Source organism: Motacilla alba, chromosome 15 (assembly GCF_015832195.1).
Source record: "Motacilla alba alba isolate MOTALB_02 chromosome 15, Motacilla_alba_V1.0_pri, whole genome shotgun sequence".
NCBI classification, from domain to species: Eukaryota; Metazoa; Chordata; class Aves; order Passeriformes; family Motacillidae; genus Motacilla; species Motacilla alba.
Window position 1 is genome coordinate 3846470 of NC_052030.1, and position 102346 is coordinate 3948815.

Below are 102346 nucleotides of genomic sequence, written 5' to 3' on the forward strand. Positions count from 1 at the left end.
TTGTTGAATTGTTGCCAGCAGCCAGGTACCATTAGCTCTCCCCAGCGACACAAATAAAACAAATTAAGAGTCCGTCAGGCTCGCTCCGCACCGAGGAGCAGGAGGGTGGGCGGGAACGGAGCCCTCAGGTTTCAATGGCGGGAAAGCAGCGGCGCGGTGACCACGGGCACGGGCTGGAGAGTTTAAAGTGTTATTTAAAGTGTTTAACGCCACAGAGACCGAAAATTTGTTCTCTCAGGCGCAATATTTCCTTTCCTCCTGCCTCTGGCCAGCGAGCTCTGCCAGGCCCCGGGGAAGGGGAAAGAACTGTGACCGCCCCGGCCTCCCTCAGGGACGGGACCCTCGCTCCATGCCCTCCCCTCAGGCGCCGAGGGTGTGATCCCAAAGCCTTCCTCTCGGGAAACAGAAAGGAAAAACTTCTTTTCCTCAATATTATCTGTCATTACAGCGGCATGAATTGGAAAGGTGCAATCCGAGCTTAAAATGAGACGTAATTATAGAACAGTAGAACTCTCTCTTTTTAATTTGCCGTGCAGTTATAAAACCAGAAAACACTGCTGGAGTGTCTCGTTTGTTAAACTCAACAATACGTTATTGTGACAGCCTGTACAGTCTTTGCAGCTTGGGTGGTGGAGGGTTTTTGGGTTTCTTTTTTTAGTATTTTCAGCTTAAGAAGGCTTTCATTATAGCTCATCTAATTTCCTTCAAGCCTGTTGCAGTGATCATTTGCTGATGTTAAAAAAAAAAAAAAATTAAAAAGCTCATACAACTCCATATGTGAGAAACAATAAATTAAAAAAAAATCATAAAGTAATACAGGAGACATCACCATAAAGTGAGATTACATAAGGAAATGACCCGAAAGTTTTCTGTGGCAATGATGATGGTGATTTTTGAGAACTGGAATGGGGCAGCTGCAGGTGAGAGGAAGGCAGCCAGGCTGCAGTGCTGCTGCAGCAGGTGGAGCTCGATGCCCTCCGATCGGCCAGGACTCCACTCCCACGGACCTGGAGGCGACCAGAGCTCTCGGGAACCCCTGGCATTCCTACTCCTTTCCTTAGACAACTCCTCCCGTGATCTCCTCACCTCTAGAAAGAAAATTGCAGGCTCCTGAAGTATTTTTGGATCAAAAGAATTGATTTCTTTCAGTCAAACTCTTCTTCTGCAGACTCTAGATTTCACCCAAACAATTCCCAAATACTTCCACTCTCTCTTCTAGATAATTCTGGAGGTTAAAAGTTGCTCAATTCTGACGAATCCATCCTTTTGTTAACATTATCCCCATGTCACACACCTGTCATCTTTGCAGATGTCATTCTGTAAGTTTTGAGATTTTTCCAATTTTTTGTTTGTTTGTTCAAGCTGGTGAAAGAACCTCTTTCCTCTGAATTAATGATGTTTTTTCATTCTGGGTAACTCATTAAGTTTATAGTAGCATCAAAACTAGCAGACTGACACACCTATTGCACTCTTCTTCCTGACAATATGTCACTCAACCAGGAGTATTATGATAGCATTTGCAAACTGAATGTATTTTCTTGAAAATAAATCAGCACAGCCTCATCATGAGACAACATTTAGTCACCCAAATGCAAGATTGACCTCAAAAAAATGTGGGTTTTGATTTTATGAAAATGTTTAGGCAGCTTTTGTAAAGCACCACATACAGAGATGGCTGCTGCAGTTCTGCAGGCAGGATTCTAAATGTTGAATTTTAAAGGCAGTGTTCTAGCCAAGCACTCAGGAATTTTTTTCCCCTATTTCCTCTTTTATTGCTGCTGCTCGATACTGACCCATCCTGCCCTCTCACTAGAAAGTGGGAACACAGCACAGACATCAGGACCAAAAGAGAATTTTCAATTAAACACAAGAGGCTCCAAGACAAAGGACGTGACAAGGAATAGACTGCAGAAAATTTAGATTTCTTTCAGAGCAACACTATTTTAGTGCTTAGGAAAAAAGAAAAAAAGCCACAACTAAATCTGCACAAAGACAAGACACCTGATTTGTTAAGGCTGTGCTGTGCCATATCAATAACGCAAAGCACTTTGCAGTTGAGGATCTCAGTTGCCAAGGGAAGCACTTGGTAAGAGCTGCTGCAGCAGTTTCCACACTGCTGCTCTGGTCAGAACGGTGCTGGCACCCACGGAAAGGGGCCTCTGTTTTTCCATGTTTTTCCATGTTTTTCCATGTTTTTCCACGGCAGTTTTAATGAGCAAGGCAGTTCCAGTCCTGTCGGGCGTCCCTCTGCACTCCAATGAACATGTTACTGTCAGTTACACATCAGCCAAATGGAAGGAGACAGCTCAGAAGTCAGACAAAGGTTGCCTGCTAGCGAGAGCATGAGGAGGAAACTCGGAATAGATTCAATTTCATCTCTGTCAGGAATTTCCTCTGACACCCTAAATAAAACATTTAGCACCTTATCCCAGCTAGCAGAGTCCTTTTCTTGACTGTGATGAATTCCACAGCTCATGGTGTCTCTACTTCCTGTGCCTGGAATGGGAATTAAAACATATCTCTTCCATAAACATCCACAAAGGATTCTGATATTATAAACATCAAAAAAAAGCATTCTGATATTATGGATATCATGGAAAGCACCTGTACAGAAAAATCCCCTATTTTCATGACAAAGCCATCTTTAATAGCTTGGTATTGTTTATTCCATTCATTTACTTCTATTTCTCATACTCCTGTGAGAAATCATCTTTTTATTTTCTTGTCTCCAAGGATTATTTACTAGCTCTGGCAAGGCTGGTAAGTTTTGTAAAATAACTGGATCAAATTAATCACAGTTGCAATATTATTGCTATCAGTGCATTTACCCTACAGTAACTTTGAACCCTTTAAGCACCTACATAATTTGATCTGCCATCTTTATAGTCTTTGTAAACTCTTTTCATTCAGATTATTTAAAAATTTTAAAATGTGTCCTTGGAAGTCAATACAAATAAGGAGGAAAAAAAAGTTTCCTTCTGGTTTTAGGTATGACATCTCTCCGTACCACCTGTCTTTGTCTTCTGTTTCTGTCCTTTTTGTGGTCTTTGGACATTGTGCCTGTAATTAGATATTTGCAACCCTCCCAAAGCCCTTTATGCACATTTTTGGTTGCTTACTGGCAATGACAATGTTGCTCAGTGTTAGCTGATGTTTTCTAGATATTTTCCCCCTACTTAAGTCAAAATTATAAATGTTCTTGCCAAATCTCCCAGAATGCCAAATGTCCAAAAGCCATTTTCAATTGCCAAACATCCATTCTACTGAAAATTAATGCAATCACTGTTAAACAGAAAAGAAGAAAACCTCATCTGCACCATAATACTGCTCACTTCCTCCTTGCTATTAGAGTTCAAAATAGATTACAAAAGTGCTGAAAAGAACCCTTCAGGCACAAAGGACACTCGGAAAGCAGAAACATCCATAAACATCTTTAAAAAATTGGTTTGTTACTTCTGCTAGTCTAACACAGGATTTCTTATTGCAACGTTATGCTAAAAACATGAGAGTTCACGAACCAAGGCAGGAGTACCTAATAAAATTATCAGACCAATATCTGCTACAGCACAAACCCTCTATTCAATCCAAAAGCAGCAAACAAAAAAGAACATGTTATTCTGTTTTATTGCAGAGTAAGAGCAAAGTTAATTTGAAAGAGAATTGGGGGAAGACACAGCTGGAGAGCAGAGTTTCCAGCCTCAGGAAATTCAAGGAAATGTAATTCAGAACAAATTATCTCTTTAATTACTTTTGACCAAATCAATAAGAAGCATGGAATAAAGAGCATGATGGCTGCCACCTGGTAGAGGACTAAGAAGACCAAAGTTGAAAAGTAACACAAAACTAAAACTCAGCTGTGGTAAGGACAATCAGAGCACTTCTTTTACTGAATTAAAAAAAAATAAAAATAAAAAAAGGGAGAGAAGAGTGTCAAGGATATTAGCTCAATAGACAAACAGTGTGTGCAGAAGTCAATGGTTGGTTTTGGCCATTTCTCACTGTTCTCAGCTGTGAAGACTGTTGATGCTTCACTATTTTGTCCACTCCCAAAATATCCCATCATTACTCAGGAATCAGAAAGAAGAATCCCCAAGACCTCTCGTTTCCTCCAGAATCTCCATTACTTCTCCCATGCTGGCTTTTATTTACCAAACACCAGTGTAGGAATTCTTTACTGTTTGAGTTCAAGGCAAATACTTATTCTTGTCAGTGTGTTAATAAACCAGAGCAAGATCTTACCTCTCCCTTGGCTTGGTTCCCAGGTCTGAGCAGGAATACTCACACCCAGAGCTCGTGTGTGTGTAGCTAAGCGGGGCTGGATGGGACAGAGCCCTCTGGCAAGGCAGAGATGGAGGGGCTGCAGGGCCTGCACTGGCATCCAGCAGCAGTGAAAGCTCCCAGCCTATCTTTATTAATAATTAATAATACACGGCTCCCATTCCCACAGTAGCTCAGCACCTTTAAGGCATTAATCCTCACAGCAGCAGTGTGCCATTTTCCTCTTTGACTTACTGAATAATGAGGGTGGAACAGGACAAGTGCCTTGTCCTGGCTATTCCAAGCAGGACAGTGAACCCAAAACCTCCATCTCAGCATGGAAGCCCCAGATCCCTTCACACAGCCTGGCTGAATGTTCCAGCATTTGTCACTGTCACCAAGGAACATGTGAGGAGGCAAATTGCTGAACCTCCTCCTCTCTCCTCAACCATGCTTTAGTTTAACATTCCACAACTGTTCTTCATGTGGCTGCTGGGCACTGGGATTAAAGCAGATTTCAGATGTGCTGTCGACACCTCGCCCTCTGCCTTTTTCTCTTTCTTATCACAACTCCTTGGGGACCTTAAGATCTTCAGTGTTTCAAACAGTTTCTTTAAAAGTCTTGGCACCTATATGTGAGCAGGAAAATGTGTTCATTTTATGGGCTGAGTAAATGAAAATTCACTCTGATGTGACCTTTTCTTGGATTTTTTTCTTGAAGGGAAGCAGAGTGGTCATTTTCCATCTCCAGTATCCTGCATCTACATTCACAGCACTCACGCTGGGATGGCTGGCTCAGCTGATCTGTTCACCAGCTCCTCACGAGGTGTCTGACAGTGATCATCTGCTTTATCCTCTTCACAGTATAGCTGCCAGATGAAATTCTAGCAGAAACTGAATTTTACAGCACCAATAAACTGGCCTGTAACTGAGCACCAGCTATTATAGGTCCTTCACACAAGGATCAAACCTGCAAATGGAGAATCTTTGTTGTCCAAAAGCACAGTCACACTAGCCAGAATTTTAAAATAATTGAAAATTTGATTTTACAAGACAATTTTCCCCCCTAGGAGTAGACATCTTACAGTTTTTGCATAGGTCTTACTGAAGTGCAGACATGCCTGAAACATTATTAATTTTTCAGTGAAACAGAGCTGACCTCTACTACAAGTACCATCCTTGGCCCAGAAAAAAAAACCTCAGAAAGATGAACTACTTCCTATTTCACTGTCAGACATATAATGGGAAAAAAAAATTATCCAAGTGCCAACACAATGCAGACAATGCAGTGAGACTTGCTGTGAAGCCTGAGGTGAAAGAAAGGAGCTTTGGAGTCCTTTTTCCTGTAAGCTGCTGTATCCCACTTAGTGAGTAAATGGATTTCTGGCCAAAGCCATTGTCATCACTGAGCCCGTTCCCACAGAAAAGCATTCCCTGAGAGGTCCTGGGAGCAGCCATGAACAATCCCACTGGTTTTGTCCATAAATAGAAAAACTCATTCTGCAAACAGAAATGAACATTTTTCAGAAGAACTAAAAATCATTTAACCCCCCAACAACAAAGAAAAACATATTAAAAAGATACAATGACAGGCTTCCTGGAATAACTGTCTCAAACAACAGCTGGCCAAGTATGACAGATTCACACAGAAGAAAGAGCTGGCTGTGCTTTGTAACAGACATCATTTCAAACCCAGATCTCAGAACTCCCTTGATCCAAAGAAAAGTTCTTTTAGTTGGCTCAGGGGCAGAAAAGCTATTGGTAGAACGAACAACGACTTATGGTTAAATTCACCTCTGGAAAGAACTGGGGGTGCAAAACCAGCTCTGTAAGCAGAACACACATCCTTTTAAAAGGATACAGCTTTCTCATCATATCCAGATAGACAATATCCTAATGCACAAATTACAGATTCTCTCCTTGAAGAGCAAAGGCAGATGAATCACAATCTCTCAGCAGATTGGCAAATACAAAATTTCTTTGGTGTTACTCTGCATGCAGTGATATACCTAAGGTCTAAGCCTATAGATAAGACCTATACCTAAGACTGCAACCCTCCATATGGAGGAGTTAGACAACAGGAATAAACTTCCATAGGGTCATTATGGAATTTATCAAACTATGCTTTGTCTATCAAAACTTCAACTTCTACATTTATTTTTCACACTGTCTAATCTTTTTGAGATTCTAAACCTATTTCAAAAATGCAGATGATTGGGTTTGTATAATAAGAAATTTAATGACCTGTAAAGTGAGTGCATCTGCCAGCCCTAAAAAAGTCATCTTTTCACCACGTAAACATCCCAATACGGGTCTGATGGTTCCACTGTTACTTTTCCAGGCTTCCACTCCTGTTGCCTCCTTAAAACAAATGTACATTTTGGGATGTAAGTTGAAGACTAAGAATATTAAAATGCTTAAATATTTCTTACAATATTTTTCCAATAACACTTTGTAGAGAAATATTCTCCTTCTCTAAGTAAACTGAAAATAGAGAGTTTGCAAACAAAAAGATAAGCAAATTCTGAGCCACTGTTTAGTTTCACTCAAGCGTATTTTTGTCAAAGGGTCAAGTTCTGTGCTGGAATAAAAATCCTGATTGAATATGTATTTTGACAGGGATGAATATGATCCATATTGCAACAGCAGAATGAGTGTGTATCCAAAGACTGGCTGGCACCAACTCCATCCACAGTAAACATGAGACAGATGAACATGTCAAGAAAAAGATCTTAGTGGCTACATTTTATGCAAGATTACACAGCATCCTTTAATCCTGATACAAACTCCAAATCACCCTTTACAGCTATGCATACAGAATGTGCTTTAAATATAACACACAGAACACAATTTAAATGTAGCATACAGAACTCAAAATGACCTCTCTTTATTATGTGTTTGCAATTTACATTAAAACTAGCATTCAGGCACACACATCCAGGCTGGACATCGGTTTATATTTGCTAACATTCTGGCCTAGATTTGTTTGGTTTACTACAAACAAAGCCCTACCTGTAACTTTAAAAAATATTAGCATTTAGGTTGTACCCTACACTCCTCACAAGTGACACACGGTCCAAACTGCTAAAGGTCTGACACGTAAATAAGGGAATAAGCCCCAGTCAAGCTTGCCTTTCTGAAGGACAGCTATTTTGAGCAGCCGTTTGTGATGGCCCTGCCAGCTGCACACACAGCCTGCCTTGCATCTGTGGCCCATTCTCTGTGAGCATTGCCTTTGTTTTCATTTCCTAGTTTGTGTGCCATTAGTTTTAAGGCTGGATGTCACAGTGCTGTTAAATCACTGTTTTCGAGCAGCGGTGTCTCCCAGCTGACCTCAGAGCAAAGGCACAAAGACTTGATTTCTCTGCACTTTCTCTGACGAGCCAGGGGTGCTGAGAGCCTCCAGCTCACATAGCAAACATGCTCTGACTCACCACACACCAACCCAGATCTCACACAGATAATCAAAACGAACATTAATTTATGAGAACAGCTCAAAGTGAAAATACCTGAAGGGAAAAAATTACATACACAGTATTTCACTGAGAGAGCTTCTCAAAATGGAAGGATTCGAACATTACTGATGAGCTAATGGAAACGGCAAAGCGATTGTTTGGAAAACGTTTTTAGGGGGCTGGTTTGGGATGTTTTTTAAAATGTTTTTTATCTGCTTTCCCTAAGAGATGCAGCAAGCTCACTATCAGCAAGAGTGATCTCTGACTGTCAGACAACACAGCTAAACAAATTTTGTGCTTCTGGGCTTTTAGAAAAAGTCAGGGAAAAAAAACCCAAACAAGTAGAGCTTTCATCTGATGAACCTGGACAGGGATCACTAGGATCCTGCCAAGGTTTAATTTCTCATTTTTCATGTATTACCGTAATTGTTTATGTAGTTCAGACTGTTGCATAGTGACACAGGCTCTAAACAGGGCGACAAGAAACAAACCCAAACAAATAAATAACAATTCCAAGATGCAGCAATGCCTCTGATGGGTGTTTAGAGTGAGCTTATTTTATAGAAATCCACCTATGATCTTCGCCAGCACTGGCAGCAGTTGTGGAGCAGAGCTTGGGGGGGGATAAGGAGCCTCCAGTGATGTACAGCTGCCTGCACAGAGGAGTCAGCTCCCTGAACTGTGATGAGCAATTTGTCTCACAGCTTTGATCCACTGTCATTTTAGCTGACACTGACTCCAGGAATTAATTTCTAACATTTCAGGGTAACCTAGTAAAAAAAAAAAAATTGAAGTGGTTCATGGTAGCTATCTGTAGATAACCTATCACCTGCTGCAGGTGTTGACAGCAAAGTTAAATATCTCCTGTTACAGCACAAAAGCACTCAATTTCCCAAGCACATAAATACATAACCCTACCCAAGGCAAAGTATCAACAAAGTAAAGCAGCATAAAGGACAAAATTTTTTAGCCATATACTCTAAGCTAATACTCTTTTGGTCCTATGTATGTAAGAGGCTTCCTGAGTGGAAGAACAGATCCTTTATTTCAACTCTCTGCCCACTGGAAAAGGACATCAGTTCCATCACAATGGAATCGGACTAGAATATGTTTGGGGTTTAATTATATGACAGTTGCTATAGAGCTTTAATTATCTTGCTAATGTGATAAGTGCACTGCATGAAAGCCATAAATATTTCTCACTCTGGCTGAACTGATCAACACTAAATAGAGCAGCAAATAGTGGCTTTGGAAGTCATTTAGGAAGGGAATATAAACCCTCGTTAACTTCAGCCCTACTGTTATGCTGTCATCATGCTGCAGATGGATCACAAACCCTCGATTTCAGCATGTTTTGGGCAAAAATCTTTGTCATTGGCAAACTGGCACTGAGCTGTGGCTTCAGGTTGTCATGCTTGGCCATCGTGAACCAAAGGCACTCACACCGTTCTTCACCAGCCCGTGAACCTGCCGAGGTCATGACACCTGCAAGAAGGCACTGATCCTAAGAGCTCTCAGTGAGCAACCTCTGGTCCTTTCCTGGTTCCCGTTCCCCTGTATCCAGGCAGGAGGTGACAGGAGAGGAAGGCTGCTGCCCCACAAATACACAAGTTGAATTTGTCCACAAATCAACCAGCAATAACATGTAAAAGTCTTATTCTGACAGTGTCAGACAGGACAGGTTTGACTTCCTGCCATTAACTCTCCCAGCATACAGGTAAAAGTTTGTTCTTTAGTTTTAGGCCCTAGTTGTGAGTCAACTTGATTTATTCTTAAATGAAATAGCTCCTCAAAAGGCAAGGTAAACAATAAGCAATGAGGATCAATTGTTACTTAATAAAGCTGTAAGTCTTCCTCTATCTGAACTGGGAACAATCAGGTTCAAGGGGTACAAGCACTATCAACTGAGAGCAGAAGTCAAAACCAGTGGATTCCTGAAGCACTGGGATGGATATTGTTATGAATGAAATTGCCAATCTAATTTTATAAATAATTTGCCATAGACAAATTATGATATAATAAAAAACAACAAAATTTATTTCACGTTCAAATGACAGAATTTCGATCAGCCACGAAACGGACAGAGTCTAGCCCGGGAATAGACCCTGGGTGACACGCTACACAGCTCTGAGCCCTGGCAGCTCCAGAGTGCAGCGGCACACCATCGCAGTCTCGAGTCTAGGTTTTATACTCTTTTTCTTGCCACAGGCTAGGAAGTCCTTTGTCCTTTTCGTAATCAAGCAAGTCCCAAAAGCTTCTCCGGTTCAGTAGAATGCTATCTGATGAAAGATGATCCAGTTCTCAATGTCTTCGGGAATAATTCATCGACTCCTAGTCTTGTGCTAGAGAGGACTCAAACAATCATGCTGACAATCCACACCGTTCCATACCGAGAGAGATATCCTTGTTAACATTCCAAATACAAGATAACCATCCCTTACTGAAGTCCCTTTACATACTAAGAGATTTCCCAGAAACAGATTACAAGTCTGAATAGTGTTAGCTCCTTCCCTCCGGTGGTGAGTAGTCAGGTGTGCTGTCGATGGCGTAATTCTTTGCTTAACCAAAACCTCGAAACCCTGAGTTACTGTTGTGCTTCACATGTAAATGTGGTCTTTTGGTGAGATATGTGTGTGTGTGCCGGTTTCAGTTTCTCAATCTTGCCGGCCGTTTTTCCCTGGTCTCCCTAAAAGCATGTCCAGACACGGTCCCCACATAAATCTAATCCTTTAATTCCTATAACTATTTCTAATATGTTTTATACTTATAACTATATTACATTTGCTATTTACCTAAATCAAATATGAATTTTGACCCTTATCCATAGCAGATATGTTGACAAACACTGGGACTAAATGATGCCACCTGGACAGATGAGGATCCTCAGCATGGCAGACAAATGAGGCTCTCTGATCGTTGTTGTACCTGCAGGGGAGAAATGAACCACCAAGGCCAAACTGTTGAAGTAAATACACTTCAGACTGAAGTACTGCAGTCCAAGGGCTGCTCTAACAGATGAAGAATGATATGATTTCAGCCTCCCAGCAGTACCACAAGCCTTAGCTCAGGGCCAAAGACACAGCAGAGAGCACACAGTGACCAGCATTGGCTTCAGTGGGTTCTGGAACCTTCTGCAACCTGACTTTAATTGCAGAAGAGAAAATATTAAAAATAACCCTAGCAGCCTTGCAATCTTATTTCAAACGCATGGGTTGTTATCTGCAGCCTGACGTAACACAGCTAGAATGTGTCTTTTTTGAGTGAGGAAACTTAGGGAAAAGTCAGAGTCATTCCTCAACAGATGCAGTGTATGAATGAGCCATTATGAATTTACATATGTCATATCAGCTTTATGAAGCATCTTTTAACCCTTAAATGAAATTGAGTAGGTGTGAATGAAGTTAAATGCTCGCAGACCAAAATCTAGCAGTGTTTCTTGTGGAAAACTGTGCCTTACTCCACAATCACTGCTCTGAGGTTGATAGACAGGCACATAAAATATCTCGGTCCTCCACGCCAAGAAGGATTGTGGAATCTGTCCTTTCTGCCCATTAGATTAGCAGAGAGGATGCCTAAACCTTTTAGCAGCAAGTCATTGAGGAATTAAAGTTAAAACCTTCTTCTTAATACACCGGAAAAAAACAGGTCCAGGCTACAGTACTTGGAACAACGTCACAGCCCAGATTTCACAGTCAACACAAAGCAACTCCTTCAAAAAGGATGGAATGCAAAGCAGCATTAAACCCCCACCCCCCCATATCCTGCTTTTGAGCTCCTAACATACAGAGTAAGTTACAGCTGCCTAATGAACTTGACTATTGCCCCCTAAAAATACTTTCTATCTTAGCTCTCCTTCTGTGCAAACAGCATAATGTTAATTTAATGGAAAGGTCACATTTATACTACAAGTAAGGGAGTGACAATCCATTGTGTCCTTCTCTCCCTGCTCACAATCCTCCCCCTGCTGCTGCCGTGCATGCAAGGCATTTCCTATAGACATTTCATGAATAATGAGAAACCATCTATCCAGGGAAAGTGCTGCCTTCCACCACTTGCTGTTGTGCATCACTCTGCAGTCTCAAGGAAACCAAAACACCACCCACTTGATTGTACACAAATGGTTTTTCCTCTGCAAGTCAAACTCAAGATTTAATTATTATGCTTTCCCTGTCACACATAACACTCCTGAATGCCTTCATTCACTTTGCCCACACAAGGCAATATTCCAATCCAGGAACAGGTTTCAAAGTTCTTGCATGTGGAGCAAGTTACCCTGAAAGTAATTTTCTTTATGAGGGGAATGATTCCTCGTCTGCCATGCAGTGTTTGGGGGAAATTAGCTGGTGTCCTGGCTGAACTTCAGCTTGCTTCAGCTGCTGTCTGCTCACTGAATCTCACCTCTCCTTTTCAGCTGGATCCATCATTCTTCATCATTTTCTACCCTGCTCTCTCAAGTAGCTTTGCTGTGCTCTGTTAGCAATAGTTAACCAGGGATGGCTGATGTGACCTCTACATTCAGCCTGCAAGGTCCTTTTTGGCATCATTTGGGGCAAAACAGATCTATGACTACATGATTCTTCCTAGAAACTCTCACAATCCAGCCTCTATCTACAAATCTAGTCCTGCATTTCTCTATCAGTTCTGATTATTTTTCTTGGAATATAAAAATCTCCACATTGATCATGTTCCCCTGGCCCTAATTAAACAGTTCACATTTCCTGCTAGTGATCACAAAGCAGTTCCTAAGTTCTGTGTATGAAAAAGAGCTCAGCTTTCCCTCCTGAAACCTTTTCTTAACATTTCAGCTATGCACACATTCATTCCAGACATAATTCCACTGAACACGACACTAGAGAAATCCACCAGTGTCTAGTAAGATCAGCATTAACATTCCTTTGTGCTGAGTGACACAAAGGAATCAGAAGCTCATCCATAAATTACCAAGTGTTAACCTTACTGTCCAGTACAAGCTCTAAAGTGAGCCTACCCAGAAACAGAAACTACCATTTATTTCTTACATTGAACTTCTGGTCAATATGAAAGGGGTTTTTTTTTTCCCATTCTCACCCAAAAATAGCCATTCCGTGCAGTGTTTACAGTTATCAAAAGTAATTTTTAGCTGCCCTACTGCAGCTGGGGGAGCAGCCGATTCTCCAAACACAGCAAATAGTTTATTGCCTTCATTATCTGAACTACAGAGCATTTATATGCTCCATTTCAGAGAAAGAGGCACTAAACCTGTTAGAAATCTAGTATTTTGAATATTCACTGCTCAGTGTAACCTTTGTAGTGCACTTCCCTGCTGCCCCAGGCAGGATATTGCAGCTAAATTCCCAAAGCCAGGTGAGCTCTGAGGACAGCTCAGCTTTAATCACAGCAGTTAATGCACCATGACTGGACCAGCAGCCTGACATTTGGCAAGTTTACTGAAACCTTCATAACAATGCATTATTACATTTGATATGCCTCCCTTAATTCATTATGGAAGCAGCCTTTAGGAACAGAAATTGAACTTTTGGAATTGATTAGACTGTTTTGAGCTTTAATAGCACGGATATTGTGTGGTCCTTCCTGGGTAGCTGCTGTTTCACAGATATGTCAAACTAATTTAGTGATCATAAACCCTTTATTTTTATAGACCATAACATTTTCACCTCGTTGGGCTCAGGTCAGGAGTACCACCTTGCATTTTATATTCATGTTAGACAGTAAAACTAACACTTAATCAAATAAAAAAGGACCATTCTTAAAACCATAACTCCATAAGCATGAGCCCCATCTTGAGTCTGAGTTCTATCATCATTTTTGTTTTACACTCTAAAAGACAAAGCAAAACACTTGCAGGAAAAGCCAAGAGCTCAGGATCACAAAGCTTTTTGCTGTGATACCAGTTTTGCCCTTTCCACGTGCAATTACCAAAAGATAATTCACTTTTCTAAGTCATTTTGTGTGTAAGTAAAAGAAGGTCAATGACTTTCAGTCTCACAAGGCCATGAAGAAAAACATTTCAACAAAACTCTCAGTGCATGAGGCATAAATGTTATGGTTAACAGTAATAGAAATAACTACTTCAGCACTGAAGGAATGCTGCTCTTCTAAAACAGTCAAGAATTTCTAATCCAGGCTGACTACAGTGGCGGAGTAGATCACAGTTCAGAATAAAATATAAAATTCAGAAATTCTGCACCACCAGCTTCACTATGCCTGCTAAGTAATCTCAGATACTTGGCTGTCAGTGTTGTTATTCTCTTGTTAGAATTACTGCAGTATGATGTCATATTTCCCCATTTTGTCCATGCACATGTGCAAATAAGAATTTTAGTTCCTCAGATATGGTGTCACTGACACTTTCCAACTTTTTAATAAGGCTTTTTGAAAATTAAGCCCAAGTTAGAAGAAATACTTTTATGGTTCAGGTTATCAAATGAGCTTAATTACTAAAACAAACATTAGCCAGTGTACATCTAACAGCCTAATGTATTATTTGCTGAAAGAGACAGAAAGCTCACTGCCATTGAAACTTAAACATGTAATCAAGTTTGATGACATTTATCTAAAATTGAACTCTTCTTCTTGCATGATTTGTTCTCTTCCAGTTCTATGACCACCTCACTTCACAGCTTCTGTTTCTCTTTCATTCCACTCCTCCTTTTGCCAACTCTCACAAACCAAACTGCTGCAGACCACCAGTTCCCTCACCTAAAGACACAACCATTTCTTTTATTGCACAGCCCCATTATCCACATCTGCTTGGTGACCACTTCCTCACACACCCTCACAGCTCATGCAGTCACGGTTACTGATATGCAATAACAGCACACAAAAGCAGAAATACAACAGCACTTCATGGTTACGATGGCAAATGTACAATTACATTGCAAATGTCTGATGGGTCAATGCCTCCTTCAATGGGGGAGAAGGAAGTAATGTAGGAGAGGGAGCCCAGGACATACGGCTGTTTATTTTTTAAGAAAACAAACCCTCCTAGTTCATCTTCTGCAACAAGAAATACATCTTTTGCTATTTTAAAAAAGGAAAAGTAGTGCAGTGTTACCCTTGCTAATACAGTTAAAGGCGACAGGAGACAGTTAAAAATAACACTTGAGCAATTCATTCTGTTTGCTGGAAACCACATTCCCCATCAAACATGTCCATCCAGGGTTGCACTGGCTTGCTGAGAGCTGGAAATGCAGATCAGTTCTCATCGTGAGAAGTGGAGCAGAGACATCACCTCAAATGGAGATGGGGCGTGAATCCTGTCCTGCCTGCGGTTACCAGCTGGCACACAAGTCATGGATGGAGCTTATAGGAAAAGCCATTGGTGCAGCACCCACTGCTCATTCTGCCCACAAACACTGAGCAGAACAGTTGCTTCCCTCTCCCTTCACTCCAGAAAGGAAAAAAACCCAAACGGCTCACAACTTGTTAACACCGAAAGGAAAAAAAAACAACCCCAAACCCAAAGAAACAAACCCCAAACAATAAGAAAAACCACAACATCCTTTTGCCCCCGCCCCAAACAAAACAGAAAAGGAAACTAGAGAAGGTTAGGCAAAGAAAAACTATCTGCAAAATCCACCTATGGTAATGAGGGACAAGAAATCTCCATGGAAACCTAAGTCAGGCATACCTGCGTCCCCTCTGCAGGGCAGAGCTTTCAGAGGGAGGCATCACACACCGTGACAAAGTCTTTCTGACATTCCAGGTCCCTCAGAGGCACCAACATGTGCACCATTTCACTGCTGTACAAGCAGTGAGAGTCTTTCCTTCACTGTGACACCCCCAGCTCTGAATTTGTAACCACACACAGTGCCAGTGTGCTCACAGCTGCTTTTCTTTTTTTTTTTTTTTACAAACTCCAAACTCATTATCACTAACAGGTTTAGGCAACAGCAAGGTGAGAAACTGCAGACAATTGACAAAGGGCAGTTTTCCAAATACTGACTTTTCTTGCACTCAGGAAATTTATTTTGTTCATGCTCTGCAAGATTGTGCAAGACATGACACAATTGTGGGCTAAACACAAACCTGTTTTGCAGATGCTTTTAGTTTTCACACTGGTCCACGTGGAGGGCACATGCAGCAGTCAGAGCTTCAAAGAACAAACAAAACAACCCACACAATTATGCTCAAGTTTCTTTTCTTCATTCCCAATTCTTCATCAGAAATGCTCAAGGACAAACAAGATAAACTTGGATGGCTGGGGAAGCAGAAAGCATGACTCTCACTGCTACAATCTCTTCTGTACACTCCCTGTTTTGTCTTGTTCCCTTCATTGTGTCCAAAAGACCAGCCCATACTAAGACTGGAATTCTTGAGCTGACAGGTTGTCACATGAGGAGCCTGGCAAAATAGTACAGCAGGAAAAAAACAAACCCGAACCAAACAGCCTTCAATCAAATATGAATTAACCCCTGCAAACAAAGCACATCTCAAAACTGTCACTTCCATGGGGCCAATATGCATTTTTTTAATTGTTGAAAAGATACTCAAGTGTCACCAGTGAAGACTTTGAGACTGCCTCTAGCAAGCAGTGGAAAGATGTGGAAGGGCCCTGTTTCACCTGTCAGGAAGCTACCAAAATACCCCAAAGAGGTACTTGAATCAGGACATCTCACCACATTTCTATCTACCTCAGATAGCTAACACAGAAAAATACTCCAGAAAGTATTTTGTGCCATTTCACTTCCAAGGATAGTTGAGTAGTTTATGGAAAAAAATACTGGGTTATGCTTTCTCAGAAGCATTTTGTTGAAATTTCATGATCTTTAAATAGGAAGTTTCAGGGTATGCCTGAAGCTGGGGTGGTTTTTATTTGTTTGGTTTTTTGTTTTTTGTTTTTTGTTTTTTTAATGACTTAGGCACTTAGCAGATACAGGGAGGACATCTGTGCTGATCAGTGACCACGTACTGGTTCTCAATTCAGAAAGGATTAGGAATGTCACCACACCAGTGTAGTCTGGCCAGACCAGTTTCTCCATTTTGGAGAACATAGCCCATCCACCACCAATGTTTTCCTGCTGCTCCCAGAGCAATAAGAAATTATGACTAGCCTTCACATAAGAGAGATGGCAGGGGGAAAAAAAAAGGTCTTTGCATTAAAAGTTCTGCCTTGAAATACATGTTTTTAGTCTTCTAGAAAGCAAGGTTTTAAATTGGAAACACTGACAGATCTCTAACTGCAGCAATAACAAATAACATCAGTGTAATTTGTCTTGAAAGAAATTGCTCTGCTTTCTCATCCAGTTTCCAGCTTGAAACCTTTCATTGCTGAGGCTGTTGTCAATCTTATCTAGTGACCCATTTACCCAAAGCACAGAATTACAGAACACAATATTATGACAAGTACAGAACTGGCTTTGACATTAATAACACTCAAGATTTTGTGGACTCAGATTGTTTTTAGTGCAGAAAGGCCACCTTCCTTCCAACGCAAGAAGTCAACAATCCACCTCAGAGGTTTTGCAAATGAATTTGTCATGGCAATTAAGGGGAAGAATCTATCTAGCCATGCTAAAAGGTGACTGACAACACCATGCACCGCTACATTACAGAATAAGAGAGAGACCTTTAACACATTGTTCTGAACACTTAGGAAATCAAAAATACAGTCTGGAGAGCTACATTCTGTGACTTTCAATGAATCAGTGGTGTCTGCAATGCACACCCGACCTCTGTGGTAGAGGGGAGCAAACCTCAGACTGAGCCAAGTAACTTCCAGTGATCTGTAGCAGGGGTTGAAGGGCTCTGTCTCCTGTGGAGTGACATCAGCTGATTTTAACCCTACACAGAACCAGGCAGCCCTGCAGGGAGTCCCCTCCCCAACAAGGTTTGGAGAATACAAGAACCCAAAATCCACTTGGAAGATGGCTGGGGTATTCTGGTTAAAAACCATGGTCTGTCCAACTCCCCAGGATTCTTCTGGAGAACTGAGTGGCAGGGAGCAGATGGAGAAGAGCTGCCACATGGGCAATCTAAAGCCATGAGGGTCACAAAATCCACATCACCGTGACAAATGGCCACTCCATTCTGCCTGGATACTGCTGCACAGGGTGGCTAAAAGAGGTCTCCTTGTTGCGGGGTTGAAGGATTTTTTTTTGTGGGTTTTGGGGAAGGTTTTGTTGTTTGCTTGGTTTTACAAACACAACTGCTACACACCCTGACCTTCACTGGTACTGCCAGTGGGTTGGACAGGGTTTATTTTGTTCCAGTGTGTTGCAGTGGAATGCAATTCTTCCACTGTGCTGGCCCAGCTTAGTGTTTTCCCTACAAGAGCTACCACATTCCTGAGAGGCTACAAAACAACAGCTTCCAGTGAGACTATTCAAATATCAGCTCTGTGTTTCCTGACACCACATTTACTTAACAAAGATACAAAGAGCATCCATGAACATACAGCTTGTCTGAACATATTTGTTGCCATCAAGTATATTAAAAAGTGTCTTAAACATGCAATTATTCCATATAATGCCCTACGGCCATATTATTTTGTGAAACCATCCACGGTACCTCAAGTGGTTTTATCTCTTAAAATCTATTTTTTAAATGATACCAGTTTAGAAAGCAGCATTTGCCAGCAGATATTAACATACTCAAGCCCTGTTGAATTCACATTTTATCATCATCTTGTTGTTTACAAATTTTCCTGTCATTCATCATTGCAAATCATCAGCTGCACTTGTGGCTGAAGAAAACACTAACTCAGAAGGCAGAGATGAGTGCAAATGCGTTAATCAGAGATCATGATTTTTCTACCAGGAATGTTATGCTCTCAGACTCCTATAATTAGACATATCCAGTACCTATAATCTTCTCAGATATTCAAAATACAATGGGGACTGCTCAGTGTGGGTAGGAATGGAGTGAATTAACAACATAAAGCAAAAATACAGGTGAAGCAAAGTATTTTTAGACTTGGGCTATAAAAACAGATTTCTGTTCTACAATTAAAAAAAAACAAAACCAAAACCCCAAAACAAAGCTACAAAGAAATATTTCTGCAGAGAACACTGACAGCCTAAATAGTGAGACCTGATGTGTGAGCAGCATGAAATCTCTGGGCCTTCCCCAGACTGGGGGGATAGAAGGAAGCAGAGGACAGGTCAAATTCCTTTTTTTTTTCCCTTTTCTTTTTTTTTTCCCCAACTCAATAATCTTTTAGTAAAAGGGGAGAGAATCATCAGTCTGAGATTTCCGGCACTCTGTGGTGCTTTCAGCCATGCTCTGCACAAAAAGGAGCAGCAGGTAAGACCATTCATCTCTGATTGCTTCATGAAGCTCAAGCATAAGCCACAGCTACACATTTAGTAAGCTACATAGTTTATTTTCTATTTTAATTGTGTGCTTTTAATTTGGTCAAGTTAAACAGCCAAGTTCCAGCTGGGTTTCAGACCACCCTTAATGATCAAACCCTGACATCATTTTTCAATACCAAAACAACAATGATTACCTTGGATTAACCAGTATTTTCAGGATTACCAGAATTCAAAAGGGCATATTTGCAGTTAAAAATTCTTGAAAACAACTTCTAATATTCAGCAGAAAAGATGTTTTAGAATTTAAGAGGCAAGAACACTGGCAACACTTACTGGATGAACACAGGCAGGCAGATGCTGCTTCAGGTGGAATATAAAAATGAAGTGAATGCAGACGTTGTCTGGAGCTGGGCCTGATGGCACAGGGGGGCTGCAGAGACTCCATTCTGATTTTCCATGGAAAATTGCTCAGTACAAACCAGCCCAGACACCTCAGAGTGATGCCTCAGGTTTAGCTTTTCTATTTTTCAGATTCTGTGCTGCTTTAGTGTGTAGATCTGAGTTTCATATTGGGGGATGGTGAGCTGTCTTCACAGAGCAGGGAGACAAAACAATTCCTTCTCTATCTAGGGACCAAGGACAAATGATCCAACTCTCAGGCCCAAGAGCATAAACAATGGTGGACTGAAGAGAGAAAAACAAGAAGGATGGGACTTCACAACCTAAAGCTGGAACTGGTCAATTAACTCCAATATGCAAATGGACCAGAACTTATAAAAGTGAGAGACCCCATGACCAGTCGTGCATTTTGTGATCATTTTGGGTTCACCTTGGGTGTAGCCCTGGCTGGGCTCTTGTGCTACCCAAGGTGGATCCATTGAGGCCTTTTAATAAATCCCTGCTTTATTCTTTACTCTGTCCAGCTTCTGTTCTAGGCCAGCCTTCTCAAGGCATCAGGAGAGCCTCAGCTCTCCCTACACGAGCCAACAGCATTGAGGAAAAGAGAACAGGCAGCAGAACACTGCAAGGCAATGACACAGATCAGTGACACAGCTCTTGTCCCTGTGGTTTGGGAGTCAAGCTTGACTTGGAAGTGACTTGAGACAGTGCAAGACTCACAAAGTCAAGGACTATTGCAGGAGACTAGGAGATAATCAGTTTGTTGTTTGTGTGGGTTTTATCAGAGAGAGTCCTGGCTCACCCCCTGAAACCCAAACACAGAGGTGAAGTGAAATGTGTAACAGTTAATGCACCATCTCTGAAGCCATCCTACTTATCGAAGCTGTATTGCAAAACCTCCACTTTTTATACCATTCTTCTGCTCACCCTTTGAGCTGTTTACCCATCCCTCACCTGCCAGCATTTATCATTCCTGCTTCTCAATCCATTCTTTACCCTCAAACCCTCACTACAATTCTTTCCCTTCCATTTTCAAGACTTGCTACCTTTCCCTGAATATCTTCCCTTAAGTGCATCCTCATCTCACATTTTCTTTTTCACTCAGCCTGCTACTGTCCCTGCTCCATTTTAAGCGCTCTCATTAAGAACTTCAAAGATCAGTTTCAAAAAGCCACAATGTACCCATCAAAACAGTCCTGCTTTACTTACAAACACTCTGCACCACCATCAAATATTGTAGCCTGTGATACATTTCCTGTGATTATCCACAGGAAGGCACGGAAGAATGTTCCAAGCATTTATTTAAACAGAAATAATGATTTCTTTTCCCTGGAAACAAGAGCTTACTTCAAAGAAAAGTCTCTCCTGCTTTAAAAGGCAACCAGGAAAACTTGGATCTTTGTGGAGAATCTCTCCAAGCTCCTGGTAAGGCTTCTCAAGTGGCTGAAGCACCTCTGAATGAATTATTTTTCCCTCCTAATGATCATTTCCCCAGACCTTGCTGCCTTGGAAGTTTGCTGTTCCAGGCCAAGACCTTTCCTTCCTCCTGAGCAGAGCCAAGCAAACCCTAAATGGGCACAAAATCCCAAGGATTCAGCATTTAAGTGGCTGCTGGCACTGTCATTCTGCTGTTCCCAGGTGTCTCTGGGACCACAGGAGCCTCGAGTTCGCTGTTCCCACCTGCATTTGCTGTCACAGGTCCCTTGAGTCTACAGTTTTTAAATGCATCTGGTACTGGCATTGCTCCAGAATAGGAGCCTTGGTGTTTTTAATTCACAAAGTTATTAAAGCCAGTTGTTCCCGAGTTAGGAAAACACACACACAGCTGCCCAAACTCTGAAGCAAGAGTTTTTAATTTTCTAAAGGGTAGACCAGCAGAAGAATCTGCAGCTAATTAACACTACACAAGGTCTCATTCCCCTCGGCAGCCCCTCAAAAATAGCAACAAATCCTGAGGGGCCAGGACACCTTACACCTAACCAGCCTCCTGGGGACCACCCAGAACACCTCCTTTGAGGTCTTGACATATAAATATGTCAAATAAAACATATTTATATCTATTTCTAGCTGCAGCACCACCTGCCCTGCCTGCAGCCCTCATGCCAAGGGCCTCTGACTACCCAAATTCCAGGGACTGGGATGAAGTTGCCTCATCCCCTCCTGGGGCCAAGGGGGCCATGCATGAGCACAAGTGGCCACAGACTTGCCAAGGGTCTTTTGATGTTTGATAATTATATATTTTCTAGCCTAATCAACAGATAGGAACTAATAACCAAGCTCATGCATTAGGAAAAAATAAGCAAATTACCAGTTGGTGGAATTGCTTTGTTAAATTTAGGGCTTGACATGTTTCTGTGATCTCAGGTTTAGGGGGATGTCAGCAAAGCTTGGGGAAAATGGATGCCCACTGATAGTGGACACAAAGAATGCAGAATTTATGGGTCATCTGGCAGAACTCCCAAGATAAGGAATAAACTAATAAACCCAACTCAGCAACTGTGCTGGAATCAGTTCCAGAATCTCCCTGTGCCCCACAGGGCAGAGCAGCAAAGGGGCTCCTCCTGCCAAACCCTCACAAGGGGACACCAGGAGGCAGCTGCTGGTTTCTCCAAGCATGAAGGTCACCTCTGGAGAAGGATTTTTTCACCTTTCCTTCAGCTGAGGGTCAAGCTGGGGTGTCCCCCTGCCTCAAGCTGAGGCACACCAGAGCTGTGGCCAAGGGACACGGCCATAAATGAGTTTTGCCTTTAGATCAAGAGAACTTCATCACTCCACAACACTGATGGAGAGCCCAGCAGTTAAAGCACTGGGAAGGAGAAGACCTGAATGTCATTATAACAGTAAGTGCAATATTAATCAATATTTCAACTAATTAAATATAATCCTTGGCTACTCTCCCATGTGGCAGCTTGGGGTACAGGACAGAGCAACCCCAGCCTCCCCAACCCCCTGGTGCTGCTCAGCCCTTGAGAAAACCCATCAAACCTCACTCCTCCCACGACTGTTTTCAGTAAAAGCCTTTTAAATCCCACTCAAACCTTGTCAAACAGGCTGTAACTGGTGCAAATGAAAACTCGAGATGAATTTAATACTGTACCTATTCAGCCCTAAAATACAGGGCCGATCAGCAGCAATAGCACATTATTTGAGGTATATGATTTCCAACAGATTGGGTTTTTAGCCTGTCAAGATCACTCCAACCATCTGAATCCTGTGAGTTCTCTAAAGGGACAAGGTATCTGAAAACATCTCCTCCCTACCCCCTCCGTGGCTTTCCTCTCAGCTCTGAAAAAAACACCCCTGCTATCATTTCCCTGCATTTTAATCTGTCCAACTCTTCTTTGCTATTATAACTTTTGATTTAGAGGGATGTGACCAGACAGGAGAAGCAGGGAGCTGCAGTGGTGCTGTGGGGCTCCAGAGGCTGCAGGAGAAAGCAGGGGGCATTTGCAGCTGGGCAGGTTCCCCCCACCTCATTTTCTTCCCTGGCTTTATATTTTCTACAAGCTGATTTTTACCCTCAAACCTCATGCATGGCTCTGCTTTTCTTTTCAGGAAAAAATTCTCAGGCATGTGGTGGTCAAGGCCAGAGGTGCTCACCCACTGACCTGCTAAACTGAGGAGCTGGAAATGCAATTTCTGCTACTTTTCTCATTGGAAGAGGTTTAATCATAGATGTTTCCAGCTGAAAAGGAATATTTCGACACCCAGTGTTTGAGACAGCCATGAGAAATATCACAACTTGGTAACAATGAGCCTCTGAGCACCTGCTGGTTTTGGACATGGGCATACAGGAATGATTTCAACTGAAACATTGGAGAAAGAACCAGTTTCAATGAATTCTCTGATACAAATGATGATATCTCATCTGGAAATGGGATTTCAGCTTGGGCAACCTTTGTCTGCAGCAGGGTGCAACCTGCTGGGGCTCTGGCTCCTGGAGAGGGGGAAGCCAGCTGAAACAATCACCCCTGCACCCTCTGGAGCTGTGAGTCCATGCAGGAGCTGCAGAGGAGCAGGTGGGCACACAGGAGCCATCCCACAGCCCTGCCCTGCAGGCATCAATGCTGTCACCCTCTGGAGCTGTACCCAAGACTCACTCTGCTTCCCTGGCAGGTCTGTTTTAATGGCTTTGAAACAACCAAAGTGCATTTGGCTTAGGATGTTCAGAAGCCTGGGAGGGCCCAGAGGGGATGGAGGGGATGTGTCCTCCTGAGGCTGGACACTCCCTGTCCCTCCTGCTCTCCCTTCCTTGCAGTTTGTCCCCCATCCCAGTGGCACCTGCACCCCAAGGGCAGCCTGCAAGCCTTGGGGCAAGGCTCTTGCACAGATTGCTGTGTCTATCTCCAGGCTCTTTGCAATTTGTTTCTCCCAACATTTTTCCATGGGGACCCCACCTTGCAAACTCCTTCCTGGCAAGGAGTTCCCTCTGGAGCTCAGAGAGGAGCACACGCCTGTGGCTGGCTCCTTAGTGCCACATCCACAGAAATGAGCTCCCTCCAAGACACAGGGGGATGTATTATTCAGAAACAAACGAAAAATACCCCCAAAGATGGACTGATAGGTTTATTGTTTTGGAGAATACAATACAACTCCCAGCTCTGCCCTTCCTCAGCTCCATTTCTCCTCCACCCTGTTCATCTCTAGTCCCATTTTCAAGCAATACTCCAATAACAACAGGTCTGCATTTGTTTCTTTTTTCCTTCTGTGTCATTTCTCCATCCAGCTTACAATTTTGGCGGCAATTTAACAGCCTTTACAAATTACATTCCTATCTTTTTCACTGCTATTGTTAGAGGAGAAAGTCCCATTTTTCACTGATCTTTCAGGTTTCTGCCGTCACTGTATTTAAGACTTTTTTTTTTTTTTTTTTTTTTTTTTTTTTTTTTTTTTTTTTTGTGTCCTTAGCTTTTATTTTCTTATCCCAGAAGGGCAGCCTTGGATATTCAAAGCTGTTCCCTGCCTATCAGTGGATCTGGTATTCTCTTTTGGCAGTTCCACAGTGACTGTCTCTCTTCCTTCCAACCTTCAACCTCAATGACACCTTTTCTCAATAAATTACCCTTTGTCTCTCGGAGCGACGGCTCCATTTGTGACAGTTTGGATGTGTAATAGTTGCATCCCAGTGGATACCTCCAGGACTGTCAACTAACAGGCCAATACAAACCCACTGGTGCAGAAAATAAAGAGATTTATGTACTTTGGGCTTTATTTCCTCCCTGGTAGTCGAGCTGTACTCTGCATTTTCAAAGTTTCAGTTTAAAGGTGTGGTTGCTCCTTGCCAAAAAAACCCCTCTCCTGGATTGGAGGGGTGGCTGAATTCATGGCAGAATTCCCTTTTTTGCAACATGACATCCCTTGGGATCCCTGGAAAATGCTTTGGAGCAGCCAAACCCACCCAGCCATGCCTCCCCACACTGGTGCAGGGCTTCACGGATTGTTTATGCTACAGAGGAAACATTGATTTTTGCAAACATTTCCTAACAATAACAACAGGGATCGATTTGTGATGCTGTTGCTCACGGTTTTGCTAGCAGAGGAGAAATGTGTGGAGCAGCAGCTTAGAGGTGTCCCTGGGCTCCCTGTAGGAAAGAAGGGCTCCTGGGGGACACACTCACACCCAGCACTGCTGGAAGAGCGATGCAGCAGATAAATCTTGAGAAATTTGGATGCTCACACCCTGCTCCCATCAGATAACAATAGAGATATCCAAGCCCACGGCTGGCAGCAACACCATCCTCCCTGGCTCCTGCAAGCTGCCCAAAAGCAACAGATTGAACATTTTTATAGAAGTTGTCAAGATCCAGCCCTTGGCTTTAGCAGCCTGGGACTTTCTTCTCGCAGCCCTGCACCTTCTGTCTCCTTTCCAAACACCAGACAAGCCAAACATTATTTTCCAATCCCAGCATCTGGCACAGGGCTCGCGGCAAGGCTCTCAGCCTGTCGCTGGTGAGATAAATGAGCCTGTTTCAGCGGCCGACTTCATAAAAGTATATGAAAAGTAGTTAACAAAAGGGTACTTCACAAAGAGGGGAATGCAAATGCAACCTCCTAGATAACTAATTAACTGAAGGAGGCAGACAAAGGGGAAGCAGCTTCCCATCTGTGGAAAGAGATGTCATTCTGTGGAGGTTCTAATTAGTTCTGCCCCGTCCTGCAGCCATTCCGTTGCGGTGCTCACAGGCTGCTCCTGCTCCGCAGCTCCCTGGGCTCTCCAGGTACACAGGGGGAGAGCAAAGCTGGGGGAAAAGCTGCTTCACCTTGCTAAAGCCCCCACGAGGGTCGTGTTTTCAGCAGGGGCCCAAGCAGCAAACAAAGCTGGGGTTGTTTTTTGGAGGTGGTCTGTGCAGCCATCCAGAGCCACCCAGCGCCGGCCACAAGGAGATCACAGAATCACAGAACAACTCAGGCTGGGAAAGACCTTGAAGAGCATTGAGTCCAACAATTATTCTGGCACTGCCAGGTCCACCACTAAACCCAGCTCTTCCATAGAAAGGGGTTTCTTTCAGGGGGCTGTGGATGCCCCACACCTGGAAGTGTCTCAAGGTTGGTTTGGACAGAGCTTAAAGCAACCTGGTCCAGTCCTGCCCAATGTGTCCCTGCCCAAGGCAAAGGGGGTTGAACCTGATAATCTTTATATTCCCTTCTGACCCAAACCATTGTCTGATTTCTCCCCCTTCTTTCCAGCCAGTTTTGGGCACGAGCATTAGGTGTTGCTACCCTCCAAGCTTTGGGCTGTACCCCTGCTTTGGACTAAGGCACAGCTCCCACAGAGGTGCTCTCCAGGGAATGTATCACCTGGAGGGAGCACTCTGGGGTCCATCCCCACTCTGCCACTGCCCCTTTCAGCCTCTTCTCTTGCAACATCTAGCTGTTCTTTTGCTCCTCTTCCTCGGAGGGTCCCTTTACAACCCCCAGGCTGCAGGAGCTCAGCAGGGTTAACTCTGAGCAGGGCGTACCATGGGAATTAGTCACCACCGGGACCTCAGTCAAGTGTTTTATTTAATGCCCTTTTCCAAAGACATTTGTACTTGAAAAAACTTGAAGAATTATGAGCTCCCTGCTAACAGACGTGACTCAGAGGAGTGGTGGGCACACGCCACTTCAGTGAGAAGTGTCTTCTGCAGCGTGGGTGAGGAGAGAGGGGCTGCTGACAAAGTGGGTTTTGCAGGGAAAAACACCCAAATGGCTTCAGTTTGTGCTGCCAACAGCTTTGCTACAGCAGGAGTGGCTCGGATGACTGATGGGGAAAGCCCACCAGTGAAACTGCTCCCAGGGGCTTGGCCAAGGTCTGATGTGCCCTGGTCCCAACTACCAGGGCAGCTCTGGCATTCAGTGCATGGAGCAGATCCATGCCCAAAACACAGAGCAGGACAATGCTCTGCTACCAAAGGCCACCCTGTCCTTCATGGTGCTGTCCTGCCCCTGTGAATGCCAGGAACTCACTCAGCAAGAAGTTCATGAGACATTGCCAATCCCCTGGAGCTGGCTTTGGACATCACGTGCCTTTGCCAGGCATTACCTGTGACCTGCCTGGTGCACAGGTTTGTGCAAGGACCACAAGGAGCACAGGTATGTGGGGGATGCCCAAGTCCCTGTGCCAACCACGGCAGGTCACTGTGGGGACATTATAGGAGTTGAGAAGTTTACAGGAAAAAAATGATAATTGAGTCATCCCTTCTCAAGAGATCATTTCCCACCTGCCTCCAGCACTGGCATCACTGGAAATTACCAGACTGGGCATTGTCAGCAGCCAAGAGATGCTGTGCAGAGCGAGGGGCACCAGAAATGAAGTTTATAGGGATACAGCCTTGAACTTTCTCTGGACTGACTTCCAGTGCATTACCGGAATGGTGAGGATTGCCTGCCAAGCAGAGGCATTTGGAAATCCTCCCAGCTCTTTCCCAAAGTGGATGAGGAGGAGGAGTTGCCTGAGCTGAGCTGGATTCCTCCAACCCCTGTGACCCCCCCCGAGGGATTGGCTGGGAGAGGGGACCTGTGGGACCCGGATGGCTGGGACAGGAACGGTGACTTTGCACAATGCTGTGCCTCGGTGACTCGTGACACTGCAGCAGCTGGTAGAGGCTCTCTGGAGCTGGCTGCACCCGGGTATTATTAGACTGATGGTTTTATTTCTGTTCCAGCCAAAGTTCAGCTGGTGCAGTTTGAGCTCTGATGCTGTGATGGGCACTGGATGCATCCTGTCCCTCCAGAAACACTTGGTGCTGACAGTCACCATGTCCCCCACATGCCACCACCCAGCTTGCTACAGCAGGGGATTTCCTAATCCTCCTTTTGCTATCACTAAAAAATAAGAAAAGCGATGACCATAAATGATACTAAGCCAGGGCACACAGGGCACAGCTCTGCCAGATGATATAACTCTCCTTACTTACATTCCCTAGGGAAATTTCCTCCCCACTTTGCAGAGCTTGAGCTCTCAGAAATCCCTTTGCTACTCTCCTGCCAGGGAGGTTGGGGAGAATGAAATAAGAGCCTAGAGATCATCTGTACAAGCTGCAGCACATCCTTGTACTCCTCTGGGGTCAAGCACCACCTCCCCCTGGGACTGGACCAGCCCAGGCTTGCAGAGGTGGGAAGCAGGGAAGAAACAGGACCAGGAATTGGCAAGGGAAAGCAGCTGGGCAAAGTGGGCATTGCTAGGAGTCCAGAGGGACAGGGATCCCTCTGTGCCATCCCAGCATCTGCTGGGATGGGGGGCATTTATCCGAGCCACTGAGCAGCAGTTCCTGGCAGGCACAGAGCCTGCTCCTCACAACTTCCCCCAGAGCAGTGCTGAGCCTGCGTCCTGGGCTCGGCTCGTGAGGAGAAATGGAAACAGAGAGGGAAAGTCATGAAGAGCTCTTCCATTAACACCATTCCTGCCAGGCCCAGGGAGGCTGGGGTTCTGTCAGATCATGTTGTCACCATGACTTTGCTGTTTCTGAACCTTGAAGAGATTCTTCCCAAAAGAGCAACTGCCCCCTCACCCGCTTCCCTTTCAATCCCCAGCTATTTTTATTTCACTCCTTGAGATAAAGCTACATGTGTGGGGGAGGTATTTACACACATATGAGAAAGTATTGATGCACATAAAAATAACCTGATGATTTGAGAAAGACATTTCATTTCCTCAGAGCTCTCTATTCCCCGTTCCATTATAAACAGAAAATGCTGGAGTTATTGAGGCTTGTGGGAGTTTCAGCACTGCTCTCAGTGTGCATGCAGAGAACATTCCCTCTGCTCATGCACAGGGTCTGCATCTGGGGGAAACAGGCACTGGGTATGTGCTCAAGAGGAAAAAAAGTGAGATTTTTTATGTTTTTAGGAAGTTTATGGCTTGCTGTGAAGCAGATACAGCAGAGATTAATTCCTACAGAAACCCTCCCATATCCTTATTTCATTCATGACACATTTCCAGATGTGTAATGCCTGTCTCCACAATGCTTTCATGTTTGAAATACTTTTTTTAAGGGAACAAGGGAGGAGAAAGGTAGGCACCCAGTGCCTCCAGCTACAAGCTGATGCTGCCTGCTCTGGGAGCTCAGCTGTGCCCAGGTATGGGGGTGATGCAGCATCTGCCCACCCCATGGGGTGTGCAGGGGGAGCAGCAGCGTGTGAGCCCCTGGGCTGCTCACCCCATGGGATGCATTTAGCATCCACTGATCCCAAACTTGGGATCCACTGGGCAAGGCCACCCTCTGAGCAGCACATGGATTGAGGAGGGAGCGAGCTCACACAGCGAGGCAGGCAGGCCCAGCCTGGCTCAGGGAAGCATCTCTGCCAAAACAGGTCACTCCTGAGCCCTGGGGCCATGCTCTCAGTGTCCCTACAAGTCACAGCACACCAGGACATCGCTGCATCGGGATGCAGAGCAGAGCTGAGCAGTACAGAACATCCCTGTGCTCGGGCTGGCTGCTGCCAGCCTCACTTTTGAACAGGCTGTTGTGGCTCACTTGTTGTGGCTCACTGTTGTGAGCTCACTTTTGAACAGGCTGCCACACGAAGCATTCTTGGAGACAAGAGACAGCCTCATTACATTCACAGCGCTCCACCACATGGTATCACTATTATTATCTGCGTTTGTGGGTATAATAGATAACACAGCAGCCCCCCCTCTCCAAAATAACCTGGTGTTGGGAGCAATTTGGAGCCAAGATTGGGATATTTGCTGAGCATCCCACACTGTGATAAAGGAGGCAGCGCTGTGGCTGCACACCCTGAGCTGTGGGAGCTGAGCTGCAGGACGGCTCTCTCCAAATCACTCCAGAATTGCAGGAGAGATAACAGCAAAAGGCAGAGCCTGCCTGGCCAAGGTTGTTTAAAAATACCCAGTCCCAGCCCCCGTGGTTTCTGCAGCTCTGCTGGGAGTCGGGAAGCCCACGCTGGTGATGAGCAGGTGCTCCTCACAAGCTCAGCCCTTTAAAAAAGCTGCTGGGATCTTGCCCAGGGTCTCTTCTCCCAAAATCTAAGCTAGATCCCAGCTGGGAAGCGCTCTAAAAAAACACAACCACATGCCCTGGCAGCGACCTCCATTTGGTGTTAAGCACAAAGCCACCTCGCCGCTCATGGGGAGCACCACCCTGCCTGCTGATGGACCCATCTGCTGGGATGAATCCGACAACACTGGAAAGAATTTTAAAAGGAGTGTGTAAAAATAGCTTGCCTGGAGATGGGCTGGAGGCAAAACTGCCCCAGGGGGACCAGCCTGGATGGGGTTGGAAGCAGCAGCTGGGGCTGCAGGTGCTGCCCATCACCAAGGCTTCCCACGCCACTGGTGCCCTCCGGCACAAGCAGGGATGGACAGGGAAAAGGCTTCCCGGGAATGCCAGCACTGCTCCTCTGTCATCCCCAGCACACTCCCCCGGCAGGAGCACAACCAAGGCTGGAATATTTGCTGCTGTTGCTCACGGTGTCCCCTGAGCCCATCCCCGGGAAGTGGGACCCGTCTGAGGGGACAAACCTGCCCGCACACGTTTCCTGGGCCCTGAGTCACCCAGCTTAAGTAAACAGCCAGGTAAACAGGCTCGTTTTACTTTCAAAACAAAACCAAGGAGCTGCAAAGCCCAGTTCCTCCTCCTTGAGTAAGGACAGTGTGTAATCCTTGGCATTTGTCCTCCGGGTGCTTCCGAGAGGTGCCAGCGCTTTAAAGCCTGGCAGCTGCTAGAGACTAAGTGGCATATTTAGCTCAGGAGTGAAAATGCTGCTCTCCTGTGAATGCCAAGGAGCAGGAAAACAAAAAGCACCTGCGAGGGAAATGCCTGCTGCTGGGTTGGCTCCGAAACCTCACCTCGAAGAGGCGCGGAGAGCCTGTCCCTAAGGCAGAGCAGCTCTGGGCATGGCTGGAATTAGGGGGATTTACAGCCAACTGCTCCATTCGTGCATTTGAGGGTCTCTGCATCCTGCAGGAGGTGACTTTCCAAGGAGAAATTCAGCTCCAGACATGGCATTGCACTCCCACTGCAACACCCGAGGCTGAGCCCTGACAGCTGAGGTTTGCTTATGGCTCCTTTGTTGGAAATGGCTTTGGGCACCCCCTCCAGAAATTCCTGTCCCAAAAGGCACCTTCCCAGGGAGCGGGTGTGGAGGAGCCCTGACCTGACCCTGCTGGGTTTGGGATCTCTGGGTGTTAAATGCCCTCAGATGAAGCCATTTCCCAAGCCATGTGCTGTAAGGATCCCACTGTTTGATGGCTCCTCTTGTGTCATTTCAGTAGCAGGTGGTGGAAGTGGGGGGAGAAAAAACCTATAAAATGTTTAACATCCCTTTAGCTTCGATTTATCTGAAGAGAATTCAAACAGCACAATTTCCTCCCGCCATCTGGGTTCCACGTTAAAAGATGTTTTCTCATATCATTGCAATTTCAGAAAATCTTGTTGTACATCTATGGAAATGCAAGATGCTTCCCTTAAATTGTGCATCAGCGTGAAGCTTTTTAAACCTCAACAGCAGCTATGATATATTTTGACAGCTCCCAGACAGCTCCTGAGAGAATTTCCCTGCTCCAACACTACCCGTGGAGGGGGGCCCAGCTTTGGGAGCTGCAGTCCTACAAGGCAAAGCTCTCTGCTTGGTTTTGAACCAATTTCTGCTTGGTTTTTTCTTGTTTTGCTTCAGCAGTGGGAAGAAGTTTCCCTTGCAAATCTCGCCTGAACACTTGGAGCTGCAGGCGGTTGCACACGTGTTCATCATGTGTATTTCCCACTCATGCACCCCAAAATAGCTTAGAAACACATTGAACTGCTCCAAAACCTTAGAGACATCTCAAAGGTCCTGATAAACATCCTGCAGGTGGGGAGTCTGGAGGAGGAGAAAGGTTCCAGTGCTGTCCCTGCTGCTCTCAGCCTTTCCTAGACACCCCAAATAACTGCAGGGAGAGCTGCTGTGTGCAGACAGCGCAAAAAAAAACCAGCTCCACAGGAGAGGAAAGGCATTTTCTTCAGCCCTCCACTCCCAGGGGAGACTCCCAGCCCTCAGGCAGGTGAGAAAGACACCCCAGGTCCCAGCTTTCAGCCTTGACTTTGCTGAGCTCCCTAAGCCTCAGCCCTACCAGTCACCTGTGAAAGCATCCAAACTCAAACACTGATTCACAGCCAGAGGAAGTGCCCCAAGAATGAGTTAACACAGGTTAGCACAGGCCAGGGGTGTTTGGTGTCAGTCACCTTAGAGCTTAATAATCCCATAAACACAGCAGAGAACCTCTGGAGCTGCCCATTCTTCCCAGGGAATGAGCTGTGCCTGGCAGAGATGGGACAGGGGGTGACTGCCCACTCCTTCTGCACAGGGAGAACCACGGGCTCAGAGCTGGGGTGAAACCAGAGCAGGGGGTCCAAGGAGCCCCCACCATGGAACTACCACAGCACTGCTCACCCCAACACATCCCCACTGCTGCCTGTGTCCCACAGCCCCAGCCTCAGCAACGGGACAGCTCCAGGATGGAGGAGTCACTCCCTCGTGTTGGGACACACTGGGAAGGTGTGGGAACCCAGGACATCCCTCTGGGTGCCCTGGATGGCCAGAGCCGCTGGCAGGGGGCTCTGAGACCCTGGCACGCAGCCAAAGACACACGTGGGGTGTTGATCTTAGCCCAGGGAGCAAATTACCAACTCTGTATGAAGAATTACAAGCCACACACACAAGTTTAGGTATTGCAGTAGAAGTAGTCACGCAGTGAAAGGAAGGATTTTGGAGTGCTGTACAGGGGGGTTTTAAGCCTTGTACGCAGGGGTCCAAGTTTTGTACATGGGGGTCGGGGGTTCTAAGATAGAGGGATTTGGGTGTGCCCTGTCCTCTTTCTTTCTCCTTCCTAGCCTCCATGTCTTTGGTGATGTTGGCACTCACAGATTGGTTTAGAGTAGAAAGTCACCATTCAATATGGATAGTAGGCATTGGGGAAAAAGTATAAACATGTAACACGTAATGTGTGATATAAAAGATGGCACCAGCCCTGGGAGGGCAGTGTGCCTTTGTCTGAGCTGCTGAACGGGCCACAGCAGCTCAGGAGAAGAATCTTTTAGATAACCAACAATAAACAACCTTGAGACCGGACAACAGAGGACTACTGAGTCTTTCTTTGAAGGCACGGGTTGGAGGAGAGACTTTTCCATCTTTTGGGGTCACCCCAATCCGGGGCTGGAAACCCCACAGGAAGGGACAGACAGGAATTTGAGAATGGCAGAGATTTTGGTCTATAGCCAGGAGGTTTGCTTATTTTCGAAGATATTAGTGATTTTTCCCACATGGCTCCTGCGTGGCAAAGAAAGGAAAGCTGGAGCCGACACTGAGCCAAACCCCTGTCACAGACAAGCAAAGTTTTTGTCATCAAAAACCCCCAGATTTTGGAGGGGTCTGGTAGCTCACCTAGGGCATGGACTGAACTTGGGTTTGGTAAACCCAGGACCGGGTCTAAACCTGGCCAATCAAACCTGGATGGATCTAAACCATGATCCTCTCTCATCTTAGAGCAAGAAGCCCTGTCTTCAGCAATTTCTGCCACGCACAGTCCAGGGAAATCAGGGACATTTCCAATGGAGAAATGGGTTGTCACAATGGGACCAAAAAGCCCACATCACAAGAGCCTCAGTTTGCCCAACAACACCTTGAAACCAGGAGGCATCTTTCAGGTTTGCCCCAATGCCATCAGAAACCAGCTCTAGGGACTCAGGTGGATGCTGGTTCTGTGGTGTTCTTCCCAAATCTGGCTGCAGCAGGATGGAGTCCCTTGCAGCTTGCTGGGAGGAGTTGGAATGCTGAGCACGCCTTCCCGACGTTCACCCTGATTTTCAGAAATTGCATTAAATCAGTGTTGCTGCAAATTGCCCTCTTTTTTTGGCTCCAGCTTGATGTAAAAAGGAAAACAAATGGAGTTTTAAAATGCAGCTAATCAAGGAGTTAAAGAGAGGTTAATCCTAATGGATTAATCAACTTGCAGGAGGATGGGAAGGAGGCTCGGGTGAGAAGGAGCAGAGCAGCAGCCAAGCCTGGTTCCTCCTCCCAGGGGTGATGGAAAGGTTCAGGGGGAGTGTGGAGACAGTGGTGACATTCCTTCTTCCACCTGGCTGCATCCAGCATGGGGACCACAGAGGAATAATGTGTCCTGGACTTAGGGATATCTTCCCTGAGAAAACAGAGCCCTCGATGCATCTGTCATCATCTCCTGAGGAAAAGGGTGAGGAGTGTTTGACATCACCACCCTCAGCTACAGAAACCAAGAGGTGACAAAACCCAGGACGTGGGGAGGCCCTAACTGGTGTTAACCCCCCTGCAGAACTCTGGATAGGATTGGGAAAGGGCTTTTGAACAGAGAAAAGTTGTCCCAAGGCTTTCACCCACTGCCTGCACCCCCCGTGGCTCCTACCATCAAATCCAAACATCCTCCTGCCCAAACCATCAGCATTTGCCTCCCAGCACAGACAGGCATCCTCCACAGGACAAAGCCTCTTTCTTGGCAGCTAATTGGGCTTAAGCATGAGAAGGGCTTGAACATCATTAGCAGCAGTGAAAGCAAGGTTTATAGAAGGTTATTAATGATACACATGCTGTATACAGCAGCATAATCACCCCCAAAAATATTAGACCCGTTAAGTATCATTATCAAGGCCTGGAGCTAATCATTTAAGCTTAATGAAACCAATACATTTCTCCAGCACTTGCAGCAGTGCTGATCCCTCAGAGGGTGGTGGCAGCCAGGGAAGGCTTGAGCAGTGCTGTCCCTGCAGCTTCACTGCTGCACCAGTGCCCTGCTGGCTCTGGGCTCTGTGCTCCCCAGAGCCAAGTCCCCTTCCAGGTGCTCTCAGCAGCAATTCACTCTCTTCAGCATCGACCTTCTGCTTTGGCAGCTCAAAGACCTTCTGCTCAACACCACAGAATGGTTTGGAAGGGAAAGAAGCTTGAAGACCTTCTGATTCCATGGGCAGGAACACCTTCCACCAGGCTGCTGAGAGCCCCATCCAGCCTGACCCTGGCAGGGCACTCATCCCACACCTCCCTCCTCTCCTTGTTTTGAGCAGTTTTCTCTTTGGAGACCAGAGGAGAAAGGATTTGGAGCCAAGGTGGCTGCGATGATTTCACTGCTAATTATGCAGAGAGGTCATTTTGCTGTGGCTGTGGTGATGAAGTGATATGAGAGGAGCAAAACCCCACAGCCACTTTGTGCATCACAAATTGGACAGAAATAAAACCCAAAGTGAGCAAACCCAACACCTCAACCTCTGCGAGCCACTGTGGGTGCTGTGCTAGCCCCAAACCCACTGCAATTAGGGACAGGCAGCTCAGGCTGGGCCACAATTCAAAATGCCATCAGCTCCACTCTCCTCCTTGTCCATATGTGTTTTCCACCCTGGTCCCAGCAGTGGGATCATTGCTGCAGCAGGACTCACCATCATTTTAAAGGGGAGCTGGGGATTAGCACCATCCTTATTAAAACCACTCACTCACACCTCATTTTACCTTCCCACTGGAGATGATTTAGCTTGATTTATTCTAATTAGTTGTAATTTATTGTTTTAATGAGCTCTTCTGCAGGCTTTTTGTGCTTCATAACCACCCTTCTTGGCTGCTACAATGCATTTCAAGGAGGTCTTTTAATAAGGAAAGGTTTCCAAGGCTGCCTCAGATAGGGAGGTTTTTGTTGGACTATGAAAGAATCAAAATGAAGCCAAAATTTTCCTCTCCTCCAGAATGGGTTTGCTGGGGAGCATCTGGCTGGGAGCAGGAGGCTGCCCTTTAGCACTTCACCCAAACGGCAAGAGTCTCCTTAATTATCAGCAGCATTTGCAATTGGGTTTAAAGACTGACAAAAGAAAACAAATAGGAGAAAACTCTCCTTCATCTGGCTGCAGCTCTGGAGCAGGGAATTTGGGCCTGGAAGGTGCTGCTGCCCAGAGGCAGCTGCAATTCCATTGATAGGTCAGGGATGCTCAACCAGGGTCATCCATACTGCCCACCCAGGGGGGTCTGTGCTTCTGGGGGGGTCCAGGACACGATGCCATAATCAGCATTGCTTTACCCACAGAGATCTCTCCTCCCCTTCCCTCTGCTGGGATGGGTGAAGCTGCAGAAACTTCTTGATCTGCTGCTAGGAGTGGCTTGGCCATTTTGTGGCTTTCTAACCTTTAATTTGGAAGGAAGAGAAAAGCCATCTGGTCAGGTGGGTTATTTCTGTGACATTGGGTTCTTTCATTAGAAAAAAAAAAGTAAGTTTTTGCTTCTCTGTCCCCATGGACATCACGTGGCCAAGTGTTCCCTTTGGAGACATCCAAAATAAAGCAGATGAGATTAGCTTTGCAAGTAGAGACAAAAACTTCAGGAAAGCAAAACCTCCAACGGAGGAGAAACTCCCAAAGAGAAACATGAAAACCCCCAGATGGCTTCAGCTACAGCAGAGAAACACCTGGGTGGTTACAGGATATTTTCTCAGGGAAAAGGGATTGGCTTGAACTGAAGCAGCTGAGATTTGTGTGAGAAATAGTGAGAAACCCTTGGGGAGCCAGGGATGCTCCAGAGGGCTCTGGGAAGGAAAAACTCCTGGAAGTGTTACAGCAAATCCCCCGTGCAAACCCAGATGGAGCCGCTGCAGGAACAGGAACAGCTGCCAAGAGAGAGCCTGGAGAGCTGTACGTGTCCTGGGGGGGGCCAGGGGAGCTCTGCAGCCCCAGGGACTGATGAGGAGGATGCTGGAGGAAGTCAGGCAGGGCTCCTGCATGTGCAGAGGCTCACAGAGGGGCTGGAAAGCACAAACAACCCCCTGAAACAACAAAGGGGTCTCTGTGGGCACCCCAGGACCCCACAGCATGATCCAAGAGGGGGTAACAAGACACATCAAGGGCATCCCTGCAGGGTGAGACAGCAAGGCTCATGGGCACCATGAGATAGTGAGGGTGATGCTCCCCAGAGCAGGGATGGACACAGCTCTGGGAACTGCTGTGCTGGCCACTGGCCACAGCTCTGCCCAGCCACCACCTGCTCCTGCCACAGGGGCTGGGCAGTTGGGAAATTGGACGAACCCCGTTCTTCTAGGAGAAGAAACCGGGTCTCTGGAGGTGCCTGGTGGATCTGGACAGCTCTGGAGCTTCTTGTGGATTATTTATCCAGCTCCACATGCTGCCAACCAAAATAAATCAATTCAGCTTTTGCTTCCATTTTAGGAAAATAAATCCTCTGGGACAGGCTGGGAGCTGGTGCCCTGCTGGGAGCCACATGCTGCCCATCCCAGCCTCGGTGGGATGTAAGCAGGACGTGGAACCCCTTGGGCCCACTGCCCCATGTCCCTGCCTTGCAGGGGGCAGGTGGTGCTCCACAGCTTCCTTGGCAGCTTGGGACAGAAAGCAGGACACAGGCAGGAGGTTTAATGAGCCTCCTGCCACCGAGCTGCCTGCAGAGCTCTCCCACGGCTTGGGTGACCTTATCCTTATCTCCTCATGTCCTTCAGCCCCTCACAGTTGGAGCAGCAGGTCCTCCCAGGGCAGTTTCCCATGATGTAGCCCCTTATCTCGCGGTGCTGAGCCCTCCCCACCAGCCCATTCCAGCTCTGTGCTGGCAGCACTGGGAATCACCCGCTTGTGCTGCGGGAGGGATCACCAGAAATTTTTCCCCAAACAAAAAAGCTGTATGGACCACCCACATTTCCCTCCAGCTGCCCGGGGGAGCTTCGCTGGGACTCTTCAGAGGGAACCTTGCAAGCTCATGGTTCTGAGATGCAACAGGAACTGCTGGATTTCCACCTCAGCCCCAAGCCCAGAATTGCTCTCCTGGAGCAGGCACTCTCCTTTCTCCTACCCCACCAGTGCCAGTTACAAATTGCCCAGCATCCAACTACTTAACCCCACCAGCTCTTTCAGATGTGGTTGTGTATTTGATCAGAACTGGCTTCTTAGAAAGAAAACAACAACAACAAAAAAAATCTTCCAAGCTCCTGCTCCTGCCCCCTCCCCATCCAGGACGCTGTGTTGGCAGCATCAGTGCTGCTCCAAGAGCAGCATGTGAAAGGCCAGATTAGGATGGTTCCTCTGTCTCCTTCAGCAGCGAAAATCATTTGGTCTTGGATGATGTGGATATTGGTGAGTCTAATGCTGCTCCAGGAGAAAAAAGGGAGCACTGTCCTCCTGGAATGATGGGGACAGGGCTGGCAGGGAGGTGTTTCTGTGGCTGGGCTGCCCTGTGCAGTGTGAATTGCTGATAATCACAACCCTGCCCTTTCTCCCTTGAATAAGAGAGGTCCCAAAATGCAGAGCCAGGATCTCAGCCCCTCCTGGGCTCCCTCGGGCAGCCCCAGGGTCAGACCCACAGGATGCCCACTCCTCCCCTCCTGGAGGATGCTGCCCTCAGTCAGAGCCTGCACCAGGCCTGTCCCTCAGAGCTGGTACTAAGCCATGAGCCCTGATGTGTTCTGACACACCTGATGGGCTGTTAGCTGCTCCAAACCCACAGCTGAGATTTCACTGCAGAGTGGCCTCCACTGCTCTGTGCTATGGGGCTGGAAGCTCCAAACCAACATCTCACACACCAGGGAGGGTGAGCAAACTGCTCCCAGTCCCCAGCAGCCCCAGCTCTGCTCCCCCTGGAGCCCCAGAAACGCACAGATCCCACTCCCTCTCCTCAGACACGGGGGGAGAGGCTGGTGCAGAAGTGCCCCAGTGTTTCCAAACCAATTTTTGCATTTGCAGAAACATCAGTAAGGATTGGTTATTTAAAACCTCCTTTGCAGGGATAATCAGATCATACTTGAAAAGAGCCTCTGGATCTCCAGTTACAATTATTTCATTAGGATGTGATACTCCAGACCATCCAAGAGCTTGGGAAGCTGCTGTCTGCACAGGCCCAAGCACGCTGCCCGTGGAAGAGGTCCTTAGTGCTAATTGCCAATGCCAACCCCAGCCATTAAGAAATTATTGCTAATGCAGCTGACAACAGCTTTTATAAGACACTATTAAGGAATTAATCAGAAAGCAGAACAAATAAAGCAAAAAGCTATTAAAGAAAAACAAAACTCACCTCAAACTGCAGGATCAGCAGGAACAAGAGCAGGAGCTGCTGTGTGAGTGCAGCAGCCCCAGAGCTGAGCCTGGAGCTCCCTTTGTCCCAGTAATGGTGTTGCATCAGCCTGGAGCCCTCCCCAAACACGCCGGGATGGGAGAGGGGCTCAGCAGTGGTTCATTCCCCCCTGGCAGCTCCCCGTGGAGTCACAGCTGGTCCTCTGCACCTGCAGCCCTGCTCAGGGATCCATCCTGTGCCAGACAGGGGTGCAGGGCCAGGATATGGGTGCAGGGACCTCCAGCCAGGGTGCTGGGCCTGAGCGTGCCCCCAGGTACCCCCGGGGTCCTTCTGTGAAAGGGAAAAAAACTGAGGTTGGGCCTGGGGATATTTTTTCTAAAGTCTGATAAAAATAACTCTCTGAAGGGGTGAAGAACAGGAAGGACAATTTGTGCTGGAGAGGTGTCATCCACAGGGCCTGACGGCTCCAAGTGGCACAAGGACACAGGGCTGGAGCTGTGACTCATGACTTTTTGGTATTCCATGCCAGTGTGGGTATCACATTTCGGGGATTCTATTTTATTCATAAAAATTGCTGTGCTCACAGCCGTGCCTGGCAGAGCCAGAGGGGCTGAGCTTCGGGCTGGCTGTGCTCTACACCATCAGGGGGGTCCCAGCTCTGGAACAACTGCTGGAAGTTAAATACAATCTGCACTACTGGGTGAGAGTGCCCAGGCTCCCCTTCACCACCTGGAACGTGGGTACCTTCATGGCACGCAGTGCTGGGCCAGGGTTTGCAGCACATGGTGGGTGTTGTTGGTAACCACCTCCCAAATGAGCCAGAGCAAACACGTGAGGCTGTATTTTTAACTCTGAGGTCCTGGTGACATGGAAAACTGGGTGCCTGGCTCAGGTGCTGCACAAATTGATGGAAAATTTCCTGCCTCTCACTGGCAGCTCGGCTTTGCTAAGCCCAGGCACTGCAGTGGGTTAGCAAATGGGCTTTGTCCCTGGGAATGGCTTTAAGGCTATGCCCTAACCCAGAAGAAACCATTTGCCATTCCACTGGGAAGCGCTTCCCTGTGCAGCTGCAGGCGGGGTACTGGCATGGTGAGATGGAAGTGGGGATGGAGCAAACCCAACTTTCCCGACTCACAGCCTGGTTTAGCATCCCCATGCAAGAAGAACATTTTCAACCCCCTGAGGGGCTAAGACCAGTATGAGCCCATGGCCCTTGCCAGGAGGCCCCATGTCTCCCCAGCACAGTGTTAGCTGGGACTTGGAATTCCCCCATTGGTGCAGGCATCCCACACATCTCTCTTGCCCTTGCCTTCACGGGGATGACCTGTGCCAAGCTGGGAGGTGGCATATGGTGACATTCCCCTCATCCCCACCACCCTCCCGCAGCCCTACACCCACCCCACCTGCTCAGCCGAGAGAAGCGGAGGCTAAGAACATCAACTGGGTTTTATTCCTCAGGTCTGACAAGTAAAAGCACAAATTCTCTTTGGAAATAAGGAAAAAAAACAAAAACAAACCAACACCAAAACCCCAAACCAACGTTCAAAGCACGCAGACGGTTTCTCAGGATGGAGGCCACGCCATCAAGCTCCGCCGCTGGACATATGTCCTTTGCAGAGATGTAGTTTAAAAAAAAAACCAAAAAACTCATGGAGGAGGAAAGACACAGAGCTATAGGTTTCCGTGTCAATTTTAAAGAAAAAAACAGGCCCTTTTTTGCTATTGTTATAAATATCCCATCTGAGCGACTCAGAACAAACAATAACCATAAAGAGGAGCATCCTTTCTGCTTGGCCCCGTGGGCACAAAATCTCTACCGGCACCTCAGACTGCTAGAAGCCCTCAGGGGCGGTGGCCTGGCGCCCGGTGTGTGCCCCGGCTCTCAGCTGGGGTGGCGGGTGCTGCCATCCCTGCGAGCGGCACCCGTCACCCTTGCCCGAGGCTGTCAGGACACCGCGCCGCAGGAGACCGGGGAGCGGGGGAAGGGGACAAGGGACAGGGGTGCCGGGGCGCGGAGGGCCGCGGGTGGCCGCTCAGGTGCAGGTGGCCTCCTGGCTCTCGACGGGGATCTCGCTGCCGCTGCTGCCCTCGCCGTACTGCTGGTAGGGGGGGATCTGGGGCGCCTCGATGATCAGCAGCCCCTCCGGGGACAAGGAGGCGAACACCGTGATGGGATCCACCTCGTAGGGCAGCCTGCGAGGGGGCAGGAAAGACGCCGTGGGTTAGGATGCTGCACGTCCGGGGCATCCCGACCCTCGGACTCCCAGCCGAGGCGGGGAACCGGCGGTGCCGAGGCGGCAGCCCCGGCGCCCCGGCAAAGCCTCTGTTATTACTGGAGCGCCTGGGAATGTGCGGGGGATATTTCGAGCGGGCTCCAGGCCCGGCCTGGCCCCCGTGGGAGCTCTGTTTAATCTCCCCGGCAGATGTGTTTGACGGGATGTCAGCGCCGCGCGGAGCGGGAGTGAATCCCGGCCGCGGCGCAGCCCGCGTCAGCCGCCAGCCTTGCCCGTAAAAGGAGCCCGAGCGCCCAGCAGGAGCGAGCGGGGCTCGCCCCAGCGTTCCCGTGGGATGCGCAGGGCTCCTTCAGGGTGGAAAAGCAAAGCCGAGTTGCTGCCAGTCGAGGAAACCCTTCCCATGCCCTGGGCTTTGATGCTTTTCCCTGTTAACCGTGCGAGCCCCGCGGGTGGGATCTGCCCCCCACATCGGCCGGGGCTCGCCTTTGCGGTTGTTGTTGCCAAAGCGAGCCACGGGTGAGTCACCGCGATAGCGATCTCACTGACATCATGGAGATGCGGGGAGATGCAGGGATGCGCTCCGGGGCTGGCGGCGGAGCCCGCCCGCCGTGCCCGCTGCTCCCGGGGACGCCTCCTCCCCGCGCCCCTCCTGTCCCCGGCCTCGGGCGGCCCCAGACGCAGCCCGGGGCGTGCAGGAGACCGACAGAGCACTTCAAAAAAGGTCTCGTCCTCCTTCCTTTCCCTTGGGAAATCGCTCTGTGACCCGGCCCGGCACGTACTGCAGAAGGGCAGATTTTGGGGTGGAAAGGGTCCCTGCGTGTGTGAGCTGGGGCACGGGGACTGGCAGAGCTCGGCTGGGCCGACCGGTACCTACTGGATTTTCTTGGTGAAGTTCTTGGAGACGATCCCTCCTTCCACCTGCTGCTCCTCGTGTTTGCCTGCAGGGAAGACCAGCACCCCACATCAGCACCTTACCAGGAGATTATTTTTTCCCCAACAAACAACTAAACCCAACAGGAAAGTTTTCTGAGCAGCTGTTTCCCTGCCCCAGTGCAAATTTTTTCTCTGGGGAGAGCTCAGGAAGCCTCTTCATGTGGGGAAGGAGATGCTAGACACAGCACAGCCACATTTCCAGTGGAAAACTGGGGTCTCACAGGCTGCTGAGAGCTGGGGCTTAAGAAAACAAATAATAAAACCATTGTAGGTGGCAGCATGCCCCTTGGCCTCGCTCCCCAGGATGGGCTCCTTTCCACCCCTCTGTCAGGCTGGGGGGCCCTGTACCTGGAGCATCAGCCACAGGCTGCCTGGACCCCTCTGACCTGTGGCTTTCCCCCCCTGTTGCAGTGAGCTGCAAACAAACACTCAGAGCTGTGTTAGGTGGCAGACCCCAGCCCTCCCTGGTGATCCCAGCCCGGAGGACCCAGCAACAAAGGGAATGTCAGTGCCAGGCTGACAGGACACTGAGGGCAGTCGTGGGCACCCCAAAAGTGCTGGACCCCACACCCACTGTTCCCGACATTAATTGACTTTTCAGGGACGTGTTTCTGGCTGACTCAGCCAGGCTGGGCTGGGGGCTGTGAGCAGCTGCTCCTCTCCTCCCAGCCTCTCCCTCGGCCCCTTTAAAGGGAATCTCCCTCCGTGCCGATCTCACCCTGGCTATAATTAACCGAGCAGAGCTGGGGCCCCTCTTGGCTGCTCGCTGCAGGGTGCTGCCAGCCAGGGCAGAAAGCAGGAAGATTTACCCCAAAGGACACGTGTCCTTTCTCATTTTGGCAGCAAACCACCATGGCTTATGATCCAAATCCCCCTGTGACATCCAAACTGCCTCTGGAGATGCCCCGAAGCCCTGCTGTAGCCCTCCCCCGCTCCCAAGCGGGGAGTTCTGCCACCACGTTAAAATAAAGACGATTCTGGCATTTTGCAGCAGTTCCGTGAGCTGGCAGTACCACCTCCCCGGTGCCTTGGCTCTCACCTGACACCTCGACGTAGCCATCCTTGGTTTTGACCGTCAGCTCCTCGGGTTTGAAGCTGTGCACGTTGACACACACCTTCCAGGGCTCGCGGGGGAAGGGCGCGGGGCTGCGGCTCTCGGGGTACCCCCCGAAGTGGGCGCCGTAGGCAGGGGCCATGGGGGGCGTGCGGCCGAGGCCGGCGCGCAGGGGGCCCGGCCAGGTGGTGGTGAGCCGGGGCCGAGCCCAGTCGGGCCAGTCCGCCGTCAGATCCCCGGGAAAGGGCGACAAGCCGAAGTCATCATCCAGCAGGCGCGAGGTCAGGCCGGGCTCCCGGAAAGGGTCGCGGAGGCTGCGCCTGCCGGGATAATGGCAGGAGAAGGGCATCTGGCTGTCGGCCATGGCTTCCTTCGGAGGGGTCTGAGCGCGTCCCCGGGGCTCTCACGCGGAGCCTCAGCCTCTGTGTGCCTGCTCCTGGCTGCAAACTTCCCCCGGGAGCCTGTCCCGGAGGAGACGCATCCACCCCGGGTGGGACGCGGGTGCGCGGGGACGGTCCCTCCTTCTCGACACCAGGTGAAGGACGATGAGAAAATCAATTCAGGCTGAATCACCGGGAGCTGGAGGAGCGCAGGAAGGACGGAGGGAGCTCTCTGGCCGCGAGAAAACGCTTCCTGTCTGGCTGCGATCCCAGGACTGGGGAGAGGAAAATAAAACTTCTTGTCAGGAGAGAGAAAAAAAAAATAATAAACCCAAATATCCTGAGATTAAAAAGCTGCTCTTTCACTTCTCACTCTTCAGCACTTTATGTGCAACTTTCCCTGCTGCTCCTGGGTGGGAGCTGCAATAAATGCCTGAGCCTGGAGCCCAGAAACTTCTCTAACCTTCCAGCCGCTGGGCGAGTACTATTTATATGGATTTCGGAGGAGGGGGGTGTGTGTTTTGCAAGTCCTGCCCTGTCAGCCGAGTATTTTGGAGAGGATGAAACAGCCGTGGAGAATTTGGGCAGTGGCAGCTGACCTCTCCTGCTGGCCCGAGGATCCCGGCTGCTACGGGGCCACGGTGCTTCGGCAGCTGCCCCAGCCCCTGCCGCCCCCTCCTGCTGCTCTGCCCGCCCAAAATAGCCCCTAAGCTCACTCAGGGCTGGCTGCTTTCAGCCCCGTGTCACCTGTTAAAAATACCGTGGTGGGGCTGAGCAAGCTGCTCCCCTCACTGTAAAGCCACGTGTCCCCACGGCACCGAGCACCGCTGTGCCGGGAAATGGGTCACTGCTGGCACCCCCCGAGCAGCAGGACCCCAGGGGTGGGTGTGTGGGGCAGGGGCACAGGATGAGCTCTCCAGCACTGCTTCTTTGGCCATCTGCACCAGCTGGGCCCGGAGAAGCATCCCCTAACTGCAGGAAGGAGACGGACCCCGGGCAGCAACAGGGCGCTCACGGTGCCTCAGCACCTGCCGCCTCCTCCTCCTCCTCCTGCCGGCCCCGCCGCATGCCCCGGCCCTGCCGCAATGGCGGTGCGGGCAGGGCGAGGCGTTAATCACAGCCGCCGCCGGGCCGGTAATTACAGGGCAGCGGCGGGAGCGGGCTGCGAGCTGCGGGAAGGGGCGCGGCAGCACCACCGGAGGGGGAGCTCCCAGCGAGCATCCACCCGGGAGACACGGCCCCGAGCCCGGCCACAGGCGGGGGTAGGGCTGGCAGGGACGGGGTCCCCGTGGAGGCGATCCGGGCACGGCTCCGGTGGGCAGCGGGCCGTGCCGGAGGATGGGATGTCATCAATGAGGGTGACGTTGGCGACGGAGCCACTTCCTCATGCCGCATCCTGGCTCTGCATCATGCTCCTTCTCTCCAGCATCTGCAATTTTTCTAATGGACTCTGTGGAAGTAATTGCAGCAGAAAGGCTTTAATGCAGCACAGGCCGTGCAGAGATGCAGCCGCTGGTCACTCCATGGCATTAATCACGGCAGCATCGCTTTTCCTTGGCTAGGGCAGGGCTGCCCCCTGAGCACGGAGACACCTGGGCATCACAGGGGTCTCCCCGGGGTCCGAAGGGATGCCTGGAGGTGCCCAAGGAGGTCTCAGGTGCCAGCTGTGCGGGAGGCAGTTGCTGGTGGAGGGACTGAGCATCCCCCTCCATTCCCTTGTCCTGCCCAGCTGCCTCTGCCTGCCTGGGGGCTCCTGGTGCCCGTGGGTGACAGTCCTGGGGGTCACTGTCACACACAGCCTGAGGTCAGCTGGGCATATCTCAGCTTGGCTGGGGAGCAGGCTCACCCCAGCACGCAGCCCTGCCACCTCCTTGGGTGAACAGCAGCGCATGGGGCCACAGGGACAAGCCCTGAGGAGGTTTCAGGCAGTCCCACGATCCTGCCGTGTTTCCAGGAGCCTCATAACATCCCCCATCCCACATTTCCCATATCACTCCAGGCCATCCTCCCTCCCCAGCCAGGAATTCTTTCTGTCGCCTTGTTCATCCCCATTAGTCACACGTCCCCTCCTCCCTCCTGCTCTCACCCTCTCTGCGCCTCCCAATTTAGCTCCTGTTGTCATTCCAATACTCCCGGTTGCCTCCCACCACTGAGCCACCCCACGACATCAGCTCTGGGAAGCATGAAGAGCCCTTGCAGCCCCCCTTCTCCTCCAGGTGACCTGGGGATGCTGCCCCATGTCCCCATGATCCACCTGTGCCACATCCAGATCTTTCCTGGGTGCCCATCTGAGCCCTGCTGAGAAGCATGGGGACATGTGCCCATGTGCTGCTGCTCCCCTGGGGGACTTCCAGGATGCTGGAGAGTCCCCACTGCTCCTGGCCGCTGCTGAGAAGGTGACAATGGCAGGACCCTGTGCATGGGAACTCTGTGCAGGGCTTGGAGCAAGGGCTGTGCAGGAAAGGAAGGGCATAGCCCCGAGGAGAGCACTGGTGAGCCCAGTGAGATCTCCAGGGAGAGATGGATGCATTTCTGGCTTGGACTCAGTGCCTGAACAGGGTGGGGGGATCCAAAGGGCCTGGGAAAGGGCAGCAGGAGCCTGGCCCAGCAGGGAAAGGAGAGCTGCCAGAAATACTAGCCCACAACTTCTTTTTTTTTTGCTTCAGTCAGTGCCCTGAGGAGCCAGTCCTCAGCAGCTGGGAGTGGAGGCACATGCCCTTCCCTGCAGAGCAGCTGAAACAACCCAAAATATCCCACCACACGGACTGGTATCCAAAAGGAACATGATGCAAGGGAAATACTGTCCGAACCTTTATTGGAACCTTTTTCTAACCAGGCTAACAACTCAAACAGCCAGGAAGACTAAAGGATACAGAACACATGTGGATGGAGAGCAAGGGGAGCTTTACAGTGAACTCAAACAAATGGATGTGCCGGTGTCGTTGGGGGTGGAATCAACCAACAGGCAGAGAACAGAGGCACCATTTCCCTCGTGGCTTTTCTCACATCTGGGCTTTTGTTCTACATCTTCTGCTCATTCCCCGGGTTTCAAAGGTGCAGAGCTGCCCTGGGCAGGTGAGGGTGTTGTTCTCTAGGCAACAGCCCAAAAGCTGGGGTTCTTGACCATGATACTGTTGCTTTGGAGACCTTCCCAGTCATGTCCAAACTGCCGGGTAGCAGCAAAGTGATGAGAATTATTTATTTTCAGGTGAAGAGGTAATAAAACCCCACTGGACACTAAAGGGCAAAGTCTTCCCTTAGGGGCAGGATCAGGTGCCTTTCTCAAACCAATACCCCGGGAGCCCGAGGCTGAGCACCCAGCAGCTCTGGGCCAGCTCTGTGGAGACAGCCCAGCGCTGGCACTCGCTGCCTGGCACTGGAGCTGTGTCCACACTGCCCCAGCACAGGCAGCTCTGCCCCTGAGCACAAACACCTCCCCCCAGGCGAGCAGAGCAGTGGCTGTGGCCTTGGTGGAGTGACGCTGGGGCAGGGTGGGATTTTTAGCACTTCTCATGCTCTTCTCAAAGCTGGGGGAGGATGCCTGCAGCAAGCTCTGCTCGTGCTAGCTACTGAGCTCACATCAGGGAAAAGCTACTGGCACAAAGCCTGGGGAAGGGGGCAAAGCAGGACACAGCTTTGGGGGGCTCAGGATGGGGCAGGGTGGACATCCTTGATTCCTGGTAGAGACCATGGCCAGTCACTTCAATCCTATTCCCTTCCTCATCACTGATGCAAAGGGTGACAAGGGTCAGGCTTCCCAACCCCCAGAGGGAAGAGGGGACCAGCAGTGGGAGATCAGAGAACTCCAGGGATTTTTGGTGATGGCAGCCCTATGCCACACGGCAGAGGAAGAGGAGCAAGGTTATTCCTCCACCAGAGCTGGCCTGTCACCTCTGAACTTCCCACTGTTTTCCAGGGGGTTGTGATTTGTCAACAGAAGCTGGTTCAAGGAAATGGAGAGTTTTCCCCTGCCTTGACCATCTCCATCACAATGAGGTTCCTCTCTAAATATTGGTGGTGAGGTCCAAATGAGCCAAATCTGCCTTCCTCTCTCCAACATATCTGGCAACACTTCAAAGGCTCCTGCCTTCATGGACTCAACAGCATGGCCCAAAATACCTTTTTTTAAAGTAATGCTCAATAAATAGAAGAAATAAATATTAAATAGAGGCCAAGTCCTCTCAGCCTGTTCAATATATGTACAATGCATAGCACAATAACAGTGATTGGCTGTTGCAGACAAGTTTGGTACAAACTCAGTCCCCCAAACAACAAAAACATTGAGAAAATTGCAGTTTACATGAAACAAAGCTCAGCCGAATGCTGCAACCGATGAAGAAAGAACAGAACAGTGCTTTGAAACATCCCTTATCTTTGCTTCCCAGCAAAACTGCAGAAATGGCGCTGGATTTTCTGGAGCACGGGGCTGGGAGAGGTGGGACAAGCCTCCCTTGGGGGGACAAACCGAGAGCCAAGGCGGTCCAGTGAATGGGGAGAGTTGATGGCTCCAGGGTCAAGGAGACATTTGGGAGTGAGTGCTGTGACATGTGCTGTCCCAGGGAAAGGCAGCAGGGGATGATTCAAAATCATGGCTGGGAAAGAGCCTTTGAGTGTGAGACAGGGCTCCCAAAAACCAGCCCAGATATTATCCTGATGTTGTGGCTAGCCCCGAACACCCCTTGTGTGTCTGACCACAGCAGCGATTCACCAACACCAAGCTGCCTTTCCTCCAGATGAACCTGCTCTTTGCAGACAGCACCTGCAGCAATCTGAGATGTCGGATGCAGAGCAAAAATCCATAAAAGAGGTGAATAAGAGAAACAATTTTAAAACATTTTAAAAAGCACTGGCAAAAGGCACAGAGACAGAAAAAACTCACAGCTTCACACAAACCCACAGAAACCCCATCTGTCCACTAACAGGAAGGGTGTACTAAAGCTTGTACTAAAAATATTAAATAAGTTAAAAAATAAATAACACCGAGGGAAACTCACATGTATATGCACATGTGCACATACACACATACACACACAGCCTTGATCAGATCCGTCACCAGAGGCTGGATTTTGCAAGGACCTTCCGCAGGGATCGCTTTCTCACAGTCTCATCTCTTTTGTTTTCCCATGGGTGGGTCAGAGCGCAGGGATAAACACACGGCAGGGGAGCACTGGCGAGGCATCCTCCCAGGGAGAGCGGCGGTGGCTGCGCGGAGCAGCGGGTTTCGAGTTGCGCGCTGGCGGCGGAGCCAAGGCAAACAGCGCGGGGCCAGCTGGCACCCGGCCGGCGCGCGCGCAGGCGACACTTCGCTGGTGGCACTGCCAACACCGCGCGCTCGGCCGGCCAGCAGACCCTCGCCGTCACCTCCGACGCGTCCTAGACCCGTTTCTGCGGTCACACCCATCACATTCCTGCGCAAATCTAACGAGAAACCCGAGATCCCGACGTGAAAACGCGCGCAGCTCTGCCCTGCGTCCCTTCGTCCGTCCCGGGCTCTCCGCACTGCGCCGGAGAGCGCGGAGGGACACGGTGGCAGCACGAGTGACTGTCACTCCTCTGGCCACCTCACTGAGAGGGGCCACAGCTGTAAACCTTTACACGAGACCAGCGGCATGGATACATTTGAACAAACAAACAGATCCAAAAATAACTTAACGTTAGAAAAAAAACCCAAAACAACTGGTCCATTCTGACATACAATTAAAAATAGAATAATAATAATAAATAAATAATAATAATAAATAAATAAATAAATAAATAATTTAGACAGGTTTACTCCAATGCAAGTCTGCTTGGGAAACCCCAGGAGCATTTAGCTGCCATGGACTGTACAGGCAGAGGCAGTCCTTGATGGAAGGATCAGCTGGACAAGTGCAGGAGCTGCCCCACACAGCCCTTGGGGTCATCTCCTGACCCACACAAGGTGGATGCTGCCAACCCCGGTGTGGTGCTTCCATCATCCATCCCCAGCCGCAAGGACTCCAGTCGGTGTGAGTCTGGTACTTACACCAGTTGCACAAAGCCCCTCTTCTTTCCTTTCCTAGTTTTGGATCTTGGGCTCGCTGCTTCCTTGCTGCAGCTCCGTGTGTGCATTATGGGGTGCCAAGGGGCAGGAGGCTGCTCCTGAAACACTGGTAGAGCTGGGGAGGTCTGGGTTCCCATCACTGCCTTTGGATCTTCCCAGGGAACAGAAGGATGAGGCATTTCGGCATCAGACTGGGAGAGACTCTTTGGGGAAGAAGCATGAGGTTTTCAGCCCTTTTGAGAGGGAGTTCGCTGCAGGTGGCCAAGGGGCCGCTGCTGGGGCCAGCACAGGAGGGAAGGCAGTGGCATCCTGTCTTTGATCCCTCAACCACAGCCCTGGAGCATCTGCTGAGCCCTACCAGGAGCACTTCTGTCTGTATCCTAGAAAGGATCTTTCCAGGAGATGGACCCATCCCCACTAAGCCGCCAACCATACCAGTGCCCAGCTCTCTGCCTCAGACCCCTCATCCTCACGTTGCCTGCAGCAAGCAAGGTGAGGGATGGGGGTTTGGGGAAAAGGGGAGCTTTGGCCATTGAAGGCACAGGACAAGGGGGACCAGCACCAGGAAAGATCCTGGGAAAGAGGTCACTGACATAAAACTTCCTCCTGTACCACCCAGCTGGAATCCCTGCCTGCACTGCTGTACTTTCCAACAGATAACAGATTTATAGGCTTGCTGAGGTGATCATCCAGTTCCACCAAGCAGCTCGTGGCACTCAGCCTTCCTCCCCTTGCTGCTTTGTCCCTTTTCCAGCTGCCAGGGGCCTGTAGGTAATTCTGTAGATGGGGTCTGGGGGGTGGGTTGCATTCCTTTCTAGCCCCTCTCTTCCTGCAGATGGTGGCTGCACTCAGCCCTTTTCTGTAACACTTAAACAACACACACCTCCTTGACTCATTAAGCCCAAACTCGTTAATAATCATGCAGGATGGAAGGGGAGGGGATGGAAAAAGGGAGGGAGGGAAGTCTTAAGCCCAAATTAGCGTCTCTAAGCACCCAGGTGTTGTAAGAGAAATAAACTCCTCAGCACCAGCTCAGCCTGTGCTGAGAGAAGCCTTTGTTACCCGGCAAAACACAGTAATTGCGCAGGCAGCTGGGCTGGCAGGGAGACAAAACCCCAGGGCCCAGGGCAGCCTGTGGCTGCCTAGCAAAACAGGCAATTAGTGGGGGGCCCTTCCCATCCCCCTGCACTGCTCCAGCCTCCCAGTAACAAACTGGGACACCAGTGCATCCTGCTGCAGCCTGGCACTGGCCCTGCAACTGTGCTGCTGATCCTGCCCCAGGGCAGCCAGAGGGCCTCAAGGAGGAATGATTGCCTGGAATCCTGCCTCAAATTGCTGCATATCTTGAGGAAGAGGAATTGGGGTCCCCTGGCTCTTGCAAAGCCCTTTTAACCCTGTGTGTTCTGACTGCACCCTACAGCTGCTATCTGTCTGAGGCTTCCTCCAGGAGGAGAAGCCCACGGCCCCTGTCTCCCCTGCATGGCCTGGCCCCTGGGAGCACAGCATGGCACCACCTCCCCTCTGCCTTGTACCCCACCAGCCCCAGGTCTGCTTCAGACCTCAGCAGGTGGTTTGCAAGCAATTCAGTGCTGGGGGGATAAGACAACCCTGCAAAAGATGCTGCTACCTGGTAGGAAAGGGCAGGAGAAAGAGCAAACAGCCTTTTTTCCCCCCCAGGAGGTACATCGGGAGGGATTTCTAGCCTTCTATAGGGACTGGATGACTGGCAAAAAATAAATATTTTCTCTGCAGAGTGGGCAGCAGCTCTGGAGGAGAGACCCAAATGACCTGGTATTTGCCTTGGTGTGGACAGCCATCCCACCTCCCTATCCCCCCACCCCCCACCGAAGCTTTACAGCAAACTCCTCCCCAGCTGGGTCTGTCTCTCCAAGAGAAGTTAATCTGTTGGTTCCTGGTTTGTCAGAAGAGCAAGGAGCAGAGTTCTTTCCTTTGGACCTGCTGGTAGTGCTTTGGAGACCAGTGGCAATGAGGAGATGGAAGCATCGGGGAGGATGGAGCAGGTCTGTCATGACAGACCCTCCATAAAGCACCGACCCTTCTTCCAGCCTGGCCTGGGGAGCTGGGACTGATCCACTCGCTCTGCGCTGGGGCGGAGGAGCTGCACCAGGCGCTCCAGGGCTCTTACTCCGGACCGGGGAAGGGGGACCCGGCAACGCCACCACATCAGTATCGGGATGATTGCTATCGATGGCCAGGTAGGTGGGAAGGAAGCGGAGAATGCCAGGAATGTGGCGGTGACGCCGGCACCCGGTGTCAGCCAGCAGTGGCACTCCCTAACGACGCAGGCTGTCGGAGCTGGCTCCTGAGTCATAGCTCCTGCTCCTGCTCCTGCTGCGGCTGCTCCTGGGGCCCGAGCTCCGGCTGCTGCTCCAGCTTCGGCTCCGGCTCGTCCGGTAGCTGGAGTAGCTGCGGCTGCGGCTCGGGGAGCGGCTGAAGCTGCTGTACCAGGAAGAATAGCTGCCGGCGCTGCTGGAGGTGGAGGGGCTGGGACGGTAGTAGGGGATGGGGCGTTTGCGGGCACTGTGGGGACAGAGAGATGCGGGTTACCAGCAGCACAAGGACAGACTTACTGCCAAAATCTCAAAAAAGGACTGTTCACTCTGGACAACACTCCCAAAAATGTGATTTTGTTTGTTTAAAAGGAAAAAGAGATCAGCTAGCTGATGGGCCTTGGGATTCAAACCACCCACCCCCACAGCCCTGGGGCAATCCCAGCCACTCAGTCTGCTGGGCTCTACTTGATGTTGTCCCAAAGAGCCCTCTGCACGAAGGGCAGAGTCAATAGTTGGCCCTTTCCATTGTGGGACATCTACCACAGGGCAGGGTGAAATAAAAACCCTGTGAGGGAATGCTCTTGGTACCTGAGTCCCTGCTCTGACTTCATCTTCTTTTTTTCCTTCAGCTATTGTAAATTGAGACCCTCTCCGTCCTCCCCCTGCCTCCAGCTGGAAATCCCCAAGCTCTAGAGGGGTGGAAGGGCCTGCTGATCAGGCTCAGGGAACCCGGTCTCCTGGAGAAATGTCCTCTGGCAAGGGCTGGGACCCAAGGACAGCCCTCATCTCCCTGGGAAGTGCCAGCTGAGCCTGTCTCCCAAGGATGGGACAGCATCCCCTTGCCTTGTGATGCGCCGAGCTTCGAGGTGGCTGGGAGAGTCTCTCCGGCGTTTCCTCAGGGGGGAATAGGAGCGGCGCCGCCGCTGCCGCTCCCGGTGCGACTCCTTCTCGCTAGAGCTGTACTTGTGCTCCCGCTCGCGGTCCCTGCGGAGGGCACAGCAGGGGCACTGTCACTGCAGGGGCTTGGGGGTGGGTCAGGGATGGACAGGCAACGACCTACGAAGGCACAGATGAGCAGAGGACCCTCAGCTCCAATAGGGACAACTCTAAGTGTTCTGGTGGTGTCACCCCTGAGAGCTCACATAGCTGGACAAAGAGACTGGATAGCACTAACTGCATCCAGGGGTTCCAGCAGTGTCATCCAGTGGCTTTGCACTGCCTCGCTAAGATGGCTTCCCGGGACCTGTGTCTGTGGGTGCAGTTTGTATTTAGCTCTTGCTGGCTGTGCTGCTGGAGCTGGGAGGAACAGCCCTGCCAGCAGGCCCCACGTGAGCTGAGGGCCTGGTAGCCCTGCAGGGCTCCACAAGCCTCGCCAGAAGGAGTGCCGGTGTTGCTATGGTTTTCTCTTTTGTTAAATTCCCATACACGTCAGCACAGGCCCTCCTGTGCAGCGTGGCTGATTTCATACACCCTGCTCAGTGCCATCTGCAAAGCAACATGCTGCAGGTCAAGGGCCTGCCTGATCCCTGCATGCAGGAATTGTTCTCCTCACCAGCACGGGGATTGTCAAAGCCTGCAAGAATCGACCCTGGCAATGTACGGTTCTGAGGTTGTAAAATGTTCACAGCAGCACAGGTGCTGCTACCAGAAAACCTGCCAAAGGCATCTCTAGGGTTGAACAGTGAGACTGTTTCCTATGGTGTGTGGAGGGAGTAGAGGTGCCTGGACTGCGTTTCTCTCTGCAAGGCTGTATCATCCTCAGGGTATCTGGCATCTGCCCTCACAGCAAGGGCCCTCCCCCAGGACTGACAATTTTTGTCGGAGCTGTGACTCTCAAAAGTAGAGTGTCTTTCCCTGCTGCAATCAGATCCCTGTCTGACAGGGGCTGCAGCCCTGCTGCAGGGGCTGCTGGCTGTGTGGGCAGACCCAGCTGGAGCCTCAGGCTCTGCCCACCACTCACAGCAGCATGACAGTGATGGAGGCAGGGGAAAGTGTGAGGCACCAGGTACCACACAAGTGGACAGCAGATACCACACGAGTACGCACCTGCTACGGCTGTAGCGGGAGTAACTGGGGCTCCGGCGAGGCCTTGAACTTCTACTCCCAGGACTTTTTTTGCAAGATTTGGAGGAATAGCTGGGGGAACGTGAGGAAGACCTGGAGACAGGAAGGAAACATAAAAGAGTTAAATATGCTGGAGGGTGAGGCTGTACCAGACTACTCCAAATCATGAGGGGGAAGGGATGTCCCGTTCTCCAGCGTCTCAGCCCAGTTCTGCGTGGCCAGTTCACCCCAAACCTTGTGGATCCCAAACCTTACACCTCCCCCTGCAAGGAGCCTGCTGGCTGGCAAGAACTAGACACTGCCCCGGGTCACAGCGGCAGCTGTTCCAGCTTACCTCTTTCCCGAGGAGCAGGACCTGCTTCGGGAGGAGCTGGGCGAGGCCTTCTGGTGCGAGGAGCGGGAGCGGCTGGAGCTGGCAGAGGATCGGCCCGTGCTGCTGCAGGACCTGCTGCGGGAGCCAGGCCTGCACGGGGAGCTGGGGGCTGCCAAGGGGAGGAAGATTCGCTTCTTCTCCTCTGAGGAACTGAGACATGAGGGGAGGCACGCTCTGTGAACATATATTTGGACACTTTTTGAAGCTGTGGCTGAACCAGGACTGGTCCCTGGTTGAGGGGAGCAGCATGCTCCAGCAAGTAAGTATTCCCATCCTTCCATTCCCTAACTGGAGGTGAAAAGGACCTCTCAGCTCCCCAGGCTGCTGTTGCAGAAGACCCCATGTGTGTGGGTCAGAATCCAAGAGCTCACCCTCTGGGCTCTGCCAGGGAGAAGAGGTGTGGAAGAGCTCTCAGGCGGCACAAGCAGCAGCTCATCAGCCCTATGCCAAACACATCAGAGGTGTCAGGCTGGCAGAGCCTGGTCAGGCCAGCGAGCAGTGCTGGTCCTGGGCAGGGAGTGAAGTAAAAAGTGCTGGAGCAGGGGAAAGGCAGAGTATGGCAGGGCAAGGGCTGTGCTCCAGCTTGGAGCAGCATGAGTGGGCACTGAGCAGGCATGTCCTGTTGCCTTTGGACAGTGCTGCGTGAATTCCTCCTCTTCCAGAAGTGCTCTGGAATGAACTGGGTCAGAGCCCAGCAGCCAGGCAGCTTCCCAGCAGCCAGGGCCAGCTGCAATCCCAGCTCCACCCATGTGAAGGCAGAGTTATCCCTCCAGAGTTACTGGAGTCACCATGTGAAAAGTACAGACAGACCTAAAATTTTACCCTCTGACTGAAAAATGAGACTTGTTCTTACTAAAACCTATTACCCTGGCTCCCTCCTGTCACATTCAGTGCTCCAAACCATGTCCTGGCTCTAACTTTCAGCCTTTAGGACCCCAGGGCCTGAGCTGGAAGAGCTCCCTACAACCGCTGCCTGAGCACAGCCCTAGGTACCAGCCACCACGCTTCAGTGCCCTCATTCCCAACATCCCCTGGCAAAAACCCAGGAATGGGAGTTGGTGACGGAGGCTGGCAGCTACTCCCCTCTCCTGAAGATGACCTGTGGCACTGGGTGGTGCTTGGATGCCCTGTGGCCCCAGTGCAGAGCTGCTGCTGCGTTATCCTGCAGCCAGCCAAGTCCTTGCCCCTGTGCTCCCCACTGGCAGGAGATGCTATCTTGTAACCCTGGAGCTGTGCTGGATGAGCTGGGAAGGGGCACGCTGGATTTGGCTCATTGGACGGATGAAAGAACAGCCCATAATGATATTAGTGGAAACAAGCCCCGCTTCCCTTCCCCACAGTAGGCAGGGAGGGAGAATTAGCATGGCAACCCCCAGATGCTCCTTTCAGATTGTGCCCAGAAAACTTTTTGATTTGTGCCAGAGCCTTTTTTTTGACATGGCCATGCCCAGCTGAGCAGGGATGTGCTGCGACCACAGCCTGACCCAGGCCCAAACCCTGCACGAGCCACAGCAATGCCAAAGCACTGACACAAGCAATGTCCAGGGATGTGATGGCTGGGTTTTATCTTCCTCCTCAGGCTACAGTACTGATCCTTGCTGAGTTCTGGACTCCAGACTGGCAAGACCGTGGGTCTGGTTGGTACCTGCCTGCCTCCAGAGCACAGAAAGCTCCCTGCCAGCTCACCACAGCAACTGGCAAGCGGGCAGGAGACACAGAGCAACAATGTACCAGGTACTGGGCTGCCTGCAGCAGCTACTGGTAATCACTGACCTTCGGTCTTGTCCCTGGGCATCTGGAGACAGATTTTCCAAAGCTGTTCCCTTGGTCTGGGAAAAGCAACTGGTGAAGGAATTTCCTGAATCAGAGCTGTTATCGCTGTTGGCCAGTTTGGGCTTCCCAGACGAGAAGGCATGGCCAAAGCCATCATGGACTAGACTTCTTTTCTCCGGGCTGTCCTTTGACCTGGATGAGCTCGTTTGAGTGGAGGGAGGGGAGGAAGTATCGTTTCCTGAGTCATATTCATGATACTCTCCATTCTGGCTGGCTAGGTTGCCAGGCGGGCTGTCTGTTTTGGTAAAGAGGTCAGCAGAAGACCCTGACTGAGAGATCTGAAAGCAAAAAAGCCATTTGGCATTGTTTGAATAGTTTTTGGGGGGGTTGTTTTTGGTTTTACTTTGCTTTTTTTATTTTTTCAAATAAACCCAGAAATTTTACCATCATGATGCACTGAAACAAAAGGAAAGAAAAGAAACAAAGTAAGAAAGAAAGAAAAAAAGAAGAAAGGAGAAGAAAACAAAAGCACATATCCCTAAAAGAAATCCACAGTAAGAAGAAACTTATTTTCCCCCTGCTATAATAACGGGAAGATTTAGAGATCATGCAAAGAGTATCAGCATGCGGTTCATGTTAAACAAAAGAGTTCAACAAAGTAAGTGGGCAACCAAAGAATCAAAATAATTAATTAAATAAAAAAAAATGTAACGAAGAACAAAGCCCTTATTTAACCTTAAAGAGGGGAGGAAAAATAAAGGGGGTATATACATATAAAAAAGTGCATAATCCTTGCAAAGAAAACAAAAATGAAACAAAAACTTAGATGAGTGAATTTTTTTAAGCTTCCCTAATAAAGTGGCTGAACCAATGTCACTAAAATAAGCAACAAAAAACCCAAATAAAATCAAATTAAGGGCTTCTGTACAAAGCAAAAACTGGCAAATAAATGAGCTTGTAACTTTGAAATTAAAAAAAAAAAGAAAAAATAAAAGGAAAAAAGAGGGTGAGGGAAAAAAGAAAAATCCCTTTGGAAATAAAAGGTATATAGATACTTCTTTGTGTGCTTTTTACCCCCTGAAGAAGATATAGCTAATGCGCTCAAGTGACCTCTAATAAATTCCCTGGTGTCTTGCGGATAGCATCCACTTACCCATCAAGAACTCCTCCTTTAGTAGGTAAGGTGTAAGAAAAAAGGAAGAGCGGGCAACATAAGTCCATCATTAGAGTCTCAAATTACATGAAAAAAACATAAACCCTCTCCTCAATCCACACTGCCAACTGTTTACTGCCTCCTCTATGCAAATGTCACGACTGCTTTTTGTCTGCTCGACTGTCTCCCTTTTTATTCATTTTTGTTTCCTTCTGCTTTAAATTAGCCAGTCCAGCCCGTTCCTGGAGGCTGATGGCTTGTGCTGAAAGCTGCAGCTTGCACTGAATCCCCCTGAGTTGTATGGAAATGACAAAGGGAACTCAGTGAGGGAAGAAGCAGAAGAATGGAGAAGAATCCCCACTGTGTATCTGAGACCTGTGGGGAAGGGGGCAGCAGCCCTGCTCCTGCCAGCCTCTGCAAGGGGGTCCAGCCACACCCTGGCTGGGTTGCTGAACACAACAAGGCCAGCAAGGACCCCAAACTCACACAGACTGACCTGGGCAGGGCTATTCTCTGGGACCCTGAGCACCACCAAGGGGATTTACATAATTTCAGTATTTTATAGTTCAGTTTTAACTGCACTGGCATTTACCTGAGCCAGCTCGGGAATGTGGCAGCACTGGGAGTGAGGCTGTGTTAGTGCTAACATCTACCCTTGCAATGGGGTGAGAATTAGGGCCCAGTGCACACATATGCACTCTCATGTGGCCTTCTCCTCTTTCCCTCAGAGCCTCCACTCTCCTCAAACCCACCCATGAGGTTTGGTGCAGGGTTCTTAGAGTGTGGACACATAGGTTTGGCTCCCCCCCACTCAGGACAGTCCTCCAAACATGTTCCCAGCAACAAGGAGCTCCCTCAAAACACATGCACATGTCCTCATGCCACGCTCTAGGGCACACAGTGCCCCCATCTATGCCATGCTCTCCACACCAGGGACCTGGGCCATGCCCTCACCAATCTGGGGCCTTCCGAGCCAAAAAAACACATTGCAATGCTGGTGCTATCTCAGGCAGCAGAGGAGACCTGGATCAACTGTCACACAGCAGGCACCAGGCCAGTCCCTTTGGAAAGTTTAGCTCTGGATTGGATGACTTTTTCATCCTCAGAGGGGCTGCAGACTCAGCCTGTGTCATGTTTCACATGGATCTCCTTCATCCTATCAGATGGTGCCTCCATATCCATGCTCCTGCCTGTGGCATTCAATCTGTGTCCCCAGGGAGAGCTGCTCCTGACCCAGTTCAAGGTGCTAACTGGGACAGGGACAGCTGACTCGGACACAGGTGCTGAACCAGCAGTGACTGAAACCAGAGCAGAGCTACCAACACCCACAGCAGCTCTCAGCAGAGTCTGCACAAGGATGGCTGCCCACAACACTCCTGCTCTGAAAACACCTGGAGCTGGAGGATCGCCAAGTACTTTCTGTGTTGCCAGGGAGAGAAGCATTACTGCTTCTGGGATAAGGGATTGGTTCATCCCAGCAAATCCATAATGGAGTTCCCCATCTCCACCCCACACTAACTTCTAACTGATGCTCAGTCCCAGCTCAGAGGAATCAGAAGCCCCAGCAGCAAACACAGGAAATGAAGTGACCCTTCTTTATTAGCCAACTTGCACCTTCAGTGCAGAAGCCCTGGTCAAAGCAGAACCGTCTCCCAAATGTTCCCAGCTAGGAATGAGTGGAGACACACATTGCAAGTCCTCATTTCAGCATCTGCAACTGCTCCTTGCTTCTTCTCAGCTCTAGCAATTCTCTACTGGTCCTTGCTGACTCCAGCAGAAACTGGAATGTCACAGGAGCCTAAGGGAGCCAAATAGCCAGCTCTGCTTTTCACCAGCTCTTGCTGAAACCCTGATGCCACATCCAGAGCCCCAAGAGATCTGATCTCTGTGCTATGGACCACTGCACTCTCCCCAGCCACATTCCAGAAGATACAGGATTGCACTTTCAAATACATTACCAAGTATTTCTCTTAAAAGATGGGGTTTGGTTTACATTTAAGCTGACTCCTAACCCAGAGAAGACCAGCTTTTTATCACCTTTCACTTACAGGCATAAAAACAGCATGTGAGGTACTCCCTGGCTGCAGGGGTAGAATGAGCCTGGAGTGGCACAGGGCTGCTCCAAGGGACACTGACCCCAGCATCACACACAGAAATTCCTTCTGTTCCTTCCCAGTTTAAACTGAAAGGCCGTTATTGCTGCCAAGAAATACAGCAGTTTCTTGGCATTTCTAAACCAGCTTTTCAGACTGACTCCAAGACCTGGCATCCTTGCTTCTGCTCTGCCTTGGCTGACATCTACCTTCAAAGCAGCAACTGTTGTCAGCACATCACAAAATCTGTCAAATGACCGGGAGGATCAACAAACTCCTCTGTAGTTCAACATCTGTGGCAGCAACACTCTGGGAAGAGGCAGTTTGGGTATCAGTGAAATATGGAGCTGACAGTCTGGGTGAGGGCTGGAGGGTCTGTATGAGGCAAGGGACGTGCCAGGGGGGACACAGCAGCTTCTCAGCCCCACCAGCCTGGGGCACCAGGCTGTAACCAGTGGCATCCTGCAGGCTCTGGGGGAGGTTCTGCTCTGCAACAAGAGCCAGGACAAGTTTCAGGGTGCTCAGCTTGCCTGCCTGCTCAGACCAATTCCCCATATTCCCCACTGGATGATCTTGGCTTTGCTCATGGTCCTATTTTACTGTTTCTGAAAGTCTTGCCAGTCAGCCAGGATGGGAACAGAGTACCACATCTAAAAACACTGCACAGAGCACAATTGAATCAAACCATTCTGCGTGATTCTGAATTCTAATTTTTTTTACTTTTCTAGGGTGGCTTAAAAGAGCCTGCTCTTTCACAAATCTAATTGTCTCTATGTGAGCATTTGGATTTCCCCCCACGCACAACCCCTAATAAATAATCAAATAATCTCAGTGAACTTTGTTTCATCCAGCTTTCAGCAGGGAAAATACTGCTGCCCTCAAGGGAACCCAGGATATGTTTTTATTGGATTTTTTTTTTTGTTTCAAATCATTATTTAATCAAGATGAGGGGGAGCAGAAATGAGGCACTCACTAATATTCCAGACTGTAATTCCAAGTGCAATTCCAGACCAAGAGGCAGCTCAGTCTAATAGGTTACAAAAACACAATCACTGCTCATCGTCCAATTAAACTGAACAGTGCCATTTACTGTGCCACAAACAGCCCGGGGTGAGATGACAATGCTCAAAGTTGTCTCAGCCATGTGGGGACAGCAGCGTGGCACAGCCTTGCTCAGAGTTGCAGGATTTCTTCCGTGTGTCTTTTTTCTTCTGTTTTGCAACTCACTTCAAAGCAGAGGTAATTTCTCTTTCAGAGGGGCATAACGTCTACTTTTCTCTCTTTTTCTAGGCACCGCGCTAATGAAAGGAGTAAAACACTTGTGGCGGTGACCCCGGCGAGCCCCGGCCGACATCTGCCAGAGCTGCCGGCACGGGGCCAGCACCTGCCGGGGCTGCTGCGGCTCTGCGCCTGCCCTGCGGCTCCTCCACCTGCCAGAGCTCGGGGGAAATGGCCTCACCTCTGCTGAGAACCCACCCCAGCTGAAAAGCCAACTTCTGATTGAGTACAAAACCCAGAAGTTCTGTAGGAATTCAGTATTTTTGCACAGTTATGAGTCCCTGACTCAAGGAACACTGAGTGGGAAAATCCCCCTTTGTCTGGCTGCATGGGGGAGTTCAGGGTGAGGCGTTCTGTACCACAAGAGCTGAGTCCCAGAGCAGGGAGGCAATGACACAGCTGTCCCTGCAAGCCCTGAGCTTGGGTTTTTTGGGGCTGGATGGTGACACTGCTGAGCAGCCTGGCTCACCAATACATTGCTGGGGTAAACTCCAGTGAATGCCAAGCAAAGGTTTGTTTCTTTTCAAGGATCTTTTTAGCCTGCTGGGGTGCTGGCATTGTATCCCCACCTCAGCTTGAGCCAGGCTGGCACTGCTTTGGAGCAAGGGTTTGTCTTCCACCTCTTTTTGGTACCTGGTGCACAGCCCAGCCCTTCAATGGATACAGGCAATGATCCTTTCCCCCCAGCTGCTGCTCCCAGAGCTGAGCTGTGGATTTGTCACACAATAACCAGGGGTAACCTCAGTCCCCTAGCTGGGAGGAGAAAACAGGAAAAGAAGAATACAACTTCCATATTTATAGTTTTTGCCTTTCTGCTCTTGAAGGGCCCTGTCTGCTGTCAAAAACATACTGCCTAGCACTCAAAAGAATAGTTTTTCCTATGTAAGCTAAAACTCAGGCTAGAAAACAGCAGCAGCAAGCCAATATGCAGGTCTGCCATAAGGTTTCCTCAGCCTTCTTGCACACTCTGTCCCAGTCCCTGCACAGCATTTCCCATTCTACCTTCCTGCAGACAGGAGCACAAAGACAAACAGCATCATTTGGACCAGCTGTACCCCACTGAGCTTCATTGGAAATCTGGCTCAAGCCTGTGATAATTTGTGGCATCACAAATGAGTAACGGTGAAAGCAAAGGAGCTGGCAAGGAAAGTGTATGCACGGTGCAGTTATCTTCATCAGCAACAACAAAGGCAATTAGATCCGTGCCCTGCAGGTATTTATATTGCACTGCTGAAGGAAAGCACAGTGGCACAGTCATCCATCTGTGTCGGTGTGGAATAAAGTGCCTGCAGCTGAGCAGGGGTATTCTGTACAGAAATAAATGCTGCACATTACTCACAGCTTCTCTGTGCCTGCTGAGGCACAGGCCCACAGTCCTGCTCTCCACAGGTGCCTCTTGCAGCTGCAAGGGATTAAAGGAGAAGGAGAGGGAGAAGCTTGGAAATTCACTGCCATAAAGAAAAGTAGCAGGGAGCTTTGAGGTGTTTCTGCATGTGTACATGCGTGTGTGTCTGCATGTGTACATGCAGCTTTTGCATAAAGAGGGAAAGAAGCAACAAAGTAGATGCATAGGCAGGGCATTGTTTTGTGTGCTTTATCCCCCAGCAGTTCTAGGCAGACCTAGTTAGGAATTGTGGCTGTTTAATTACAAAGGAATGAAGACAAATAGGGTGGGGAGGATAGCAGAATTTACCACAACGCACTTCATATTTTCAGAAGCAAACTAATGTAGAATAAAAAAACATCTTGAAAAGCAAAACCTTTGTTTTGGAAGTGCTATAGCATTATCTCATATTTCCCTGTATCTCTGTGTATTTTTCCCTGATCCTCCCTGGACAGTCCCTTTTCTATGGAGATATGACAGTTCATCTCCCCAGGTAAGGACGGTTTGGTTTGGAAGCCCATGCCAGATGGAAGGATAGGGAGTGTAACATACCAACTCTTACAGAGGACTGAAACACGCATTTTTGAATCCTAATTCTGATATTTTTCACAAAATCTTTTATTCTCCAGCTTTTTTTTTTTTTTGCCTTTTTTTTTTTAACATGGGATCAACATATTCTGCAAGAGCACATTTTCATTTCAGGCTGCTCTCAAAGTCTGACAGAACAAAGCTTATTCATAGAGCAACCATTTAACCCATGAAAAGGAAAGGCTTCAAAGGGTTGTGTATAGTCATTAATAAATGAGACTAAAGGTTTCCATTCCATTTTTCCCTTGCCAGTTTTGAGTACATGATATTTAATGACCTTATTCAGCAAAATTTCAAGGGCAGCTCTTAACCAGGGGCTTCAATTTGAACAAGTGCTTAAATATGCTCTTGAATGGTGTCCCAAGAGAATGTACTTCTTTTGGGGACAGGAGGACAGTAGTGGCTTTCATGAGTCATTATGCCTTTTGGTCATTAAAATATTTGCCTAAGTTATTAAGCCTTACTAGAAAGAACAAAGGAGTATCCTGATGACTTTTACTTTGCATCCACCCCCCTGCATCTGGAACTATCAAGCTCTTGTCTTTCCTTCCCTGCAGCTTTTCCATTTGCTTCACTCATTTACCTCGAGTGAAGCAAATGGAAAACCGAGTGCAGGATGCTCGAGTTTAGCTCATCTTAAAGCTTTTAAAATTTTAAATTAGAGTTTACTCTTTCTCAGGGAACAGAACAGCTGGCAGTTGGCCTCACAGGACTTAGGAAGCCTGGCTTCCGAGAGAGGAAACCTAGCACTAATTAAAAACTAGGCTCAGGCTCAAAAGCATTTATGAAAAATACGCCGCTTGAACTAAACAACACCCTGGTGACATGACGCAGTGTTTGGCTGGCTGGTTTTTGTGGGGGGAGGAGCTCTGAACTCAGCAACACCCCCAGTTCATGACAATGAGCTTCATACCTTGTTTTTCTTACTCTGCGTGTGCGTGCACACATCAGTGTGTGGTGCGAGGTTCTGCTCTCCACGCTGCCTTATAAGGCTTTACAAGCAGTGACTCACATGGCCCCACATGCTCTATAACAAGAGCAAATATGCATATCTATAATGTTGACAGACAGCTTATGCCTGTCTGTACCCACGTACAATCCCTGGGTATTTTGATCTGCACGCTGTCTGTGTGGGTGAGGGGGTAGAGTCTCTCCTCTTGCTGGCACCATCTCTCTCCTATCTGATGCAGCTCCTGCGTGTGGCTGAGCTATTTCCAACTGATGACTGGGCCTAAAGGAGAAAACAGCTTTGGGGCTTGGAGGACTCTGTAGTCAAAACACCGCTAGCATTACACATCCACACATGTGACTATCAGATCCTGCACTACCTCCAGTCCTATGTAGCGATTTCTCTCTCCGAAGTGCCTATCTGATAGCAACACCGCAGTCAGGGCATCACACTCCTGCTTTACTGCTGCCTGGAACAAAGGGGAAGCATGCCACAGAAAAGGAAGACTGATATCAATCTCTATCTAATATTTCTCTCCATCTCTTGCTCCCTCAATTCATGTATTATAGCATCTCTTTCTGTGTATATGGAAAAATATCCCAAGGCTGAGCCTGATTTTACCCTCAGATGCACATGCAGTTCCCATTAGCATCAATGAGGGCTGCTCATAACTTCCAAATTTGGCCCCAGGCTTGTCAGTCCAGAGAAACAGTGATCTTAGAAGAATCCTGAGAGTCAGAAAACATCCCATGCCAATAATCACCAGCTCATTAAATGTAAATGTTCCTTCTGTATATGTTTGATACCCTTCTCCAGCCTAAAGGACTAAACTTTTGGATGTAAAGACCAGACCAGTGAAATAAGTTCACATCCAGCTGAGCAAAGACTGCATAACAAACTCTTCCCTTTAAAATACCATTTCTGGAGGCCACTTTTTTTTTTTGTTAAATGTCCTCAATTCATTATTCATAGGCTAAAGACTTTTCAAGTTTTCCCCCTCTCCAGCCACACCCTTGGTGTGAAAGTGCTGAAGGAAGGAATGACTTTACATACATTGGAAAACAGCACCATGAATTAATAATACAGTTTAACCAAGTTTGTCTAACATCACTATAATTGAGTTATAAAAATTTCATATCAGAGTTCTTGTCCAGATTCCTCTGGCTAGTTCAAGCAAAGAAGGACAGTGTGTAATACTTACTACTTCCTTAGAAGACAGGAAGCTGTAGAGCGGGAGGGTTTGGCTGGCTTTTTGACTCGCCTGAACCTCTGCAGAGGAGCTTCTCTTTGCCGTGATCTTTGAATGGTGCCAGGAGCGTCTTCGCCGTGTTTTACGCCCTTCCTCCCGAGACCTGGCTCTGTGCCTCCAGGAGACAGGAACAGCCAAAATGTTATTCCTTAGTATTGCAGTAGAGCCCTTTCCCAGCTTCACACCAACCCTTAGCAGGTCTGTGCTAGGACTCTGTGTATGGGAGAATGTCCTTCCACGTGACTGCTCTGTGGAGTCATGAGGGAGAGAAAAGGGATGTTTTGCTTTTCTACTTTAAAAGAAAAATAATAATTTTGCATCCAGGCTTTGGACCTTAACCTCAAATTTCAGCTCCAATGCATGATTTTATGGTGGCTCGAGGCAAGCCATGACCTTCCTGCACCATAGAATGTTCCTATGGTGACACACCTCCAAGAGAAAACACACTCTGCTCTTGCATGAGCACCCCTCCAATTACTGATTGCATTCCTCCCCCCACTGATCCTTAGCTTTTCATAAGAAAATTCCCAGTACTTAGGAGGAGTGAAATAGGAGAGTGGGGGTGGGCTGTTCAAGTGCTTTCAGAGAACATGAAAAATGAAATTATTATGTGTATAAATCACTTGCTATTGCAGCAATGCTGGGTCTAGCACCAGCATCCACTTAGCCGGCCCCAGGATGCATCTGTCATCCAGAAGAGAGATTTTAATCAGGTCAAAGACAATGACTACAGATTGCCACGGGCAAATATATTTCCATTGCTAAGACCATGTTTAAGGGCTTCCTGGGACATCAGCAGTACAAAACCCTTGGGCTGGGGAAGGGACACTAGACTGGAATCAGCTGTCATGGGCTGAGCATCAGCCATAGGGATTAGAAGTGACTGTCAGATCAAAAAGCTGCAGCCACTGCTTCTTGAGGCAAAACCCTTCCATGGCTGAGACCACAAACAGCTCAGCCCCCAGTGTGCAACACTGCTGCTACCAGAATGGGAAGTGGCTGTGCACAGAGAGCCTGTGGGTCACACAGGCTGTGGCAGCCACATCCTTGAGCCCAGCAGGCAGTGCTGAGGACACTGAGCTTGGCAGCAGCGTTACCTGCTCCGGCAGCTGGGGGAGTGGGAGTCGGAGCTCTCTGAGCGAGAGTGGCAGCGGCGATGCCGATGGGATTTCCGGGTGCGCCCACGAGAGCTTTAAGAAGCAGAAAGAAAACCAGAATTAGGTTAGCAAGTGGGGGGATGCAAGAGCCAGCAGCTGAAGGCTGAGGTCGATAATGTTCAAATCAGAAGGGAAGTATGCCTTTTTAAACCAAAGAGATTGGTGTGTGAAACATGACACAGAACATCAATGCATGAGAAATTCTCCGTCCCTTCATCGCTACAGTGACATTTTCCTGAGATCTCTGCTAGCATTTTACACACAAGCTATTAGGTTGGCTCTGTAGCATGCTGTGGGAAGATTTGTGGACAAGCATGTGGGAGTGCAGCAGGCAGCACCAAGACTTTAAAGAGCCATGTGCTTGCCTTTCATCCTACAGCCTATCCTGGAACAGCCAGGTAACTGCCCAAGACCTTCCTGTTGCTGAGCCTTGGGGGAAGCACCATCTCTGTGTGCAACCCATCACAAACCTCCAGCCCTCTCCCTAGTGTTGGCTCCTTGTTAAAGAGCAGGTACAGAAGGACAAGCTCCAAGTGACAGAGTACACTCAGTAGCAGCCAGCCTTCCCCACCCTCTCCAGGTAGGAGCATTTAGCCAGTCCTGTGGGCAGCTCTCGTGGTTGTTGCACAAAGTACAGCATCCTTAAGCACAGCCTGCCTTGTGCATGGCTCCGGCCTAAGAGACAGGACCATTTCCCTTGCTTCTGACAGGTGCCCAGTCACTGGTGCTGCCTTTTCTGACAGGGCCTGAGGACAGTCCTCAGCAAACTGTGTGCAGGGGACAGAGGGCCAGTGCTCTGCTGCAGTTCCTTTGCACCACCAGGCTGTTTCTTATAGATTACCTGGCCCTGCTACCTAAGGGCTATAGTTGTCCATGCCAACAGCTGAAGTCCTGGGTGGAGAGAGCAGGGTGACAGGCTAGCTTTCACCTTCTGTGCCCCATCCCTCCCATCTTTGTTCACCACAGCAGTTAATTTAGGTCTGGAAGCGTTTCCATCTGCTCAGACTGGCATGGCTGTGCCAGCAGGCAAAGCTAACTGTGGGTCAGCTGGTGGGAACAGCCTGACTTCATGGCCACACTACACAAGCACTGACAGCACAAACACAACCTGCTTGGACAGCATTTAGCAAATTGCTGGTATAAAAACTCAGCAAATAATTGCTTGAGAACAGCATCTCCTTTAAGACAAAAGGGCAACCTCCAGGGCAATTCCTTTAACTCTGCTTGGCTGTTTTCTTTGATGCTTTTCACACCCAATGATTCTGTTTTTCTTAAACTTTGCATTTTGGGATCCTCCTTTCTTATTTCCATACAGCTGAAATCAGCAACACTGAACATCTTTCACTCATATGGTGGATTTGTGTGAAAATCCCCATATTTGCCCTTCACCCTTCACCCGCTGCACCAGTCCCTCCAATTTTTCTTCCCTTCCTGCAGAAGGGAAAGCTGGTCCTGTGCGATTTAGATAATCAATCGCTCAATGCAAAGATAAGTCAAAGCAGTGTGATTATACAAAAATCCTCTTGGGATCCATCTGATCCACGCCTGGGAGCAAAAGATTTGCAGAAACTGGGAGTGGCTGAGCTCTGATTTGCCAGCAGAAAAATGAAGCTAAAATGCCTTGGCTGGTTTATCCCCAAAGAGCATTTCCAGCAGCTCTGGTTCCCTGAGGTCAGGGCACACCAGCAGGACATGAATCCTAGCTTTAACTGCACTTTTAGGCTAGGGAGATGCCTCTTTTTACAGATAACCTAGGAAGCCTCTCTTTTACCACTGAGGTTTCTAGGTGCAGGGCAGCCCCCCCAGTCTGAGGGGAAACTGAGCTGAAACCGTGCCTGTTAACTGATGCAGAAATCTCAGTGAAAAGGAGACTCTGCATGCAATGGAGATGGCCTGTGCAGGCAGTATCCCGAGGCCCAGCAAAGCTGACCAGGGGGTCAGTGCCCAAGGTTCAGCCCCAGGACTGTTACCTTGCTCTGAAAGCAGGTCAGAAGTCACAAGTTGCAGTTTCCAGAAGACAGAGAATGAAGGGAAAAACAGAGGCAGCTTCCAGTCCTTCCAGTCCTGAGGAACCCCATTTTATACCATGTCCCTCAAGTATGTGCCCCACAGGACAAGGATTGTGCTCTGATAACACTCCAGGGCCAAACCTCAACACCAGATTTTTGCAAACTCCATCCCCTCCAAGCAATCCCTTCTCTTCCCCTTGACCCTATTCAGATCCTTGGCTGTACTGTACCTCATGGACTTCCTAGAGCAGCAAACCAGGAGTTGCTGATGCCCTTCCCAGTAAGGGAGTGCCAGCCTGACCTTTTGGCAAGTCAGTGTTCAGCCTCTCATGCTGCCCCCATCAAAAAAGCTGAAGCCTTTTCTCTGGACTGGGTGGACAAGACTCTGCACATCTGTGCAAGATGCACAAAGTACAGAAAGAGGTGTCACAAAAGAAAGGCAGAGGAAAGATCTCCAGCCTCTACAAGCCCTTTTCCATTCCAGCAAAACTAGAATTTCTGGTTTTAGCTTCAAAATAATCCTGAGAAATGCTTAGAGCTGTGCCGCAGGTGTTAGCTCCAGGGGCCCCACCACATCAAGCACTTCCTAGCCCCACACTGTGCAGGCAGGGCAGAGAACTCCATGAACCACTACTTACTGTTTTTTGTGTTTTCTTTCTTCCTTTCTCTTACTTTTGGGGCTTGAAGAACTAAATAAGAAATGGCTAATTAATTCGGAGATTTCTGTTCTGATAAAAAGCTGCACAATCACACGTTAATGTTACAGCTCAGTTGCCCAAGAACATGCAGTAAAAATGAAAGGGGTTCATGATTGTCACAGCACAGGGGGTCTGAGTGCCTGCTGACAAATCTGCTTCATGGGCTTGGCCAAAACCCTCAAAGGGATCAGCCAACTTGGTGACTTTGCCTTTTTCCACAGAGTACTTCTTGATAATGTATACACACGTACTGGAATCAGAAGAGCTCTTCCAGTCCACACCTGGGGAGTCACCAGACCCACATGGAATGGGGGGACCCAAGGGGATTCCACAAGGAAACACAGAAGAAATGTCTTCTGCCCCCAGTCAGTGAACATCAACCTTGAAGAGACCATTAAACTCTTATTCTCAGGGACCACCCACGCTCGCTCAACTCTTACCTGTGCCTTCTCTTCTTTGATGACAACCTGCAAGACACAAATATGTACATTGAATACAGGGTCTCACAAAATTGGAAATCTGAGTCCAAGGCAATGTGTTTAGGCTCAAACTGAGCACTGAGAAAAGACCTCATGCAGCACCTGAGCAGAATGGTCCTGCCTCTCCTTTAGCCAGCTGGCGAGGAAGCAACTGAGAAATGCTGGTGTACAGAAGGGACCAGCACACTCTACAAGTAACCGAGAATATGGTCCTCAGGATAACAAATCTTTAGGGAGATCAGATACATCCCCTATCTCTGGTGGGTCCTTTTTCTCTGCTACTGCCTCCAGTTTTGCACTGCATGTAGAGGTGGGTCCATTCCCTGATTTTCTGTATGAAAGACCAAATAGCAGTCAAGGGCAAAATCCTCTCTGTGTAACTCCAGAGCAGTCTCACAGCCAAACCAGCATCGTTGCCTTGTCTTGCCTCCTGGAGCACCCCTGGGATGACATAGGAGACGCTTCCCTCATATAGAACTCCCTGGTGGCACGGAGGACACGTCCCTGCAGCAAGGCCTGGCCTCAGTGCACTGCACACCCCACTGTCTCTCCTCTCAGCCTAGAGCACAACATCCTGCAGAAGACATGGCCTGAAGTCCAGCCTGGAGGGGCAGGGAGTCTGGCAAAGTCCTTTGGGGTCTGTAGCTGAAATGCTACCAGGTGTCTGGAAACAACCCCCACTGGTCACTAATCCTGAATGGTTCATATCATGCTGTCTTATGGGACCAGCTCCAGCTTATCCTTGGCTTGCAGGGGCATAAACGGCTACCAAAAGTTCAAAGCCAGAGTCTCTGACCCAGGACTTCCTTCAGGAGATGGCATGCACAAAAGAGCATAAGAATTCCTCCTTGGGAAGAAATTCTTTTAGAGAAGTTCCTACATTTTTGTCTCTCCTTCTCCCTTGCTCTTTGGAGATTCAAGCTCAACTTTTCACCCTGCTATTCACTTTTGGTAGCTTCTCTCTTTGGTTCAATATATTATAAATACATGAACCTTCTTAGGGAGATGGAATCCACTGTTCTTGTCAAATATTGGTTTAACAGCTGAGAGAAAAGAGTGAAATATTTGCAATTTTAAAATTTAATCATGCTCTTTGAATTAAAAATGGACTTCAGAAGGGGAAGGTGGAAACAGTCACTGGGGCTGGGAGAAGAGATGGGGATGTGGGTGTGGGGAATTGGTCTGAACCTTTTTCTGGTCCTGACACTCTCTGCAGGCTGGGGAGGAAGGGATGGGGACAAGTGCAAGCCCTGAGCGCGGATCCCACTGGCATTCCAGAGGATGGACACATGTGAATAGGACAGCAAGCTGAGGCTCCACAGGCCTCTCAGTGATTTGGCTCGTCCACCTCTGTGTCCCCAAACCCCAACAGTTCATGTTTCTCTGCTTGCACTGGGTGGACACCCCATTCCATGCCCTCCTAGCCTGGAGGGACTCAAGCTATGCCTCCCCTTGGCTGCCCAGTGCTCAGAGCCTTATACCTCTCTGCCCACAGGGACCAACAGCTGCCCAGGCAGCAGTGCCTTCCACCCCTTCTCCAAACCCCCTACAGCCATTACCAGCAGGGAATTACATCTTCAAGGAAAAAAATACCTGTTTCTTTTTCGCTTCTTGGAGCTTTTCTTCTTCTTCTTCTTCACAGGTGAAGGGCTGTAGGAGGGAGACCTGAGGGGGGGGCAGAGGGGCATTAGGGACCACAGGGCTGCTCACAGCCATGCTGGCCACCCCAACACTCACCCCACCACCAGTGGCATCTCCAGGGCAGAGAGTGGCTGGTGCTCCTGGTAGGAGCCCAGGGAGGAGCCTCAACCCAGCTCTGCTGCCATGAGGGGAGGGTGAGAAGATGGCGGCACCTCCCTGGGCTGTGGAACCCCCAGATCCTCACTCCTCCATCTTACACAGACCCTTTTCCCTCACACTGAGCTGAGAGCTGCCATCCCCTCCTGCCCCACACACTGCCATGGCCACCCTGACATCCTTCACTAATCCTTTTCCCTCGTACCCAGCCGAGAGCTGCCATCCCCTCCTGCCCCACACACTGCCATGGCCACCCTCACATCCTTCACACTCTTCCCTCACACCCAGCCAAGGGCTGCCCTGCCTGGCACCTCACACCGCCATGGCTCCCTCATGATGCTCTTCCCTCACACCCAGCCAAGGGCTGCCCTTTCAGTCCCCTCACGTCACCATGGCTCCCTCATGATGCTCTTCCCTCACACCCAGCCAAGGGCTGCCCTGCCCATCCCCTCACGCTGCCATGGCTCCCTCATGACACCCTCCCTCACACCCGGCCAAGGGCTGCCCTGCCCATCCCCTCACACCACCATGGCTCCCTCACACCCGGCCAAGGGCTGCCCTGCCTGGCCCCTCACACCACCATGGCTCCCTCACACCCAGCCAAGGGCTGCCCTGCCTGGCCCCTCACACCACCATGGCTCCCTCACACCCAGCCAAGGGCTGCCCTGCCCATCCCCTCACGCTGCCATGGCTCCCTCATACCCAGCCAAGGGCTGCCCTGCCCGGCCCCTCACGCTGCCATGGCTCCCTCACACCCAGCCAAGGGCTGCCCTGCCCATCCCCTCACGCTGCCATGGCTCCCTCACACCCAGCCAAGGGCTGCCCTGCCCGGCCCCTCACGCTGCCATGGCTCCCTCACCTCCTTCTCTTCTTGCGGCCAGATTTCTTTTTCTTCTTCTTCCCCCGAGCCGGCAGCGGCCGCTCCCCATCACATGAAGGGCTGAGGATGGGGGACAAGACCCAATAAGCATTAAAAATAATAAAAATAAACCCTGCATGGGATCACGTGGGACTCTCTGGCATCCCCACCTCAGGGATGTGGGGCAGCAAGGTCAGTGCTCATGGTGGGCCGAGGGTGTGCGTGTTGCCTCATTACCTTCTAACGAATTATTTAGTCACAGTTTAAACAAACTATCTAATAGAGATATAACAAGACAGCTCCACCACAGCAATGCTGATTATTTAAAACATGTTTGCTGAGGTTAACAACTCCAAAACAGATTTATAGGTTTTGTTGCTCTTTGTAAATATGCTTTAAATAATTAATTGGCATTTAATTTGCATACAGTAATTACTTCAACCAGATGCATCTAACTATAATAAAGACTTGACATGTGTTAAGTAGCAATTGATTAGAAATATATATATATTTATTGAGACTCTATGGTAATTGAAGGAGATATGAATCTCTTATACAGTTGTTAAACCTTGAAAATAAACCCTCCTGCAAATTAATTTCTTCTTTAAACATAAGATGCTGAATTGTGTTATGTTTCAATGAAAAGCAAATACCGTGGTTAATTAATTCAGAGCATTGGGCTGAAAAAAATGACAGATACTCTGTGGCTACTCATTAACTAAAGCAAATGCTTGTAGAGACAGAGGCAGCTGGTGGCATCCCTAGATCAGCCCAAATCAGCCACGTGCATCTCCAAACAGATCCACAGCTCCCTCTGATCCCCCAAATGGATTCAGAACCAAGGTTTGTGGGGGCACAGTGAGCTCCCCAGGGCCTCTGAAAAATCACTGAGGGTGCTGGGCTTGTGCCTCAGTTTCCCCACTTCTCGTCCTGCCCCTGGGAATAGCCAGGAGCAAGGAATGGGTGGAAGCAGCCCTATGGCTGGAGAATGCTGTAAGATCTTCACTACAAAACAGGCTAAAAATTGAGCAGTTTTCTGCAGCAAGAACAAACATTATTGCTAATGAAAGTACTAATGCAGAGCAAACGACACTTTGGAGGGGGGACACTCAGATTCCACCACCCCTCAACACTTGATCATGCAGGGCTTGAATTACCACTGAAATTACACTATCATAAAAACTCAATTGCTTAGTGCTTTTAATGCACTTTGGGAAAAAAAATACAAGTTCTGCAAAATGAAACTGCAGGCTAATGCTTCAGCTGTGAGCTGTGAATAGTGAGTGCTTCTGGTGCATTGAATCCAGTGTGCAGGCACAGCATGGCCCCATGGAGCACTCACATCCTCCTCCTCCTCACTGCTCCTCCCAAGGATTTCAGGGATCAGCAGCAGCACTCTGAGAGGATGTGGCACACCTTGGGCTCAGCGGCCCTTCTACCTCAATGCAGACAGAAATCACGCACTTTTCAGGATGTCTCATTGTCACTAAGCTCAGACACCTGCCTGAAGACACTCAGGGACATGGCTGGACACTGCCACAGCCACGGGAGAGCAGGGAGAAACGTCTAACCATGCAGCCCCAGGCGCTTTCTGCAGAGCCCTTCTCCCTCTCCCCAGATAAAGTCCTTTGTCTTTGATGTGGCAGCTTTCTCCCATGCACTGATCTGACTTCAACTGTTCCTCTACGATTATAATCAAAGTCTAATTAAAAGTGTGCTTTAGATTATTGTTCTGGTTGGCCTGAAATCTGAAGATATGAAATGTGCTTTCTTGCTCTTTCTTTCCAGCATCTTTAACTGAATGGAGAGGCTTTAATCCCAGAGATGGTTGAGCAGGCAGGGCTCAGAGACCCCAGCTGCTTCATTTACAAGGTTTCATTCATTTTTCTCCTCTCAAGTGGTCAGGGACTGACGACAAGCTGATAACGAGGCTGTGTCCTAATGAAGGCAGTGCTGCTGAGCTGATCTAGCATGGAGAGAGGGGAATTGCTGAGGGCGATTCCCAGCAGACCTGGTAGTGCAGAGGAGTGCTGGCAGACTCTGAAAGAGGCTGTAGGAGCAAGCCCAGGAGTAGAAACGAACTGCAGGTTTGTCCCTGCAAACTCACACAGGGATTTCATGCAATTACACGTTTTCTGCACAGACACAGAGCCATTGACGCCACCCCCAGCTCTCACAGACCCCAGAGAGGCTGAGTAATCATCCACGGACACCTCCCCTGCCACCCCCGTGTCCCAGGGTGGCCCCGCTGACGGCCCTGGCTCGTACCTGCGTGACCTGCTGTGGGCACGGTCTCGTCTGTCCCTCCCCTTGGCACAGCCATTGGTGCTGGCAGGCTCCCTGACCACGCAGCTGCTCAGCTTCTCGGGCCGTCTGTCCTCCACAGGGCACGGCAGGCAGCTGAGCGTCCCACTGCCGGGGCAAGAGGTGACAAAGAGCCATCAGGAGCTGTCCCTTCAGCTGGGGTGATTCCCCACGTCCTGGGGAATCTCCTTTCCCTTTTGCAGGTAGGAGCTGTGCAGCTGTGAAGGAGAGCTGCAGGTTGCTCTCGGTGCTCGGCTCTGTGGTGGGAAGTGCTCCCACAGGGCTCTGGAACGCCCTGCTCCCAAGCCAAGCTGCACCCCAGCCCAGGCATGCTGTGCTCATTGTTCAGGCAGAGATGCCACGAGCATCGTACAGCCAAGGAGCAGCTGGACAGCACAAGGCCAGATCCAATCCAATGGGAACAAAAACCAGGAGCCACTCAGGACATCTTCACCTGAATTGAGGGATTTAGATCACCAGCTCTGCAGAGACAGCACAGATTTTGCACTCCGACAGAAAAAAACCCAACCCTTTCCCATTTCAAAGGAAGTTCTTCAAACCTGCTAATGCCTTGATAACACCTTGCTACACATCCTCATCCTTGAGGCTGGCTGCAGACTCATCCATCTGGCTGCAGACTTCCTACAAATAAGGTGCTGGGCTTATGAACACGCCTGGTCCTGCTGACAGCTCAACCTTGAGAACCTGGGACAGCCCAGCAGAGTTAAGGAGACCACCTGGGCCAGGTCAGTGCCTGCAAGAGCCCTGGGAGCTGGCAAGGAGCAGAGCAAAGGCAGGGAAAGCCTGGAGGGAGTGGTTTCTAAGAAATACTGGGGCTTGTGCAAACTGAAATGGAGAAAAGAAGCTGCTGAGTGGAGAAAACAAACCCAAACAAGTCTGCGTGCAGACACTCAGGAGGAAAATAAATAGGTTTCTAGGCCCTGCAGATATTTATTTCAAAGAATGAAAAGATTAATGAAAAGCCATAAACCATACCCAGCAGGGGTGCTGAAAACACTGGGGTTTAGTGTCATCCAGAGCATTATGGAATAGATAAAGCAAACGTGAGCGTGTCCAGGCCCAACCACACTATGGACTGATATCCAGGGTAGGCTGGGCTCAACTGGCACTAAAAGTGTCCCCATTTCTTCCCATTACCATTTTAAAGCCAATCCCAGGACTGGGCTGTGGGCGCCACTTTAGGGTCAGCTCTGCAAAGTCCTACGGCTGTGTCTGTCACCAGGCCTACCTCTTCTCCTTGGAAAGCAACACTCTGGAGCCCTCAGGCCATGTGGATCCCAGCAGAGCAGGGGGAGGCTGGGATGTCCCCCTGCTAGCCCTGCAGCCACAGTGAAAGATGTTTTGGCTGCAGAGCCCACCACAGCCATCACACATGGGCTGTGGAGACAGGAACAAGGGCCAGGGCCAGGTGTTTGCTGCACATCTGGGTGTTAAGTGGGGGCAGGAGGGTGGTTAAAGAGCAATGACATGTTAAAAAAGCCCCAGTTAGGCATGGCCAGAGCCTTGCATGCCCCAGGGAACATCCTGCTGCCTGCCTGAGGCATGAATACCACTCCTTAGGGTTGGAGTTGGCACAGGAGCACCTGCAGAAGGGTCACCCCTCTCTTCCCACCTCTCAACAAGCATCCGCTTTCTCTAATAGCCAGCTCCTCCTTGAAGCCCATTTGGTAATGCCTTAACATTTAAGGATATGCACAGCCAAATAAAAGGAACAGGGATCAGTGGGGGGAAGCCGGGTGAAATGTTTCTGGCCCAGAACATGCAGGAGGTGAATAATCCCTTTAGCTTTAAAAAGCCTGTAATAAATCCCCAAGTCGCTTTCCAACATCTCCATTATTTTTAACCATCCAGGAAGCTACAGGGTTAATCATTTTCTGTGTGCCAGCTAATTGGCTTGTGGCCTTTCCCAAACCCCTTTTAAGAACAGCCTTCCGAGGCTCAATCATTAGGATCCATTAAAAATGTCCCCAAATTAATGACCTGTGCAAAGTCTGAGCTGGATGCACTCCAGCAGCAGAGGCAGGAGGGATCCTCCCCAGGCTGGCAGCAGGTGGGAACACCATTGCCAGGACCTGGGCATAGCAGGTGACATCCTTGTCACCCAGCCTCTGATGGGATTTCCAGGTCCTGGGGTTAAAACATATTGGCCTCGAGGCAATCAAGGACTCCTGTCCTGCAACATGCCAGGAACCATTTCTTCTGGGCTTGGAAGTAATTATTGATGGAAATAATTATTCTCCAATTCCATCAAAGGCTGGCTTACATTCAACTCCATGTTTTCCTCTGATGGATGCTGAGAGTCACTAATGCTTTAAACTGGCTGGTAATCCCCTGGTGTGGAGCTCCATAGACATTGATTGAATATATATATTTTTTTTCTTTTCTTATTGTCTTTCGTGTCTTTCACAACTGATATAAAAGTGATGCAGTTTGGTGTGAATGATCTCTGTGGCCTCAAAGGAGGGATTATCACACCTTCCCTGCTGTTTGTGCCTGCAGCAGAAAGGAAGAAGCCTCTGTGGGTGTTTTTGCTGGAGCTGGCCCAGGGAGAGCAGTGGGGATGCTCGGCGGGATGCTGCTGGGACCACGGGATTCACCAGCCCAGGGGCTGTGCCTGAGGAGGCAGGAAGGAGGCAGGAGGGATGCCCTGCTGGGGTGCAGCACTGCTCCAGCACTCCTAATGAGGCACACAGCCTCTCTCCCCACTGTGTTGGTTGCATGTTAGTCCCTAAGGATGCACTCACTCCTGGCTACGGGCATTCAGACCAGGACAAGGCAGCTGTCCACCCATCCCACCTGCCCTCCAAGCTTCTCCATTTCCACTTGGCAATTCAATCACTTGCACTTGTTTTTCTTTTCCCTTTCTTTCTCCTGTGCAGAAACCCAGCCTATCCATCAGACCTGTCCAGAAGCAGCACAGCTGCTCCTGATGGGAGACCCCCCACAGCAGGGCACCTGTGGGCTGCCTGCCACCCACTCCGTGCAGAAAATGCCCTGTGCAGCCACCCACCACAGTTGGCTCATCCTGTCCCTTCCCCTCCCAGCAGTCTCTGGTCCAGGAGGGGTTTTTTGGCTCATGGCAAATTTTGCCAATGCTGCAGTGGCTGGAAGAGAAGCAGCAGGCACACAGTGCCTTCAACTCTCCACCAGCACAAGCCTCTCACAGCCCAGGCTGCCCACCTGCACACCGTGGTGCCAGATTTGGGCTCTCACATGTATTCCCTCTCTAACAGAATGTGCTGGCAGCACAGGGTAATGATCTATTGCCTACCCCAATACAAACGATGCAGGAAAGGTCACTGATGGGAAGGAACCCAAACATTCCTTATTTGAAGATGGATGAAACCACCATAAACCTCCACTATGGCCACACGGAGGAGAAGGGATGGGGGGCTTTTTGCTGCTGGCAGTGCTCTGAGGCCAGCCCACTCTGCCTCCCTTGCCTGGGGATGTCACCCCCAGTGTGTGACCATGGAGACCAGTTAATGACTGCCCTTGCCCACGGACAGATCCTGGCACTGTTGACAGAGGACTGGACAAAGGCACAAAGAGTTTGCTGCCTCAGGGAGCAAACTCCCAAACCATGCCCATCCCCCCATCCTGGGCTGCCATGCTGCCTGCCACGGCCAAATGCTGTCTCGTCAGGCCATGAAGTGTGGCACTTGGTGACGCACGCTGCTCAGGGAGCTGGGCCCAGCGACACCTGTGACCCCTGGCCAGCAGTGACAGCAGTCAGGGGGGTTTGCTGTGCATTTGACATTCCCTGGGTGCTGCCATCCTGGGCACTGCCCTCCCCTGCCCACAGGCTCCTGTGTCCCAGCCCAGCTTCCCTGGCCCTGCAGCTGTATCCTGCCACAAACTTTCCATCAATCAGCCTTTCCCTGCAGTAACTCGTCTCAAGAGGAGACAAAAGCAGGAAAATTGTCTCCCTGTGACCTTTCAGCTGCCGGACTGTGGCACCGGACCATCTCCGCACTCAGTTGTGTTGTCCCTCACCTCCATGGGATGGACCCCAGCAGTTCCAGCCTTTGGTGGCCTTGTGCAGCCCCTGTGTCCTTCCCAGCTGCCCTGCAAGCAGCAGTGTTGCAGTAAGCAAACTAGGGCTGGACCATGCTAGCCAAGCAGTTATTGGAGATTTTTTTTATCCTTTATTTTCCTTTGCATATGCAGCTGGGTTGGGTGCTGGATGCACAAGCACTTCAGAGGCCCTGGGCACTGAGTGCACTTGGCAGACCTGCACTGACAGCACTTCCAAGGTCAGAGGATTTGGGACAGGCAATACAGAAACTTTATTACATTCCCTGCTTCAGCCTTAGCTGGCTTCATATTCCCATCATCTCTACACCCCTCAGTGAAAAGGCAGGAGCAGCTTCAGCCAACCAAACCCCCCAAACAAAAAAGGCTAAAACACCTCTGATGAGCCTAAAAGCTGTGAATGTTTCACTGACATTAAATGATGAAGGATGGACCCCTTGTCTGGAACTGGGAACATCAGGATATGGCATCCTGAGGGGAGGCTGCAGAAACTCCTGTGCCTGCAGCTGCTTGCACCAGGGATGTTCTTGCCACTTCTCCTGAGTAACATGCAAAAAGTGCATGGACAGGTGATGGAATATCCCATCTTTCCTCTCCTTTCCTCACCTGGAGGTTTTGGCCGTGCAAGAGAGGGCAGTGGAAGGTCAGGATCCCGCTCTCCCACATCCCTGCACTCTCTGGCACAGCCACATCACGTGTGCTTCTGCCCTGGGCTCTAGTGAGGGTGATCTGAGCTGCTCAAAGTGTTTCTAAAATCCACTCATTGGGCTGAGAAGCCTTTTGGCACTGGCAAAATGAGTCTGTGATTTTCTCTCTCGCTCTCTGGCTTTGCTTATCTGATTGAAAAAGAAAATGGTCAGACTATTCCCTTGTCCTCCGAGAGGGAGGGGACAGAAAAGACTGTTGTAAAGACATTTACCAGCAAAAACTCCAGCAGATGTGTTTATGTAAAGCTCTTTGAAATACGCACTAAAAATACCTCTTCAAAATTAGGAGATGGGGAATATTGTGAGTACTTCCCACAAGCACACACGTACACACACAAACACCCATGGCAGGTTCTTTGCCCTCCTCATTCAACCCATTATTATTAGTGCAGCAGGAGCCCTGCAGTTTGTTATTGAAAATTATAATAGCAAATCACCAAGATATTTTCCTTGATTACACAGACTCCAAGCCAGTTCAATTTTAATCTTCTCCCTGCTATTTTTTTCTGTGTATCAGCAGAGGCACCAGCTGCAGAAAGGCACGTGGGTTTCTTGAGGCAGTTCAAACGCACAAGAGAAACACAATTCTGCACTATACATTTTTCATAAGATTTTTGCCAGTTGTGACTTTCCTCCCCCTCCTGCTCCTGGGAACCCTGTGTCCTGGCACAAGTTTGGATGCGGCTCCTTTTCCTTCTTACACTCCAGAAAGGTTTAACGACCGCTCTCGGCACATCCCGGGCCAAAAAAAGCAGCTTGGCTCTTTCTTTTCCAGCCGTTGATTTAGTATGCATGGTTGGATCAGAACAGAGGAGCTTCCCCGCTGGAAGAGGCCCCGGTGGCGGCACAGGATCAGTGCCAGATGCTCCGGGGGATGCTGTGAGGTGGCAGCCCACGGGGAGGGCTCTGTCCCGGGCACCAGCTGGCAGCGGCGGCGGCTCCTGCTGTGCAGCAGGCGATGGACAATCCCCGCAGAGGGAAAACTCCACGGGGGAAAGCGATGCCTCCACGGATCGCCTTCTTAGGCAGGCTCAGGCACGAGGGTGAGCATAGCCTCTCCCTGCTGCCCACGGCTCGGTCTCCTCCTCCCCAGGGGCACCAGGAGCGCCATCCCCCGTCTCTCCCTTCCTTCCTGAGCACCTTGCAGGGCTCCGTGTCCCTTTCCCTCGCTGCCAGCGACCCAGGATGGCCCTGCTGACTGCCTGCCGGCGACAACAGCGAGAAACCTGAGGAATATGGCACATGGTCACATTGTTTCTAAAGAAAACCTGGACTGCTGCCCCATCTCGAACGGTTTCTGCGGCATCTTGCGCCTCCCACGCTGCCGGCTCGGGGGTCCCTGCGGAGCTTCCTGCCCGTCAGCACCGGCATGCTGCCGGGCCGGGCTTGCTCGCGGGGGGACAATCCTGTGCCTTTCCTGTCCTCAAATCCTCCTCCTTAGACAAACACCCTGCGGGTTCCCATGTCTGTACAGCAGCCAGTCTTCTCCTCCATCAGGAAATATGACGAGAGGAGCTTCGGCCGTTTCACGTGCCCGCAAATGCAGACGAAAGTGCTGACGTGCTGCCTCATGGCACAGCGATCTGGCACGTCCCGGATCCATGTTCTGGGGGACACCAGGCTCCTGGGTGACCCAGAGGCCTGGGGCTACGAGCTTAGGCTAAACCACACCATAACGCCACAGCCGCTCTCCTCCCAGCTGGCCCCAAACAGCACTCCTGGCTCCTTTCCTTGCCATCACCCTCAGGCAGCCTGCAGCAGCCATGAAGGGGGTGAGCTGACAGCCAGGCATGGGGGCAACCTGGAACAGCCCTTGCAGAGCTTGTGATTAGGAAAAGTCTGGATCTGAGCTCACATTTCCCATTAAACAGTTGCCCACAAGCGGCACAGGGCAAAACCAAGCTGGGCAAGGGTCAGGACCCAAGGACTGGGAGGGAGCCCAGAGGCTGTGGTTGGGCACTTCTCAACACAGCACGGGGAGCCAGAGGCTGAGGATGATGCTTAAAGCTTTAGGAAGGGTTTAACAACAACAACAACATAAAATTAATTCATGGATGTCCTAGAAAAGAAGTGCTCTGGCACTACCTGCAATATGATCAGGCTGGAGAGCACCTTCACACCCAAGGGGCTGCACAATGCCAGCCTCTGCTCCTGGGACCATCAGATGTGCCTGCTCCCCCTATTGTCCAAACTCTGTGCTATTTGGCATGGCAAATAGCAGTGAAATAGTGAATTTGCCAATAACAACTCATTAAATTTTAATCAAATAGGGAATGGTAAGCACACAGTTACCCACAGCTCCTGGGAGCACTGAGAGATCACTTTAAAAATAAATTAGTAATGAGGCACTGTGGAAGCAGCAAGGAGGTGGCTGGAGAAGATCCACTTGGAGCAGCAGTGCTTTCTTTGCCACTCACATGAAGTTTTTCCTCCTCTCCCTTAGTCTTCTTCCATTGAATTGTCACTGGAAAAGGGGAGAACACACTGGAGGTCCCAACACTCAGCTTACTCCAAGAACACAACCTGGTCATGCAGCTGCCACCTGCCTGCAGAGCTGCCCTGGAAATGCCTCTGGTTGAGACCATCTGCTGCCCCATCCATCCACCCAGGCTGGGGACAGGGACACTCAGGTCACCACATGCTGTTCATAAACCAGCCCCATGTGCCAGAACACAGGCATGGTGCTCAGTAGCCTGTGGCTTCAGAACAGTGATTCCCAAGGGCTCAGCTTGAAATGACTACAGCATTAAAAAAATTCTCAAATCCTCCAGGACAGACTCAGGCGAGCAGCCAAATGGATGTCCCCAACTTGGGTGCCAAATGGGTGTCCCCAACCAGGGCATCACCTGGGCAGGGTCTGGTGAGGAGGGGTTCCCTGGCCATCCTTCTCTTTGGGACTTGTCTCCTGAACATCCAGCCCCTTGTGATGTACAGGGCTGCACTGCCAGGGCCACCCTGGGGCTGGGAGGTCTCCATGACACCGTGAGGAGCAGATGTCACCACACAGAGAAGTGTGGGCAGAAATTAGCTCCCGTGGAAAGGAATTTAACAACGGATTTCTGCTGCTGAGCAATGAGCCTGCAGCGATCCCAGCCCAGCAGGGGATGTGGAAAGTGGACTTTAAGCTCTCACCCTCACTTGCTGACAGGGGCTTTTTGTGGCCAAAAAGGGCCTTTGCCTCCCTGTGTGTGCAGTGACAGCTGAGCTGGGAAGCTCCAAAACTGCAGCTTCATGGGTGGGAGTGTTTGGTTTGACTCCAATCCTCTTTCTCTGTAACACTCCCTGGTCCTGTGGGAAACACCTCAGTGGTCAGGCTGCCTGCCCAGGGAGGACTGGTGAGGAGGTTTTGAGTAAAGGAGAGTTTCTGGAAGGGAAGACAGGGCCTTTTCTCCTCTCACTGTGCTCCAAGGTGGAAAAGGTTGGTATAGCTGTGCCATCGCTGCCACACACAGGGCTGTGGGATGCTCAGTGCTGAGTGGGACTCAGAGCCAGAAAGAAACCTCCTGTCTGCTCTCAGGTCCCCAACCATCCACACCACCCTGCAACTCTGGCCATTGTTTTAAATCATCACACAAAAGAAAAGGGGAGGTATTTGTCTGCTTGCTGCTTCCTAGGGGGAGGATTTGGAAGAGGCAGGTGAGTCCCCGTGGCAGACCCTGCCAGGACGGGCTGCAGAGAATCATTTCAGTTTCCACCCCATCCATCTTTAATTGGGTGTAATAATAATTTTATTGCTTGCTGGGATTTGTGAGGCTGAACTAATATTTGTAAAATGCTTTGCTATCCTCAGCTGAAAGGCAATCCAGAGTGGCAAAGCCCTGGTGTTACTCACATTTGGATAATCCAGAATTATTCATAAACAAAATCAAGATTATGCAAATATATTCATTAGTTCTCAGAATACCTCCAGGAAAATAGGAGAATTAGTTTTGTTAACAATTATGTATTATGTAAGTGTGTGTCTAAGCACGCACAGCCCCGGTGCTGGGGCACATTTGCCTGGGACTCATCCCGGGATCCCAGAGGGATGGAGAACAAAGGTTTGGCCTGTACAAAGCTACCACCTCAATTTTGGGATATCCTGATGCCCCACAGCAAATGACAGCACACAGCACAGAGTCCTGTGCCCTGCCAGGATCCCCCTGGCTGCCCTCCTGACACCCCCAGTATCCCTCTGTACCCTCACACACAGCCCATGTGTGAGCACCACCACCTTACCCCTCAAACCAGCCTTCCCTACCCAAATGAGGGCTTTCACAGTACATTCAGGGCCAAGAGGCTGTAGATTTGGGATCCGGAGGCAGCCCCCTCACCCAGGGCCTGCCCTTTGTGCCCAGCACAAGCCCTCACATGATGCCAGCTTGTGCCCAGCCTGGCTTTCTGCAGTGTGTGACCATCTATTTGGGATGTGCTGGGAAATGGGAGATAAAGATGCAGTGAAAATACTGCATGGTTTAATTAATGCCACATGCCTTTCACTCTATAGGTTGTGTGGATGGTTAATTATTTTTATAAAGAAAATAATTAGTCCCAATCAAGGCAGAAGCTCTCCAGAATTACAGCTCATTAACCGCTCTCACATTTTTCTGTTCTATAAAAAGTCATGTGGTGCTGATGAAGATTATAGACCCTTGAAATCAGCATTAAATACAAATTCAGACAGTGTTACCATCCTATTACTATCAACTGCATCGACTTGGCTTCGGTAATTGCAGCTGGAGACGAAGGGCAGGGATTTCTGCTCCACACAATCTCTGGAAACAAGCACCCTGCCCATCAGCTTGCCGCAAACAATGTGACACCAAGCCCTGGCTTGGCTGAGTGCAGCCCTGAGGAGATGACAGCCGCCAAGGAGAAAGGGAAAAGCTCTGCTGGGCATGTGAAGATGAGGAGTGCTCAGGGTTGCTTCAGCTCCTGTTTGCAGTGGGGCTGCTCCTGCACACGGCAGGAAGCACCCTCAATCTGCCCTTTGGCACAGCCACCAGTCCAGTGGATGCAAAGGGCCAGGAAATGCAGAGGGGACAAGGAGCGACCTCTAAGCAGTGGGATTATCCTCCTGGGACATGGGGAAAGTAGGACATGGGGGGATGCTCTTGCCAGGGATGGGGGAGCATCTGCAAACATCTCCCTCTGGGCTGTGCTAGTCCAGGCACTGGTCCAGTTCCATTGAACGTGGCAGAGCTCTCACTCAAAGCCTAATTGAAAGAAATCACAGCACATTAAAGGGAGTTCAGGTCAAATCAATACCAACATGCCGGGGAGGGCAAGCAGGGGGAGCGGGGCACTGGTGAAGTCCCAGTGCCAGCTCTGCAGCAGGGCACAGGCTGTGTCCACAGGCTCCACTGCCTGCTTTTCCACCACGGGCAGGTGAGGTGACACCCTTGTCCTCTGCTCTGTGCAGGACAAAGCTGGCAGCAACACAGGCCAAGGGCTGGCTGTGGCAGCCAGCAGTGGGGAGGGGTAGGGGAGCTTGGGTCCTTAGGATCCTGCTTTTTAGTTTCCATTAATCAGGGATGGATGTGCCCTGGGTGGCATTCACAGCCCAGAGAGCAGGCAGCCAGCACTATGGACCACGAGCCTCCACTGCAAAATTAACCCAGCCGTACCCGAGGCACATCTCCCGTGCACAGAGCCCTTGGGCATCTGAGCCCTCTTGGGGAGATGGGGAAACTGGGGCTCTGGGTGGAAAAAAGCATTTGTGGTGAACTCCTGAGGCAATGGGGGAGTAACTACTGCCACGAGGCAGCACATAGCAGGAGCTAAACCCTCCACTGGCACGTGCTGCCAGCGTTGTGCCTTTGGCACCTGGCCCTGCAGGTGCAGAGATGCTCCACACTCACAGTGAGGGCAGGGATAGACACAGGGACCCTGGCAGCCTAGACTCACCAAAACATCCAAAACCCCTCCAAAACATATGAAGAACATCCTTCACCTTCACTGGCTGCTGACTCACATGTGGGAAGTATTTGGGCGAGCACAAGCACTGGTCCAAAACCACAACAACAACAACTTCTCCAGCCACCAGACAGAACTGAATCCCTTCATTTGGGGACGTCCAGGGATCTTAGGGGAGATGCAGCCAACATATCCTGTACCCTGCAGAGCTCAGCCCCACACAGGGACTCCCAGGGGCCAGAGGAGGTCACCAGGAGACCAAGATTAGGAGACACAGAGCACAGCCAGGCCCACAGCCCATGGGTCCCACCATGGCTCCCAGCAGGTCAGGCTGCAAAGCTCCCCATTTCAGGGGTTACACCACAGCTGCCTTTGTTCCTCCTCCACTGGTGGTACCCACCCAGACCCCCTGCACCTCCCTCTCCGTGGCATTATCCTCCTCCCCTCTGCTCCCTTGGCCCTGCACCATCACCCTCTAACCCTGCCAAGGTGTGGCTGATGGGCAGACAAAGGCAGGGATGGGGTGGAGTTGAGGGATGACCATGGAGGCTGTCCCACACATAGGGAAGGGCAGGTGACACATGACAAATTTTGTTGCTTTGGGGCTTTATTTGCTGTAAGCTGCCAGTCTTGGAATTTTCTGGAGCATAAAAACCCCATCCCTTCAAAGAAGTGCTGAAGCCAGTTGTCTTGCTTGTCCCCATCACAACAATCCTGACCAGGCTCTGATCAGAGCAGGGGGTTTTAAGAGGACAAATGCTTTATGGGAAAGAAGTTCTCTGCATTAAAGCACCAGCCTCAGGAGCAGATCTGCCCAAATCCCAAACTGACTCCTGCACCCTCTGGGCCACAGCCACATCCATGCCCTGGCACAGAAGGGCTGCTCTGCTGGCTGCAGCTGATGGAGCTGTGGAGAATGAGTTCTGTTATATTTACATGCTCTTGCAGATTGGTGTTACACTTGCACAGCTTTGGTGGGCAGAGGATTGTAGGGCAGCTCCAGCTGACCCACAGATTAATGCAGCAGGAGCTCTTTAACTGTGAAATCTCTCTTAAATGCAAAAATGTTTATCTTGCAGGGCAGTAGCTAATTTTTCATCCTGACGGTAATGTAGCTCAAATCCCAGCCTCCTGCCCCTCTCTGTTCCAGTCACCCTCCAACACACATGGGCACAGAGATAAATTCAATACAACCAGCCCATTGCCAAAGTGGCATCAAGTTCCTGCTGGAATTTGATGTTAGTGGCAGTGCAAACCCATTTGCTCATAGTTGCCTGTGGGTCTCAGAGCATTTCAGCCACCCTGTGGGCTGTGAGATGGGCACCTGAAACCCAGCAGCACAAAGCCCAGCCAGCAAGTGACAGCCTCCCCTGCCCCAGGGAGGAGAGAGAAGAGCGGCCTCACAGGCAGCAGGACCCTGCCCACAGTGTCCCCTCTGCCCACCCGGGGTGAACAAGGAGATGCCCCTGGCTGTGGCTGGGCAGCAGCTGCTTCTTCTTCCATTAATGACGAGACATAAATTAAACATGGAGAGTTAAACGGGTCATCGGTGGAGCCCCAGCCTCGCTGCCTCCAGACCAGAGACTCATTTTAGCCCGCCTCAAAACACCAGTACAGTTTTTAATAGAGTTTATTTTGCCACTTGCATTATTTTTTGTAAGCCCTTCCTGCAGTCCCCGCTGCGTTGGCAGGGAAAGCGTTCCCGCCGCGTGCCAAAGAAATGGCTATTTTTAAACTCCCCGTGTTTGTCAGCGCTTTCAGCTCGAGTGGCTGATGGAGAAGCCAGTTTTGCAGCACCCGGTGTCCCGCAGAGGGTCGAGTGGCCTTTGCCAGGAGATGGTGGCACAGACGTGGGCGCTGTGCCTGGCCACGCTGCCGGGGGTGATGGTCCAGCCTGCTCATCCCTGGCATGTGCCAGATCCACACCAAAGCCCTGTTCAGGATGCCATGCTGCTGGGACCCACCACGGCCACCAGATTTCAGGCATCGCAGCCTCTGTGCCTTTGCAGACACCTATGAAATCATCAGGCAAGGCTGCAAACACAAGCTGGCTCCCGGGATTTGGCCTTTCTCCCTGCCCTTTGCTGGGAATGCCAATCCAGGCATCAAACCCAGGCCTGTTTTCCAGTTGATGGCTCCACCAGGGAATTGGGGCCAGAGAAGGATCCAAGGGGGTGAGAGCTGTGTGTGGGTCACAGCAGACCCAGTCTCAGAACAGCAAAGAGCCTCTGGGTGCTCATACCAGAGCAGGGCCTGTGGCAAAAGCCCTGGCATCCTCTGCAGCTGAAACACTGGTGGGATTTTCTGGGCAGGGCCAGGCTTTGCAGGGATGAAGAGGTTTCAGCATCCACAGGTAGAAAATGAAAAAAAAAAAAAAAAAAGAAAAAAAAGAAAGGGGAGAAAAGGATAGAGTGGTCATGCATGAAATTATTTCATTTCAGTGATGCGGGGGGTGCATTTGGTAAGTCCAGTTCATAGAGAAATGGAGGTATAGAAAGGTACAGCCACCAGCCATGGAGATGTGGGAAGGGGTAGGAATGGGGCTGAGCAGAGAAGGCCAGGGAAATCTCCAAAGTCCAGGGAGTCTGGTGAGAGAAGGGACCCCCAACACACCGCAGAGGCTCTTTCTGGGGTCAAGCTGCAGCAGGACAGGCTGTCCCAGATGATCGGGGCAGGATGGTGACAGCAAGGAGACACGAGCAGCCACAGGACCTGGCACTGGGCAGAAGCTCCTTAGCAATCCCTGTCATCAAGATCATCACTGTTATTTATTATTTAGGGCCTGACAGACCTAAATATTCATTAGCAGGACTTTGTGGGAGGGGTGTGAACACGTGCATGGGGTTCAAGTGTCCTGCTCTCCTGCCTCTCCAGGGATGGGATAAAAGCAGGGATGAGGACTGGCTGGAGCTGGTGCTGCTACCTGAGCCTGGCAAGGATGAACTGCAGCCCTGCAAGACCCTAAACTGTCATATTTCATCCTGGTCTGGTTCTCCACACTCCATGAAACAGCCTCACATGAGCGCTGGGATGCTGCTGAGGCAGGGAGGGGACCCCATGGTCAGCACAGACCCCACCAGTGCTACCCTCACAAACCCAGCACCCCCAGCACCTGCAGACAGGGGCTGCCTGGCAGCCAGGCCAATGTCTTCAGTAGGTTTGATCAGGGGTGAAATCAAATATTTCTACAAAACCATCCTCCAGCCAGCCAGTGACACTGTCCTCCCTTTTGCCTCCTTCCACCTGATTTCATCCCTCATCTAAAGAGATTGGTACTGTGCTTTCCCTGGCACAGCGTGGACACTTCAGCTCCCCCTTGGCTAGAGGTGGGGCAGCAGCAAATCCCACATTCAGGGAGACCCTCATCCCGTGTTTCCTTAGCAGCTGCTGTGGCCCTTCACTCTCACCAGCAGGGCCAGGTTGTGCCCGTGTTCTTGCTGGCGAGCATGGGAGCAGGACCCGTGGTTTGTGCCCCAGGCGGAGCTCAGCAAAGCTCTCGAGTGGACTTTCCCAGGTCAGAAATTACCTGTCCGAAAATCACGGTGTTTCCCAGCGGAGAGGCCAGCAGGGTCACGGTGCCCAGCACCAGACCAGAGCAGAGGCAGATGGACAGGGCCGGGGGAAAGAAGGAGGATGAGGATGATGAAGGCTCTGCGAGCAGCAGGGAGTGGGTCCTGCGGGCATTCCCAGCTCTTTCCCTCACCGAGCTGCCCCCCAGCCCCCGGCAGTTCCGAGCTGCCTAATTAGCTCTCCCTGCTCCCAGCGCCGTCCAGCTGGAGCCGGAGGGCAGGGCAGACAAAAGCCTCGCTATTGACAGCCCCTCCGAGGAAGGGGCTTTTCTTCTCCCCCTCGCTTTTCTTTTCAAGCCCCTCTCCCCCCGCTTTGGGCCGGGGCCACGGGCTCATTAGCGCCGGGGCTCGCTGGATGGAGGCGGCAGATGGCAGCCAGGCGGCTGGCGCGGCCGGCCCCGCCGCCGCCTCTCCCCGCGGAACAGATGCCCGGCCAGCAAGGGGGAGGATTACCGGGAGTGGGAGGGCAGGCGGCACTCAGGGCTGCCAGCGGGGCTTCCTCCCCGGCAGCACACCCCACGTCCCTGCCGGGGGGTTGCCAGCCCGCTGGGGACTCGCGGCCGCCAAAGGAAGCCAGAGGTTGGGATGGCCAAAAGGCCACAGGAGAACCGCGCTGGGGTACCGAGACCTCCGACACTGCAGTGCCGTGGCTGCTCCTGCCTTGTCCCAGTGCAGCGGGGAGGACACGTTACCCTTGTCCCAGCTGTTCGCAGCAGCACCCAGACTCCTCTCCAAGATCACCCGCAATGGCAAACTACCGCTTAATCCCACTTCAGCAGCACATCCCTCCCGCTCCGCGCACCCCGGGGGATTAAGGGTTAAAGCACAAATCCCCAGCGCTGCCCTGATGTGACCCACTTAGACCATCTGGCAGGGAGGGATGCAGGAGCCTCCTCTCCCCAGCGCTGCCGGCGCTCACTCGCATCACCGGCTGCCCCTGGAGCTGACACCAGCACCCGCAGGCCCCAGCCCCAGAGTGCCCAAAAGTGATTTTTGCTGAGTTTCTGGGGACGGGGCAGAGACAGGGCAGCTCATGGCAACAATACCGTGGCTGGCAGTGTGGCAGCAGAGAACTAAACCACCCCCAGAATCATCCCACAAGCCCCCACGCTCCTACCAGCTCCAGTTCCTGGGACACCTGGAGCATCTCCCACCTAGATGTCCCCAGGTCCCAGCACCGGTGCTGATGGAATTCTTAGTGCTTGCTCCAAGTGGGACAGGGCTCCCAGCCCCGTGCTGTGCCCGAGGTAACAGCCAGGGAAGGGATGCAGACAAAAGCCCAGCCCAGAGGGAGGGAAGCGGATCCTGCTCTGGGGCTGGGGCCAGAGCATGGTGTTCATACTCATCCCCAGAGGCCGGTGGCACCTTAACACAGCAGAATTTAAAAGTGTTTTCATTCACCTGAGCCAAAGCCCCATCCTCATGGTCCAGTGAGAGAGACCGAGGCCCCCCTGGTTTGACAGAGGAGCTCAGGGCAGGGTAGGTGATCCCTGTACCTGACCCCATCCCTCCCCAGCACACTGGGCACAAAACCCCCTCAAATCCCACACTGGGATTTTGCATATGCTGGAGCAATTCCCCTGCAAAGGCAAGCTCTGGGTCAGCCCCACCATGCAGTCCCTCACCATGCAGTCCCTCACCCTCAGCTGCACAGCAAAGCCCCACCAGGCCCTGTGTGGGCAAAGGTTAATTGGAAAAGCCCCTTTCCCCATCACCTTGGTTTTTCCTTTCACTCTGCAAACTGGTCAATAATCCATTTACTTTGGCAGAGCTCTGCTCTGGGCACAAAGCTGTCTGGGGGGCTGGATTTCATGCCCCCCCAGCCCCAGCAGGAGGGAAGGTATTACTGCACTCTTTTGTTCCAGGATGAACCGTGGGTTTAGCAAAGCTTTAACCCTCCCAACCTCCAAGACAGCTTGATGGGAATTTAGATGGAAGAGGCTTTACCTGCCGAAGCAGCAGGGAGGTAGTGATGAGGGATGGGGCAAGGAGAAAAAGCATCACTTTCTGTCCAGGTAACCCCATCGCTGCCCCACAAGGATGCAGATTGGGCTCTTAGCCATTCTCAGGGCACCCTGCAGGATGTTTTGGGCTATGGACACTGGCGGGGGGGGTCCCTGGCAGGAGCCAGGCAGCTGAGCCCCTTGACACTCCACGAGGGCACAAGCCCAGCCAGGAAAACTGATGGGAGGTGGGCAGCACTGGCCTAGAAACCATGGCAGCGTCTCCACTGCTGTGGGAAGCATGGGGCCAGATCCAGGGCAGGGTGTTTGCAGGGGACCAGCTGTCAAGTGTGGGAGAAAACAGGAATCCAGATGGTCATCTTAATATTTCATTTGGCTAACTGGTTTCCCCATCTCCTCTCTGGCACCACAGTCATTTGCTCTTAAATTATTCGGGAGTATCGTCAGGGAAGAGAGGCTGATCCAAGCAGAGCGTAGCGAAACCTTCCAGAAAAACAAACCCAGAGCGGAGCCAGGCACAGAGACCACTACAAGAGGAGCTGCTGCAAGCCTTGGGTCTGTTCTGTCCACAGACAGGGAGCAGGAGCCTGGCTCTGGCTACTGCTGGACTACGGGTCTAGGGCCAGCTTGGGGACATCACTGTGCAGCCCAGTGGGGACCCACTGCACAGCCCCTGGGAGTGTGAGACCCTGCATCTCAGAGGTGTGATCCTGCCCGGACGGCAGCTCAGGCTCCCGGCAGAGCCCTGTAGGATGCGAGCCGAGCCGGCAGCACCAATGACAAGAGCTGGGAACCACAGCATCTCTGTCCCCGCAGCCTTTGGTGGCAGCCCCTGGAGCAGCAGAGCCCCTCCGTGCCAGGGACAGGGTGAGCCCAGTGAGTGCCCCATGGACCCCGGGGCGAGCCCCGCCAGGCTGGCCCCACTCTGTGCAGCTGCCACAGCGCAGGGAACATCCCTGGCCCCGGCAGCACGTGCTGCCAGGTGACAAAAGGAGCCGAGCTGCGCTGACCCGGCAGCGGTGTGGCCGGAGCACAGCCCGGCATGGGCACCTGGATCTGCTGGTGCCCACCACAAAGCACAGCAAAGCCGAGCTGGTGAGGCCGCTTTGCTCTGTGCCAAGAGCTCCCGCACTGTTTCACTCCCACCGGAGCTGTCACTACCGACAGCACAGAGAGGGGCACGCATTTGGGAACTTTTTAATGATCCGCAAACACCCCGAGCTGCGGTGCTCAGCCTCACCAGGATGTCTGTGCAATCCAAACTGCTGGCTAGATAGAGCCAGGCATCATTCCTGGCACACAGGCTGTATTTCCCCAGAACCTGAATTTGTTGCCTTATACACCTCCAGCTGCAAGATATTTAAGCAGCACAGCTCACTTAGGAACCTCCAGGCAGGAGTGTGTGTGTGAGCCAGCCCTCAGCCCTTCATGAGCCGACCATTCCCGAGGCAGGGATAGAGAAAAACACGGTGGTTCCTCTCCGCCACAGAGGCTGAAGCCCTGAAAACGTTGCCTGCGGAAACAAGAGTTGCTCTTCTCAGTTGGAGGCTGAACCCATGCTTTTCCCATTTTCCTACCCAGATTAATGGAAATCAGAGAGATTGGAAAAATTCACACTCAGCAGCTGGGCTGAAGGGGCAGGAGGGACCCCCATCCTCACTGCTGCTGTGGCTCACAGCCTCCACTGGCACGGGAAGCATCCGAAATGGCTCATTGCAAAGGATCTCTCTCCTCCCTAGTACAGGCTGAGCCCCCAACACCCAGCCTCCTGCAGACCAAGCCCCTCTCCTCTACAGACAACACCTCCATGAACTTTGGCTTGTTCCCCACACCAGCTGGGCAGAACTCAGCGGAGGGAAAACAGGGCAAAGAGAGAAGAGAGCCAGCCAAAACATCCTTTGTTTATAAAAGCAGCACAAATAGTATATTATTAACAAATACTGAGACAATCAGCAAAATAAAGCTGGTCTAAATTAGAGTGTGCATGGCTGTGAGGAAGCCACACGACCTTTGCCTGTGTGACAGCCTGGCAGAGAGGCTCAAGGGGTACCTGCAGGCCCCTCACCTCTTTTCACAGCTTTCTCTGTTGCTCAGCCTCTGTCAAACATGGGGGCATCGACTTTCCTGGAGCAGGAGTACAGAACAAGTAATGGGTGAACAAAGTCAAGGCTGCTTGGCTGTGGGATGTGGGGGACACCATCCCCAGAGCTGTCCCTGTCCATGGCAGCAACCTGGCTGCTTGCACTGTGTGTCTCTGGGGGCACCAGCCTCCCCTCGGTGACAAGGCAGGGTCCAGCCCCAGGGGGCTGTTTCCCTCCCCAGGCTTCACCTTCCCAAGGGTCCGAAGCGAACAGCTGACACAGAGACAAGGCCACCAGCAGGACACACACCCCAGGGCTCTGCACAACGGGGATGGAGCTGGTCACACCTTCCAGCTGATGGCCCCCACCACTGCCCCCCTCTAGCCCAGCTAGAGCTTTGCAGACCCTCACCCTGCTCCCAGGCTCCAAGCACCACCGAGCCAAAGTTTCCCGAAGCTGCTCTGCTCTGGAGCACAGCACCTGCCCAGGAAGGGGGCTCAGCCAGCCAGCACCCCCCAGCCTCAGGCATGGGGAAGGTGCCCTGGCTCCTCCAGCCACGAACTGCTGCTGGTGGGGGGACACGTTCAGGACTCTCTTTATGGTGGGAAGGGGACTAGAGGTGGAGAAGGACGCGGGATCTCCAGACCCCCCCCTCCCGTGCCCCGGTAGCCCTTACCTGGGCAGCGGCTTGCGGGCGGTGATGCTGGCCACGATGATGCTCTCGGGTCGCGGCGTGGCCACGGCTTTGAAGGTGCCTCTCCAGAACTTCTCGAAGAGCTGCTTCTCGCCCTGCTGCACGCCGGCCATGGCCCCGGGACCCACGCCCAGCCCCCGGCCGGCCCCGCCGCTGTCCGCGGTGCTGAGCGCTACATCCCCCGCGCCGCCCGGCCCGGCCCGCAGCCCGGCCCGCTGCGGGGAGTGCGGCCCCGGCCGCCCCCGCCTCCCGTTTTGTGCCGGCGGGGCGGGCAGAGAGGCCGGACCCGCTGTCGTCCCCTCCCCGGCACCGCCCTCGCCGCAGCTGCGCCCAGAGCCGAGCTCGGAGAGGGGGCGGCTCCGGGGGCCCCGCGATCCGCTCGGGTCGTGGCTGCTCCCCCCGCGCCCCGCTCACCCCGCCGGGCGGCTCCTGGGGGGCTGCCACCCACTCGCAGCCCCCGGGACCCTCCGTGCGCTATCCCCATCATTTCCTTCCCCAGCCGAGAGGCCGCTTCCAGCTCGCTGCTGGATCGCGGGCACCGCTGCGCTTTGCCCTTTGCGGGGCGCAGAGCCTGCAGGGCACGGCGAGTCCCCGTCCCCACAGAGGCTGCCAGGAGCCTTCGTGTTTGCCCACTCCCAACCAGACACAAGTAAAGAAGGGAGAGCCTGGAGCCACAGCTGAGGGAGAAAGCGGCAGGAGGCCGTAGAGACCGCTCTGTAACTCGTCCATACCGATACCCATACGGGACAGAGAATTCGAAATACAGCTCCGTTGGACCACCTCCACCTCCCTTCTTATTTAACTGGGAAGGGGCAGAGATGGAGCATGCAGTTCCTCGGCTCCAGTGCAGTGGCAGGCTGGGAATCCTACAGTGGGGTCCCAACCAGCTCTGAAAACAATTCCTCACCTTCCAGGCAGGATTTGACCCGCCAGGACCAGACGCGTGGGGAGGGAGGAAGAGCTGGGGCGGCAAGCGCAGCGCTGCAATTTCCCTCAGCCTATGCGCTGAGTACAATAAAAACGTCTTTAGGAGAAAACGCTTCTTCTACCACATGCTTTGAAGCGCAAGTAAAAGCTGGTGACCTTGGATGAATGAGACTGTCTCTATTGTGCCTCAGAAACCCGCACGATACGCTTATGTAAGCGGCGGGGGGATAATGGAGCCGGGAACAACAGGCGGTGGGAGTCGGAGAAGAAGGAAAATCACGGGGAAACTTAATCGCTTCTTTGCGACAAATACAACACTAGCAGAAGGCTCGTTCTGGCGGCGATGATGGCAACTCCTTCCCTGCCCCGTCTGTGCCGCGGTAGCCGGGGTCAGGAGCGGTGTCCCCGCAGCCCCGGTGGCACACGCGGGCTGGGCTCTGTGCCGCGGGGCACGGGCGGCTGGAGAGGGATGCTGGGGAAGCGGCAGCAGCCAGAGCGGGCACGGATCCAGCAGGGCTTAGAGAAACGCTGTCATCTCTGCCAAACAATGCCTAAAAACCCGACAGGGAAGGACAGCGTTCACGCACGGCGCAGAGATGCTCGCTGAGAGGCTGCTCACTCCGGGAAACTGCCCGAGGGAAAGGCCGGCTCGGAGCTGCTGCTCCAGCCCGGGGCAGATGTCACAGCGGGGATCCTCCAGGGACAGTCACAGGCAGGAAAGGGCAGAAGGAGCAGGAGAAAGGGTTTGAGAGGCTAGAGCTGCCCCGCTGTGAAAGCACGGCTGGGGAGGGCACACACAGCAGCCCCAGGACAGCCACCAGTGGCCCAGCACTCCTCCTGCCGCTGGGCAGGGACAGGGATTCCCCACCCGAGCAAATCCAAGCTTGGTTTTCCTCTGGCCCTTCCAGTCATTCCCACAGAACACAGGCTGTCCATTAGGAACCTGTTTCCCCTTTAGAGCACATTAAACTCAATATACAGAGATCAGGTATAAGTACACACACTCCCCAGTGTTGCTCTGATTTGCTGGTGAGTGACCCAAACGTGGGGTGAAGGTCAGGCAGGAGCCCCACCGGCACTGTGAGCCCCAACCCTCCTCTGGTGCCTCATTAACGACACACCCTGCAAGGCATCACCATCCCCTGGGCTTTGCAGGATGAGCCCAACCAACCCCCAGCTGCAACCAGCGGCACTCCGGGGCATTTCACCCCTCCACCAGCGATCTCTCTAATCGCCCTAACGTTAAGTCCCAAATAAAAGGAATAATAAATGTTTGCACTATTAAATTAGCAGCACGGGTGGTGTGTGGGCAGGAGGAAGGCTGCGATCATTACAAGAGCCTCTCTCCTGCGCACCTTGTGGAGACATCAGTGAGCCAATTGCTTAATTGGTTAACGGAGGCTCCCAAGAATAGACTTCCCTGCTATAGAATAACTGTGCAGTAATAAATTGTCTCATAAATAAACAGCCGAAGAAAGCATTACAAGATACCCAGAAAAAGCACTATATCACAAGCAGAAAGGATGCTGTACGCCTCTGGTGTGTCTGTTAATCTGGGGCATTGCAAACGCTTCTCTGAACTGGGCTGGTGTCCCTATGGGGGCTGTGGGACTGGTCCCATGGGGGTGGACACGGCCACAGCATCCCTGGAGCCCCCACAGGTGCTGCCTGCCCTGTGGGACCGCTGTTTGCCAGCAGCACAGAGCCCTCAGTTAGTCACCCATGGGAGTGCCATAAATGCCAGCCTGGGTTATTTACAGCTGCAGCAGTAATGTGGGGCTCTGCCAGGTTCAAATGTTTGCTATAAACTGTAGCAGAGCGAGTGAGCGTTGGGATGGGAACAGAGAAACTGGGGCCTTAAAGGATAATTGCACTTTTCCTCTTAATCAGAACCTAATAATAAAAGAAAATATAATAGTATAAAATATAAATAATACAAAATACAAAAACTGTCTTCTTTAAAGAGCTCCACTTTCATTATTTGGGTTTTTTTGACACTTTTAAAGGGCTTCTCCCCTGTGCAGGGGGGCTGCAGACCAGGCTCTTCCCAAGGCTGCAGGCCCCCAGCTCTGCTTGCCACACCTGGCTCTGCAGCCCTACAACCCCCTGTACCCCACAATTAAACACCCAGAAGCCTCCTGACTGCCCAAACCTTTTTTTTGTCATTCCACCCACAGAAAAGCCATTTCCACCCACAGGAAACCCAGGAGTGCCCATGGCCCTGGGGCAACTGCAAGGCTGTGCTGGCCCCTTGGGCACAGGATGGTGGCAGAGACCACCCTGTCCCCTCCCTCTATCACCCTGCCCAAGTTTCTCCAAGCAGTAAATAAGGGCAGGGGGAAGTGGAGCTGCAGCTTTCCCTGCAGAGTGCCATGGCTGTGGGTGCATGCACTGCCCACAAGGGCCATCCATCAGTGCTCAGCTCAGGAGCTTCAGGATGCTGCACCTGGTGTGAGGGGGCTGCTGGGGCTGATAGTGGGGTGAGGACCTGTGCTCCCCTTGTCTGGGTCGATAAAGGATGGGCATGCCCTTGTCCCCTCCATCAGCACTGGCTCCACTGTGCCTGTGCAGGGAAAAGGGAAACCTGTGGGGTCTGAGCGTGAAAAACCACTATGGGAGTGGGACCAGCACAGGGTGGGACATCCCCAGCCAGCCCCGGGATCTCAGGATACCTCTCCATCATCTCCAGACGGGCACTGGATGCCTCTCCATCATCTCCAGGTGGACATCAGGGACCTGCCAAGCCTGTGTCCTCCTCCCCAGGACCAGGCGTGTCCCACCCCGGCTTTCTGTGCTGGCCTCTGTGGAAACAGCTGGCTTCTCTGTGTCAGGAGGGGGCTCTGCTGCTCACCTGCCCACGCATCTGCTCCAACAAAAGCCTTTTTGCCTCCCAGCTTACCCAGTGAAGACGCCCGGCCTGGATATTTAGGCAGCAGGAGAGCAAAAGGCACAGGGACAGACGCTGTGAGCGCTCCCAGGCAGAGCCATCGGCAGCCGCCGGGAAGAGTGGAATGGAAGAGCAGCGGGGGAGGAGGCAAGCCAGGCCATGTCCTTTTCTTCCCTTTGGCTCTAAAAAAGCTCCAGACTGGAAAGGCGGATGGAGGGTTGGAGCTGAAAATATGATTTTTCCCCTCTGAGTGGCAGTGGCCGCGAAGGCGAGCCAGCCCCGGGGACCTGCAGCAAAGCTGCGCAGCGCTGCCACTGCTGAGTGCCACCGCCGAAAGGTCACACACGGCTGGCACCGGGGGACGGAGGGGACAGAGCCCGCAGCCACGCGTGTCCGAGCAGAAGACACAGGGCCTGGCTTTCCAGAGCTCCTGGCTGGGCTGCGGGGGGCACAGGCAGCCCCCGGCCGTGGGCAGAAGGTCCCAGGGCCCCGAGGATGTTCTCCACGGAGCTGGGGAGGCTGCTCGCCTCTCTCTGCCCTCCTCGCTGGCGATTAGCAGCCTCCAATCACACGGACAGCACCACTGATGCTGGAAGAATTGCTGGCAGCTCTGCCGGGTCCCAGCCTCAGCTCAGGTCTGGCTGGAGGGGGGAGTTTGGGGATGCTCAGCACGAGTCTGGGATGCAGAGCAGGAAGGCATTGGGCTTTTGCCTTTGGCTTGGGAACGGTGGAAGGGGTCAGACTCAGTTTGTGCATCCTCCTCCAAGCCAGCACCGAGATGTTTCCATTCCTGGCTCACCCCAGCTCCTGCTTCCCTTCCTCCAGCACCTCCCTGCACTGAACCCACGAGCAGAGGGTTCAATGGCAGGAGAAGGTCTCAGCTCCCCAAACTGCTCGAGCTCACCCTTCACTCTTCCTTGGCCACCCCTTGCACAAAAGTCCATCTCCCTGGGGTAGCTGAGATCCGGGTAAGGTGGGAGAGAGACAAGGGGCAATCCCCACCCTTTCACTTGGGATTCAGATCTTAAAACTCCTCTCATGAGCCCCCAGGAAGATGCTGCCCAAGACCAAAGGTATTTAACCAAATCTGCCTGGGGAACACTGATGGGACAAGTGGTTTGACCCCATACAATCACCTCTCACTTAGTTTTTTTCCCTGGATTTTCCCCACTCTGGATTATTGGGGCAGTGGGAGCAGTGGATGGAGGAGCCTCCTCAGCCCCTGCAACGCAGGGCTGCCCACACCACAGGGGGATGGAGCAGGAGGGAGCAAAGTGCTGCATTTTGGCTTTTATAGACTATTACTGATAATGGGGAAGAACAAAAATGCTTTAAAATAAAGCACTCGAGGGCGTCAGCCTAAGCGTTAAATAGGCTTCTGCTAAAATGGTGCTTCCACTGAAAAAGCTTCCTGATTTGGATTGGAGGAATTACCCTGCTTGGGAGAAAGCTGGATCTCTGATAAAGCCAGGGGGACAGGCAGCCCCATCCAGGGAAAGGGGCTCTGGTGCTTCTCCTGCGGGTGGGATTGCTCCCACCCGGCATTCAGGGTGCTCCTTGCTCAGCTCACTGCCACCCATGCAGAGGTGGCTCAGGAGAGCACCCACTCCCCTAAATTTTAGGCTTCCCATCCGTGTGGGGAGCTGCACTGCCCTTGTAAAACACACACAGAGCATTTTGCAGTGTTAATGGGCAGCACAACTGCTAATGTGTAAACTTTTACTGCTCTGGAGGGTAAACAGAAAGTTTGGGGAGCAGAGACTTCCCATTAAGATGCACTAATGAAACGTGAAAATGTTTTAGTGTGCTATAATTTTATATATTTTTGAGAGCAGCTGCAGTGCTGTTCCATTTGTGGCTAATTTAAGCACAATTAAACCAGGCTAAATTACAGCCAAGTACGCTGCAGGAACTGATGTGACAAGGGACGTGTCCAAGGGCCCCAAATCTCGCTGACCTTGCTGTCACTATTCAGGCTGCTTTGCAGGCTGGGTCAAGAACTGACAGCTCCTGGAGCTCACCCAAAGGTCACAGCAGATCCCTGAGGACAGTGGAATCTTCCAGCCAGGGTAGGGCAAGTGCCCCATGGGCTCCGGAGCTGTTGGGGGTATCTGGGTGTGCCTGGATCTTGGAAAGGTCCTCTTCCCTGTTGTTGGGAGCTTGGATGAGCCCAGGGCTGTAGCAAACTCTTCCTGCTTGGCCAGAGACCCCCACTGTCCCTTGCAGCAGCCCTGATGTCCTTCCTGGGACTTCTCCTCAACCCCCAATTACCTGGTGAATGCTGAGGCTGCATCCCACACCTCACCCCAGCAGCTCCTGGGGAGGCTGATTCACCTCAGAAAAAACAAACAAACAAACAAACAAAACAAAACACAACCAAACAAAAATCTCATTTTTCTGGAGAATGAAAGAGCTGGTGGGATTTTTTTTTTCCTTTTGGGTAAAGGGACGAACAGAATACCGAGAGGCTGTGTCGTGCCTGCTGGCATCACCTTGGCAGCATCCCGAGCTGGTGGCTGCACTGCTGGCTCCTGGCTCCCCTCAGCAGGGATGCAGTCCCACAGCCTCAGGTCCTGCATGGTTTAGGGTGCAGAGCCTGCTCTCAGCAGTTTGGGGGTGCTTTTTACTGCTCTGGTTAGCTGAGGGTGGCCGTGCCCAGTGAAGATTGCTCCCAGGCTTTCAAAAAGCACCAGCAGCCAGCTCAGGGCTCCCGCAGCCCCCGGCACAGGAACTGCCGTTTTCCCAAGGGCTTTTCCAGTTGATTTAGGCAATTGCTGTAAATCCCCTGTGGCCACTGGTTTCCAGCTGAGCCAGGTTAGACCAAATTCAGCTCAGGGAGAGCACGGCTGACATCCTCTCCCGGCCTTTAGGGATGCTCCTGGTGCCTAGGGGCACCTTGTCCCTGCAGATTTGTCCCCCACCTCTCCCCTAGGCAGACGGGCACCAGGCTTGGCACAGGAGCAGCAGAGCAGCACGGCAGGGCCAGGATTGTCCTACTCAGCCTTGCTGCAGGGCTTCCCTTTCACCTCCCTCCGTGCCTCTCCCCAACACCAGGGGCAGAGGGAACGCCACCCACTGCCCCTCACACAGCCGGGGCTGGTGAAGGTGACTCCGTGTCCCCATGCCTTAACACCCACGCGGAGCGGGTGACAGCAGAGCCACCCACAGCCCCCTCTGCTCCTGCTGCCTCTGACAAGCCCCGTTAACCAGCCCACACCTCATCAGCTCCACTTAGCAGGCAGGTCGTTCCCTGAGCCGCAGGCAGCTCCATCGCCGCGGCCGGGTGAGCCTCAGCATCCCCCGGGTGCTGCCGGTCCAACAGCCCCGGATCCCCCGATCCCCCAGATCCCGGCTCTGGAGGAGGCTGCAGCCGAGGCCAAATCTCCCCAGCGCGGTCGCCAGCTCCTCTCTAATTAATCCAATTACAACACTGCGTTGGCGGAGCAACTGGTGGATGAATTGCGGTTCGTTCCAGGTAGATGGGGGAGGAAACGTTCAAACTGGCTTCTTGTTTGCTGTTAACTGTGCAAAGCCCGGCCTCAGAGAGCTGGAGAGGAAGGAGTCCTGCCACCAGCATCATCCTCGGTGGGACAGCGAGGAGCTGGGTGCCTGCAGAGCCACTGCACTGCTCCCAGAAACAAATCTTTGCCTGAGACTAAAAAAACAAAGATTATGGGGACGAAGGTGAGAGCAGGAGTGTGAAGTAAAAGGCTGCTTGCTCTCAGATGTGCGTGTGTATATAGATATATATTTATATATATATTTAATAGAATAGAAAGGAGATTATTGGAAACAACTGATTGTTCAGACTGTCAAAGAGATGAAAGTGTCAGGAGTAAACAGATGCCGGTCACGATTCAGCACTCATTAAGGCAGGAGAAGGATTCATTTCATATGCATGATTAACTCCTGGCCACTGATGATTTACACAGCAGATGATCAAAGGAGAATTAATTATTGCACAAATCGGGCTGCTGCCAGCCCGGCCCCTGTCCCTGCCGGCGCTGCTGGTGGCACAGCCCGTGGTCCCCAAAACCAAAACAGCCCTGGCCAGCGCTGCCCCAGGCCATGCCTGGCCCGGCCGGGAGCTGTTTGCCCCCACAGCTCTCAACACATCCCCCCAATTCACCGCCCAGCACCCCGAGGATCCTGGGCTGCACCACCAGACACCGTCAGCGTCACCGGGGATGTCCAGCTCACCGACACATAGCCCAACCATCCCCTCCCGGTTTGCAGTAATTAACCGGGAAGGTGTCTCTCCACTTGACACCTTTTCTTTCCTTTGTGATGGAGTCTCTCCCCGTTACAAATCCACGCTGTAATTAAAGGAAGGAACTCCACTCCCTTCACCCGATTTACTTTTTAACACCGTCCCCTTTTGATCTCGTTTCTCTCTTAATTAAATTGCGAGCGTGAATCAACTCCACTTCCAAAGCTGCTCTGCCTCACTCACTTCCCTCCTCCGAGAAGAGCCGCCAAGAGTGACAGGCGAACAGCAGCTCTGCTCGTGCTGGCATGTCATGAGAGCACAGGGCTGGCAGAGGATCCTGCCGGGCTCACGCAGAGGAAACACGAACGCCAGGCCCAGGTGTGGAGCCGGGAGCGATGCTGTGGGATGATTTTACAGCCAGTTTTGGCCCTGGCAGGTGATGGAGGACACGGGGCAGCTGGAGAGGCATCACCCTTCTGCCTGTGCCCGCTCTCAGGGAGGCGAAACCCTGCTGGAAACAGCACCTGCTGGGATGGTCCATCTTTGGGAGCGGTGGGCTGAGAGTCCACAAAGGCCCTGCAGCCCCCACCGGCTCCGGGATCTCAGCCCACCCTCGAGCATGCCTGGCGTGTGTAGTGCCTGTCCCCGTATCCCTCCTGCCCCACGGCACCCCCGTGCCCTCCGGGCCCACTTCCCTGCACCTCCCCTCCCAGCTCCTCGGCCACCACGGAGGGACAATGGGATGTCACCCCCTGACCCGGAGAGCCCCGGCCCGGCCGGCGTGCTTCCCTGCGGTGCGGGAGGGCCGGGGAAGCCGCGTGTCCCGGGACCGGCGTGGCACCGTGACTCCCGCCGTGCAGTCTGGGGGGTGACACAGCTTTTAATGAGGGATTCTGGTAGTCTGAGCTTAAATGCACCGTTCTCTTGACTCACGACTGCAGCAGCACCGGGACAGGAGGAATAAACCAGAGAGGGCTCCCAGGAGTCTTATCCCGCTGGAAGCGTCCCCTGCGGACAGCCCAGAGGCAGGGCAGGGGGAGCGGCAGAGCCACCTCTGCTTCATCCCTTCATTGGGTGCAAATGAGCCTGATGCAAATTTAATGAACTGCTGATGACTATCGCCTTTATTTTTAAATCTGAATTCCCGCAGGAGTCACCTTCAGCAGGGAAGCAGCCCCTCCCCAGCGGCGGCAGCGGGGATTGATTGCCGGTAGCTGATCAGCGATTACACCCGGCGCGCTTCGGGGGTAAATAGCATCACCCTGGGCTGGGCACGGGGTGATGGCACATTCTGGGGTCCCCAGGAGCCTGCAGGGATGGAACCCACGGGGGTCACAGGCACCTCCGGGCTGGAGGGCACAGTCCCTCACATACT

General features: G+C 51.0%; 2 protein-coding genes across 5 annotated transcripts; both read right to left on the reverse strand.

The window, feature by feature from the left end:
- Positions 1-40285: 40285 nt before the first annotated feature.
- HSPB8 (heat shock protein family B (small) member 8) lies at positions 40286-43923 on the reverse strand. Its single transcript, XM_038152903.1, has 3 exons — positions 43064-43923; positions 41966-42029; positions 40286-41050 (listed from the first exon to the last, which is right to left on the reverse strand). The coding sequence occupies exons 1-3, from the start codon at positions 43440-43442 to the stop codon at positions 40891-40893; spliced, it is 603 nt and encodes a 200-aa protein (XP_038008831.1). The 5' UTR covers positions 43443-43923; the 3' UTR covers positions 40286-40890.
- A 6990-nt stretch (positions 43924-50913) lies between these two features.
- On the reverse strand, positions 50914-93159 carry SRRM4 (serine/arginine repetitive matrix 4). 4 transcript variants are annotated; one of them, XM_038152586.1, is made up of 13 exons: positions 92930-93159; positions 73946-74089; positions 71678-71758; positions 70615-70686; positions 68983-69009; positions 68483-68533; positions 65776-65868; positions 64631-64787; positions 55985-56322; positions 54173-54385; positions 53821-53931; positions 52618-52758; positions 50914-52021 (listed from the first exon to the last, which is right to left on the reverse strand). In XM_038152586.1, the coding sequence occupies exons 1-13, from the start codon at positions 93058-93060 to the stop codon at positions 51775-51777; spliced, it is 1806 nt and encodes a 601-aa protein (XP_038008514.1). In that variant the 5' UTR covers positions 93061-93159; the 3' UTR covers positions 50914-51774. The 4 variants fall into 4 exon arrangements, with proteins under 4 accessions (XP_038008514.1, XP_038008515.1, XP_038008513.1 ...); XM_038152587.1 differs by having other exon boundaries at positions 54173-54361; positions 64631-64793; XM_038152585.1 differs by having other exon boundaries at positions 64631-64793.
- Positions 93160-102346: the final 9187 nt, after the last annotated feature.

Coding starts and splice junctions, on each gene's coding strand:
- HSPB8 (XM_038152903.1), bottom strand. CDS start 43,442: ATGGCCGACAGCCAGATGCCCTTCTCCTGCCATTATCCCGGCAGGCGC. Junction 42,030..43,063: donor TGGCTACGTCGAGGTGTCAG/GTGAGAGCCAAG, acceptor TCTTCCCTGCAG/GCAAACACGAGGAGCAGCAG. Junction 41,051..41,965: donor AACTTCACCAAGAAAATCCA/GTAGGTACCGGT, acceptor GCCCCCTCGCAG/GCTGCCCTACGAGGTGGATC.
- SRRM4 (XM_038152585.1), bottom strand. CDS start 93,060: ATGGCCGGCGTGCAGCAGGGCGAGAAGCAGCTCTTCGAGAAGTTCTGG. Junction 70,687..71,677: donor GGCCGCAAGAAGAGAAGGAG/GTGAGGGAGCCA, acceptor CCCCCCCCTCAG/GTCTCCCTCCTACAGCCCTT. Junction 64,794..65,775: donor TCCCCCAGCTGCCGGAGCAG/GTAACGCTGCTG, acceptor TGTCTCCTGGAG/GCACAGAGCCAGGTCTCGGG.